The 144,179-nt window shown below is 42.3% G+C and overlaps 2 protein-coding genes and 1 long non-coding RNA gene across 6 annotated transcripts in view; 2 read left to right on the plus strand and 1 right to left on the minus strand.

Moving 5' to 3' along the window:
• Positions 1-9,702: 9,702 nt before the first annotated feature.
• Positions 9,703-31,192, plus strand: LOC105482377 (hepatitis A virus cellular receptor 2). The gene is made up of 7 exons (XM_011742427.3): positions 9,703-9,972; positions 12,229-12,570; positions 14,454-14,537; positions 20,634-20,677; positions 24,080-24,206; positions 29,199-29,235; positions 30,864-31,192. The coding sequence occupies exons 1-7, from the start codon at positions 9,915-9,917 to the stop codon at positions 31,054-31,056; spliced, it is 885 nt and encodes a 294-aa protein (XP_011740729.2). The 5' UTR covers positions 9,703-9,914; the 3' UTR covers positions 31,057-31,192.
• A 14,824-nt stretch (positions 31,193-46,016) lies between these two features.
• Positions 46,017-87,172, plus strand: LOC105482378 (hepatitis A virus cellular receptor 1). Of its 3 annotated transcripts, none has more exons than XM_011742430.3 (9): positions 46,017-46,291; positions 57,101-57,158; positions 60,926-61,258; positions 63,933-64,388; positions 67,612-67,719; positions 73,957-74,012; positions 78,981-79,095; positions 83,401-83,434; positions 86,528-87,172. In XM_011742430.3, the coding sequence occupies exons 2-9, from the start codon at positions 57,113-57,115 to the stop codon at positions 86,670-86,672; spliced, it is 1,293 nt and encodes a 430-aa protein (XP_011740732.2). In that variant the 5' UTR covers positions 46,017-46,291; positions 57,101-57,112; the 3' UTR covers positions 86,673-87,172. The 3 variants fall into 3 exon arrangements, with proteins under 3 accessions (XP_011740732.2, XP_011740731.2, XP_011740730.2); XM_011742429.3 differs by lacking the exon at positions 46,017-46,291 and adding an exon at positions 54,677-54,740; XM_011742428.3 differs by lacking the exon at positions 46,017-46,291 and adding an exon at positions 56,280-56,523.
• Positions 87,173-136,919: 49,747 nt separating this feature from the next.
• The window catches only part of LOC105482379 (uncharacterized), a 12,595-nt gene continuing 5,335 nt past the window's right edge, over positions 136,920-144,179 (minus strand). The window contains exons 1-3 of one of the 2 annotated variants that reach the window (XR_011624213.1): positions 140,430-140,712; positions 137,603-137,686; positions 136,920-137,066 (exon numbers count right to left, since the gene is read on the minus strand). This is a non-coding gene — a long non-coding RNA (uncharacterized lncRNA). Of the gene's footprint in view, positions 137,067-137,602; positions 137,687-140,429; positions 140,713-144,179 lie in introns of those variants that run through there. The other variant, XR_011624214.1, reaches the window with a different exon arrangement.

Raw genomic sequence — 144,179 nt, forward strand, 5'->3', positions numbered from 1 at the left:
GATGAAAGAAATTGCTGTATACTGCTGCTGGGAGTATTGGAAGCTAATTAGGCATTCTCTGGTAAGTTTCAACATGTTTATACCTTCTGATGCAGTAATTCTGCTGTTAGAAATGTAGTCCAGAGAAGCTTCTCTATTTGTGTACCAGGATTCATCTATGAGTATGTGCAGAATGACTTTGTTTATAACTAAACAAAAGATAAAGGTCCCTCTAAAGTAGAATGAACATGGCCGAGCGCGGTGGCTCACGCCTATAATCCCAGCACATTGGGGGGCCGAGGTGGGCAGATCACCTGAGGTCAGGAGTTTGAGACCAACTGGCCAACATGGTGAAACCCTATCTCTATCAAAAATACAAAAATTCTCTGGGCGTGGTAGCATGCACCTGTAATCCCAGCTACTCGGGAAGCTGAGGCAGGAGAATCGCTTGAACCTGGGAGGTGGAGGTAGCGCTGAACTGAGATTGAGCCACTGCACTGTAGCCTGGGAGACAGGAAGATTCTGTCTCTAAATAAATACATAAATTAGAATGAACAAAGAATATGAGGTGTATTCAGTCCCAGGAAAACTGTTTAGTAAAAATACATAAACAACCTACAGGGATACAAAACAGCATGAATGGATTTCACAAATATACTGTTGAGTTAAATAAAACACAAAAGACTACAAACTATATGATTTTATTCACATAATGTTCAAAACCAAGGAAAACTGTACATATAATTTTGGGATACACACGTAGCTGGTAAAGCTATAAAAAAAGACTATAATTGCAAAATTCAGGGTGATTTCCTGTAGAAGAGAGGGAAGATTTTTATAAATAATTTTTTTTGGTAGAGATGGGTTCTCACTCTGTTGTCCAGGTCTTGAACTCCTGGCCTCAAGCATTCCTCCCACTTTGGCTTCCCAAAGTGCTGAGATTACAGGTGTGAGCCATTGCACCCAGCTACTTTGTTTTGGAGAGACAGTCTTGCCATGTTGCCTAGGCTGGCCTTGAACTCCTGGCTTCAAGCAGTCCTCCTACCTCAGCCTCCCAGGCATGAGCCACTATGCCAAGCTGGGAAGGTTTTGTGATCAGGAAGAAGTACATGGTCTTGGCTTGGGGAATGGAAGAGACTTTTGGAGACTAGCAGTGTTTTATTTTTTGTTGGAGTCCTAGTTACTTGAGTTTTTGCTTCAAAGTATTTATAAACTATAAATTTATGTTTATATAATGTCCTACATTCTGTTATATTTCCATTAAATGGTGGTTTGACCTTAAAACCATATTGTGACATCATTACATATCCATTGTTTTGGAAAAAACGAAAAAGCCTCATGGTACTGATATTGGCAGCAGCATAGAACATCAAAAGAGTTCTCACTGTCAGTGGGAATGTGAGTTTTTGAAAGCTGCTCAACATTCCCCTGTAAGGTGGATGCCTATGAGAAGAGAAAAATAAGAATGTGGGTCAGAAACAATGGGGGGAAAATAGTAAAGTAAAAAAAATAATAATAATAAGCAAAGGACCTCAAGGGACTGACGATGAGTACGTCCATGTATTGAAGAGTATGATAAGCTTAAGTATCTGAACCCGGGGTAAAAGGCTAATAACCAGCAAACAGAAAGATAAGGGAGATGCCGCACTGGAGAACACGGTCAGAATGAGAGACCACTCATGCTGCCCCCACACCAGCGGGGCCTCTGTAGGAAGTTGTGGGACCTCCACTTTCAAGATGAGACTGCAGATAAGATTTCCCACAGTGACTCACGTAGCTCAGCTGAACTTTGTCGGTGAGGAACCCCTTCTCATTCTTTTCATTTTCGTCATTGGGAGCCTAGCTGAGCTATTAAGGGTGTAGTATTTCTACACCCCTCTCCGTTTCCTCTACTCTAAAAACATTTACTCAGGCAGGAGCAGCATCAATTTCCCTTAGGAGTTACTTAATAGATAAGGCTGGGTGTGGTGGCTCACGCCTGTAATCCCAGCACTTTGGGAGGCTGAGGTGGGAGGATTGCTTGAATCCTGGAGTTCAAGATCAGCTTGGGCAACAAAGTGAGAACCCTTCTCTACAAAAATAAAAATAACAAACAGGGTGTGGTAGCTCATGCCTGTGGTCTCAGCTGCTCAGGAGGCTGAAGAGGGAAGAAAAGTATTTATCTTACTCCATGCCACTGCCAGTGTTACTACCATCAGATTTTAAATTTTTTTCTACAACAATGGATATGTAGATGTCACAATATGGCTTTAAGGTTAAACTATTGTTTAATGGAAAAATATAACAGAATAAAGAACATTACATAACATGAATTTACAGTTTGTAAGTACTTATAAACTATAGGTATTGAGCTTAAGCCCAGGAGTTTGAGGTCACAGTGAGTAATACTTGCACCGCTGCGCTTCAGCGTGGGCGACAGAGAGAGACTCTGTCTCTAAACTAATTTTTAAAAAATTACTTGCTGGATAAATGTTGTGATAGCTCAGAATGCTGACTTGTCCCTCCTGGGCCACTGTTTTCTATATTGGAAGGGGCTCTAAGCTGGCCTTGCACTCACTTGAGTGTGACCTCAAGCTTAATCTCTCTGGCATCCATTCATGGTTACTAAATAAAAAACTCTCTGTAAACACAAGAACTCTTTATCGTCTCTTCAGGGTTGTGAAGAGCATGTCCTTGTAACTTAACACTGCATTAGTAAAATGTCATTTTTAGGTAAGAAAAAGAACCATATATACCTGGAGGAGAAAGCTTCTTTCCCCATCTCCCGCCTCATCCCTTTTAGTGTAAGGGGTCTCTAGTGGATATTTGTTTTTGTTGTCCAACGTCTGTCTCTCCTCCTGAAATGCACTGCAGTTTTTATTTAGGGGAATCACTCTTCTCTCACTTTCAGAACGTGAAGTGTGGGGAGGTGACCCAGGCCTAAGCCTATTCATATTTTTTCACCCTTTGGGGACAGTGATTTTTCAAGAATGAGTCTGTGACTCAGACCCAGACTTGGGCCTTTGAAAGAGTATAAATCCCTTGACCCATAGGGGAGTGGCCCACATAGATGTGTGCTCTGTGGGTGCAAAAGAGGGGCACTGTGTAGAATCCGTGAAAAGAGCCAGCCCTGGAGGCAACTGAGTGTTAACATCAGCCAGAAACTAGGTTCGTGGTGACCTCTCTGAGAGCCACTGAATTAAGCCTTGCCTGAACCTGGATTTTTCCATAATGTCATTTAATAAATTCACTTTATAGTTGAAGCCAGCTTGAGTTGGGTTTTCTGTCATTGGCAGCATAATAATGTATGAGGTCTTTGGTAAGAGAATTTTGTTGGCATATGGGCACATCAAAATCAGTATAAGAACACGCCATAGTCATGCTGTGAGAGGTAGTCAGTAGTAAAGGGGAAATTTATTTATCTTTGTAAACACGTTATTCTGAAGACCCTGAAAAATCTGAAGTTTCCTCCAGGTATGCCCAGGATCTTGGTGGTCTGACATAGCCCTCTTAGTGCTGGGACCTGGTGAGAAGGGCAAAAGTGTTGAAAGTTAACTTAAGCTGGGCCCAGTGGCTCACACCTATAATCCCAGCACTTTGGGAAGCTGAGATGGGCAGATCACTTGAACCCAGAAGTTCAAGACCAGCCTGGGCAGCATAGTGAGATTCCCATCTCTACAAAAATAAATAAATAAATAGAAATTAATTAGCCAGGGCCAGGCACGGTGGCTCACGCCTGTAATCCCAGCACTTTGGGAGGCTGAGGCCGGCAGATCACTTGAGCTCAGGAGTTTGAGACAAGACCGGCAACATGGTGAAACCCCATGTTTAAAAACAAACAAACAAAAGACAAACAAACAAAAGAAATAAATTAGCCAGGTGTGATGCTGTATGCTTGTAGTCATAGCTACCTGTGAGGCTGAGGTGGGAGAACCACTTGAACCTGGCAAGTTGAGGCTGGACTGAGCTGTGATTGTGCCACTGCATTTCAGCCCGAGTGATAGAGTGAGATCCTGTCTCAAAAAAAAAAAAAAAATTTAAAAAAGGAAAGTTAATTTGACACAAATGAGAGGATTTGAGACCACAAAAATAAAAGTGCTTCCATTTGAGGGAGGGCACATGAGCTGATAGGTGATTTAATGAAGAATGTAAATAAATGTTTTGTACGTTCTCCTGGGTCATGTGTATGCTCATGATGTTCATGCTTTTCCAGGGGTGAGATCATTTTTGTGGTAATGTACCTATGGGATGTACTGATGTTAACAAGGAGTTACATCTTTGTATGTGTGTAGGAGTGTATAGAAAAACATCTGAAAGGCCAGGCACAGTGGCTCACACCTGTAATCCTAGCGCTTTGGGAGGCTGAGGAGGGTGGATCACCTGAGGTAAGGAGTACGAGACCAGCTTGACCAACAGGTGAAACCCCATCTCTAATAAATTCAAAAAATTAGCTGGGTGTGGTGGCGCGTGCCTGTGATCCCCGCTACTTGGGAAGCTAAGGCAGGAGAATCACTTGAACCAGGAGGTGGAGGTTGCAGTGAGCCGAGATCACACCACTGCACTGCAGCCTGGGCAACAAGAGTGAAAGCTCCATCTCACACACACACACACACACACACACAATCTGAAAGAAGACTCATTATGTTGAAAGTGGCTATTTCATGGTACTGGGATTATGACTATTTTTTTTTTTTAAATACGTGTTTTTCAAAATTTTCTACAGTGAATATGATTTATATGATTTTTTAAAAAGGTTTTAAAAGTACTATACAAACACACAAGGTGACAGTACTCCTCCTGGGAAGTCACGTGGCTAGTTACAATCTGGAAGTCAGAACATCTAGCTCACAATTGCTTAATTTAACCTCTTACCCTTAATATCCAACCTCAGTTTCTTCCTTGGCAAAATTTTGAACTAATCTCAGTTCGGTCTGTGTAACCTAACTGAGATGTGATTTAACTAAGTTAATTATCAACTCAATTTAAGTACATATAGGGTCCTTACCATAAGTGGTGACTGTGGTTACTCCCCAATATCTACTCCATTGCACTTCCCAATTGTGTAGAGAAGATTCTAGTTGGACTGAGATTTTCCAGGTGCTGCCATCTGAATCACCCATATTTTCCTGTCTCCTGATCTGGTTCTAACTTCCATTTTATGAACTTTGTCAAGTAGCCCTTTAGTTATCTATAAAGGTGTAACTCTAATTTGCATAATTAAAGTTACACTCTATGCACACTGTGCCTGGCCCAGTGAGTTCATCTAATGGAGTCTACGTAGCTGTAATAAAGAATGAGGACATTCTACAGGAGCTGAAAGAAAAGATTTTAGACTGGGCGCAGTGGCTCATGCCTGTAATCCCAGCACTTTTGGAGGCCGAGGTAGTCGGATCACTTAAGGTTAGGAGTTCGAGACCAGCCTGGCCAACATGGTGAAACCTTGTCTCTACTAAAAATACAAAAGTGTCTATAATCCCAGCTACTCAGGAGACTGAGGCAGGAGAACTGCTTGAGGCAGAGTTTACAGTGAACAGAGATTGCACCATTGTGCTCCAACCTGGGTGATGCAGCAAGACTTCATCTCAAAAAAAAAAAAAAAAATAAACAAAATTTTAAATGCATTTAAAAAGGAAAGTTGCATGCTGTGGAGCAACCAGACAATTGTGATGAAATGGGAAGTACAGGGCACCCGCTATGACGTGTTTTTGCCAAGAAGTCAAACCAGGTTCCAACTAAACCTCTAGAGCAAAGTTTCATTTGTAGGAAATTCAAAGAAAAGGGGAATAATGTAAATGACCCCACAGGGAAACAGACAAACCCTGAATGTGGAACATTTCACAGGACAAAACCTGGTTTGTATAACTGGTTTGTATAACCAATGGCAAGGGGGTGGAAGGAGATTGTCTTCGATTAAAAGAGACTTGAGAGACATAGCAAACAAATGCAAACAAATGCAATGCTGGGACTTGTTTTGGTCTGTATTTAAACAAACTGATTGATTTTTGAGATAATCAGCGAGATTTGGCTATAGACTGAAGTATTAGGTGCTGCTAAGGCATCATTAAATTTGTTATGTGCGATAATGGTATTATGATTATATTAGCAGAAGGTCCATTTTTGTTTGTTGGTTTGTTTGTTTTGAGATGAAATTTTGCTTTTGTTGCCCAGGCTGGAGTACAATGGCACAATCTTGGCTCACTGCAACCTCTGTCTCCCTGGTTCAAGCGATTCTCCTGCCTCAGCCTCCCAAGTAGCTGGGATTACAGGCACCTACCACCACGCCTGGCTAATTTTTTGTATTTTTAGTAGAGATGGGGTTTTACCATGTTGGCCAGGCTGGTCTCGAACTCCTGACCTCAGGTGATCCACCTGCCTCAGCCTCCCAAAATGCTGGGATTACAGGCGTGAGCCACCACATCCGGCCTCAGAATGCCCATTTTTAAAAAAGAAGGTTGCACACTAAAGTACATAAAAGTGAAATAACACGATGTCTGGGATTTGTTTAAAAATATTTCAGCAGACTTGGCGTGATGGCTCACACTTGTAATGCCAGCACTTTGGGAGGCTGAGGCAGGAGGATCTGTTGAGCCTAGGAGTTTGAGAGCACCCTGGGTAACCTAGTGAGACCCTTGTCTCTAAAAATAAATTAAAATAAATTTAAAAAATTTAAAGGGCCAGGTGTGGTGGCTCCCGCCTGTAATCAGCACTTTGGGATGCTGGGATGGGCGGATCACCTGAGGTCAGGAATTCGAGACCAGCCTGGCCAACATGGTAAAACCCTGTCTCTACTAAAAATATGAAAATTAACTGGGCATGGTGACAGGCGCCTGTAATCCCAGCTACTTGGGAGACTAAGGGGAGGCAGAAGTTGCAGTAAGCCGAGATAGCACATTGCAATCCAGCCTGGGAGACAAGAGCGAAACTCCATCTCAAAAAATAATAATAATAAATAAAATAAAATAAATAGATACAATTATAAAAATTAATATTTCAGCAAATAAAATAACAATAGGAAAATGCAAGGTTCAAAAAATGTATATGGTATTTTGTCTAAGAAAAGAGAGTATGAGAATATATATTTCATTTTCTTGGGTTTGCATTGGGAGTATACACAAGAAACTTATGAAAATGAAAACCTGGCCAGGTGCAGTGGCTCAAGCCTGTAATCCCAGCACTTTGGGAGGCTGAGGTGGGCAGATTGCTCGAGGTCAGGAGTTTGAGACCAGCCTGTCCAACACGGTGAAACCCCGTCTCTACTAAAAATACAAAAATTACCCGGGCATGGTGGCAGGTGCCTGTAATCTCAGCTACTCAGGAGACTGAGGCAGGAGAATCGCTTGAACTTGGGAGGCGCAGGTTGCAGTGAGCCAAGATCGCGACACTGCACTCCAGCCTGGGTGATAGGGCAAGACTCTATCTCAAAAAAAAAAAAAAAAAAAGAAAAGAAAAGAAAAGAAAATGAAAACCTATGGCATAGGTGGGAGAAATGGGAGTAAAAATGGAAGAATGGGATCAAGGCTTCTTGAGCTTTTTATATTGCTTTAACTTTTTAACTATTTGAATGTATTATCTAAAGTTTTTAAGAAAATAAACAGGAAATAAAAGTTAAGTGAATATGAAAATGTTCAGAACCAGCTCTCTACACACAGAAAAGAAGAAAGAGTTAAAGTAGATCTCTAGACCCCTTCATATCTAGACTTCAATGAACTAATAAATTGTTAATGTTTTATAAAGCTGGTCTCAGTAGCAATCCTAGAAATGAGCAGAAAACAAAGTAGTAAAAACAAAACATGGCTGGACACTATGGCTCATGCCTGTAATCCCAGCACTTTGGGAAACCGAGGCAGGCGGATCACCTGAGGTCAGGAGTTCGAAACCAGCCTGACCAATATGATGAAACCCCGTCTCTACTAAAAATACAACAATTAGCCAGGCATGGTGGTGTGCGCCTTTAGTCCCAGCTACTTGGGAGGCTGAGACAGGAGAATTGCTTGAACCCAGGAGGTGGAGATTGCAGTGAGCTGAGCTGGTGCTACTGCACTCCAGCCTAGGTGACAGAGCAAGACTCCATCTCAAAACAGAAACAAAAACAAAACGAAACACAGAAACTGAGGACTGATGCTTTTAAGAGCCTTGACCAGTTCATGCTGCTAATAAACATAACCCCAGACTCCATGTTTAATCTATTCTACCTTACACTTGAATATGGGCATTTGCTGGTTATTAATTTAATGACAAACATTAAATTAATAAAACATAATTTATAGTGGAAAAAAATCTGACATTTAGGGGACTTATGCTGTCATTCTAAATGACCAATCATGTGCCTGTCGGCAAATCAATTTTTTGAAGTCTCAGATTCCTTGTCTATAAAATAAGAAATTGGCCAGGCACAGTGGCTCACGCCTGTAAACCCAACACTTTGGGAGGCTGAGGCGGGTGGATCACCTGAGGTCGGGAGTTCAAGACCAGCCTGACCAACATGGAGAAACCCCGTTTCTACTAAAAATACAAAATTAGCCAGGGTGGTGGTGCATGCCTGTAATCCCAGCTTCTGGGGAGGCTAAGGCAGGAGAATCCCGGACTTGAACCCAGGAGGTGGAGGTTGCAGTGAGCCGAGATCGTGCCACTGCACTCCAGTCTGGGCAAAAAGAGTGAAACTCTGTCTCAAAATAAAGTAAAATAAAATGAGAAACTGATTATGATCTCTTGAGTAACTGCCACTCTGCGATGCTATGGGAAGTACACACATTGAAGAAGTTGCATATTTATATTAAATGCCATTTGTTTATATTGAACAAATGGGGTGTTAATACCAAATGCATTTAATGGCATAAATGTGAATGACAAACTCAAGAAGGCAAGATATAGAGGAAGGCCACTGGCTTTTCAGAAACCACTCGGCCTGTGAGCTCACTTCCCTTTTATTAAAAAAAAGCTTTCGCTTTTAAGGTGTCCAGATAAAGGTCACACTCCCAGAGCTGAGGCTCTGTGAGTCTGAGCTGTTACCTCAGTAATGGGAGCGTGGCTGGAACTCAACACTTTCTGATCATTCATGCCCAAAGCCTCTTGGGATAGGGGAGAGGGGGCACCTTGTATGCATGAGATGAAATAGGATACCAAGAGCCCCTTAATTCCACTCAGAGTAGAGGAAAGGAAGTGTTGCCAAAAGTAACATGTTTTTTTCTAAATTGAAGAGTTGGAAGTTTGAAGGTCAAAGTCAGAATATTAGAACAGAGAGCCATGCATGTATTATCTAATACAATTTCCTCATTTTATAAATTATGTAAATGAGGAAACTGAGACCCAGCAAGGTTATAGGACCCACAACCTAATCTGTGTTAGAAGGATGAGAGCGAGGCTTATGCTGGGAGTTGCGATGGTCTGTAAATGTGAGGATAAGGAACACGCCATTCACCATTGTGTTCCACCAATGTCCAGTCCAGTGCCTGGTGCAAAGTAGGGGTTTCATAAACATTGGTCACAGGCCTGATGGAGGGACTGATTTGAGTGAATGTGTCCACGGATGATGCATCTGTACTTTATGTTCCCTGCTAGTCAGATGGACTCATACGTGCTCCATTTCAGGTTCATCTCATCTGGGATATTATATTAGAGGGTTCTCTTTATGTGCCATGACCGAGTAGCGTTTTCTTCCACTGAAGTATTGCTTCCTCTTTGTTGATGTCACAGGACAAGCATCAGAACACTTACAGGATGTGTGTAGCATGGCATGACAGAGAACTTTGGTTTCCTTTAATGTGACTATAGACCTGGCAGTGTTATTATAAGAATCATTGGCAGTCAGACACCCGGGTGTGCTGAGCCAGCACTCAGCGGGGGCGGCACCGCTCATGTGATTGTGGAGAAGACAGCTGGAAGAAGTACCCAGTCCATTTGGAGAGTTAAAACTGTGCCTAACAGAGGTGTCCTCTGACTTTTCTTCTGCAAGCTCCATGTTTTCACATCTTCCCTTTGACTGTGTCCTGCTGCTGCTGCTGCTGTTACTTACAAGTAAGTCTGAGCATGGATATTTACAATGAGACAATGGTGCTGTACAGAGGACAAGGAGGAGATACAAGGATGGCCATTGTAATGTTGTTTGTAATAGCAAAAGCTTGGAAGCAACGTAAATGTCCATCAGTGAAGGAGTGGGTAAATAAATGTGATATAATCATGATACAAACAGTGAATCTGAGGAAACATACTGGTATAGAATGTCTCAAAATTATAATGTTATTAAAGAAAAGAAAGGTACAGAATAATGCATATATTAGGCTTCTATTTGTGTGTGTGCATTGTCGGGGAGCAGGAATATGTGGACATTTCTTAATGTATAGTCTCTAGGAAAAGGAACCAGAGAATGGTAAAGAGTTGGGAGAGTAAGGCATATTCTTCTCTTCTCTTCTCTTCTCTTCTCTTCTCTTCTCTTCTCTTCTCTTCTCTTCTCTTCTCTAATTGAGATGGAGTCTCACTCTATTGCCCAGGCTGGAGTGCAGTGGTGGCATGATTTCGGCTCACTGCAATCTCCGCCTCCCGAGTTCAGGCGATTCTCCTGCCTCGGGCACCCGAGTAGCTGGGATCACAGGCGTGCACCATCACGTCCAGCTAATGTTTTTAATTTTTAGTAGAGACAGGGTTTTACCATGTTGGCCAGGCTGGTCTCAAACTCCTGGCCTCAAGTAATCTGCCCATCTCAGCCTCCCAAAGTGCTGGGATTACAGGCGTGACCCATTGCACGCCCGGCCACTTTTTCATACACCTTTGATAGTGTTTGAATGTTTTTACTGTAGTTGAGTCATGTGAAAAAAGAAAAGGGAAATAAAAAATCAAAAGAAAATATATAATGAATGTTTTATCATATATAAAATATGTATAGGTTTTTAAAATGGAATTAACTTTGTCAATTGAGGAAAATGACGAGACAAGTCTCAATCATTTTAGGAGATTTGTTTGCCAAAGTTAAGGAGGCACCTGGGAAACAGGTCTATGCCTTTCTCAGAAGATGATTTTGAGGGCTCCAAATTTAAAGGGGACAAGGTGGGATATTGAGAAGCACTCAGTTCTCACATTAAAAAAAAGGGGACACTTTGGGAGGCCGAGACGGGTGGATCACGAGGTCAAGAGATCAAGACCATCCTGGCTAACATGGTGAAACCCCGTCTCTACTAAAAAAAAAAAAAAAAAAAAAAAAAACTAGCCGGGCGAGGTGGCGGGTGCCTGTAGTCCCAGCTACTCGGGAGGCTGAGGCAGGAGAATGGCATAAACCCGGGAGGCGGAGCTTGCAGTGAGCGGAGATCCAGCCACTGCACTCCAGCCTGGGCGACAGAGCGAGACTCCGTCTCAAAAAAAAAAAAAAAAAAAAAAAGAAAAAAGGGCAGAGGAAAAATGTGGGAATCTGCATTTTACATTAGGTAACACAGACAAAATGGGGTAGGGTAACAATCAGATACTCATTTGTGTCTGGCCGGGGTGACCACGCCGGTAAAGGTGAGCTATCAATCTGCATCGCAAAACTGAGCAGGAATTTCCTTGTGAGCAAAATATGGCGGAGGCGTGCAGCCTTTCATCCTGTAGCCATCTTATTCAGGAATCAAAAGGAGGAGGCAGGTTTCCGTGATCCGGTTCCCAGCTTGACTTTTCCCTTTGGCTAAATGAGTTTGGGGTCCCAAAATTTAATTTCTTTTCACAACTTTAAACCTTAAAACAACTCCATGAGTAGTTTCAAATACACAAGATTCTTGTTTAACCAAGAGTTTTTATTTACTGTGCACTTGCTGCTTAAAAAGAGATGTATGTTAGGGGAGCCTCCCTTTGTTGATGAACAAACAAGTAGCCCAGATGGGTGGGCCATTTCCTGGCTGACCATGACCAATTTTCTGATTGTCTGTTTCCATCAGCCCTGTTCTCCCATGTTCACAGAATTGGGCCACAATTCTTTCCTAGGGCAGTGTTTCTGAAAGTGAGGTTCTGGGACCAGCCACTTCAGCCACATTGAGAACTTGTTAGAAACAAAAGTTCTCAGGCTCCACCACAGACCGACCAAGTCAGGAATTCTAGCAGTTGAGCCCAGCCATCTGTGTTTTTGCAAAGCTTCCCAGTGATTCTGATGGCTTTTACATCTGAGAAGCACTGTCGCAGTGAATCATCCTCCAAACAGGACTGCAGCAGTGGCTTCCCCTTTATTCTGTAAGGCATTGCTTGCAGTTTTCCTGAAATGGAGTAACCTCACTCACTGCCTGAGCCTTGGCTCTCCTTCTGTCTATTCAGGGTCCTCAGAAGTGGAATACATAGCAGAGGTGGGTCAGAATGCCTATCTGCCCTGCTCCTACGCTCCAGCCCCGCCAGGGAACCTCGTGCCCGTATGCTGGGGCAAAGGAGCCTGTCCTGTGTTTGACTGTAGCAACGTGGTGCTCAGGACCGACAACAGGGATGTGAATGATCGGACATCCGGCAGATACTGGCTAAAGGGGGATTTCCACAAAGGGGATGTGTCCCTGACCATAGAGAATGTGACTCTAGCAGACAGTGGGGTCTACTGCTGCCGGATCCAAATCCCAGGCATAATGAATGATGAAAAACATAACGTGAAGTTGGTCGTCATCAAACCAGGTGGGTGGACCTTTGCATGCCTTCTTTATGAATAAGATTTATCTGTGGATCATATTAAAGGTACTGATTGTTCTCACCTCTGACTTCCCTAATTATAGCCCCTGGAGGTGGGCCGCCAAGACCTAAAGTTTAACAGGCCCCATCAGTGATGCTCAGTGATATTTAACACCTTCCATCTGTTTTAAAACTCATGGGTGTGCCCAGGTGCTGTGGCTTACACCTCTAATCCCAGCACTTTGGGAGGCTGAGGCGGGAGGATCACAAGGTCAGGAATTCGAGACCAGCCTGGCCAACAGCGTGAAACCCTGTCTCTACTAAAAACACAAAAACTTAGCTGGGCATAGTGATAGGAGCCTGTAATTCTAGCTACTTGGGAGGCTGAAGCAGGAGAATCACTTGAACCTGGGAGTCGGAGGTTGCAGTAAGCCGAGATCTCGCCATTGCACTCCAGCCTGGGTGACAAGAGTGAAACTCTGTCTCAAAAAAAAAAAAAAAAAAAAAAGAAAACCAAAAACTCATGGGTGGAATGTATCGATGGGAAGAAAGACCTAGATCAGTGGTTAGAGACCCTGACTCTCATTAGAATCACATAGAGAGTTTTTGAACAACTACAGATGCCAGGTACGGTGGCTCATGCCTATAATCCCAACACTTTGAGAGGCTGAAGCAGGAGGATCACTTGAGGCCAGGAGTTTGAGACCAGCCTGGCCGATATAGTGTGACTACCCCATCTCTTAAAAAGAAGAAGAAAAAGAACCCACTACCAAAACCCAGAGAAATCAGCATCTCTGGAGGTAGATCCTAAGCATTAGCTTTTTACAGACTCTTCCTCAGGTGATTTTACCCCTGGTGCAGCCAGCACGATGAACTGCTGGGTTGTGCATGTACGCTGGGAGGTGAACAGACTTAAGATTTCTCTAACATATACTTTGTGCCCAGATAGAGCTGAGTTTAAATCTAACTCTGCCTCTTACTAGCTATATAATCCTGAGCAAGTTATTGAAACGCTGTGACCTCCTCCTCTGTAAAATATGACAATAATACCTATCATGTGGGCCATTAGAAGGATTTTGCGTGATAATATTTTATGAAAAGCATTTATAAGTTGGGCATCCCAAACCTGAAATGCACCAAAATCTGAAATGCTCCAAAATCCAAAACTTTTTGGACCCTGATATGGCATTCAAAGGAAATGCTCATTGGAGCATTCTGCTCATTGGAGCATAAGTATAGTGCAGATACTAAAAATTTTTTAAAAATGGCTGGGCGCGGTGGCTCATGCCTATAATCCCAGCACTTTGGGATGCCAAAGTGGGCGGATCATCTGAGGTTGGGAGTTCAAGACCAGCCTGACCAACATGGAGAAACCCTGTCTGTACTAAAAATACAAAATTAGCTGGGTGTGGTGGCACATGCCTCTAATCCCAGCTACTCAGGAGGCTGAGGCAGGAGAATTGCTTGAATCCGGGAGGTGGAGGTTGCAGTGAGCCGAGATCGTGCCATTGCACTCCAGCCTGGGTAACAAGAGCAAAACTCCGTTTAAAAAAAAAAAAAAATCCAAAAAAATTCAAAATCTGAAACATTTCTGATTTCAAGCATTTCAGATAAGGGGTCTTCAACCTGTAATTATGACCATTTGCGTGGCTGTTAGTTCCACTATTAATAATCAGAATGTCACAATGATGACTGCATCTTACCTTTGTCAAACATTTGAAGTGTGTGATACACTCTCAATGTAGGTATCCAGGCAGGTTTGGAAGCTGAGGCTGTATTTCTCTTTCTTAATGGTCTTTCGCATTTTTTTTCTGCTGCCCTTTTGATTCCCTGAAATAAGCTTTCTGCTCTCAGATAATTTTCATCCTTATGTTGGTTTCTGACATTAGCCAAGGTCACCCCTGCACCAACTCTGCAGAGAGACTTGACTTCAGCCTTTCCAAGGATGCTTACCACCGGGGAACATGGCCCAGGTAACTATGCATGGGGCAGAGGAGGGAGTCTTTAGCTGGCTCTGAATTCAGAGGATTTTGAATGTGGGAAAAAACATGAGAAAACAGTGAGAGAGTGGAGGCATGGACGTCTCTGTGCACCTGAAATAGTGTTTGAGAAGAGGGAAGTAGTGGAGACACACCTGTGCTGGGAAAAAGATGCTCTGGTTTAGGGTTATTTTGCTCGAATTTTAACTTTTAAAAAAAGTTAATAAACTTTATAGTCTTTAATTTTACTTAAATGTTAACTAAATTGGATGAAATGCTCATTACTTTGTCCACATTTTCGGGTTGACCCTGGACTGGCGACGTTTCATCATGAACTGGTGCCAGTCTGTGTTTGGGAACTGACACATTGGATTAGGTGATTTCTAGGATGCCTTTTAGCTAGAATAAAGCCCATCAGCTTCCCTGGATTCCAGCCTCAGAAGGAATAGTTAAATTCTTCATGTAATTCAGCAAGGATGTACTTAGGGTGCTCTAGATGAGAACATTGGGCAGAAAGTAGAAGTCAGGTCACATTGATCATGAAGGTTAATTTTAAGTCATTTCTTGTCAGTGTCCTGGTCTCTCCTAATCTCTCTGGAGCTCCATTTTTTTTTCTTCTGTAAAATGAGGTTAATAGGTGAGTCCTATCTCACAATGTCATAAATCTCATAAATCACACCTTATGGGCTTTAAATAAGAAAATGTCGGCCGGGCGCGGTGGCTCAAGCCTGTAATCCCAGCACTTTGGGAGGCCGAGGCGGGCGGATCACAAGGTCAGGAGATCGAGACCACAGTGAAACCCCGTCTCTACTAAAAATACAAAAATTAGCCGGGCGCGGTGGCGGGCGCCTGTAGTCCCAGCTACTCAGGAGGCTGAGGCAGGAGAATGGCGTGAACCCGGGAGGCGGAGCTTGCAGTGAGCCGAGATCACGCCACTGCACTCCAGCCTGGGCAACAGCGTGAGACTCCGTCTCAAAAAAAAAAAAAAAAAAAAAAAAAAAAAGAAAATGTCTAAAACGTGTAGCCCAATGTCTGACCACAATTTGTACTCAGTACATGTTAGCTGTTGTCATTAATATTATAAGATCAGAAGGCAGAATGAGATTGTGGTTAAACTACTTCAGTGAAAGGTGGAATGGGTTCTAATTTCAGCTATTCTTGCTAGCTCTGTGACCTCAGTCAAGTTGCTCAAATTCTCTGAAGCTCAGTTTGCTCATCTCTACAATGAGGATAATTCCAGTGCCCATGTCATGAGGTTGTTGTAATGTATAAACATGATAATGTATGTAAAATGCTCAGGCTAGTACCCAGCCCATAGAAAGCACTCAACTGTTTATTATTACTATAGTTACTAGTTTTAGCTCTCCAAAGTTTCAGTCTTTGGTTAGTCTTTAGTGATTGGTAGCCAACATCTTTTATGCAATTAGAGAGGAAACTATGGTGGGGACAGATGATCATCCACATTGTGGGTTAATAAAGTCATACCAGATACTTATTGTATGCCATTGTTATATTTTAAAGAATCCTACAACCATAGTCCTAGAAGGGATTTCAAGGGTCATTTAGTCTCACTTTCCCATCCTGTGCTTCAGTACTTTTTTTTTTTTTTTTTTTAATCGAGACGGAGTCTCGCTTTGTCGCCCAGGCTGGAGTGCAGTGGCGCCATCCCAGCTCACTGCAAGCTCTGCCTCCAGGGTTCACGCCATTCACCTGCTTCAGCCTCCCGAGTAGCTGGGACTACAGGCGCCCACCACCCGGCCTAGCTAATTTTTTTTTTTTTTTGTATTTTTAGTAGAGACAGGATTTCACCATGTTAGCCAGGATGGTCTCGATCTCCTGACCTCCTGATCCAACCGCCTTGGCCTCCCAAAGTGCTGGGATTACAGGCAGGAGCCACCGCACTTGGCCAGTACTTTTTGCCAAATCACCACTGAGTGGGCATTTGCTGTAGATGGAATTTACTCCCTGTTGAGGTGGTGCATTTACTTATGCTTGTCTCTACCACGGACAGAAGTCTTCTTTCCTTTAGTTTTTCTTTTTTCTTTTCTTTTCTTTTTTTTTTTTTTTTTGGAGAGGGAGTCTCACTTTCTCACCCAGGCTGGAGTGCAGTGGCACAATCTTGGCTCACTGCAAACTCTGCCTCCTGGGTTCAAGCAATTCTTCTGCCTCAGCCTACTGAGTAGCTGGGATTACAGATGCGTGCCACCAAGCCCGGCTAATTTTTGTATTTTTATTAGAGACCGGGTTTCACCATGGTGGCCATGCTGGTCTCGAATCCTGACCTCAGGTGATCCCTCTGCCTCGGTCTCCCAAAGTGCTGGGATTACAGGCTTGAGCCACCACGCCCAGCCTTCCCTTTAGTTTTTGCTTGTTAGTTCCTTCCCTCTAGGGCAACAAAAATGGGAATATTGGCACAATACCTCGAATCTCTGAGCTTCTCAAGGGTCTGACTGAGAAAAAATATTGAAACAACCAAAAGTATGTCAGTAGCTCCAAAATAGGAAAATAAAATAAAAAATTGAAATTTATGGATATTTAATGGCTTGTCTATAATATGTAACATTATGTAAATTGGCTGCTGGTAAACCAACTCAAAATGTGGGATGTGGGAGCATTTAATATAAAAATGGGGCTGGGCACAATGGCTCACACCTGTAATCCCAGCCCTATGGGAGGCCAAGGTGGGCAGATAACTGGAGCTCAGGGTTTGAGACCAGCCTGAGCAACATGGCAAAACCCCATCTCTACTAAGAATACAAAAAATTAGGCCGAGTGCAGTGGCTCACACCTGTAATCCCAGCACTATGGGAGGCCGAGGCAGACGGATCACCTGAGGTCAGGAGTTTGAGACCAGCCTGGCCAACATGGTGAAATCCCCATCTCTACTGAAAATACACAAATTAGCTGGGCGTGGTGGTGCATGCCTGTAATTCCAGGCACTCAGAAGGCTGAGGCAGGAGAATCATCTGAGCCTGGGAGCAGTGAGCTGAGATCTCACCACTGTCCTGAAGCCTGGAAAACAGAGCAAGATTCCATCTCAAAAAAAAAAAAAAAAAAGCCAGGCATGGTGGCATGGGCCTGTAGTCCCAGCTACTTGAGGGGGCTGAGGCAGGAATATTGTTTGAACTCAGGAGGCTGAGGATTCACTGAGCCGAGTTGGTGCCACTGTACTTCAAGCCTGGGCAACAGAGCAAGACCCTTTCTCAGAAAAAAAAAAAAAATGGAGTAGAGCCTTTAAAAGTAAGAGATCCAAGGGCCTGGAATTTGAACACAGAACAAATGTAACTTCTCTTCTACCTGAAGGAGGAAGGACTGGGTCACAGGTGAGTCCTCAGCTCTGGAGTAGATCTGCTTTAAATCCTAGCTTTCCCAATTGATAGCTGTGTGATCTTGGGCAAAGTGGGTCTGTCAGACTCAGTATTGTCATCTGAAAAATGGGGAAAATAGTAGTAGCTACTTATTGTGGTTGAGGATTAAATGAGATTGTATGTATACGGTGCTAAGCACCATGTCTGGCACCTAATAAGTGCCGAATAGATGGTAACTACTAAATTTATACACTGTTAAGGCTGTCACATCTCACCTTCACTGCTACCTGTCCCCTGAGGCAAATCTTGGGTTCTCCAGAAAGAACATTGCCACTCCCTTCAACTGTCCCATCCATCTTGGTTGGTGGCCAAATCTGTGTGAAAAAATGCTGCAATAACACAACAGTGCTTGATTTTACTGATCATTTTCATAGCAAAATGAAGTTTAAAAATAAGTTATTTTTACCATTTTTATCAAGAAAAATAATTATAGGGAGGCTGAAACTGGATTTACAGTTGAAAATCTTATGTGCACTTAAGATTCATGTTTACTTAGCAGTTGTACTGATGAAGGTTTTTTTTTTTTTTTTGAGAAGTAGTCTTGCTCTGTCACCAGGCTGGAGCGCGATGGCGCCATCTTGGCTCACTGCAACCTCCATGTCCTGGGTTCCAGCGATTCCACTGCCTCAACTTCCTGAGTAGCTGGGACTACAGGCGTACACCACCACGCCTGGCTAATTTTTTGTATTTTAGTAGAGACAGGGTTTCACCATGTTGGCCAGGATGGTTTCAATCTCCTAACCTCGTAATCCGCCTGCCTTGGCCTCCCAAAGTGCTGGGATTACAGGCGTGAGCCACCGCACCCGGCCTGTGGTTTTTATACTTTATTTTTTTTTCTGGTAATTAGGGCAAAAGTAAGTGGAACATAATCTTTATTTTCTTCAATAATTTTAGGCTGAGGCTATGCCTTTATAATATTTAAACTATAGTTTGTTAAACCAGCATTTAGTCAAACCCTTTATACACATTAAAGGGTTCCGACTTTAAGGCTTCCAGAAGGTGACTATGACATTTAAGAAGTTTCGACATCTCTGACTCAGCCATAAAAATGAGTAAGCACGCTTAGTTTCCCAAGAGCTGGCAAGGTACTTATTTTTAGAATTCAGCGTTCATGAGGTCAGGGCCTGTGCCCCTCTTGTTCCCTGCTCTGTCTCCTGTGCCTAGAGTAAGGGCGTAGTGCATATTCATGGAATAGATCTGCAGATGAAATGAACAAATGAACAGGAAGGAAAGATGGTGAGTAGGTGGCTGGGCAATGTGACCCTCTTCATAACGACAGCACTGAGGTAAAGGCTGGTGAAGGCAGTATAATTAAGAATGTGCATTTAAATCTATGCAGACTTAAATTGGAAGGCCATTTTGTCATTTGCTAAGTTGTGTGACCTTGGGTTAGTCACTTCACTTCCCTGATTTTCAGTTTCTTCATCTGTGCAATGGGACTAACAGTCAGTCTCTACTTTAGAAGAGTAGTTCTAAAGTAAGTGCTTCTAAGTATCTCTAAAATGAGCTCCTTCACTGAAAGTTTAGCACAAGCCCTGGTTCCTATTACATTGTGGCCACAGTGATTATTTTCATGTGTAGGCAACCCTGTCTCCCTTCTCATGAGTAAATGCAAAACTTATTTAAGAAAATGGAGGCTGGGCACAGCACGGTAGCTCACGCCTGTAATCCCAGCACTTTGGGAGGCCAAGGCAGGCAGATCACTTGAGGTCAGGAGTTCAAGACCAGCCTGGTCAACATGGTGAAACCCCATCTCTACTAAAAATACAAAAATTAGCTGGGTGTGGTGGTGCACCCCTGTAGTCCCAGCTACTCGGGAGGCTGAGGCAGGAGAATTGCTTGAACTTGGGAGGCAGAGGTTGCAGTGAGCCGAGATCATGCTACTGTACTCCAGCCTGGGTGACAGAGTGAGACTGTCTCACCAAAAGAAAAAGAAGAAAAAGAAAATGGAGGCTGCAGTGAGCTGAGATTGTGCCACTGCACTCCAGCCTGGGCAACAGAGTGAGACTCTGTCTCAGAAAAAAGGAAGTGAATTTTTGTTGTCTTTAAAAATCTAATTAGAATATAATGCCTAAGGCCAAGCCTGGTGGTTCACACCTGTAATCCCAGCACTTTGGGAGGCTGAGGTGGGCACATCACCTGAGGTCAGGAGTTCACAACCAGCCTGGCCAACATGGCCTTGTCTCTACTTAAAATACAAAAATTAGCTGGGCATGGTGGTGCATGCATGTAGTCCTAGCTACTTGGGAGGCTGAGGGATTAGAATTGCTTGAACCAGGGAAGCAGAAGTTGCAGCGAGCTGAGATCGTGTCACTGCGCTCCAGCCAGGGTGACGGAGTGAAACTCTGTCTCTAAAAAAATAAGTAAATAAATAATGCCTGAGTGTTATCAATATTCCTGGATTTTTGTAGAACTCATTAGGGTCTTGTGAAAAAAAAACAAAGCACATATTTAAGTAGGACTTCTTGGCAGAATTCTCTATTTCATAAAATAGTAGGGTTCATTGTCTAGATGAAAAAATGTGGCCATCCTAAAGTTGATTCCTGGGTGTTCAGTAAATTTTGTTGGTCTCTCCGTTAATTATTGTGACGAGTATGGAGTAGAATTCGTTTCAAATAGGATTATAGGCATCATTAAGATTTTTTTAAAACTTAGATAAAAGAAAACATTCTTAACTATTCTATTGGCTGTTTTTCCTCACTTTCTCTTTCTCTTTTTATAGCAGAGACACAGACACCGGGGAGCCTCCCTGATGTAAATCTGACAGTAAGTAACTTTTTTTGTGAGCTGTGTTGTGCTCAACTTGGAGGGGAAAAGTATGGCTCTAGACTTCCTTCATGCCCACCCTGTCCTTGAGGTAAAAAGCCTGAAGTTCCCTTAGCTTCAGATTCCTCGGCTGTAACATGTTGATGATGACAGTTCTAACCTCATAGCCCTGTTGTAATGAAGGACTGAGGTGATGCGGGTAAAGTGCCTGGCATATAGTAAGAGCTTGAAAACCACAAAGAAGGAACATTAGCATTTTGTCCCTCTTATTCTTCAATTTCACAACTGTCTATCCTGTGGAAGGTTCAGAGATTCTTCATCTCCCTAGAATACCATTCTTCTTGCTTCCATCACAACCCAAATGGGAAAGAGTATTTAAATTTACCTCTTTATATATGACAAGACACCAATCAGGAGTATTCAAAGCCATAAGTTGTTTTTTGTTTTTGTTTTTTTTTTTGAGACAGAGTTTCACTCTTGTTGCCCAGGCTGGAGTGCAATGGTGTGATCTTGGCTCACCTCAACCTCTGCCTCCTGGGTTCAAGCGATTCTCCTGCCTCAACCTTCTGAGTAGCTGGGATTATAGGCATGCGCCACTACACCCGGCTAATTTTGTATTTTTATTTTAATTATTTTTTTGAGATGGAGTTTCGCTCCTGTTGCCCAGGCTGGAATACAATGGTGTGATCTCAGCTCACTGCAACCTCCACCTCCCAGGTTCAAGCGATTCTCCTGCTTCAGCCTCCTGAGTAGCTGGAATTACAGACGCCTACCACCACATCCAGCTAATTTTTGTATTTTTAGTAGAGACGGGATTTCACCACATTGGGCAGGCTGGTCTTGAACCCCTGACTTCAGGTGATCTGTCCGCCTCAGCCTCCCAAAGTGCTGGGATTACAGGCATGAGCCATGGCGCCCAGCCAATTTTATGTATTTAACTATAAATAAAACCATACCTTAATTAACCTCAATTTTACTGTCCCTGCTACCTTCTTAGAATAAAAGAAAAACTGGCTGGGTGCAGTGGCTCACGCGGTAATCCCAGCACTTTGGGAGACCGAGGATGGTGGATCACCTGAGGTCAGGAGTTTGAGACCAGCCTGGCCAACATGGTGAAACCCCATCTCCACTAAAAATACAAAAAATTAGCCAGGTGTGGTGGTGTGTGCCTGTGTAGTACTAGCTACTTGGGAGGCTGAGGCAGGAGAATCGCTTGAACCCAGGAGGTGGAGGTTGCAGTGAGCTGAGGTCGCGCCACTGCACACCAGCCTGGGCAACAAAAGTGAAACTCAGTCATAAAAGAAAAACCACTAGAAAGCAAACTTGCAGCAATGACTTAAAAATTCTTTGAGGAGGACAGGCACAGTAACTTACTCCTGTAATCCCAGCACTTTAGGAGGCCAAGGTGGAAGGATTGCTTGAGACCAGGAGTTTGAGGCCAGCCTGGGCCACATAGTGACACTCTGTCTCTACAAAAAATATTTTTTTAAAATTGGCCCGGCATGGTGCGGCATACCTGTAGTTCCAGCTACTTGGGAGGCTGAGGCAGGAGGATTGCTTGAGCACAGGAGGTTGAGGCTACGATGAGCAATGAGCTGTGATCATGCCACTGCACTCCATCCTAGGTGACAGGGTAAGACCTTGTCTCCAAAAAAAAAAAAAAATTACTTGAGGACATATCCAGGAGTCCACATTTATTTGACTCAGTTTCTTCCCTGTGTATTCACAACTGATGCTCAGCATCTTGTATTTGCTTCTTCTCTCTTTGCAATCAAACAGTGCTTTTTAAGGACCTGTATGTGCCCACAATGCTTAATGCACAATATCTTACATATAGGACTCCTGTTATTGTAGGAGTAATCTGTATTGAATCAATGTGTAAATGCATGTAGAATAAATGGAAGATTTAACTTCCTTAAATTCATTACTTTAAAAATGTTTATAATTATTTTGTGTGTGTGTGTGTGTGTGTGTGTGTTTTGTATAAATGGGGTCTCAATATGTTGCCCAGGCTGCTCCCTAACTCCTGGCCTCAAGTGATCCTCACATCTCAGCTTCCCAAAGTGCTGGGATTATAGGTGTGGGCCTGGCCTATAATTATTGTTTGTTTGTTTATTTATTTTTTGAGGTGGAGTTTTGCTTTTGTTGCCCAGGCTGGAGTGCAATGGTGCGATCTTGGCTGCAACCTCCACCTCCCAGGTTCAAGCAAATCTCCTGCCTCAGCCTCCCTAGTTGCTGGGATTACAGGCACCCACCACCACACCTGGCTAATTTTTGTATTTTTAGTAGGGATGGGGTTTCACCATGTTGGCCAGCCTGGTCTTGAGCTCCTGACCTTGTGATCCGTCCACCTTGGCCTCCCAAAGTGCTGGGATTACAGGCGTGAGCTACCGCACCCGGCCTAATCATAGTTTTTAAAGAGGAAAACAGAGAACATAGACTGAAATTTTAGAAACAGAATTTATTTTGTGTGACTCTCAGTTTTCAGAAAATGAAGTTAACTAGAGCAATAGCAATAATAACTACCACTGATTGAACATTTGTTATGTACCAGGCCCTGTAATAAGCATTTTATATTTTCTGTCACTTAATTTTCCTGATAACTCTACAGGGTTACTCAGCCCTTAGTGGCAGAGCTGGGATTTGTTTTTTTGTTTTTTTGTTTTTTTTTGAGATAGAGTCTCACTCTGTTGCCTAGGCTGGCATGCAGGGGCATGATCTCAACTCTCTCCAATCTCCGCCTCCTGGGTTTAAGCAATTCTCCTGCCTCAGCCTCCCCAGTGGCTAGGATTACAGGCATGTGTCACCATGCCTGGCTAAGTTTTGTATTTTTAGTAGAGACTGGATTTCACCATGTTGTCCAGTCTGGTCTCAAACTCCTGATGTCAGGTGATCCGCCTGCCTTGGCCTCCCAAAGTGCTGGGATTACAGATATGAGCCACTGTGCCCGGCCTCAGAACTCGGATTTGAATGCAGGACCATCTGTCTGTAAAGTCTTGGCTATTGAATCACTGTCTTTTTGTGAAAAATAGAGGTTTCATAGCAAGACACCAAATGGAAACTACTCTAAAACTCTCTGGGGAATCTTAGGGGGTCTTGAACCAACAAGACTCCACTCTAAAACCAATTTTTGCAGGGGCAGGGGAAGGGTCTTAAGAGCTCCTTCTCCACCCACAACACAGAAGGGCACATTTTGTTTCCCCGCTAACTCCAAAGGTTAAGCGAGTCTCTTTCTTGGGTTGGCTTAAGTGTTGGCTCCAAGGTGACAGTTGAAAGGTGATTTCAAGGACTCTGCCATCTTGTGATGTTGTAAAAGGGATGGTCCAATTCGCAAATCATGAGACTGAGTACACAAGCGATTTCTAGCTATTTTCTGCTTAAATCCTGTTTGTGTTTGCATAGCAAATATTCACATTGACCAATGAGTTACGGGACTCTGGAGCAACCATCAGAACAGCCATCTACATCGCAGCAGGGATCTCTGCTGGACTGGCTCTGGCTCTTATCTTTGGCGCTTTAATTTTCAAATGTAAGTGTTTTTTGTTTCTCTCTCCTTCTGGTAACAAATTCTTAAACGAGAACCAGTGAAACCTAGATAGAAATGCAAATTCATGTTTATACCCAAAGGTGATTAGACTAAATACTCTTTTGTCCATCCAAATCCTAACAATAATTGCTAATTTTAATTTAATATTTATTGTGTGCCAGGCAGGCACTGCGTTAAATGTTTTACATACATTTTATCATCATTACTGTCTGATGAGGTAAGGAATAGTGCCATCCCATTTTACAGTGGAGGGAAGTCGAGCTTAGAGTAAGCTGCCTTCCCAAGGTTTCAACATCAGTACCTGGCAGAACCGAATTCAAATCCAGGCAGGCTGATTCCAGTAAACCAATTTCTTTACTTCATGAATATGCTAGGTTTATTAGGAAACACAGCAGCAAAAACCACTCCCTTCTGTGCACTTTTCTGTTACTGGTTTCTCAGGCATACCTCTTTGGGAGTAGATTGCAAGTCCTTTTAATACTGGGTCATTGGCCGGGCGCGGTGGCTCAAGCTTGTAATCCCAGCACTTTGGGAGGCTGAGACGGGCGGATCACAAGGTCAGGAGATCGAGACCATCCTGGCTAACCCGGTGAAACCCCGTCTCTACTAAAAAATACAAAAAACTAGCCGGGCGAGGTGGCGGGCGCCTGTAGTCCCAGCTACTCGGGAGGCTGAGGCAGGAGAATGACGTGAACCCAAAAGGCAGAGCTTGCAGTGAGCTGAGATCTGGCCACTGCACTCCAGCCTGGGGGACAAAGGGAGACTCCGTCTCAAAAAAAACCAAAAAAACAAAAAAACACTGAGTCATGATTGGGGTTACAGAATGTTTTCCTCCATCATGGTACTTAGCACATAGCTTTTTCTAAGTACTTGTCCTTAAAAAAAAAAACCCCACAAAAACAGAAAAACAACAACAACAACAACAAAAAACAGGCCCTGCGTGGTGGCTTACGCCTGTAATCCCAGCACTTTGGGAGACTGAGGCAGGTGGATCATTTGAGGTCAGGAGTTCAAGACCAGCTTGGCCAACATGGTGAGACTCCATCTCTACTAAAAATACAAAATTAATCGGGTGTGGTGGCGCATGCCTATAATCCCAGCTACTCGGGAGGCTGAGGCAGGGGAATCACTTGAACCTGGCAGGTAGAGGTTGCAGTGAGCTCAGATCATGCTACTGCATGCCAGCCTGGGCGAAAGAGTGAGACTCTGTCTTAAAAAAATAATAGTAATAAAATATAAATAAATAAGCAAATAAATAAATACAATGGCCGGGTGCAGTGGCTCATGCCTGTAATTTCAACACTTTCGGAGGCTGAGGTGAGAGGATCAGTTGAGCCCAGGTGTTTGAGACCAAGATCAGCATGGGCAGCAAAGCAGGATGCTGTCTGTACACAGTAATAATAATAACGAGGTGAGCATGGTGGCACACACCTGTAGTCCCATTTACTCAGGAGGCTGAGGTGGGAGGATCACTTGAGCCCAGGAGGCTGCAGTGAGCTGTGATTGCATCTTTGCAGTCCAGCCTGGGCCACAGAGTGAGACAGTCTCCAAAAAAAAAAAAAAAAGTGTGTTCAAGTTGATGAATTTTGATGAAGAATTACAGTAGGAAGCCATCACCACAATCAAGATCTAAATAATACTTCCATTACCCCCAAAACCTCGCACACTTTTCTTTCTTTCTTTCTTTCTTTCTTTCTTTCTTTCTTTCTTTCTTTCTTTCTTTCTTTCTTTCTTTCTTTCTTTCTTTCTTTCTTTCTTTCTTTCTTTCTTTCTTTCTTTCTTTCTTTCTTTTTCTTTCTTTCTTTCAGATGGAGGCTGGAGTGCAGTGGCGTGATCTCAGCTCACTGCAACCTCCACCTCCCGGGTTCAAGTGTTTCTCCTGACTCAGCTTCCAGAGTAGCTGTGACAACAGGTGCGTACCACTAGGCCCCAGAGTGTAATACAACATAGCAGCCTTTCTTACTAATAGGCAAACAGGGACTGTCTGTGTGGAGTGAGCAATCACCTCAGCTGGCTTAAGACTAAAGGGTGTTCCTAAGATATGTGAGACTTCTAGAGCTAAAAGTGGAACAGTCCAAGAAAAACAGGGATGAGTTGGTCACCCCACTAACTGTGGACTGAAGCTGCTAAGTGCTTTATGTGCATTAAATTCTCGTAGCTACCCTATGTTTCTAATGGAGAATCAGCATGCTAAAAGGTTAGGTCACTTGCCTGCATTACACAGTTAATTGATAGATATAGGAATTGAAACCAGGACTGTCCTGCTCCTCACCGTTATGGTTTCTGCCACTCTTGTCGCCCAGGCTGGAGTGTAATGGTGCAATCTTGACTCACTGTAACCTCCACCTCCTGGGTTCAAGTGATTCTTCCACCTCAGCCTCCTGAGTAGCTGGGATTTCAGGCATGCACCACTACGCCTGGCTAATTTTGTATTTTTAGTAGATGGGGGTTTCACCATGTTGGCCAGGCTGGTCTCAAACTCTTGATCTCAGGTGATCCACCCACCTTGGCCTCCCAAAGTGCTGGGATTGTAGGCGTGAGCCACCGTTCCCAGCCTGATACCTTTATCTTTATTATAGTCAACCTTTTAAGTTGATCACTCATTCTGGAAGGTCGTCCTTCTCTTGGCTTCTGAAATGACATTCTCCTATTTGATCCATTGCTTTTCAGTTCTTCTGCCTGATCCTTAGATGTTGAGATTCCTTAGGGCTGGGTATGGTGGTGGACGCCTATAGTCCCAGCTACTCAGGAGCCTGAAGCAGGAGGATCACTTGAGCCCAGGAGTTTGAGGCTGTGAACTAGGATCTTGCTGTTGCATTCCAGCCTGGGTGACACAGGGAGACTCTGTCTCAAAGAAAAACAACAACAAAAGATTCCTGCAGTCTTCCTCCAACATATATCTAAAGTATTTTCATTATTCTGCATCTCTTTTGGCCATTACCTTACTCCAAGGCATCATTATCTCTACTTAATTTATCTTCTCATTTCTTTATTCCTCCTTCTAATCCAATATTAAAACCCAAATCAATATCTGAGCACAATGGCTCATGCCTATAATCCTAAGACTTGGGGAGGCCAAGACAGGAGAGTCACTTGAGGCCAGGAGTTTGAGACTAGCCTGGGCAACATATTGAGATTCACCCAGGCTGCAGTGCAGTGGTGCGATCCCAGCTCACTGCAACCTCTACCTCCCGAGTTCGAGTGACCCTCCTGCCTCCGCCTCCAAGTAGCTTGGACCACAGGCATGTGCCAGCACACCTGGCTAGTTTTTGTATTTTTAGTAGAGATGAGGTTTTGCCATGTTGCCCAGGCTGGTCTCGAACTCCCAAGCTCAAGAAATCTGCGTGCCTTGCCTCCCAAAGTGTTAGGATCACAGGCGTGAGCCACTGCATCTAGCCCAAAAACATTTTAAACATTATCCAGCTGTGGTGGTGTGCACCTATATTCTAGCTATTCAGAAGCTGAGATGGGCAGATCCCTTGAGCCCAGGAGTTCAAAGTTGCAATCGGATATGATCTTGCCACCGCATTCCAGCCTGGCCAATAAAGCACGACCCTGTCTCCAAAAAAAAAAAAAAAAAAAAAAGAGAGAAAAAGAAAAATTTTCAGTTTGAATATTTGAAACTGCATCCCCAGAAGATACCTTGAAAGAGATCATGAAAGACCTTGATCCAGAGGTACCCAGTAAGCCACACCTGAATTCCTTTTTTTTTTTTTTTTTTTTTTTTTGAGACGGAGTCTCACGCTGTTGCCCATGCTGGAGTGCAGTGGCGCGATCTCGGCTCACTGCAAGCTCCGCCTCCCGGGTTCCCGCCATTCTCCTGCCTCAGCCTCCTGAGTGGCTGGGACTACAGGCGCCCGCCACCGCGCCCGGCTAATTTTTTGTATTTTTAGTAGAGACGGGGTTTCACTGTGGTCTCGATCTCCTGACCTTGGCCACACCTGAATTCCTGACGCACAACATGGAAATTATGAGATAAGGAAGTTGTTTTCAGCGGCTAAAAGAAACCCAAAACAAATAAGGATCACATCTCTGCCCTTTAAGGAAATCTAAGTTTCCTACAGGTCTTAGAATCGAATACAGATTCCTGATTATGGCTGGAAAGGTCTTGTTAGACCTAGCCCCAGCCTACCTTTCAGACCTTATCTTGGGCCCCTCCCTTAGTCCAGCCATGTTTTCAGTTTCAGGCACTCAGCAAGATCTTTACAGAGGGTTCCCTCGTCCTGGAATGCTCCTTCTGGCTCTCTACTTGGCTGACTCATTTCAGAAGTGAGCTTAAAGGTCATCTCTGAGGGTCCTTCCCTGACCACCCTCTGTATTATCTGTTTCAATATGATGTTGGTTTCCTTTATAATACATCATCATTTGAATTTTTTTTTTTTTTCCTATTTTACTGTTTCCTTTTTTTTTTTTTTCTGAGACGGAGTTTCGCTCTTGTTGCCCAGGCTGGAGTGCAATGGCTCAATCTTGGCTCACCGCAGCCTCCGCCTCCTGGGTTCATGCGATTCTCCTGCCTCAGCCTCCCGAGTAGCTGGGATTACAGGCATGGGCCACCACACCCGGCTAATTTTGTATTTTTAGTAGAGACGGGGTTTCTCCATGTTGGTCAGGCTGGTCTTGGGTCTGGGGTACTGTTTTCTTTTATTTCTTTGGTCTCCCACAGGAGAACGTAAGCTTCATGAAATTAGGGCTCACAATTCACTTTTACGTTCCTGTGTTCCTCGTGCCAAGCAAACAGCCAGACACATAGTAGAGGACTCATAATTATTAAATAAGAAAAATGCATCTTTATTATTATTTTCTAGCCAGTCCATATAATTATCTAAGGCACATATTGAGAGTTTCATTCAACTCAGTCTAAGGTGAGACCAGATTTCCCTGAACAATGCATGCCTCCAGTGAGCCTGTTTGATTTCTTGTCTCATTTATTTTATGAAGGCATTTTTATTGACTTTTCTTTCCCCCTTTATCTAGGGTATTCTCATAGCAAAGAGAAGACACAGAATTTAAGGTAAGAATAATGGAATGGGGTTGGGGAAAGGTGAGAATCTTGGCAGTCCATACTCTTAACATGTCTGATCTTTACTCTGAGAAGTCCTGTCCTGGGGCTTTGAGATCTGAGTTTATACTTCCTTTTTCCTCTAGGCCTAGTTATGAAGAGAAAATGTAACATACTGCTGTGTTTACTTCCTGATACCTTTAGCTTCTTTAGTTCTAAAGTTAAGGTATACAATTTATCTCCCTAATAATACAACATGCTTATTCATCTCGATATTAATGGTTTTTCCAATGAACTGAAACATCAACGGATTGAGCTCCTATTATATCCAGGGTCTGGGCTGAACTTTGGCATTAGAGAAGTGAGCAAGACACCCAGTATCTGTTCTCAGCATTTCTGTAAACCAGCCCAGGCATTTTCAACTTTGGTTTCCTATTAGAATCACCCGGGCACTGAAGTGTACTAATGCAGGGCCAACCCCAGAGCAACTGAGTCAGAATCTCTGGGGATGAAGCCTAAGCATAGATAATGTTCTAAAAGCTCTCCAGGTGATTCTAATGAACAGTCAGGGCTAACAACTGCTAGTCTATTACAGACTACTGTCTTAACCTTCATTCCTGATTATGCACACACACACATCCCTTTCAAATAGGTATGGCTTATGTAACTTACTAGATTTTAGACTTTTAGTGATGTTTGGCACATGAATGGGATGCAATATATTTGGATTACAAAAATGACTCTGGGCCAGGTGCTGTGGCTTACACTTATAAGCCCAGGACTTTGGGAGGCTGAGGTGGGAGGATCACATGAGCCCAGGAGTTCGAGACCAGCCTGGGCAACATAATGAGACCTCTTCTTTACAAAAAATAGAAAAATTAGGTGGAAAGATTGCTGGAGCACAGGAGATGAAGGCTGCAATGAGCCATGATTGTGCCACTACACTCCCACGTGGGTGACAGAGAAAGACCCGCATCAAATAAAACAAAACAAAAACTTCTGAACATTGAATGCTATCTAAAGCATTAATAATTTTTTTTTTTTTTTGAGACAGGGTCTTGCTGTGTCACCCAGGCTGGAGTGCAGTAGTGTAACCTCTGCCTCCTGGGTTCAAGTGATTCTCTGCATCAGCCTCCCACATGGCTGGGATTACAGGTGCACTCCACCACGCTGGCTAATATTTTTGTATCTTTAGTAGAGGTGGGGTTTCACCATGTTGGCCAGGCTGGTCTCGAACTCCTGACCTCGTGATCCACCCACCTCAGCCTCCCAAAGTGCTAGGATTACAGGCGTGAGCCATGATGCCAGGCCCATTTTTTAAAAATCTAAATGTGTACATAATTGCAGACATCTTGACACTTCACCTAAACTTCAGCCTGTAACTCCTAGAAATAAAGATATTCTCTGAGCTATCACAATGCTATTGTTATACCTAAGAAAATTAAAATTAATGGGAATTTTCCCAATTGTTTCCCCATAGTATTTTATTGCTGTTTCTTGGCTTTTCCCCTTGTTCAGCATCTGATCAAAGATCATGCACTGTATTTAGTTGCTGTCTCTTTGGGAAAGCCTATTCTCTTAACTCGATTCCGTGTTACCTGGGAAATGCTTAACTCAGCTTCAACACTTTATTTCCACAGCCTTATCTCTTTGGCCAACATCCCTCCCTCAGGATTGGCAAATGCAGTAGCAGAGGGAATTCGCTCAGAAGAAAACATCTATACCATTGAGGAGGATGTATATGAAGTGCAGGAGCCCAATGAGTATTACTGCTATGTCAGCAGCGGGCAGCAACCCTCACAACCTTTGGGTTGTCGCGTTGCAGTGCCATAGATCCAACCACCTTATTTTTGAGCTTTGTATTGTCTTTTTCAGAAACTATGGGCTGTGTCAGCTGACTGGTTTTGGAGGTTCTGTCCACTGCCATGGAGCAGAGTTTTCCCATTTTCGGAAGATAATGACTCACATGGGAATTGAACTGGGACCTGCCCTGAACTTAAACAGGCATGTCATTGCCTCTGTATTTAAACCAACAGAGTTACCCAACCCAGAGACTGTTAATCATGGATGTTAGAGCTCAAACGGGCTTTTATATACACTAGGAATTCTTGATGTGGGGTCTCTGGAGCTCCGGGAAATTCGGGCACATCTTATGTCCATGAAACTTCAGATAAACTAGGCAAAACTAGGTGCTGGGGTGAATGCATAACTTTTTTGGCACAGAAAGTCTAAAGGGGCCACTGATTTTCAAAGAGATCTGTGATCCATTTTTTTTGTTGTTTTTTTTTTGAGACAGAGTCTCGCTGTGTTGCCCAGGCTGGAGTGCAATGGCACAATCTTGGCTCACTGTGACCTCCGCCTCCTGGGTTCAAGTGATTCTGCTGCCTCAGCCTCTCCAGTAGCTGGGATTACAGGCATGCACTAACACACCCAACTAATTTTTTGTATTTTTAGTAGAGACAGGGTTTCACCATGTTGGACAGGCTGGTCTTGAACTTCTGACCTCATGATCCATCCGCCTCAGCCTCCCAAAGCACTGGGATTACAGGCGTGAGCCACTGCATCCGGCCAGGTCTACCTTGATCTTGAAGATTCCCTCAGAATATTGAGGTTTAGGCTTCTTCGAGCACTACCTGTCCAACTGTCAGTGCCAGTGCACAGCCCTTCTTTCGCCTCCCTTATGAAGACTGCCCTGCAGGGCTGAGATGTGGCAGGAGCTCCCAGGGAAAAAGGAAGTGCATTCAATTAGTGTGTATTGCCAAGTTTTACTTGTTGTGCTCTTGAAAGAAAATATCTCTGACCAACTTCTGTATTTGTGGACCAAACTGAAGCTATATTTTTTGCAGAAGAAGAAGCAGTGACTGGGACACAAATTCTGTTGTCTGGTGGAAAGAAGGCAAAGGCCTTCAGCAATCTATACTGCCAGTGCCGGATTCTTTGATAGAGAGTGGTCCTTAAACTTAAATCTCAAGGTGGTAAAGACTTGGTCTGTCTTGCTTATTGTTGCCCCCAGTGCCTGGCACAATTGTGACACACAATTGGAACTTACTAAAAATTTTTTTACTGTTTTTTGTTTGTTTGTTTGTTTTTTGAGATAGAATCTCACTCCATTGCCCAGGCTGGAGTGCAGTGGCATGATCTTCTTTCACTGCAGCCTTGACCTCCTGGGTACAATTCATCCTTCGGCCTCAGCCTCCCCAGTAGCTGGGACTATAGCCATGCACCACCACGCCAGGCTAATTTGCACAGTTTTGGAGGAGACAAGGTTTCACCATGTTGGCTAGGCTGGTCTCAAATTCCTGGGCTCAAGCGATCCCCCCTGCCTCAACTTCCCAAAGTGCTGAGATTTTAGGTGTGAGCCACGATGCCCGGCCTAAATATTTCTGGAGCAAAAAAATTAATCAGAAAGGTAACTTTCTGGAAGACTTCCATTAGAGTGCTCAGACAGAGTGTGACTCTGCAAGTTCACTTCTTAGAGAACTCACAAATACCCGGAAGCTTCCATATTCACTCTTTGTTTTGAGACAGAGTCTCACTCTGTTGCCCAGGCTGGAGTGCAGTGGCACAAGCTCGGCTCACTGCAACCTGCGCCTCCTGGGTTCAAGAAATTCTCCTGCCTCAGCCTCCTGAGTAGCTGGGACTACAGGCGTGCGCCACCAGACCCAGCTAATTTTTGTATTTTTATTAGAGATGGGGCTTCACTATGTTGGCCAGGCTGGTCCCAAATTCCTGAATGCGTGATCCTCCCGCCTCGACCTCCCAAAGTGCTGGGATTACAGTAGTGACCCACTGCTCTCAGACCCACATTAACTCTCATCCAGGCCAAAGTGGCCTTTGTTTTTCAACATTGTTCAGCTCAGGCCTTTGTTGGGGTCTTACTCTTTTGTCTAGTTCCCTTTTTCTGCTGAGCCATCCTCAGCACATAGGAATGAATTAACAATGTGGGCCTATCACCGCCTAAAAACTGCTCCTCCCCAGGTGATGACTAAGCTGTGATTGTGTTGCATGCAGAAGATGTTGGCCAGCAAGGCTGTAGCCAGCCTGCTTGTTTCTGGAAGTCTTTCTGACAGTCTTGTGTGAGTTAGAGTGTCGGGCTGCATCTAGATAGTTTTGGGAGGGACTGGCATTCTGTAGGGAGATACGTAAAGGAGATCATTTTACAAAATTAATTATAGGGAGCAGCTCATACAGGCTAAAAAATTAATCTTAAGTGTCTTTTTAATTTTTTTGACATAGAGTCTCGCTCTGTCGCCCAGGCTGGAGTGCAATGGTATAATCTCGGCTCACTGCAACCTCCACTTCCTGAGTTCAAGCGATTCTCCTACCTAAGCCTCCCGGATAGCTGGGATTACAGGTGCATATCACCACACTCAGTTAATTTTTTTGTATTTTTAGTAGAGATGGGGTTTACCCTGTTGGCCAGGCTGGTCTCGAAGTCATGACCTCAGGTGATCCACTCGCCTCTGCCTCCCAAAGTGCTGGGATTACAGGCGTGAGTTATCGTGCCCAGCCCATAAGTGTCTTAAGGTCGTGAAATTCTAGTGAGAAGAAACTTCAGGACACATTTGAAGCAGATCGATGGTCCCTCTCAAAAGACATTCTTATCCTACCAAAATCTTTAAATAAGGGTATGTGTACAAGGCCGATCATTGCAATGGTGTTTGCGGAGATTTTTACAATCAATAAGGGAATCATTGATTATAGTGTTATGTCAATACACTGGTGCAAGTAAAAAGAATTAGGTTGTTTTATCATTATGCTTTTTTGCTAATTCAACAAATACTTATTAAGTGCTTACTATGTGCAAAGCACTATGTACTTCTTTTTTTTTTTCCTGTCAGATCAACTAGGAGTTCCATGGAGCCAGGAATGTGTCTGTTCGGTCCCCTTCTGTTTTGTTTTGTTTTTGTTTTTTTAATTTTTTTTTTTTTGAAACAGAGTCTCACTCTGTTGCTCAGGCTGGAGTGCAGTGGTGCAATCTTGGCTCACTGCAGCCTTCGCCTCCTGGGTTTAAGCGATTCTCCTGCCCAGATGCTCACTGGAGTAGCTGGAATTACAGGCGTGCACCACCGTGCCTGGCTAATTTTTGTGTTTTTAATAGAGACAGGGTTTCACCACGTTGGTCAGGCTGATCTTGAACTCCTGGCCTCAAGTGACCTGCTCACCTTGGCCTCTCAAAGTGCTAGGATTCCAGCCGTGAGCCACCACGCCCAGCGCATTCAGTGAATATTTATTGGCACCTACTTTATGCCAAACACTATTCTGGTCTCCAGAAATATAGCAGTGAATGAAGCAGTCAAAATCCTTGCTGTCATGGAACTTACTTATCAGAGAATGCTATGTAGTTAAGTTCAAAGGAAAAAAAAAAGGGTTCCATAATGGTATATATAACTGTTGAATTTGATTTTGCCTTAAAAATATGGAAGAATATACCCAAATGAATATGGTTACCAATGGAGACAAATAGTGAAGACTCACTTTTCCCTTTTTCATGTTTCTGCTATAGTTTGAATTATTTTCTCCATTTTCTTTTGTAATAAAAAAAATTTTTTAAGCACTATAGCAATGTTTTTCTGTCCGCCCGCCTCATCAAAGAAATAAATGAAGACAAGGTCAAGGTCAAGATCAAGGTCATCAGTAGAGTGTGGCAGCAAACCAGGACTGGAACCCTGGTTTTCAAGGTGGAATCTCCCTTTACATCAACTATTTGGAATGCGAAAGATGGATACAGAAAAACAAAAAAGGGAGGGGAATTACTACAAAGGGCCCAGGAGATGGCAAATGATAACTTAGAGAATTAAAAACAGCCGGACGAGGTGGCTCACGCCTGTAACCCCAGCACTTTGGGAGGTCGAGGTGAGTGGATCACCTGAGGCCAGGAGTTCGAGACCAGCCTGGCCAGCATGATGAAACCCCATCTCTATTAAAAGATACAAAAATTAGCCAGGCATGGTGGCAGGCACCTGTAATTCTAGCTACTTGGGAGGCTGAGGCAGGAGAATCACTTGAACCTGGGAGGCGGAGGCTGCAGTGAGCCAAGATCATGCCATTGCACTCTAGCCTGTGGACAAGAGCAAAACTGTCTCAAAAAAAAAAAAAAAAAAAAAAAAAAGAATTAGAAACAGTGCAATATAGACCAGCATTGGGGGGCCATGTGTACGCTGCCTCAGGCCACACCCGGTGTTCTGCACAGCAGTTCCCAAGCATGTGAGACAGATACAGTCTAAGGGAAGAGGCCCATGTGCCTGTCTTTTGCTGTATAAGCAAGGCTCTTCTAGCAATACTAGATCCCACTGAGAAACTCCCACCCTGGCATCTGTGCTCCTGATAGGCTGCTGGAGCTCCTGATTTGACAAAAGAGCTTGCCTCCTTTGAATGACCTAGAGCACAGGGAGGAACTTGTCCATTAATTTGGAACTGTGTTCTTCATAAAGACTGCGGCAAGCAAGTCCTGTGAAATAACATCTTAGTCCCTTCGTGTGTGTGTGTGTGTGTGTTTTTTTAATATATTTTGAGAATAAAACTTCATATAACATTAAAATAAAAAAACAATGCGTTAAAATTGGATGTGTGGTTTGCTCTTAGAAATGCCTTAGGATTTTTCTTCCAGAGCTGCCCACAGAAAGCCCACAGGCTCTGAAAAGGGGGAGAGTCCCCGATCTTTTTAGACTGAAAAAAGTAAAGTCGACTGTGTTTTATCTGCCCATCACTTCTAGATTTAGAATTCCTAAGGCAGAAATTCCAAGCAGGTCAATTGCTCAGTAATCGATTCAGATAACATCAAATCAATTTACATAAATGAAAATTGTTTTCTTTTTTTAATGTTATGAGCGAATGTATATATGGAAATCACTTATTGAATTTTTGTTTTTATTAATTTTATTCATTCTGCAGTCATGTGGATAAATTTTTAAACAGGTACAATTTACATACAATAAAATGCTCTCTTTTTTTCCTTTTTTCTTTGAGACAGAGTTTCTCTCTGTCTCTGAGGCTAGAGTGCAGTGGCTAATTTCTGTATTTTAGTATAGACAGGGTTTTGCCGTGTTGGCCAGGTTGGTCTCAAACTCCTGGCCTCAAGTGATCTGCCCACCTTGGCCTCCCAAAGTGCTGGGATTACAGTCATGAGCCACCACGCCTGGCCAAAATGTTCTCATTTTAAGCAGACAATTTAAATTACGCAAATAGGCCAGGCGCGGTGGCTCATGCCTATAATCCCTGCACTTTGGGAGGCCGAGGTGGGAGGATCACCTGAGGTCAGGAGTTCGAGACCAACCTGGCCAACATGATGAAACCCTGTCTCTACTAAAAATACAAAAATTAGCTGGGCGTGGTGGCAGGCGACTGTAATCCCAGCTACTCGGGAGGCTGAGGCAGGAGAACTTCTTGAACTCAGGAGGTGGAGGTTGCAGTGAGCTGAGATCGTACCATTGCACTCCAGCCTGGGGGACAAAAGCGAGACTTCATCTCAAAAAAAATACATAAATAAATAAATAAAATAAATTCCACAAATATACACCTATGTTAATACCACCCCAAGCAAGATATAAAACATTTCCACCATCTCGAAATATATTTGGAAGTTCAAAGGGTCCTCCTGTCTACTTCCAATGATAATGTATTGATTTAAAAAATTAAACTGAACACAAATTAATTTTGTCTCCTGATTTCTATTGAAAAAGTCTGGATGCTTCTAGAGATAAGTAGAGATGCCCTAGAGCAGTCACTTTTAAGATTTTCTATCATCATTTTCTGGAACTCAGTTGGAAAGTGGGACAAAGGAGAGAGGCAGCTACCCAGTTGGCTGGGAGGTTCTTAAGCTTTAGGAGGGCTTGGATTTTGCTTGATTTTTAGTGGAAAAGCGGTGCAAGGGAGAGTATCAATCAGAAATGTTAATTTTAGGCTTCTATTAGGTTGGTGCAAAAAGTACTGCAGTTTTTGCCATCGAAAGTAATGGCAAAAACCGTAATAACTTTCGCACCAACCTAATAGAGCCTCTGTATCTTTTCCTCAGCCATATAGACTGCATTTGCAAAGGTTATTCCAAGTCACTCACCTACTCATAGTCATGAATCTCTTGTGAATTAACATTCCAATTTCTTCTGCTTAAGGTGTGACTCTTTTTACAAAAAGAGCAGTGAGATTGAAGAAAATAAAAGGCTATTTAAACTATTCACATGTGGTGGTGGTGGTATGAGCTCATCTATTTAAATGTGCATATTATTATTATTACTTAATTTTAATTTTTTTTTTGAGACAGAGTCTTGCTTTATCACCCAGGCTGGAGTGCAGTGGTGGGATTCGGCTCACCGTATCCTCCACCTCCTGGGTTCAAGCATTTCTCCTGCCTCAGCCTCCTAAGTAGCTGGGATTACAGGCACGTGCCACCCCACGCCCAGCTAATTTTTGTATTTTTAGTAGAGACGGGATTTCACCATGCTGGTCAGGGTGGTCTCTAACTCCTGACTTTGTGATCCGCCTGCCTAGACCTCCCAAAGTGCTGGGATTACAGGCATGAGCCACTGCACCTGGCCGTGAAATTAATTTTAAGAATATATTTTATTTAACTCCATTCATCTAAACTGTTATCATTACAACATGGAATAAAGATAAAAATAATTAATGAGGGCTGGGCGTGATGGTGTACACCTGTGATCCCAGCACTTTGGGAGCCTGAGATGAGCAGACTGCTTGAATCCAGGAGTTTGAGACCAGCCTAGGCAGCATGGCAAAACCCCATCTCTACAAAAATACAAAAATTAGCCTGGTATGGTGATATGTGCCTCTAGTTTCAGCTACCTGAGCGACTGAGAGGTAGGAGGATTGCTTGAGCCTGGGAGGTCAAGGTTGCAGTGAGCCAAGATCGCGCCATTGCACTCCAACCTTGGTGACACAGGAAGACCCTGTCTCAAAAAAGAAAATGGGGGAGAGAGTTTATGTTCTTTCATTGTAAGTTTTCAGAATTCAGTAAAAATTCAGTGTGCACTTTACGTTTAAAGCACATCTCAGTTCTGACTAGCTGCATTTTAAGTGCTCAGTAGCGACGTGGGGCTAGTGGCTACGGTATTAGACAGCGCAGATCTGCACCATTCTCTATTCTCACTCTCTCTCTCTCTCATTTATTTATTATTATTATTTTTTGAGACGGAGTCTCCCTCTGTTGCCCAGGCTGGAGTGCAATGGTGCGATCTTGGCTCTCTGCAATCTTTGCCTACCAGGTTCAGGTGATTCTCCTGTCTCAGCCTCCCAAGTAGTTGGAATTACAGGCACCTGCCATCACACCTGGATAATTTTTATATTTTTAGCAGGGACAGGGTTTCAACATGTTGGCCAGGCTGGTCTCAAACTCCTGACCTCAAGTGATCCTCCCACCTCGGCTTCCTAAAGTGCTGGTATTACAGGCGTGAGTCACTGCACCTGGCCCTGTTTTTTAAAAATAGAGATGGGGGTCTCACTATGTTGCTTAGGATGGCCTTTAACTCCTGGGCTCAAGCAGTTCTCCCACCTCAGCCTCTTAAAATACTGAGATTGCATAGTAGCTCTTGGGTAGAAGTTAAAAAAACCAAACCAAAACCAGAACCTCCAAAAATAACAAAGTGCTGGATTACAGGCATGAGTCACAGTGAACCACGATGCCCAGTCTCTCTCTCTCTCACACACACACATACACACAAACAAATATAGGTTGTAACGTACTTTTTTTTTTTTTTTTTTAAGAGATGGGGCCTCACCCTATCACCCAGGCTGGAGTGCAGTGGCGCGATCTCGGCTCACTGCAAGCTCCGCCTCCTGGGTTCACACCATTCTCCTGCCTCAGCCTCCCGAGTAGCTGGGACCACAGGCACCCGCCACCGCACCCAGCTAATTTTTTGTATTTTTAGAAGAGGCGGGGTTTCACTGTGTTCGTCAGGATGGTCTCGATCTCCTGACCTTGTGATCCGCCTGCCTTGGCCTCCCGAAGTGCTGGAATTACAGGTGTGAGCCACTGAGCCCGGCCTTTTTTTTTTTTTTTTTTTACTATTTGTAGAAGGCTATTAGTCTACGTCAGAATATTTGGGAGAATACCTTTTACTTAGATAGCTATATAGTATTGAGTAGAATAAATATATATGTTCTATTAAATCATTTCCCTATTGAAAGATATTTATTGTCTTTCTCTGTTTCAAATAAGGCTACAAGGAACATCCTTTATACAAAAACTTACGTGCATTTGTGTATTTTCAAGGTATAGAGTTCTAGATATAGAATTGCTTTGTCAAAGGTTATGATGCTGGTAGAAGCATTATGACTATAAAACAGTAATATATATTTTAAACCAATATGCCAGCAAGTGTATAGCTAAATATATACCATCTGTTTCAAGGTAATCATTTTAGAAAACCACATTTTAATTCCAACATGTTCCTTCACTAAAAGTAATTTGATTTTGCTTTTTGAAATTTGACTTAAAAACCAGTTTAAGCTAAAAACTCTAGGTCAAGTGACTGTCATGAGGCTTGCTCTTTTGTTATTTTTATTTTTTGAGGCAAGATCTTGCTCTATCACTCAGGCTGGAGTGCAGGGGCTTGATCATGGCTTACTGCAACCTCCACCTCCTGGGCTCAGGTTCAATCCTCCAGCCTCAGCCTCGTAAGTAGCTGAGACTACAGGTACTCACCACCATGCCTGGCTAATTTCTGTATTTTTTTGTAAAGACAGGGTTTGCCATGTTGGCCAGGCTTGTCCTGAACTCCTAAACTCAAGTAATCCACTCACCTCGGCTTCCAAAAGTGCTGGGATTACAGGTGTGAGCCACCGGGCCTAACCTGTAATCAGAGTTATTTTTGTCTCTCATTCATCTGTTTCTTTCTTTCCTCCCTTCTCTCTTTCCTTCCTTCCTTCCTTCCTTCCCTCCTTCCTTCCTTCCTTCCTTCCTTCCTTCCTTCCTTCCTTCCTTCCTTCCTTCCTTCCTTCCTTCCTTCCTTCCTTCCTTCCTTCCTTCCTTCCTTCCTTCCTTCCATTTGTCCATGGATCCATTCAAGAAATGGCTTTCTAATTGGTAGCCACCTAGTCCACTTTTGCTCTCTTGGTAGTTCATTCTCTTCACACAGTAGCCTAAGTATTTTCTTTTTCGTTTTCATTTTTCTTTTTTTTTTTTTTTGACAAAGTCTCACTCTGTCTCCTAGGCTGAAGTGTAGTGGCACCATCTCTGCTCACTGCAAGCTACGCCTCCCAGGTTCAAGCGATTCTCCTGCCTCAGCCTCCTGAATAACTGGGACTACAGGCACACACCTCCATACCCAGCTAATTTTTGTATTTTTAGTAGAGATGGTGTTTCACTATGTTGGCCAGGCTGGTCTCGTACTCCTGACCTCGTGATCTGCCTGCCTAGGCCTTCCAAAGTGTTGGGATTACAGGCGTGAGCCACCGTGCCTGTCGTTCTTTTTCTTTCTTAAATCATTAACTGGATTCAATTACTCTTATTTAAAACCTTTCAATAGCTTGCCATTGAACTGAAATTCTGCTGACCTCACCAACCACTCCTTACTCTCTGTTTCAGCCACACTGATGTTTCTGCTTCTAGAACAGCCCAAGTTCTTTCTGATTCCAACCCCTTTTCAACGGCCATTTCCTCTCTTCGGAATACTTCTCTCAGACTGTAAAAACTTCCCCTTTATCATCTTTTGGTTTCTAGTTTAAATTTCTTTTTTTTTTTTCTTTTTAATTTTACTTACTTATTTTTGAGACGGAGTCTTGCTCTGTCACCCAGGCTGGAATGCAGTGGCGCGATCTCAGCTCACTGCAACCTCCTCCTCCTGGGTTCAAGAGCGATTCTCTCCCTCAGCCTCCCGAGTAGCTGGGACTACAGGTGCACCTCGCCATGCCCGGCTAATTTTTTTTTTTTTTTGTATTTTTAATAGAGATGGGGTTTCCCCGTGTTGCCCAGGCTGGTCTCAAACTCCTTGCCTCAAGTGATCTGCCCGCCTCGGCCTCCCCAAGTGCTGGAATTACAGGTGTGAGCCACTGTGCCCAGCCTAAATTTCATCTAAGAGCGTTTCCCCAACCACCAAATCTAAGTAACTATCTTCCCATCTCTAATTCAGTTTATTTCCTACATAGCTTGTTCCAATCTAAAATTCTCTTGCTTAGATTTTTCTATGTGTGTGATCTATCCACCCCAACCCTCAACTGGAAAGTAAACTCTATCATTCATGTCCTATCCCAGGGGCCTAGTACAATGCTTGGCTCACTGCGGGTGTGGAATAAGTATCTGTAGACTAAATGAATGAATGAACATATGCCTGCTGTATTGCAGACACAAGCTGTGACACAGGCACCACAAAAAGGTTTACGTTTTTCCTTCCAGGAAGTCCGAATATAGCAGGGCAGCCTGATCCCCAAGAATATAGTTATAATAAAAGGCAATAAACCTATAGCAGACCCACACGCTGATTCTGAATGATACAGAAAAGGGCTTTTTGGTGATGTCTTTAAATAAAAATTTCTGGAAATACAAATCCTTAGCTTTACCACTTGCCTAACTTAACTCTGTAAAACTGCAAATGAGTCTCATAGAATAAGGTTGCCTGGCACATAGCAAGTGTTCAGTAAATATAAATGGGTGAATGCATAAAGTGACAGAGGTGACGCAGATTCTAACAGCAGTCCCTGAAATAAATATACATAGTTGACTCTTGAACAATATGGGGGCTAGTGGCACCAATCCCCTGTGCAGTTGAAAATATGCATATAACTTTTTTTTCTCTCTCTCTTTTTGAGATAATCTCACTCTCTTGCTCAGGCTGGAGTGCAGTGGCATGATCACTGCTTACTGCAGGCTTGACCTCCCTGGGCTCAAGCAATTTTTCCCACCTCACCCTCTTTAGTAGCTGAAACTATAGGTGTGTGTCACCATGCCTGGCTAATTTTTGCTTTTTTTATAGAGATAGGGTTTTGCCATGTTGCCGAGGCTGGTCTTAAACACCTAGGCTCAAGTGATCTTCCTGCCTTGGCCTCCCAAAGTGCTGGGACTACAGGCATGAACCATTGTGCCCAGGCTGCATATAACTTTTGACTCTCCAAAAAATTTGCTAACAGCCTACTGTTGACAGGAAGCCTTACAGATAATGTAAACAGCCTATTAAAACACATTTTTGTATATTATATATATTATATGCTATATTCTTAAAGTAAGCTAGAGAAAAGAAAATATTACTAAGAAATCCTCTGGAAGATGAAATATATTTACTGTTCATTATCAGGATCATCCTCATCATCTTTCCACTGAGTAAACTCAATGTGAAGGAGGAGGAGGAAGGGGAGGAGTCGGTCTTGCTGTCCTAGAGGGAGTAGAGGTGAAAGACGTAGAGATGGAAGGTGAGGCAGGAAAGGCAGGCACACTTGGTATAACTTTTATTGAAAAAACTCTGCGAATAAGTGGACCCTTGCAGTTCGAAGCCATGTTGTTCAAGGGTCAACTATAGTGAGCCAATGTATTTTCTTTGTAGAAGAACATGTGCTTTGTGGTGTAGTGCTTCTATGTTTATTAAAGCATTATTTCATAATCTTCCGTTTTTCTAGATGCTTGGTGATGTCCAAGTCTAGCTTCTGGCAACTTCAGTTGCTATCTTTTCTCTCTGTCTTTCTGGGTTAAAGAAAAGGATGATTGTAGTTAGGCTGTGAAAAAGGAGGCTACTCAGGAGGTTGAGGTGGGAGAATTGATTGAGCCCAGGAAGTCGAGGCCACAGTGAGCCATGTTTGTGTCACTGCACTCCACCCTGGGTGACAGACAAATACCCTGTCTCAGAAAAAAAAAAAGAACTCTACTTTTGCAAGAATGTACAGTTTTGGGATTGGGTTTTGCTTTTTGTTGTTGTTGTTAAAACACTTTGCATGCATTATAGTATATAAACAGTACATAGTTTATAGTATATAAACAGTATATAAACAGTAAACAGTTTATAGTATATAAACAGTACATAGTATATAAACAAGAATGTAAAATACTGAAATGGTACATAAATGGCTGGGCACGGTGGCTCACACCTGTAATCCCAGCACTTTGAGAAGCCAAGGTGGGCGGATCACCTGAGGTCGGGAGTTTGAGACTAGCCTGATCACATGGAGAAACCCCGTCTCTACTAAAAATACAAAATTAGCCGGGTTGCGGCAGAGGTTTCGGTGAGGTGAGATCGTGCTATGGCACTCCAGCCTAGGCAACAAGAGTGAAACTCCATCTCAAAACAAACAAATAAATATATAGCCTCAAACTGAAAGTTCCTCTTTTCTCAGCCTGCTTCTCTACCAGATAGGATATGCTGACCTGACTAGTTTCGTAGATTCTTTCCCGTAACTTTTCCACATAGGTACATATGCATATATACATACATATGCTGTCATTTCATTGTAGTGTTTTTGCAAAAATGGATTCCTATAAAATAGGTGGTGGTGGTGGTGGTGGTGGTGGTTGTGTGTGCGTGTGTGTTTTAAATTGTGTTTTCCTCTCACCTCAGCCTCTCAAGTATCTGGGACTACAGGCACACGCCACCACACTCAGCTAATTTTTGTTTATTTTTCGTAGATGCAAAGTCTCACTGCATTGCCCTGGTTGGTCTCAAACTCCTGGACTCAGTGATCTTCCCATCTCAGCCTCCTAAAGTGCTGAGATAACAGGCAGGAGCCACCGTGTTGTTGTTTTTGATCTAATATTTCCTTTTTTTGTTTGTTTTTGTATTTTTTTGAGACAGGGTCTCCCTCTGTCACCCAGGCTGGAGTGCAGTGGTGCAATCACAGCTCACTGCAGCCTCAACCTGTTGGGCTCAAGCGATCCTCCTGCCTCCGCCTCTCTAGTAGCTGGGACTACAGACACATGCCACCATGCCCGGCCTAATTTAATATTTCCTGGAAATACTTCTTTTCTTTTTCTTTTTAAACAGAGTCTCATTCTGTCACCCAGGCTGTAGTGTAGTGGTGCAATCTTGGCTCATTGCAACCTTGCCTCCTGGGTTCAAACAATTTTTGTGGCTCAGCCTTCAGAGTAACTGGAATTACAGTCATGTGGCACAACTGCTGGCTATTTTTCTTCTTTTTTTTAGTAGTGTCTAAAATACTAAATACTGGCCGGGCCCAGTGGCTCATACCTGTAATCCCAGCACTTTGGAAGGCTGAGGTGGGTGGAACACCTGAGATTAGGAGTTAGAGACCAGCCTGGCCAACATGGTGAAACCCCATCTTTACTAAAAATATTAAAATTAGCCAGTGTGGTGGCAAAAGCCTGTAGTTCCAGCTACTTGGGAGGCTGAGGCAGGAGAATCGCTTGAACCTGGGAGGCAGAGGTTGTAGTGAGCCGAAATTGTGTCACTGCACTCCAGCCTAGGTGACAGAGTTAGACTTCGTCTCAAAAATAAATAAAATAAAATAAAATAAAATAAAATACTAAATACTAAGTTCATCATGTTGGCCAGGCTGGACTCGAACTCTTGGTTTCAAGTGATCCTCCCACCTTAGCCTCCAAAGTTCTGGGATTACAGATGTGAACCACCGCACCCAGCCATATGTTTTGAAAATATTTCTATATCTAAGTTCCCAATAAAAAGTTGGCATTTTATTAACATATATCATTATTAAGCAGAATCAACATTTTTAAAAGCCACAATGCCTACCACTAGCACAATGTTTTGATAGAACTCAGCATACATTTTATATAGTCGTTACTTAATGTCATAGGCAGTTCAACACGGTGTCCAGGTCCTGTGGTGGTCTTGGTTTGGGAGTGTACAGAGTTCTTTAAAAAAACTTCTCTAATCCCATCTGGTAAAAGCTGCATGCCACAACCTACGGTGAATTCATTTTCGACAAAGGTGCCAAGAACATGCACCTTGTTCTTGGGGGTGAGAATGCTTAATGGGTTAAAAAAAAATAGAAAGAATGAATAAGAAGGCTGGGCATGGTGGCTCACACGCATAATTGCAGAACTTTAGGAGGCCAAGGTGGGACGAGTGCTTGAGCTACTCAGGAGACTGAGGCAGAAGGATCGCTTGAGCTGGGGTAGTCAAGGCTGCAGTGAACCATGAATGTGCCACTGCACTCCAGCTTGGGCAACAGAACAAGACCCTGTCTCAATAAATAAATAAATAAATAAATAAAAGAAAGAAAGAAAGAAAGAAAGAAAAATCAAAATGTTCCATTCTTTGCATGGGGTGCTCAATAAATATTTATTGAAGTACTGTTTGTTGTGTAACAAGAACAGTGGAATAGGAAAAGTTAACCTGGCTTTTACTTCTGCCTCTGCCTCCAGTGGCTTCTATGGGTCCCACACTCTATTCTACTGTTTGGACCTTGGTTTATTCACTATAAATTGAGGAAACTTGGCCTCAGGTAGTTTAAAGTCCTTTCCTGCACCAGCGTTCACAAAGTCTGTATCATTTTTCAATCCTGGAGTCTGACCTAACATCCAGATCTTGGCTGAATCTTTAAAAATAGCCCAGCAGAGTGTGGTGGCTCCCGCCTGTAATCCCAGAACTTTGGGAGGTCAAGGAGGGTGGATCACTGGAGGTGAGGAGTTAGCGACCAGCCTGGCCAACATGGTGAAACCCCGACTCTACTAAAAATACAAAAATTAGCCAGGCATGGTAGTGAGTGCCTGTAGTCCCAGCTACTTGGGAGGCTGAGGCAGGAGAATCGCTGGAACCTGGGAGGCGGAGGTTGCAGTGAGCGGAGATTGCACCACTGCACTCCAACCTGGGCGACAGAGCAAGACTGTCTCAAAAAAACAAAACAAAACAAAACAAAACAAAAAAACCCAAAAAACAAAACAAAACCAATGCCCAGTAGAGAACAAGTACTGTAACAATCTCCCTGTAATCTGTTTAAATTTGTAAGTGGATCAAGTCCAGTAAAAAGATCAGCCAACTGGAGAAATGTAACATTCAAACGTGCTTCCCAGTATTCTTATGTGAGGGTGTGGCAAAGAGATAAAGAATGGAATTCTGGGTGAATGTAGTCTTAATCTAGAAAGATCTTTGGAGGAGGGCTACAAACAGACCAGGAGGAGGGAGGAGAAGCTGGAAAATTGCCTTCTAACTAACTGGTAAGTGCGGTCTTCTGGAAACTTATGACAAAGAGAAAACCAGGATATAGTTGCTTGGACTTTCGTAGTTTTATATGAGAGGTAAGGACAATAATGATTGAGCCAAGAAATTAGGGGAAATTTACACAAAATAGAGTTTTTTGGATTTCCTGAGAAATTGACTTTTATTTAAATGGAATCATGGACTGCAATAGCGGCCTTATTTAAACTTTACCTGGGCAAGTTTAGTGAGAGAAATAGGACAAAGAAATAAAACTGCAGAAAATTGTGTGGTACATTTGTGTCAAGCCGTATTTATTCAGGCTGACTGGAAACTGTGACTTTAGGTGCAACACATACTTTTGGTGAGCCTCTCCTTTTCTGTAAAATGGGTATTATGCAATAATGTGGAACTGCTGAGGGCATAGCTCTGTTAGTAGTTTTATGATTTGTAAAGTAAAAATATTAGAGGGCGTGGTGGCTCATGCCTGTAATCCCAATGCGCTGGGAGGCTGAAGCAGGGGGATTGCTTGAACCCAGGAATCCGAGACCAGCCTAGGTAACACAGTGAGATCTATCTGAAAAATAATAGAAAAATTTGCTGAGTGTGGTGGAACATGCTTGCAGTCTCAGTTACTGGAGAGGCTGAGGCAGGAGGAGGATTGAGCCTGGGAGGTGGAGGATGAAGTGAGCCATAAAAGTGTCTCAAAAAAAATTGTAAAAAAAAATCCATATAAAGATAATGTTCAGTAAAGCAGAAACTTAGTACTGGCTGCTGACTTTTGTGACAGTCTTGCTTTGTCACACAGGCTGGAGTGCGGTGGCTCATTCATAGCTCACTGTAACCTTGAACTCCTGAGCCCAAGCTATCCTCCCACCCCAACCTCCTGAGTAGCTGGGACTACTCGAGTGCATCACCATGCCCAGCTAATTTTTACAACTTTTTTTGTAGAGATATGGTTTCACTATGTTGCCTAGGCTGGTCTCAAACTTCTAGGCTCAAGCGATCCACTTGCCTTGGCCTCCCAAAGGGCTGGGCCTACAGGCGTGAGCCACAGCACCCAGCCTTGCTGCTGACTTTTTGTTTTGTTTTGTTTTGTTTTGTTTTGTTTTTTTGACAGTCTTGCTCTGTTGCCCAGGCTGGGGTGCAGTGGCTCCATCTCAACTCACTACAACCTCTGCCTCCCGGGTTCAAGCGATTCTCCTGCCTCAGCCTCCTGAGTAGTTGGGACTACAGGCGCCTGCTACCATGCCTGACTAATTTTTTTTTTTTATGTTTAGGAGAGACAGGGTTTCACCATGTTGGCCAGGCTGGTCTGGAACTCCTGACCTCAAGTGATCTGTCTACCTCGGCCTCCCAAAGTGCTGGGATTACACGCCCTCCTGTTTTGTTTTGTTTTGAGAAAGGGTCTTGCTCACCGGGCATGGTGGCTCATGCCTGTAATCCCAACACTTTGGGAGGCCGAGGTGGGCAGATCACCTGAGGCTGGGAGATGGAGACCATCCTGGCTAACATGGTGAAACCCTATCTCTACTAAAAATACAAAAAATTAGTTGTGCATGGTGGCACATGCCTGTAATCCCAGCTACTTGGGAAGCTGACACAGGAGAATTGCTCTAACCCGGGAGGTAGAGGTTGCAGTGGGCCGAGATCGAGCCATTGCACTCCAGCCTGGGCAACAACAGCGAAACTCCATCTCAAAAAATAAAAATAAAGAAAAGAAAAAGAGAGAGAGAGAGAGAGAGAGAGAGAGAGAGAGAGAGAGAGATAGAGAAAGGGTCTTGCTCTGCTGCCCAGGCTGGAATGCAGTGGTACAATCACAGCTCCTTGCAGCCTTGACCCAGGCTCAATTGGTCCTTCAACCTCAGCCTTCCAAATACTTGAGACCACACACTTGTGCAATCATGCACAGCTAATTTTTTTTTTTTTTTCATAGAGATGGGGACTCATTCTGTTGCTCAGGCTGGGTTTCTGATTTTTGAAGGTTTGTAGTAGTTTCATGTGTTAGAAATTATTAAGCTTGCAAAGATTAGTGAGTATAAGCAATTCGGTTTGTTTGGAACTTTGTGAGGCTTAGAGTGACAGGGTGTGACCAGCCTGGGAAGGTGGGCAGCTTTTAGAGTATGGACTTTGCCTTAAAGGCACTGGCAAATGCCTTTGAAGGGGAAATGATGTTTAGAGAAATACTTGGGAAGATTAAGAAGTTATCTGCTGATATGTGTCCTCTTCGTTCCCCATTGCCTGCAGCTGCAGGTAGCTACAGAGCATCAACCTCATGACCTCCTACTTCCAGTGATAACCTGAGTGCTGCCAGGTGGTGGAACATTTGTCCCTACTTCATTTGCTCTCCTAAAGCTGTCTTCAAATTCCCCAAACCTCTTCCCCATCCTTACTGCTAACTTTTTTTTTTTTTTGAGACGGAGTTTTGATCTTGTTGCCCAGACTGGAGTGCAATGGTGCAATCTCAGTTTACTACAACCTCCGCCTTCTGAGTTCAAGTGATTCTCATGCCTCAGCCTCCCGAGTAGCTGGGATTACAGGCATGTACCACTATGCCCGGCTAATTTTGTATTTTTAGTAGAGACGGGGTTTCTCTGTGTTGGTCAGGCTGGTCTTGAACTCCTGACTTCTGGTGATCCGCCCGCCTCGGCCTCCCAAAGTGCTGGGATTACAGGCGTGAGCCACTGCGCCCGGCCCTTACTGCTAACTTTTAACTGTTTCCTACTTCACTGAGGAAGCAGTCAACCTGGAGCTTCCCCAGACATACGTGCTTGCTTAGCGTGTGCACCAACAAGATATTCCTGGTTGTGAATTAGAACCTTCTAATTGGGCAAAGGATCACACTCTTCTGTTGACTTGTTGCCCCAGCAAATTTTCCCTTTCTTCCTCTTGATTGTCTCCAGATCATACAAACATGGTGTTATTTTTATCACTTAAAAAAACACCCAGGATTTTCTCCTTCCATTTTTGCAAAACTCTTTTTTTTTTTTTTTTTGAAGACAGGGACTCACAGGATGTAGTGCTACCGTATCTCACTGCAGCCTCAAACTCCTGGGCTCAAGTCATCCCTCCCCGTTAGCCTCCCAAATGGCTGAGACTATAGGCACTCATGTCCAACTACTTTTTTCAGTGCAAACTCCTTGAAAGCGTTCCCTGTATTCAATTATCTCCTGATTTTCCTCCTTGTAATCTTTTTACTGCAGTATAAAGTACTGTGCTCACTGATAATCTCCAGCTTGCTCAGTCTATGACAAATCTTATCCCTTTCCTTTGCAGCATTTGACTCATGATTGCTGCCTGTTCTTTGATGCATTTGCTTCACTTGGCTTCCAGGACCTTTTTGCTTTTTCTCTTACTTCCTTGGGCTGCTTCCATTTCTGTGTTGGTGCCTCTTCCACCTCAGCCTTTAAAATTTTTTTTTCAATTAATTATTATTATTATTATTATTATTATTATTATTATTATTATTTTGAGATGGAGTCTTGCTCTGTCACCCAAGTTGGAGTGCAGTGGCATGATCTCGGCTTATTGCGACCTCTGCCTCCCAGGTTCAAGCAATTCTCCTGCCTCAGCCTCCTGAGTAGCTGGGATTACAGGCATGCGCCACCACGCCGGCTAATTTTTGTATTTTTAGTAGAGACGGAGTTTCACCATGTTGGCCAGGCTGGCCTGGAGCTCCCGACCTCAAATGATCAGCCCACCTTGGCCTCCCAAAGTGCTAAGATTGCAGGCGTGAGTCACCACGCCCGGCCTTAAAATTTATTTTTATGTAGAGATGGTGTTTCACCACGTTGGCCAGGCTGGCCTGGAACTCCTGACCTTAAGTTATCAGCCTGCCCTGGTCTCCCAAAGTGTTTTGATTACCGGCATGAGTCAACATGCTTGGCCCCATTTTAACCTTTTAATGCTGGAAGGCCCCAGGACCTAGTCCTTAGCATCAAGCATTCCTTTGAATCTCATCCTTTGAATTCCTACCTCATTCAGGCTCCTGGCTTTAAAATACCGTTTCTAAGCCAATAACTCGTAACTGCATCTTTAGTTCAGACCTCCCTCCTGAACTCCAGCAGTCTCCACATGGGTCTAAGACATGTCAAACTCAACATACTTAAAACCCTGAATATTTCCTCTAAAACCTGTGGTCATGCAGGGTTTTTTTTTTTTTTTTTTTTTTTTTGAGACAGAGTCTTGCTATGTTGCCCAGGCTAGAGTGCAGTGTCATGATCTTGGCTCACTCCAACCTCTGCCTCCTGGGTTCAATCAATTCTCCTGCTTCAGCCTCCTGAGTAGCTGGGATTACAGGCACCCACCACCATGCCTGGCTAATTTTTTGTATTTTTAGTAGAGACAGGGTTTTGCCATGTTGGCCAGGTTGGTCTTGAATTCCTGACCTCAGGTGATCCGCCCGCTTTGACCTCCCAAGGTGTTAGGATTACAGGTGCGAGCCACTGAGCCCAGCCTTTGCAGCTTTCCTTGTCTCAATTGGTTAGCACCTCCAGCTGTTCCAGTGGCTCAGGCCGAAACCCTTGGAGTCATCTTAGGCCCTTTCTCCTCATATCCTACAGGAAATCCTGTTTCCTCCACCTTCTCCACCTCCTTGGCTCAAGCCATTCTCCTGCCTCAGCCTCCTCCTGAGTAGCTGGGACTACAAGTTGCATGCCAGCATGCCTGGCTAATTTTTCTTCTTCTTTTTCTTTTTTTTGTAGAAATGAGGTCTCGCTATGTTGCCCTGGCTGGTCTGAGCTCCTGGGCTCAAGCAATCCTCCCACCTTGGCCTCCCAAAGTCCCGGGATTACAGCTGTGAGCCATCACATCTGGCTACTCTAGCTTGAGCGAGGAAAGTTCATTGACCACTTCCACTGCTAACCCATCTCTTCTGGAATCTTGCCATAGTCTCCTGATAGGTCTCCCTGCTTCTCAATCTAGCAGCCACAGTGGTCCTTGTCAAACGAAGTTAGATCTTATCACCCTATGCCCCTGCAGTGGTGCTTCCTTTCATGTGGGGTGAAAGCCTATGTCCTCAGAAAATGGTTCCTAAGCCCCACGTGTTTGTGCTGTGCCCTCACTCCTCTGTGATCCCTGTCCCTCGCTCAGTTGCAGTCACGCTGGCCTCTCTTGCTCTATGAACACACCAGGCACCCTCCTGCTTTAGGACCTTTGCCCTTCCTGCCTGTCTCCATGGAAAGATTTTCCTGTCTTGGCTAACTCCCTTGTTCTTTGTCTTAGTTCAAATAATCAACTTCTTGGTGAAAGTAGTAGACACGATTCAAACCTGACCACCTTAAAATTGCAACTCAGCGCCTCCTCAACCCTCCACTCCCAACCACCTTCACCCTGCTTTTGCGTATCCTTTTGCCTTTTTTGCATTAGCATTCATCAACTTGTAATCTGCTGATAAATTACATTTTAGTGATGTTTTAAAAATCTGTATATTTATTTTTCAGTTAAATGTAAGTTACATGAGGCCGGGCGTGGTGGCTCACGCCTATAATCCCAGCACTTTGGGAGGCCGAGGCAGGTGGATCACTTGAGGTCAGGAGTTCGTGACCAGCCTGTCTAATATGGTAAAACCCCGTCTCTACTAATATTACAAAAATTAGCTGGTGTGGTGGTGCATGCCTATAATCCCAGCTTCTTGGGAGGCTGAGGCAGGAGAATCGCTTGAACCCGGGAGGCAGAGGTTGCAGTGAGCTGAGATCGTGCCATTGCCCTCCAGCCTGGGCAACAAGAGCGAAACTCCATCTTAAAAAAAAAAAAAAGGTAAGTTACATGAGGCCAGGGGTCTTTGGTTCATTGGTACATTCCAGAAAAATAGGATCATTTCTAACATATTGCAGATCATCAACAAATAATTGTTAAACGAGTACACTTTTGGTATTTTTATAGTTTTTCTTTTCTTTTTTTTTGAGACAGAATGTCGCTCTGTCACCCAGGCTGGAATGCAGTGGTGTGATCTCAGCTCACTGCAGCCTTCATCTCTCAGGTTCAAGCGATTTTCTTGCCTCAGCCTCCCTAGTATCTGAGACTACAGGCATGAGCCACCATGCCTGGCTAATTTTTGTAGTTTTAGTAGAGACAGGAGTTTGCCATGTTGGCCAGGCTGGTCTTGAAGTCCTGACCTCAAGTGATCTTCCTGCCTTGGCCTCCCAAAGTGCTGGGATTGCAGGTGTGAGCCACCATGCCTGGCCTTTTATATGTTTTCTATGGTAAACATAGGTACCTTGTAATTTTTATATCTTTGTAAAAGATATATAAAAAAGAAGCATCATATTACTTGTTATGAAATCAGAGGAGTAAGTGAAGGAAAATAACTAGCTTAGGGCAGTGGGCAGGGCAGGAAGAGAAGGGAAAGGTAGGAAGACAGTTTTGGAGGGAATTGCAGAAGTTTGGATTATAGAGGCCTAATATAAAGTGATGGGGATGAGGGAGAGCCTTACAGGTACAATGACGTGGAGTTGGTGAGTCCGTAGTCGTGGAGGGGGCCTAAGAAGATCTTGCTGTGGTGAAAGCATGGGGAATATGAGCAGCTGAAGTGTCTTGCAGGAGGCCGGAGCTGGAGGTAAGATGTGCGCTGAGATAGCAGGGAAGTAATGGTGGTTGCAGGAAAGAACAGTGAATTATTTTCCTTTCTGAGTTCTTTCTCTTTTTTTGAGACAGGGAGTCAGTCTGTTGTCCAGGCTGGAGTGCAGTGGCACGATCTCGGCTCACTGCAACCTCCGCCTCCCAGGTTCAAGCAATTCTCCTGCCTCAGCCTCCCGAGTAGCTGGGATTACCGGCACCTGCCACCACGCCCAGCCCATGTTCTGAATCATTTCAATTCACTGCCATTAATCTTGGTTTACACAGATGCAGCTCTCTAGTGAGCAGCTGGAAATTCAGCTTTGGTGCCAAAGTATTGTCACCTCCAGCTTTACCCCACAACTGGGATGCATCCTTCAGGGGGTCATGAAGTTTGCCCTAAAGAGTAGTGATTCATGGAGGTTGTATAGCTCATAAAAAAAAAAACCCACTGTGCTATATTATTTGGGAGTCTTTAGAACACAGGCATCTCTCATGGGAGATGGTCGTGTGTCAGAAAATTCAATCCTATGGAATGTACAGTTAAGTAACATCTCAGATTCTTGGCTCTCTCTGGCTCATTTCCTCTACTTGAAACACCCTCCACCCATTCTTCTCACATGTAACTTTTTAAGAAATTCTTCTCACCCTCCACACCCCATCGTCAAAATGAATGGTGTTTCTCTATGGGTTTGTGTTTCCATTTGTTTATCTGTTCAATTAATAACTTTGTTTTTTTTTAAGAAGTCTTACTCTGTGGCCCAGGCCAGAGTGCAGTGGCATGATCTCGGCTCACGACAACCTCCGCCTCTCGGGTTCAGGTGATTCTCCTCTCTCAGCCTCCTGAGTAGCTGGGATTACAGGCACCTGCAACCATGCCTGGCTAATTTTTGCATTTTTAGTAGAGATGGGGTTTCACCATGTTGGCCAGGCTGGTTTGGAACTCCTGACCTCAAGTGATCCTCCTGCCTCAGCCTCCTTTGGGAGGATTACAGGTGTGAGCAACCATGCCCGGTCTCAAGTAATACTTAAATTGCCTTAAAGGAGTTTATAGTCTGGAGTTGGGTGCCATGCAACACAGTCGCTATGTGTGACAATTTAAATTTTATTTTTTTATTTTTAATTAATTTATTTTTTTGAAAGCTCTGTCATCTAAGGCTTGAGTGTAGTGGTGCCATCTCAACTCCCCGAAGACTGTCTCCTGGGCTCAAGCGATCCGAAATTTTAATTAAAATGAAATTAAATAAAAAATTTTAAGCCAGGCATGGCGGCTCACACCTGTAATCCCAGCACTTTTGGAAGCTGAGGTGAGGGGATCACTTGAGGCCGGGAGTTTGAGCCCAGCCTGGCCAACATGGTAAAACCCCGCATCTGCTAAAAATACAAAAATTAGCCAGGCATGGTGGCGTACGTCTGTAGTCCCAGCTACTCAGAAGACTGCGGCAAGAGAATCGCTTAAACCCAGGAGATGGAGGTTGCACTGAGCCGAGTTGTGACACTGCACTCCAGCCTGGGTGACACAGTCAGACTCTGTCTTGGGAAAAAAAACAAAAAAAAATTAAAAATGCCTTCATTGCCCTAGCCACATTTCAAGTGCTTAATAGTTATATGTGGCTAGTGGCTGCTGTAGTGCACGACACACAGAACAACTCCGTTACCAATATTCTACTGGAGACAGACTCGATCCTATGGAATTCAAATTCAAATCCTATGGAATTGTACAGTTATGTAACATCTCAGAGCCTTAGCTCCGTATCCCTGTCTTGACTCTCTTTGGTTCATCAGTTCCAGAATAACTCCGTTACCAGAATAACTCCATTACCAAAATTCTACTGGGCAGCACTCTACAGGAGGGACTATAGTCAGACACCACATATACTGCACATACAGATAAAATGGAATAAGGGAAATAAGGTAATAATAGTAAGAGGGACTGCTTGGCTACTTTAGATTGAAGGACCAGTGAAATGTCCAGGGAGGTAACATTCAAGCCAGGATAAAAATGAAAAGGAAAAAAGTGAAAATGGTGGGACCGGGGAGCTAGATGGAGAACACAGCCATGGAAAAGGTCTTAGGGTTGAGGCAAGTTGGAAAGAAAGCTCTAGTGGCTGGGGCTGAGTCAGCAGGGGAGAAAGTGGTAGAAGAAATCTATGGGGTAGGTCAGGGCCAGATCGCCAGGGCTTCAGTAATTTGAGTAAAGATTTAGGAATTATTATTATTAGTTTTTCTGAGAGAGGTATGAGAGGGTTATAAGTGGGGGAATGATGTAATCTGATTATATATTTACCTTTACCTCACTCATCCTGATTTCATTAGTTGCTTACTTGCCCATGTCCCTGCCCAATTGCACAATTCTGGATTTTTCACGTCCTTAGTATATTGAGTCATGTCCCATCAACTCAATGTGTTAGTAATGACTGGTTGAATTGAATTAGCTTAATTTTTTGTTAAATCTTTTTTTTCCTTAAGAAACAGGGTCTTGCTCTGTCACCCAGGCTGGTATGCAGTGGCACAATCATAGCCTCCAACTGCTGGGCTCAAAAAATCCTCCTGCCTCAGCCTCCTGAGTAGCTGGGACTACAGTCATGTACACCAGGCCTGACTATTATTTTTTGTTTCTTGTTTTTTTTGCAGAGAGGGAGTCTTGCTATGTTGCCCAGGTTGGTCTCAAACTCCTGACCTCAGGTGATCCACTCGCCTTGGCCTCCCAAAGTGTTGGGATTACAGGCGTGAGCTACTGTGCCTGGCAAGAAATGAATTTTTATTTTTATTTTTGAGATGGAGTTTTGCTCTTGTCACCCAGGCTAGAGTGCAATGGCTTGATCTCACTGCAACCTCCACCTTCCAGGTTCAAGCAATTCTTCTGCCTCAGCCTCCTAAGTATCTGGGATTACAGGCGCCCGCCACCACGCCCAGCTAATGTTTGTATTTTTAGTAGAGACGGGGTTTCACCACGTTAGCCAGGCTGGTCTTGAACTCCTGACCTCAGGTGATTGGCCTACCTCGGCCTCCCAAAGTGCTGGGGTTACAGGGGCAAGCCACCGCGCCTGGTCAAGAAATGAATTTTTAAACGCTGCCATACAAAACGCTTGTAGGCCAAATAGTGTCTGGGTCACCAGTTAGTAGCATCGGACATCATGTCAAGAGTACAGAGGCTGCTGGCTGCTGGAGTCAGGGGTTCCCACTCCTGGGAGCCTGCGACCCATGGCCACAGTAAACCAAGACCACTTCCTCATGAACCCTGTCATGAGATGCAAGATACAGAGCACCACTGCCTCCTTGGAAGTTACCGAAATCTCAGACCGGAAGAGGAGTTAATGAAGTACTAGGCGAGCTTACTTACGTTTGCGTGGTTTAATGATTAAGAGCAGAAGTCAACAGCCTGATTTAACGCATGTGGGTGCTTGACACAGAGCCTGCTATATAGTATTCCCCAAAAACCTTAGCTAGTGCTATTAGTGCCTACGTAGGTTTAGTTTTCGAAGTTCTTCTGTGGCCCTTTTTGCTTATTATATCAATCCTTGGTGGGAGACAGAGGAAACATTTTTAGTGCTATTTTACAACTGAGGAAATAGAGGTTTGAAGAGAACTCAGGAAGGCTCAGGGTTATCCAGCATTGTGAGTGACAGAGCTTGGATCTGAACGTTAAGTCTGCTCCAGACTTCTGTTTCCTGAAGCTTTCTCTTGAAATCCCATGGTAAGGAGCTTCAGTCTCAATCACGCTGTCCACGGGCATGGAAGGTTAGGCACAGTGATTCATATTCACTGTCAATTCCTCTTGCTAATGGCAAACTTGGCAATGTCACTGTTAAGGCTGGGGATGAATCGTTGTAGCCACTGAGCAGGAAAAGCCCCACGTCCACCAGAGGCCCAGTTTACTCTGAAAAGCAAGTGCAGCTCCGCCACTGGAAGGCTGGCCTTTGCTCTTGTGCTGCCATTGAGCCACGCTGGTTCTCTGCTTCCAGTTTCCTTTTTGTTTGTTCCCCGATCCCCTGTATCAGGACCAGGAGTCAGTTTGGAGCCTATGTGTGGGGAAGAAGCTGGGAAGTCAGGGGCTGTTTCTGTGGACCGCTTTCCTGGTCCTTTGGAAGGCACAGAGCTCTTAGCCGCAGGGAACTAACAGAGCGTGGAAGCTGTTGTATGTGGTCTCTCATTTCCATCAGAGCAGGCTCATAGGAATCATCCAAAGATAAGTTGCAATCTGAGAATTAGGACTTGATCAGATACCATCTGGTGGGGTGTACCAACCAGCCTGTCTGCTCATTTTCCTTCAGGCTGATCCTATAATGCATCCTCAAGTGGTCATCTTAAGCCTCATCCTACATCTGGCAGGTAAGTGAGTAGGTGCCCTGGGCGGGAAGAAGAGAATAGAGGGGGTTTAGAAGCCCAGAGAATGGGGTAGGGGAAGGGGAGGGGATGGTGGTGGTGGATGAAAGTAGATGTTCTTTGTGCACTGTTGTATGGCTATGAATTAACCAGTGAGCAGGACCAGAATAGAGTTTTAGGCCAAAGAAATTGCTTAACTGCTATGAATTACAATATTCATGGCTAAATGAACAAGGCAAGATGCAGCACAGTGTGTCACATGCTGCCATTTGTGTTTAAACAAAAAGGGACTGGTTAGATGTATATGCATAGACACATGTGTATAGGAAATAGTGACAGTGGGTACTGCGGGATGGGGGCGGAGGGTGGGAGGTGGAGGGAGGGTTAATCTTTATTGTATTCTTTTGTGCCATTCTATTTTTTCAGCCACATTCAATTCTTTCCTTCCTTCCTTCCTTCCTTCCTTCCTTCCTTCCTTCCTTCCTTCCTTCCTTCCTTCCTTCCTTCCTTCCTTTTCTTTCTCTCTCTCTCTCTTCATGAGGTCTCACTCTGGAGTGCAGTTGGGGAATCTTTTTTTTTTTTTTTGAGACAGAGTCTCACTGTGTTGCCCAGGCTAGAGTGCAGTGGCGCGATCTTGGCTCACTGCAACCTCCACCCTCTAGGTTCAAGCAATTCTCTCTCAGTCTCCTGAGTAGCTGGGATTACAGGTACCTGCCACCACTCCCAGCTAATTTTTTTGTATTTTTAGTAGAGACAAGCTTTCACCATCTTGACCAAGCTGATCTTGCACTCCTGACCTTGTGATCCACCTGTCTTGGCCTCCCAAAGTGCTGGGATTCCAGGTGTGAGTCACCGCGCCTGGCCTAGCTGGGCAATCTTGATTCACTGCAGCCTCCACCTCCTGGGCTCAAGTGATCCTCCCACCTGAGTCTCCCAAAGTGCTGGGATTATAGGCATGAGCCACCACACCTGGCCTAAGTATTTTATTTTGAAATAAACACTTTAATTCAAAACATTCTATGAGATAAGGAAAGATTGAAATAGGCATATCCTAAATTTTAAACACAAATTTCTGGAGTGATATGTGCCTTTGGGATTATGGGGGAAAGATAACCTCTCATTATATACTTCTATAACCAAATTGTAATAGCATGCATTATATGTGTAATCCAAAAAAAAAAAAAAAATGATACTAGTATTAGGCAAAAGTAAATAAGAATTTATTGGCGGCCAGGCGTGGTGGCTCACTCCTGTAATCCCAGCACTTTGGGAGGCTGAGGTGGGAGGATCATGAGGTCAGGAGATCGAGACCATTCTGGCTAACATGGTGAAACCCCACCTCTACTAAAAATACAAAAAATTAGCCAGGCGTGGTGGCGGGCACCTGTAGTCCCAGCTACTCAGGAGGCTGAGGCAGGAGAATGGCGTGAACCCAGGAGGTGGAGCTTGCAGTGAGCCGAGATCGCACCACTGCACTCCAGCCTGGGTGACAGCGAGACTCCGTCTCAAAAAATAAATAAATAAATAAATAAATAAATAAATAAATAAATAACTCAGCACTTTGGGAGGCCGAGGTGGGAGGATCACAGGTTCAGGAGTTCAAGATCAGCTTGGCCAAGATGGTGAAACCTTGTTTCTACTAAAAATACAAAAAATAATTTCTTTTTTTTTTTTTGAGACGGAGTCTCCCTCTGTTGTCCAGACTGGAGGGCAATGTGCAATGGCATGATCTCACTCACTGCAACCTCTGCCTCCCAGGTTCAAGAGATCCTCCTGCCTCAGCCTCCCGAGTAGCTGGGATTACAGGCACGCACCACCACGTCCAGCTACTTTTTTTTGTATTTTTTTTTTTTTCAGTAGAGACAGGGCTTCGCTATGTTGGCCAGGCTGGTCTGGAGCCCCTGACCTGAAGTGATCTGCCCGCCTTGGCCTCCCAAACTGCTGGGATTACAGGCGTAAGCTGCTGTGCCTGGACTAAGTTTTGTATTTTTAGTAGAGACAGGGTTTCACCATGTTGGCCAGGCTGGTCTCGAACTCCTGACCTCCAGTGATCCGCCTGCCTCAACCTTCCAAAGTGCTGGGATTACAGGCATGAGCCACCGTGCCTGGCTGAAAATTAAAATTTGAAATGTAAATGCAAATTAAAAAAAAAAAACGACTTATTTTCTCTTTCCTTTTCTTTCTGGACATAAGGTCTTGCTCTGTCATTCAGGCTGGAGTTCAGTAGGGCATTCTTGGCTCACTGCAACCTCGACCTCTCCAGGGCCCAAATGATCTCCCTACTTCAGCCTCCCAAATATCTGGGATAAACTCCTGGGCTCAAGAGATCCTCCCACCTTGGCCTCTCAAAGTGCTGGGATTGCAGGTGTGAGACACTGTGCCCATCAAAAAGCTGTTTTCAACTGATGCAGCAATTGGATCTAGTAGAGCAGACTGGGGACTGGAGTGGGAGCGGGACTTTTCACTGTATGCCCTTTGGTGCTGTTTCATTTTGAAAAGCCACATGCATTTCTTACCTATTGAAAAATCAATGGTAAGCAGATATCTAACAAACACAGGGTGAAATACACACTCACATTACTTGAATGTTATTTGGTTCAAACCTTTTGGAAAGGATTTTGGCCATATTTATGAAAAAATGGAAAATGTTCCTGCACTTTATACTGATAATCTCAGAATTATATCCTATTAAGAAAACTAAATGCAAAAAGTTTTGTGTAGAAAGGTTATGTGAAGTTATTTACACTGGTAAAAATGAGAAACAGCTTGAATATCACACAGTACAATAAAATGTTTTACTTGTAAATATATCCCCTGAGCAATACTGTTGGAGAAGATGCTAAGCCAGGTGCAGTGGTTTATGCCTGTAATCCCAGCAACTCCAGAGGATCACTTGAGGCCAGGAGTTCAAGCATCATAGCAAGACTTTGTTTAAAAAAAAAAAAAAAATTAAAAGGATGGTAACATAAAAAAATGCTTGTAATCTCAAATTTAAAAAATTCCAGCTATATCAGCTAACTTGGAAAAAGGGGGAAAAAATTCCAGCTATAATGTCAATTTACAAGGCTGGGCTTGGCAGCTCACGCCTGTGATCCCAGCACTTTGGGAGGCTCAGATGGGCGGATCACTTGAGGTCAGGAGTTCAAGACCAGCCTGGCCAACATAGTGAAACCCTGTCTCTACTAAAAATACAAAAATTAGCCGGATGTGGTGGCACATGCCTGTAATTCCAGTTACTCGGGAGGCTGATGCATGAGAATTTCTTCAACTCGGGAGGCGGGGGTAGCAGTGAGCCAAGATCTTTGTGCCACTGTACTACAACCTGGGTGACAGAGCAAGACTCTCTCTCTAAAAAATAAACAATTAAAAAATGAATAAAATATTTTTTTAAAGAAAGTAAAACAAGTAAAAAAAAATTCAGAGAAACATTTTTTTTGGGGGCGTGGGAGGACAGAGTCTGCTCTGTCGCCCAGGCTGGAGTGTAGTGGTGCGAGCTCAGCTTGCTGCAACCTCCGCCTCCCGGGTTCAAGCACTTCCCCCTGCCTCAGCCTCCTGAGTAGCTGGGACTCCACCACCACACCCTGCTAATTTTTGTATTTTTTTTGGTAGAGATCGGGTTTTGCCATGTTGGTTAGGCTGGTCTTGAACTCCTGACCTCGGTTGATCCGCCCGCCTTGGCCTCCCAAAGTTCTTGGATTACAGGCGTGAGCCACCGTGCCCAGCCAAGAAGAAATGTTAAGGCTCATTCTCAGTTTGTCTTTTCTTCATTGCAGATTCTGTAGCTGATTCTGTAAATGTTGGTGGAGTGGCAGGTCTACCTATCACACTGCCCTGCCGCTACAACGGAGCTATCACATCCATGTGCTGGAGTAGAGGCACATGTTCTGTTTTCTCATGCCCAGATGGCATTGTCTGGACCAATGGAACCCACGTCACCTATCGGAAGGAGACACGCTATAAGCTATTGGGGAACCTTTCACGCAGGGATGTCTCTTTGACTATAGCAAATACAGCTGTGTCTGACAGTGGCATATATTGTTGCCGTGTTCAGCACAGTGGGTGGTTCAATGACATGAAAATCACCATATCATTGAAGATTGGGCCACGTAAGTTTTTCTTTGACATTTCTTGCTAGTTCATTGAATTTTCTGTTTGGTAGTAATTTTCTTTTTTCTTATTAGGGAAAGAGGAGGTTCCTGTAAGTCCTGTTTTAAAATAAACTCTTGTTCTTGGGAAATAGAATAATTTTTGTGTAGATGAAGTTACAAGGCCAAGCATAATTCAAGGTCAGGCTAGAGTCAGCAAACTAGCTCCTAAAACAGTACAATTGTTCCTTGATATCCATGGGAAACTGGTTCCAGGACCCCCTTGATACCAAAATCTGCAGATGCTCAAGTCCCTTCTGTAAAATGGTGCAGTATTTGCATGTAAACTATGCACATAGTCCCATATGCTTTAAATCACCTCTAGATTACTTATAACCCCTAATACAATGTAAATACTATGCAATTGGTTGTTATACTGCATTATTTAGGGAATAATGACCAACAAAAAAGTCCATATTTGTTCAGTACAGCAGACAACATATCCTTCTTTTTCCCCTGTACATTTTCCATCCAAAGTCTTGGTTGTATCTATGGATGTAGAACCCACAAATATGGAGGGCCGAATGTACTTCAAACAGAGTAATTGGTCCAAGAAATAGCATTTACTGTTCCGTAGTAAAATACAGTGAATATTTTTATCAAGCTGAATTTATTCACCTTAAAGAACTGTCTTTTTTAATTAATTAATTTATTTTTTGAGACAGTCTTGCTGTCGCCCAGGTTGAAGTGCAGTGGCACAATTATGGCTCACTGCAACCCTCTGCCTCCCAGGTTCAAGCAATTCTCCTGCCTCAGCCTCCCGAGTAGCTGGCGCTACCACACCCAGCTAATTTTGGTATTTTGTATTAGTAGAGATGGGGTTTCACCATGTTGGCCAGGCTGGTCTCGAACTCCTGACCTCAAATGATCCACCTGCCTCAGCCTCCCAAAGTGCTGGGATTATAGGCGTAAGCCACCACACTGGGCCTTTTTTTTTTTTTTCTTTTTGAGACAGAGTCTCACTCTGTTGCCCAGGTAGCAGGCTGGAGTGCAGTGGTGTGGTTGCTACTCACTGCAACCCCCACCTGCTGGGTTCAAGTGATTCTCCTGCCTCAACCTCCTGAGTATCTGGGACTACAGGGGTGCCTCACCATGCCCGGCTAATTTTTTTTTTTTTTTATGGTCTCTGTAAAATTCTTATTTATTTATTTATTTATTTATTTATTATTATTATTATACTTTAAGTTCTAGGGTACATGTGCATAACGTACAGGTTTGTTACATATGTATACTTGTGCCATGTTGCTGTGCTGCACCCATCAATTTTTTTTGTAGAGGTATGGTTTCATTATGTTGCCCAGGTTGGTCTCAAACTTATGGGCTCAAGCGATCCACTTGTCTTGGTCTCCCAAAGGGCTGGGCCTACAGGCGTGAGCCACAGCACCCAGACTTACTGCTGATTTTTTGTTTTGTTTTTTTGAGACAGAGTCTTGCTCTGTCGACCAGGTTGGGGTGCAGTGGCTTCATCTCAGCTCACTGCAACCTCCAGCTCCTGGGTTCAAGCAATTCTCCTGCCTCGGCCTCCTGAGTAGCTGGACTACAGGCGCATGCCAAGACGCCCAGCTAATTTTTGTATTTTTAGTAAAGATGGGGTTTCACCATGTTGGCCAGGCTGGTCTCAAACTTCTGACCTCAGGCATTCTACCCGCCTTGGCTTCCCAAAGCTCTGGGATTACAGGCGTGAGCCACTGCGCCCAGCCATTGCTTTTTCTTAATGAATCTTCTTTCACTAAGGTCTTACAATGATAATAGAACCCAATACCTATGACCTTAATAAGCTATGTCTCTATTTTCGTTTTAAGTAAGAGGAACTTTAATTTGCAGTCTCTTAGCTTTTGGACTTGGATTGTTTCCCTCATAAGGGTGAGCAAGATAAGGTCAATTCTTTTTTTTTTTTGAAACAGGGTCTTGCTCTGTTTCTCAGGCTGGAGTGCAGTGGCCCAGTCTCTACTCACTGCAATCTCCACCTCTGGGGTTCAATCAATTATTGTGCTTCAGTCTTTCAAGTAGCTGAGATTACAGGCATGTGTCACCACACTTGGCTATTTTTTGTAGAGTTGTGGTTTCGCCCTGTTGCCCAGACTGGTCTTGAACTCTGAACTCCTGAGCTGAAGTAGTCCACCCACCTTGGCCCCACAAAGTGCTGGCGTTACAGGCATGAGCCACCACACCCAGCCTCTACAAAAAAAGTTTTGTTTTTTTTTTTTTAAATTAGCCAGGAGTGGTGATGCCTGCATGTAGTCCCAGCTACTTGGGAATCTGACACAGGAGGATTGCTTGAGCCTGGGAGTTCAAGGCAGCAGTGAGCTGATCATGCCACTACAGTCCAGCCTGGATGACAGAGTGAGACCCTGACCCCAGAAAAGTGCTTCAGTGCAAATATGAGGCATCTGTTCTTATTTCTGAATATGCATGCACCTTTCAATATATCTTCTCTTCTTTTGGAAGAAGGGGCATGTCTCCAAAGCCCTCTCCTGTCACAGTTTCTAGCTGGGCAATGACCAAGATTGAGAGTTCAGGAAGTTAATTCCACCTTGGGACAGTCTGTCATTGGTGTGCTAGGGTACGGTTCCAGCCTGAGGCTCTTGTTTCTTGTTTGACTCATGCTCATTCTCATGTTGATTTCTGACTCCAGCCAGGGTCACAACTACTCCAATTGTCAGAACTGTTCGAACAAGCACCACTGTTCCAACGACAACGACCCTTCCAACAACAACAACTCTTCCAACGACAACGACCCTTCCAACGACAACAACTCTTCCAACGACAACGACTCTTCCAACGACAACCCTTCCAATGACGACTCTTCCAATGACAACGACTCTTCCAATGACAACGACCCTTCCAACAACAACAACTCTTCCAACGACAACAACTCTTCCAACGACAACAACTCTGCCAACGACAACAACTCTTCCAACGACAACGACCCTTCCAACGACAATGACTCTTCCAACGACAACGACCCTTCCAACGACAACGACTCTTCCAATGACAACGACTCTTCCAACGACAACAACTCTGCCAACGACAACAATGGTCTCTACCTTTGTTCCTCCAACGCCATTGCCCATGCAGAACCATGAACCAGGTAAAACAGATGTGTTTGGGAACCCAAAGACCTTCCAACGAGGAGCTATGAACCATCCAGGGCATTGTATCAAGGTAGAAGGACGGTCTAGAGTGAGAGGTCTTACCTGGGTTTCAATCAGGGTCTCCTCAGGATTTGTGATCCTCCCCAACTCCCAAGTTACATGCATCTTTTGCACCAATAAGCATTTTTGGAGTGAGGGGACCCATTGCTTTTTGTCAGATTCTCAAAGAAATTGATTATTAACCGAAAATAGCTGGACCATTTATTGTAGGACATCTAACAGGGATAGTGTGGATCTGATTCAGCTACGTATGGCTTTATGATGAAAACACAGGGAATGCCAGAGAGCCAAAGGTCAGATAAATGAGATTCTGTCCTCATGAAGAGCTCTGAAGAGAGATCATTTAGTCCATTCTGAAAGCAGACCTTGATTTCAAAGAAGTTAACATTTACTGTTTTCTATTTACGAGGCACCATGCTTCATGCATTTAATTGTTAGGATAATTATATTGACTGTAGGTGTGGTTTATAATTGTGAGAACTGAGACAGAATCTAAAAGCTTATTGTTGAAAGTTACACAGATAGAAGCCAGGTGTGGTGGCTCATGACTGTAATTTTAGTACAGGAGTTCAAAACCAGCCTGGGCAACATAGTGAGACCCTGTCTCTGCATGGTGGTATATGCCTCTAGTCCCAGCTACTTGGGAGGCTGCGGTGGAGGAATCGCTCAGGGCCAGGAGGTCAAGGCTGCAGTGAGCCATGATGGCACCACTGTACTCTCTAGCCTGGGTAACAGAGTGAAAAAGAAAGAAAAGAGAAAGAAAAAATAAATTTACACAGATACAAAGTTGTTGAGTCAGGTTTTGATTTCTGTTAGCTTGAATTGGGGCCAGTACTTTTAACTACTGGATCATGCCTCCTATTATGAGCACTGAGTTTTATGTTTGGATGAGTTTGCCCTGATCTAACATTTTTACTGAAAAAAAACAAAAACAAAAAAACCCTTAAACAACCATGCTGTTTTTTCAGGGCAGTCAATAACTTACACATTTTTACTTCAAAGGTCCTTTAATTTATTTATGTACAGTGGAAATTGCGAAAGGTGCGATTTATACTTAGGAAAAAGTAACATTGGATTTAAGGGCTTTAGGGATTTGGAATGTACATGTTTATTTTATTTTTTTTCAGTTCAGGCCATATAGTTGATACTTCAAATTCCCTGTAAATAAGATATTAGATTTAATATAAATGGAGGATAACTTGACTTATAGGTGGGGAAATAGCTTGTCATTCTGAGGACAAGTATAGGTTCAAATCTTCCATTTCCGGGATTTAAAAGATAACTTTTAGTGGAGATTCTCAAAGCCCTCAAAAACCCATTGACCCCTTAGGGTGGCTCTGGATTCTGAGGAGTAACAAATGTCACAACCTCTTAGCTGGAAAAATCTGATGGAACATATTGATTTCCCTTGACTCTCATTGAATTGTGTGTGTATTTAACCAGGAGGGATCTGAAGGATTGGGCTAGTAGCTCAGTTTGGAAGAGAGGGTGTTAGTTAGGTCATAGTTTGGATTTTAGAGCCATAAAGTTTGTAAGAAAAACAGTTTTGTTCCAGGCAGTCGACTTTCTCAATGTTGATTTCACTTTTAGCTTGTGTCTGCTAAGGTGGATGGATTAGTGGACTTGTTTTGGAGAACATCCCCAAGTCATTGACTTCATTTAAAGCCAAGATTTGGGAGAAAGTTGCCTTTCTCCTAAGAGTTGGTTTTTATGGCTATAACCTGGAGGATGGTATCAATTGAGCTTTTTCTTATCTGGATAGTTTTCTAAAGAGTTTGCATGAGTTGAACATTACAGTCCAAGAATGAGAGAACCCTGGAGCGAATGGAATGCAGGGACATTTATCTTTGCATCCAATCCGCCCTGCTCAGTGTCCCTAGTACCTGCTCACTGCCTAAAACATCCATGGAACAATTGTATGTATGGTTGTAGGAGCAGCGGAGAAAAGAAAGATGCCTTAAAGACCCAAACTTAGGAAAGAAGTTAAGCTGAAGAGGTCTTTTGCATAGAACTCAATTGGGTACAGACTGCCCACATGACTCTCCTGTGTTATTCTGGTTTTTGTTCCGAAAGAGAGCCACATCCTCTTACGGGTTTGAGCACTAGAGGAAAACAGGAAAATAGTCGAGAACAGGAGAAAGAGTGATGTTGAAAAGTGAAGTTATGGAGACTGTGGTGGGGAAGGAGAAACAGACCAGTGAGAGGCAATAAGGAAAGCCCAGGTTTTGGAATTCATCCAGTCACCGTCACTAATTGACTCTAAATTTCTGTGGTGCTCTAAGAGAAGGGAATCATGTAAATGCTTTGTAAAGAGGCAAGTGATCAACTTTGCAAATAAGGAAATAAAGGAGAGATTTCAGGAAAGGAAAGGGGATTGTAGCCCTATGCTGGAGAATTCCTAATGGAAGCTTTCCAGTGAGAAGTGGAAGATGAGTCAGAAAACACAGGAAATCACCCTTAAAGGAATGACTAGAATGCAGATGCGGAAGGAGCTGGGGTCAGGGTCTGCCAGGAACCTTACCTTTAGGGTTGCAAATCATTACCAAGGCTGACATTGGGCAATATTGTCAGCTTTTAGAGACCTCAAGGAATTAATATTGTATCTGTTCTGTTAGTTACTGGATGTGTGGATAATTGAACTTCAGTAAGACCAGGAAATCCAGAATGGGGCTGTTTTGAAGGGGTTAGAGCATGTTAGTGCAAATTCCCAAGCCCCCCCCGCTCCCCGTTTTCTGAAAGTGAAATACTTGTATGAATAAAATAAAAGTTTAATTGGGTGTTCTGCATAAAATGCCCTGTTGTTGACTTTGTGTATTTAGAGAGAACCTGGGGGTATAGAAAGTGTGAGATAATCTTATATATTGATAAGACTAGCTAGAACATTATCTAGATCGCATTTCCTTGTGTTAATGAAATAACTAGACTGCTGTCTAGTTATTTCAGGCAATGCCTGAAGGCCATCTTGGAGTACATTTCTAAGAGGAGCCGAAAGGTTCAGAAGTGGGTGGGTAGGAGCCCTGCATGCCCACTGTGGAAGGCCAGGAGAAGGGCCCGTGGAAAGGTGATGGTAATTCCTGATTCTAGTTTTGTTCTTTATTTTTCTTGGGGTGCACATTTTCCTCCACAAATGGAACAATTCTTCCATTCTTTTCATTCCAGTAGCCACTTCACCATCTTCACCTCAGCCAGCAGAAACCCACCCTATGACACTGCTGGGAGCAACAAGGACACAACCCACCAGCTCACCATTGTACTCTTATACAACAGGTAACTGCGTTCTCTTTCCTGAACAGCTGGGATCATTCAAACCTTGATAACCATTGACTTTGTTGAGAGCGCATGCTCTGGAATATGACTGATCTGACTTGAGTGCCAGCACCAGCCACACAGCGGGTCATTTGACTTGTACAAATATCTACCCTTTCTGAATGCTTTGTCATTTGTGTATGCGGGTTTTTTTTGTTTTTTTGTTTTTTTCCCCCTGAGATGGAGTCTCGCATTGTTGCCCAGGCCGAAGTGCAATGGCGCGATCTCGGCTCACTGCAAGCTCCGCCTCCCGGGTTCACGCCATTCTCCTGCCTCAGGCTCCCGAGTAGCTGTAATTTTTTGTATTTTTAGTAGAGACGGGGTTTCACCATGTTAGTCAGGAGAGTCTTGATATCCTGACCTTGTGATCCACCCGCCTCCACGTCCCAAAGTGCTGGGATTACAAGCGTGAGCCACTGCACCCTGCCTTTTTCTTTTTTGTTTTTTTGAGACTGAGTCTCGCTCTGTCGCCCAGACGGGAGTGCAGTGGCGCCATCTCGGTTCACTGCAACCTCCGCCTCCTGAGTTCAACCCATTCTCCTGCCTCAGCCTCCGGAGTAGCTGGGATTACAGGTGTGCACCACCATGCCCGGCTAATTTTGTATTTTCAGGAGAGAGGGGGTTTCACCATGTTGACCAGGCTGGTCTCAAACTCTCCAGCTCAAGAAACCCGCCTGCCTTGTCCTCCTAAAGTGCTGGTATTATAGGCATGAGCCACCGTGCCCAGCTGTTTTGTCATTTGTAAAAAGGATGTAATACCATGATCTTGTAGAATGCTTGTGAGAATCAAATGGGATGAAAGATTTGGGACATAGTTACAGGGAGTAAGTGATAAATCTAATAGCAGCTATTATTATTATTCCTTAGAACATCAAGAATCCAAATGCCTGACTGGCACAGGCAGCTTATGTGATTTGGAAACATCCACAGGCATATTACTTTGTTTTTAGAAATCAGATCAACCAGTCTTGAATCCGAATATATTATTTTGACTTGATTCCTTGGGCCAGGGTCTTAAAACAATTAGATCCAGCCCTCTGGTGTTTAGCTCAAACACCAGACCCTATGCTTCTGACAAGTCCCAGACCAGGAGGCTTCCACTGACTCATCAGATTTATATTTACACGAGCATTCTCAGATGGTGCTATGATTTCAAAGTTTGTGTCCTCGCTATTAAGGGAAAACTCCCAAACTGGGTTTTCTCTCTGTTCTCACACCACCTCAATGACAATCATCAACTCAGATGAAGACTTCCGTGACTGAATGTGGGGAGTTTTTTCCCCATACACCAAGCAGTGGACACCAGCTGTGTGTTCAATTCAATTCTCACACTATCTACCCGGAGAGAAGGTCAGATCCCACAGGTTAGGGTCTCAGTCCCCAAGACTGCCCCTCCCACCCCCACCACACACACCAGTTACAAGTTCGGGCCTCTGAAACTTCTGACCTCGTTTCAAGTTGGGGTTCCCACAACCCTCTCTTTGGGTTCTATTAATTTCCTGGAGTGGCTTCCAGAACTCAGGGAAACACTTACATTTACCAGATTATTGTAAAGGATATTGCAAAGGATACAGGTGATGAGATGCACAGGACGAGGTATATGGGAAAGGGTTCCATGCCCTTCCTTGGGAACTCTATCTTCTAGTAACCTCCAAGTGTTTAGCTATCTGGAAGCTCTCCAAACCTAGTCTTCTTTTATCTTTCTTTTTTTCGAGACGGAGTCTTGCTCTGTCATCACCCAGGCTGGAGTGCAGTGGTACGATCTCAGCTCACTGCAACCTCTGCTCCCAAGTTCAAGCGATTCTCCTGCTTCAGCCTTCCAAGTAGCTGGTATTACAGACATGCACCATCACACCTGGCTAATTTTGTATTTTTAGTAGAGATGGGGTTTCATCATGTTGTCTAGGCTGGTCTTGAACTCCTGACCTCAGGTGATCCGCCCACCTCAGCCTCCCAAAGTGCTGAGATTACAGGTGTGAACCACCACACCCAGCCCTTTTGGGTTTTTATGGAACTTCAAGACATCAACATTCCATCCCCCAGGGGCACAGGGAAGGACTCTCTCTGGAAGTGTCTTATGATCCACAATCAGAAAGGCAGGGGAAATTAAAGTTGTGCCTTCTCAGGTGAAAGGAGAGCAGGAGAAAGCCAAAGATTGTTTCCTAAGGTCAAACATACTTATTATAACAGAAGACTATAATTAGGGATATGGGAGTTATGAGCCGGGAACCGTGCACGGACATCTATTTATCTATATATAATCTCATGACACCACACCCCTAAATTCGTGTTGATAGCTAATTCCCAATGCAAGTCTTAAGAACTGGGGCCTTCGGAGCATGATTAGGTCATGAGAGCCCTGCCTTCATGAATGGAATCAATGCTCTTATAAAAGGCCGAAGGTACATTTTCTTGATGGTAGAGAAACAATAAATTAATTAATTAAACAAAAGGAGGCCCAGGGGAGCTTGTTTGCTCCTTCCCCCATATGAGAACAAATAGAAGACACTGTCTACAGGGAAGAGGACCCTCACTAGATTGAGTAATCAGCCTGTGCCTTAATCTTGGACTACCCAGCCTCCAGAACTGTAAGCAATACATTTCTGTTTAAATTACCCAATCTAAGCTATCTTATCATAGCAGCCTGAACAGACTCAGACATATGGGTTGAGGACACCCACACCAACATCAAAGAGGTATGCCCCTCTGAGATCCTGCTACTCTGCTCCAAGCAATCCTTACTATTCCAAGTCTGAACAGGCCTCTTAGAGTCTCTGCTCCTTGGAAATGTAGAATTGACCTGTCTTTCCCTGTAATGGAGAAAGGTGATGCTGAAACCTGTCATCTTTCCCAGCTAACTCTCCTTGTTCCCCTTAGTGGTAAGTTCTGGGAGTGCCCTGTGCTGAGTGCCTCTGTGATGCTGAGCTGGCTCTGTGTCCTTGTGTGGCATCCAAGCAAGGTCATGCCTTGCAGGTCTCCTTGTGTGTATGACTCATTGTACTCAGCAGTTGCCAATCTGTAGGCAGCTGCTCCCCAGCCTGCATGGCCTACCTTTTTTGCCAATCATTCCTGGTAGCTGGTTAATTTAAAATGGACCTGCAGTGTGATTCACATAGGGACTCATTCAGTTGGGATTAGATAATGGTGACATTGCATTTTGAAAGTGTAATCCTTAGCGCAAACTGTTTCCAGGCACAAAAACAAAATGAAAACAGATAAAAACACAAGGTAACAGCAGTAGGAGCAACTGCACCCCACTCTTTGAGAGTGTAAGGAGGAAGAAAGTAGGAGTGGGGAATCATTCTCTGAAATACCATGTCAGCGAAACCTGGTCAAGATAGAGTTTTCCAGGGTGGAACAGACAGTGGAGCAGCTGTATCCCCAGGATTTGTGTGGCTGCTGCCATTTTGGCCGTGTATCCAAGGCTCATGGGCCAAGTTCTTACTGTGCCTAAGTTGGCCTTCAGTTGCCTAAAGCCTCATGGAAGCAAGGAATATTAGGTCTGGAAAGGATTGGAGCTGTCATATGGCCCACTACCCACCTTTGACAGATGGATGTGCCAGGAAATGGATATATTATCTTGTTTAATTCTTTCAAGGCAGGCCATATTTAATGCTATTGCCAGATTGAGGAGGCCCTATAAATCTGCTCTGGAGACACACAACTCCCATTGCAGCTACTAGTTACTAGTTTTGTGCCCACAGGAAAATTGTTGAATATTCCTCTTTGGATGATTAGAGAGTATATGATATTTGGAAATTGCATTGCATAATATCTATCCCTCCCCTCTTCCCACTCCTCTTCCCATTATATAATAATAATAGCTTAGTGCCAACCACTTTACATGCATCATCTAATTTAATTGTAACAACTTGATGGGCTGTGTACTATTAATAGGTTGTAGTTCATGCGTACTCTAGCTAGAAATATATATATAGTAGTTTTCCCCTTATCTGCAGTTTTGCTTTTCTGTAACAGTCAACCATGTTCCTAAAATACTAAGATATTTTGAGAGAGACTAAATTCCCATAGATTTTATTACAGTTTATTTCTATAATTGTTCTATTATATTATTTATTTGTTGTTAATCTCTTTCTGTGCCTAATTTGTAAATTGAACTTTATCATAGGTATGTATATATAGGAAAAACATGGTATCTGTAGGGTTTGGTACTATTCTTGGTTTCATGCATCTACTTGAGGGTCTTGGAACATATGCCCTGTGGGTAAGGGGGCACTACTGTATACACACATACACACACATCCCTTTATATACCTATACATACATACATACATACATACCTGTGTGTATGAAAAGGACTTTGAGTATCAAAGTTACATTGCTAACAGACATTGTCAGTATTGAACTCAAATTTTATCTGACTCCAGTCCATGCTGTTTTTCTGTATCACCCCATCCTCTTCCTGAAACTGTTACTTAAGGTCATAATACCTGTCACAAACAAAGCTGAGATTCTATATATTGCATAAACCTACATCTGTCTCTCTTTCCCTTTCCTTTTCTTTCCTTTCCTTTCGTTTCCTTTCCTTTCCTTCCTTCTTTCTTTCTCAGTCTCGCTCTGTTGCCCAGGCTGGAGTGCAGTGGCATAATCTTGGCTCACTGCAATCTCCACCCCCTGAGTTCAAGCAATTCTTGTGTCTCAGCCTCCCAAGTAGCTGGAATTACAGACATGCACCATCACGCTGGCTACTTTTTTATATTTTTAGTAGAGATGGGGTTTCACATGTTGGCCAGGCTGGTCTTGAACTCCTGACCTCAAGTGATCTGCCTGCCTCAGCCTCCCTAAGTGCAGGGATTACAGACCTCAGCCACTGAGCCTGGCCTTGCCTTTGGCTTCCTAGGAAGCCTCAGAAACAGTAAAATGTAAACACAGTAATGTAAATTTTGGGGAGATATTAGTCCAAGTTTATTCATGTATAACTATAGCATTGTCACCAGTTACAGAATTTCATAGACCTAAGTATTTCCATTTGATGGAAGTGCAATGTGTGTGTAGGTTATCAGCAGAGGCTCTTGTCACTTAACTAGAAATCATCATTTAACCATTTCCTGTGTGTTTCTTCATCCATAAAAGTGCGATTAAGGAACTAACTGGCTGGTAGAATGTAAAGTGTTCTCTACGTGGTATATGCTCAGTAAGAAGACAGTTCTGAATTTGACCTATAGTTGTCTAGGAAGGCCAACAGAATATACTCTTTTTCTGGGACAGGGTCTCACTCTGTTGCCCAGTGTGGAGTGCAGTGGTGCCATCTCGGCTCACTGAAACCTCTGCCTCCGAGATTCAGGGATTCTCCTACCTCAGCCATCTGAGTAGCTGGGTCTACAGGCATGTGCCACCATGCCGGGCTAAGTTTTTGTATTTTTTGGTAGAGATGGGGTTTCACCATGTTGGCCAGGCTGGTCTTGATCTCCTGACCTCAAGTGATCTACCTGCCTTGGACTCCCAAAGGACTTGGGTTTATAGGCATGAGCCACCCGTGCCTGGCTGAGAATACACTGTCTATTACAAAGCAGATATTTTAAAACATGTTGAAATTTTTAAAGGTTCAATTCTAAGAGAAATGTATCTTATACATTACATAATATCTTAATCCTCATATGGCCTAATATGCATTGATCTGGTGGCTGATATATTTTTGAAAGCACTTCTAGATCAAAGCATAAGCACATTGGCAATAGCACAAGAGTTATATGCCACCTGTTTTTGATATTATGGCATATTTTACTCATTCTGAACATAAAACCAATATGACATCCATTCTGATGAGGGTGGTTCTGGTTTTGGATGTACATGCCTCTGACCATTCACTTACAGCTGTTTAGATAGCATAAAAGTATTGATTGCCTTTAAATGGCATTCTTAACCTGGTTCCATAAATGGGCTTCTGTGATTACCCTAAAATAGTAGATACAATTCGTGTACACATGCATTATTTTTTTAATAAAAAAAAGAGTCAATTTTCGAAAAGCCTGTGACAGAAAAGTTAAGAAATACAACTTTCCAGGAGAAATTAATACAACATTAATAACTTGGTATGACTCTTGCAATGCCTGTAGCATTTGATCATATTATCATTCAACTTTTCATCACCAGAAGGCAATGTGAATATATTTAGTGTCTGCAGTGAAAATTCAATATTTTTTGTAATTCTAATTAAATTTCCTTCTTGTTGAGTAGATGGGAGTGACACCATGACAGAGTCTTCAGATGGCCTTTGGAATAACAATCAAACTGTAAGCATATTCGCCCCATTTGATTAGCCAGATTCAGTTGTATATCTCCCTGGAAGCAAGTTACATTTAAAGATTATTTCTGTAAGACTAACCCACAGATTTTTTTTTCTTATTAAAAAAAGACGAAGAAAATTATTTGACTCTTAAATAGGAGGCTTTAATTTGAAAAGTTCATTTAGGCGACCCAGTTTGTTAGGGATGCCCAAAGAGCCATATGTTACTGAATAGCGTACTTAGATACATAGTACATACACTTTCTGCTGGGCAAAAATAGGGGAAGAAAGAATTTTTTGAGACAGAGCATCACTGTCTCCTAGGCTGGAGTGCAGTGACGTGATCTGGGCTCACTGCAACCTCCGCCTCCTGGGTTCAAGCAATTCTCCTGCCTTGGCCTCCGGAGTAGCTGGGACTACAGGCGCACACCACCATGCCCGGCTAATTTTTGTATTTTTAGTAGAGATGGGGTTCCACCATGCTGGCCAGGCTGCTCTCAAACTCCTGACCTCAGGCAATCTACCTATCTCGGCCTCCCAAAGTGCTGGAATTACAGGCATGAGCCACCATGCCGGGCCCGAATGAGCTAATTTAAGGAGAACAAGTTAAGATAACACACCAAGGAGGAATTCAGTTATCAATAGGGAAACAGCATGCTTTGATGGGGTGGAGTAGAGGCCACCCCAAACAAAAGTAAAATGTAAGTGAAACTAACATGTTTATTCACTAATATATTTCCCCTACCTAATGACTGTTTTATGTAGAAATTTTAAAACTTCTATTGATTTTTTTCTATACAAAAATCTCCCCATGGGATGACTTTTTTTTTTTTTTTCCTTTCTTTCTTTTTTTTTTTTTTAGACAGAGTCTTGCTCTGTCACCCAGGCTGGAGTGCACTGGCGCCATCCCAGCTCACTGCAACCTCCTCCTCTTGGGGGCAAGTGATTCTCCTGCCTCAGCCTTCCAAGTAGCTGGGATTACAGGCGCCCACCATCATATCTGGCTAATTTTTGTGTTTTTAGTAGAGATGAGGTTTCGCCATGTTGACCAGGCTGGTCTTGAACTTCTGATCTCAAGTGATCCTCCCGCCTCGGCCTCCCACAAGTGCTGGGATTACAGGCGTGAGCCACCATGCCCAGCCCAGGATGACATTTTAAGATAACAAAGTTCTAAATAATAACTTTGATTCTGTAAAATGTTCCCATACTTTTTTTCTCAGTGAACTTGAGAAAAATTTAAGGGATCTAGTCTTATGACGCTCATCAATGTCTTCTGCGTCCATGTAAGTTAGATTTATTAATGAGATCTTTTCTTTTGGCTCCTGTAAGAAACAACCTGCCTTTTAATTGGTGCAAGTAACTTTTTGAAGCAACAAACAAAAAAAGCCTGAGGTTATGAGAATAATCCTTCTGAGGTTTTTTTTTTTTTTGAGACAGGGTTTCACTTTGATCACCCAAGCTGGAGTGCAGTTTCTCAGTCTCAGCTTACTGCAACCTCCACCTCCCATGTTCAAGTGATTGTTGTGCCTCAGCCTCCCAAGTAGCTTGGGTTACAGGCACGCACCACCACACCCAACTAATTTTTGTATTTTTAGTAGAGATGGGGTTTCACCATATTGGCCAGGCTGGTCTCAAACTCCTGACCTCAATTGATCTGCCTGCCTCGGCCTCCCAAAGTGCTGGGATTACAGGCATGAGCCACCGCACCTGGCCCGAGAATAATCTTTCCGAAAGCCAGTTGTAAGAAATGACAGCATGGTCATTGTATAAAAAATTCAAAATGATCAAAGCGGGGCTATTTAGTGTAGAGCCAAATGACCTTATGCTATATACCTTAGTGACATTGTGAATGCCACTACATAGGAGTAACATTTAAAAATTTAGCAACTTGTATGGCATGCACTGACTGATCCGACATACTGGCGAAATATCAGAACTGCCACGATGTACATGTTTAATGTGTTGACATATGGCTAGACTTGTGCTGGATTTAAAAAACCCCTCAGAATAGTGGGGTTATTCTTGGTCTCAGTTACCTACAGAATAGGTCTGTTTAGAAGCAAGGGAAAACAATTGAGAGGCAGGTTCAAGGTTGGCAGTAGCAGAAACTTGGGCTTTCTGTGCCTTGACTGAAGATGTCAAGATGTCATCTCCCAGGTATCTTGAACACGCAGAATACATTTTGACCCAGTCGGTCATCTTCCTGGGCTCTATCTTAAGGAAAAAATTGAACTAATATATAAAAATGTATGAGGAGAATGTTCATTGTTAATATTTATAATCATGAAAATATTATAAACAACCTAAATGTTTAATAGTAAGAGATTACTTAGTTAAGCACGTCCATGTATTGGCATAAAGAATGTAGTCATTGGCAGGGCACGGTGACTCACGCCTGTAATTCCAGCACTTTGGGAGGCTGAGGCAGGTGGATCACCTGAGGTCAGGAGTTCCAGACCAGCCTGACCAACATGGTGAAACCTCATCTCTACTAAAAATAGAAAAATTAGCTGGGTGTGGTGGCAGGCGCCTGTAATCCCAGCTACTTGGGAGACTGAGGCAGGAGAATCACTTCAACCCGGGAGGTGGAGATGGCAGTGAGCCGAGATCGCACCACTGCACTCCAGCCTGGGCGACAGAGCATAAGAACGTAGTCATTGCAGTGCATTTACCGACATAGGTTATAGCATGTTATAATATGTTGGTTATAACACATTATTAAATGAAAGAAGCAACTTTTAAAATAGGATACAATTATGATATACTAATTCATATAGAATATAGTAATTATTTCTGTTAAGAAAAAATCCTAGAAGGATAAAATTCTAGAAAGGTATATAAAGCAAAATGGCAAAAGTGCTCATTTCTGGATGTTAAAGTTATGGTTTATTTATTTATTCGAGACAGAGTCTCACTCCATTGCCCAGGCTGGAGTGCAGTGGCACGATCACAGCTCACTGCAGACTCATCCTCCCAGGCTCAAGTGATCCTCCCACCCCAAGCCTCCCAAGTAGCTGGGACCACAGGCACGCATCACCACGCCTGGCTAATTTTATTTTTTTCTGGAGACAGGGGCTCACCAAACTGGTCTCAAACTCCTGGGCTCAGGCTATCTTCCTGCCTTAGCCTCCCAAAGTGCTGGGATTATGGGTGTGAGCCACTGTCCCTGACCTGGTTATGGTTTTCTTAGTTTTCTTTTTTTATGCTTAGCTGTACATTCTAAAATGAGCATGCAGTATTTGTGTATTGTAATTAAAAACTGAAAGCAAATCCTGCCTCCTGAAACCCCATTCTCCATCTACCCACATTACATTTCCCTCCCACCCCATAGGTAAAGTAATAACAACGCAGTTTTGTACTCCCAGACACTGGCTATGCCACTTCTTAGCAAGCATGGCTCAAATGCTGTTACTCCACTATATTCATGCGTTTACCAGGAAGTACCTAAAAGTACCCTTGCAAAGAACCCTATTGAATCTACTGTTGCTAGATATAGAAATAGGTCCAGAGAGGCTAAACAGTTTGTCCATGGGCACATAGTGACTAACTAGAGGACCTGGGATTCTTTTTGTTGTTGTTGTTGAGACGGAGTCTCGCTCTGTCGCCCAGGCTGGAGTACAGTGGCCGTCTTGGCTCACTGCAAGCTCTGCTTCCCAGGTTCACGCCATTCTCCTGCCTCAGCTGCCCAAGTAGCTGGGACTACAGGTGCCCACCACCATGCCCAGCTAATTTTTTATATTTTTAGTACAGACGGGGTTTCACCATGTTAGCTAGGATGGTCTCGATCTCCTGACCTTGTGATCCGCCCGCCTCGGCCTCCCAAAGTGCTGGGATTACAGGCGTGAGCCACCGTGCCTGGTCAAGACCTGGGATTCTAACTCCAGAGATTAAGCTTTTATAAATGAGAAGACTTGGCCTTCACTCAGATTCTCCCCTTTCCTTCTATTAAAATACCTACCCGGTGGACTCTCTTTAGGATTAGAACTAAGTCATGAAAGGGGGACTAGCATGACGCCTGGCACATTTCAGGCCTATTCCAGGAGGTAATGATCTCTTGTGATAGGCACCAGAAGACTTAGACAATTCTACATTTCTGCATGATCGTTTAGCATTGAATTGTTAATCATAGCCATGTCTGCGTGCACCTACTCTCAAATCTATTTATATAGATAGAGACAGAATCTTCAATTACAGGTAAAAAGACAAGTAAGGACTATAATCAAGGACAAAATTCAATAACTGAGCACATTAAGATAACATCACATCAAGTCAATTTATATAAACAAAATTTTCTTTTTCTTTTTTCTTTTTTTTTGAGATGGAGTCTCACTCTGTTGCCCAGGCTGGAGAGCAGTGGCGAAATCTTGGCTCACTGCAACCTCTGCCTCCTGGGTTCAAGCAATTTTTCCTGCCTCAGCCTCCCAAGTAGCTGGGATTACAGGCATGCACCACCACGCCCAGCTAATTTTTGTATTTTTAGTAGAGATGGGGTTTCACCATGTTGCCCAGGCTGGTCTCAAACACCTGACCTCAGGTGATCCACCTGCCTGGGCTCCCAAAGTGCTGGGATTACAGACATGAGCCACCACGCCCAACATTTTTTCTTTTAAATATCACAAGAGGATGTATTTATGGATATAACCTATTGACTTTCAAAACAGTAAATTAAAAAATTTACATACAAACCCATTTTAAGCATACAGTTTTAGTTTTGACAAATGTGTGCACCTATGTAAATACGACCTCAAGCAAGCTAGAAAACACCCCCATCATTGTAAAATATGTTTTGAATTTCAAATTGTCCTAGATTTTCACCATAGGGTTATAAACTCAGATCATTTGGTCTTACCCTTATGTTCCAGAAGTCCCCAAGCACCAATACAGGTAAATACGGCTGGGTAAGTGATTCTGGGAAACGTTTTCTCTTCATAACTTTCTAACAAGATGCTTTTTTGATCTGTTGTTGTTTCCTTAGCAATTGTCCCCAGAACATAGTCCACAGATGGTCAACACCACTGAAGGAATCTATGCTGGAGTCTGTATTTCTGTCTTGGTGCTTCTTGCTGTTTTGGGTGTCGTCATTGCCAAAAGTAAGTCATTTCAAGATTGTTCCTAAGGGACTAGAGCAAGGGATGTACGGCCAATTTGCCTGGGTTCACTAGTTTCATAAGCCACGTGATTTTGATTTCACACGACTTCCCTTTGTCCCTAAATCCTCATTTGTAAAAGGCACATGGTAATACCATCTACCTCAAGGGGGAAGGGAAATGAAGTTTAAATGCATTAGGACCTACAAAGCACTAAGAATGGGAGGTCGTATGCCTGTAATCCTAGCTACTTGGGAGGCTGAGTGAGGCAGGAGGATTGGTTGAGCCCAGGAGTTCAAGACTAGCCTGGGCAACATGGTGGGACCCCATCTCGTTAAAAAAAATGAAAAAAAAAAAAAAAACAACAAAAAACACCACCAGCCAGGACCAGTGGCTCATGTCTGTAATCCCAGCATTTTGGGAGGCTGAGGCAGGAGGATTGCTTGAGACCAGGAGTTCAAAACCAGCCTGGACAACAGAGTGAGACATTGTCTCTAAAATAAAAGGAAAAGAACAAGAAGAAAAAGCACTGAGAATGGTTCCTGGCACATGACAAGGGCACAGCAATCTTAAACTGTAATCGTAGTTAGAAAGATCCTTTTGCCATAAATCTTTATAACTCTCATGGAACTTACATTCTAGTGGAGTTTTCACTTAAAACCACTATTTTTTTAAACTTATTATTTTTCAATTATTATTCCCCTATGGAAAAAATTTAATTCTATAAGAATTTTTTTGAGACAGAGTTTCTCTCTTGTCTCACAGGCTGTAGTGCAACGGCACGATCTTGGCTCACTGCAACCTCCACCTCCTGCCTCTGCCTCCCAAGTAGTTGGGACTACAGGTACCTGCCACCACGCCTGGCTAATTTTTTGTATTTTTTAGTAGAGACGGGGTTTCACTGTGTTAGTCACGATGGTCTCAATCTCCTGACCTCGTGATCCACCCACATTGGCCTCCCAAAGTGCTGTGATTACAGGCGTGAGTCACGGCGCCCGGCCGAATTTTTGTATTTTTAATAGAGACGGGGTTTTGCCATGTTGGCTAGGCTGGTCTCAAACTCTGACCTCAGGTGATCTGCATGCCTCGGCCTCCCAAAGTGCTAGGATTACAGGCATGAGTCACAATGCCAGGCCAAGAAAAATTAAATACAGATATTCCTCAGTACCATTGGGAGATTGGTTCCAGAGCTCCTCGATTCCAAAATCTGCAGATGCTCAAGTCCCTTATAAAATGGTGTAGTATTTGCACATAGCCTACTAACTTCCTCCAGTACACTTTAAATCTTTTCTAGATTACTTAGAACACCTAATATACAAGGTAAATGTCAGGTAAATAGTTGTTATATTGTATTGTTTTCATCTGTATTATTATTGTTGTGTATTATTTTTATTTTTTTATTTTTATTTTTTTTAATTTTCAATTTGTGAGTGGTTGAAACTGAGGATGCCAAACCTGTGGCTATCGAGGGCCAACTGTATCAAGAAATAGGAGTTTATTGGGTAGTGTTGAGATCTGGAAGTCAATACACCATTGTGATATATAAGATTTAGTCTCTCCGCCCTACGAGATCTAATTTTTGTCACTGTGGGGGTGATATTGTTAAAATTTTACAACACTCATTTAGCAGAAGAGGCACATGAGACATTGGGTGGGGAAACTGATAGCAAGACAAAGACTAAAAAAGTAAAACAAAAGTTTTCAAAAAGCAACCACTTCATGTCTTCATGTCTCCCTTCTGCTAGTTGTGTGTGTGTGTTTGTCTCAGTATAACCTGCCTCTGGTAAAAGAACCCCAGTTAGCTGTTTTGCAAGATGTGGTATTTGAAGCCATAACTGATCTAGTTCATGGCTCTGGGCAGAGGACAATCAGAAAATTAAGAGCATGTTTGACAAATTTGAGGAAGTTTTTACATAATTATTTTGGAGCTTGGGTAGTCAAAGTGATTATTTAGAAATTGGGTAAAATACCTTTCAGGGAAGTTCAAACTTTCCCTCTGAAAGTACTTGAGTACGTACTTGAGTACGCTGAAAAAAATAGATTATTAGGAGATTAACAGGAGAAAAGGAATACGTATTTATTATGTGTACAGAAGCCACACAAAATATGAGATGGAAGAAAGGGCCAGATGACTGGAGCTTAAATACCCTTTTCTTTCCTTCTTTTTGAGGCAGAGTCTCTCACCCTGTCACACAGGCTGGAGTGCAGTGGTGTGATCTCAGTTCTGTGGGGGAAAGAAAGAGAGATCAGACTGTTACTGTGTCTATGTAGAAAGAAGAAGACATAAGAAACTCCGTTTTGTTCTGTACTAATAAAAATTCTTCTGCCTTGAGATGCTGTTAATCTGTAACCCTAACCCCAACCCTGTGCTCGCAGAAAGATGTGCTGCGTTGACTCAAGGTTTAATGGATTTAGGGCTGTGCAGGATGTGCTTTGTTAAACATGTGTTTGCAGGCAGTATTCTTGGTAAAAGTCATCGCCATTCTCCAGTCTCGAGTACCCAGGGACACAATGCAATGCGGAAGGCCACAGGGACCTCTGCCCAAGAAAGCCTGGGTATTGTCCAAGGTTTCTCCCCACTGAGACAGTCTGAGATATGGCCTCGTGGGAAGGGAAAGACCTGATGGTCCCCCAGTCCGACACTCATAAAGGGTCTGTGCTGAGGAGGATTAGTGAAAGAGGAAGGCCTTTGCATTTGAGATAAGAGGAAGGCATCTGTCTCCTGCTTGTCCCTGGGAATGGAATGTCTCGATGTAAAACCCGATCGTACATTCTGTTTACTGAGATAGGAGAAAACCGCCTTATAGCTGGAGGTGAGACATGCTGGTGGCAATACTGCTCTTTACTGCACTGAGATGCTTGTGTAAAGTCAAACTGGCCTATGTGCACATCAAGGCACAGCACTTTTCCTTAAACTTATTTATGACACAGACACCTTTGCTCACATGTTTTCCTGCTGACCCTCTCCCCACAATTACCCTATAGTCCTGCCACGTCCCCCTCACTGAGATAGTAGAGATAGTGATCAATAAATTCTGAGAGAACTCAGAGACCAGTGCCAGCGTGTGTCCTCCATATGCTGAGCGCCGGTCCCCTGGGCCCACTGTTCTTTCTCCATACTTTGTGTCTTATTTCTTTTCTCAGTCTCTCATCCCACCTGATGAGAAATACCCACAGGTGTGGAGGGGCTGGCTCCCTTCAAGCTCACTGCAGTCTCTGCCTCCCAGGTTCAAGCAATTCTCCTGCCTCAGCCTCCTGAGTACCTGGGTTTACTGGCGCATGCCCCCACACCCGGATAATTTTTGTATTTTTAGTAGAGATGGGGTTTCACCATGTTGGTCAGGCTGGGCTTGAACTCCTGACATCGTGATCCGCCTGCCTTCACCTCCCAAAGTGCTGGGATTACAGGCATAAGCCACTGCACCCGGCCTTAAATACTCTTTTCTTAGGGGAGAGAAAAGTGATGGATGTGGGCAATTTTAGAGGAAGAGTAAATGATTTTTAGGGGAGATGAATGGGCCCAAAGAACAGACTATAGGGAGGGACAAATTCCTCTGGACTCTGGATGTGTTGTCAGCTCTAGTCTTCTCCCTGTGATGTGCATCAATTCCCCGCCCCCATCCCCCCCAACCCTGCCACCATTGATGAGGTATCTGGGGAAAGGATTCACAACAACAGAGTATCTTCTGGAGGATCTGGCCTTTAGCTAGATAGGGGAGCTTCAGAGAAAGCCCTTCCCTGCATATGCTCCTCCCCAGGTACTCTCACTTTGAAGTCCAAAGAAGCCTGTTTGAGGGTTTTGTATTCTGAACCCTAATGACCTTAAAATATGCTTTCCTCCTTAAGCAAAAATAACTCATTATTTCCTTCGTTAGGAGAGAGATGATTGGTAGTACAAACTCTTGCAAAGGTATCCTTCGATAGAGGTGACTTTTAAAGTATATGGCCTTGTGACCCAGTTCATCTGAAACAAATCTTGGTTGATGCCTGTTGTTCAGCAGCCCATCAGAAGGATCTTGGACTTACTCATTTTTTAAAAATGAAAGATAATTTAAGAATTGCATTAAAGTTAGGGAGGATATGTGGATGAATACACCAAAGCATTAATGAAATTGAGATACTGTACAGTAAATGGCTTGTTTGGGTCCTATGGAATCAAAAGGGACATGGGAAGGAGATACCTCAAGGTACCAGAGAAAAATCCAAGTAATAACAGAAATAATACACTTGATTGAAAAAATATTATAAACTCTTGCTGAGATGTTTAATTTTCTCTTCAACTCCTCTCTCCCCACCCCTGTAATTTAGAGTATTTCTTCAAAAAGGAGATTCAACAACTAAGGTAAGCTTGAAAGTATTTCTGTTAAAACTTTTGAGGTTCCTACTCTGGTAAAATAAAAACAGATTTCTGTCTCTCTCCTAAACTCTCCATCATATACCTTGGATCCTGACGGTCTACTTTAATGAGCAATTCTATTATTTACACCTTCCAGTGATATTTGTAGCTTTGTGTATTTCCCTGGAGTTGTGACAGAGCTGGTACAGAGGGAGCTTCTCAGTCCTAAGCTAACCCCATAGGGCAAGATAACTAAATTGCAAGATTTGCTCGACGGGACCAAACATTGAATGAGTTGTTGCTTTAGTTTGCTCTTTTATTTTGTTTAATGCTTTGTCTTTTTTTTTTTTTTTTTTGAGACCAAGTTTCAGTCTTGTTGCCCAGGCTGGAGTGCAATGGCACCATCTTGGCTCACCACAAGCTCTGCCTCCCGGGTTCAAGTGATTCTCCTGCCTCAGTCTCCCGAGTAGCTGGGATTACAGGCATGTACCACCACACCCGGCTAATTTTGTATTTTTAGTAGAGATGGGGTTTCTCCATGTTGGTCAGGCTGGTTTCAAACTCCTGACCTCTGGTGATCTGCCTGCCTCGGCCTCCCAAAGTGCTGGGATTACAGGCATGAGCCACTGCACCGAGCCATTTTTTCGTATTTTTAATAGAGATGGGGTTTCACCATATTCAATGCTTTGTCTTACTGAGTGTTTATTGACTATTATATTCCAAAGAGATGAATGAAACAGACAAAAACCATGTAAGCAAATAAGCATGGTTCTTTTACGTCCTTACAGATAAACAGCATGGGGACTATAGAACAGGATGAGGGTCTGTTTGAGCACCAGGAAAGCAGCTAATTTGGAGGAAGATAACTCCTGGCTGCAGGAGCAGTGAGTGCAAAGGTACTGAGGTAGGGCAAGTGCCTCCAGTTTTCTACAGCTTCCGTCATTCCCTGCTGCTCCCTACCCAGCCTGCTCCACTGATCTATATTAGCTGTCTAGCCTTGCAGGCTCTTGAATTTGCTTTTAAAGACCTTTCAGTCTATCCTGCTGCCCAGTTGCTTTTTTTTTTTTTTTTTTTTTTTTTTTTTTTTTTTTTTTTTTTTTTTTTTGAGACGCCCAGGCTGGAGTGCAATGGTGCGATCTGCAACCTCCACCTCTTGAATTTAAGCAATTCTCCAGCCTTAGCCTGCTGAGTAGCTGGGATCACAGGCACCTGCCACCATGCCCGGCTAATTTTTGTATTTTTAGTAGAGACGGGGTTTTGCCATGTTAGTCAGGCTGGTCTCGAACTCCTCACCCCAGGTGACCTGCTTACCTTGGCCTCCCAAAGTGCTGGGATTACAGGCGTGAGCCACTGCGCCCGGTGCCAGTTGCAATTTAAATACCCTTTACTGCATCTATGCCCCGAGGCCATCTGCCCCATTGCCTGTAATGGTAGGAGACAACTACCTAGTTCTGAAGCCATCCAGCCTGCTTCATTTGATACAGGTTGAGTTTTAAGCAAGGACTTTCTTTAATTCAGAATCCCATCCCTCTTACTTAGGCTTCCATCTATTAAGCCTAGGTCTCCTTCACTGGATGCTTGTATACGGACTTTCCTGAGTCTGAGTTAATTACCCAAGCCAATCCACAGAACCTGTCTGAACAGTGACCAGCATATTGTAAGTGCTTAATATACATCGACTTTTGTTATTGCAATCAAGCCCTTTACAGCAATAAACTGTGAGAGAGGCACTATTCTCATTTTACAGATTGGAAAACAGTTTCAGAAATGTTGAGTGACATCTAAGGTCACATCACATAGCATATGAAGGACTCAATCTCAGGAATCCGTGCTCATAAATATTTCTGGAATGACAGAGAAATGTGTAAAGTATAAAAAAAGCAAAAAAAAAAAAAAAACCACACTAACAAATTATGAACATTTCCTCATAACATTATCTTCTTGGCAGTTCTATCACACTGAGTCATTTGAGCTCATTGACACTTAAACTAAATGTCTTCACACATGGATGAGTGACCTGTTGAGGGACCACAGTGGAGCTTTGTTTTTCATGGTTCTTTAAATGTGTGAACATGTGTTTCATCTGCAGCTGAATGAAGACAAGGTCCATACTTTGGGGGCAGGCTTTGTTAACAAATAGTCACTATATACAAATATATTATATAAAAATAAGCAGTTACATCAAACGCTACACATAAGTTAAAATTAATTCCACCTTCATCCCTAACTTGTATTTCCACTCTTTCTACTGATTTCTTTTTTTGAGACAGAGTCTCATTCTGTTGCCCAGGCTGGAGTGCAGTGGTGTGATATCGGCTCACTGCAACCTCCACCTCCCAGGTTTAAGTGATTCTCCTGTCTCAGCCTCCCGAGTAGCCAGGATTATAGGCACAAGCCACCACATCTGGCTAATTAAAAAAAATTTTCGTAGAGATGGGGCCTCGCTATGTTGCTCACGCTGGCCTCAAGCTCCTGGCCTCAAGGGATCCTCCTGCCATGGCCTCCCAAAGTGCTGGGATTAGAGGCATGAGCTACTGCACCCAGCACAGGAAGATTTTTAACACTATGATCCAGTGTACACTTGTGAAACAGTACAATTTAACTATATGCAATGTTTCTCTATTCTGTTTTTATCTTGAATGTAGGATGTCGATTGTTAAATAGATTTAAAAACCCTCTCTGAAAGGATCACAAGCCACAGTTGGAAAAACACCAGTCACCCAATTCTTAGCCACATTTGAAAATGTGCATCTTGATTCAGCCACTTAGTTTGAAGTCACAGCTCTGTATTTTTAGATTTTCCATTTTTGTATTCTATTATGTGAGTTGCAAAGAGACCAGTCTGAGTTTTTCAATACTTCTTAGGTTGTCTGTCTAGCTGCTTATTAAACAGACTTTTCTTCAACTTAATAATAAGAGCCCCACTTTTTACAACTCTAGAAAAGCACTATTTATTTTATTCTTTGTGTGAACCGGGCTCCTATAGTCTCGAATACCTGATATTGCCTGATCATAAACAAAAGTGCAGCTCATATGTGAGAAGTGGTCTGCCTTTTTTTTTTTCTTACTCATGTTATTCTTCAACAACTCTTTCTACAGTGTTTCATTTAGCAGCCATCAAATTAAAACTTTGCAAAATGCAGTTAAAAAGGAAGTCCACGCAGAAGACAATATCTACATTGAGAATAATCTTTATGCCATGAACCAAGACCCAGTGGTGCTCTTTGAGAGTTTACGCCCATGACTGCAGAAGACTGAACATATCAGACGTCTTTTAGACTCCAAGACAATTTTTCTGTTTCAGTTTCATCTGGCATTCCAACACGTCAGTGACACTGGGTAGAGTAACTCTCTCGTTCCAAACTGTGTATAGTCAGCCTTATCATTAATGTAGTCCTAATTTTTTGTGCTAAAACAGGCTCAATCAATCCTTCTGATCATTGTAGAGTTCTCTGTCAAACATGAACACTTTAGAATTGTATGTTCTCTTTAGACCCCATAAATCCTGTATCCATCAGAGAGAATAGTCACTGGAAACATAGCAAATGAACTTCTATCTTGGCCATCAGAGCTGTGCAGAAGAGGGAAATCTGTCTTAAAAATCAGCAAATCCAATGTGATACTTCATTTGGAAGCATTACATGATAATCTCTTGTTTCTATATTATACTTCCAAATGTTGCATTTCCTGTGTTTTCCAAAGGTTTCAAATCATGGGTTTTAATTTCCTCCATGGGGAAATAAAGTGAGTTTAATTCACCCTAACAGGTATGGCTGTTTTTTCATGACTCTGGAAATGTGATGCATTAAGTACTGGATCTCTGAATTGGGGTAGCTATTTTACCAGTTAAAAGAGGTGACAATAGTATGGAACACGTAGATACCAGGGAAAGAAAATCATTTGCCAGGTGATTCAACACATTTATGCAATTTTTTTTTTTTTTTTTTTTTTTTTTTTAGATGAAGCTTTGCTCTTGTTGCCCAGGCTGCAGTGCAATGGCGAAATCTTGGCTCACTGTAACGTCCATCTCCCGGGTTCAAGTGATTCTCTTGCCTCAGCCTCACAAGTAGCTGGGATTATAGGTGTCTGCCACTATGCTCAGCTAATTTTTTGTATTTTTTTTAGTAGAGACAGGCTTTCACCATGTTGGCCAGAATGATCTCGAACTCCTGACCTCAGGCGATCCAGCCGCCTTGGCCTTCCAAAGTGCTGGGATTACAGGCATGAGCCACCATGCCCAGCCCATTTATGCAATTTTTATCACATGTGTGTCACGGTGCTAAGCATTTAAACAACCACCAGGCTTTCTGAACAAATTTTTAGAACCAAGAAGGTCAGAAATAAAAGCAAAAAAAAAAAAAAAAAAAAAAAAAAGGCTGGAGTGGGGAAAGGGCTGCCTTTTCTGCCTTACAAGTTACATTGCAGATACAAGTGTTTGAAACCCACTAGTTTTGACCCAAATTTTAAATTGTCTCCAAACCACTTTTATGTTTAAAATTGTTTTGGAGGCTAGTGCCGTGGCTCATTCCTGTAATCCCAGCACTTTGGGAAGCCAAGGTGGGCAGATAGCTTGAGCCCAGAAGTTTGAGACCAGCCTGGGCAACATGGCAAGACCCCCTCTCTATTAAGAAAAAAATTTAAGAAAAAAAAAAAGATAAAATTGTTTTGGAAAGGCAAAGTGTCTTTCTCATATCTAATCAATTCCTGTATTTTTTTTTTTGACAATTCAGTTAGGCTTATTGTAATGATATCTTTAGTCAATATAAAAAAACAATATAAAAAAACAATTATACTAAACCAGTATAATTGTTTAGAAGTATATATTTGCCGGCCAGGCACCGTAGCTCACACCTGTAATCCCAACACTTTGGAAGGCTGAGGCAGGTGGATCACCAGAGGATGGGAGTTCGAGACCAGCCTGACCAACATGGAGAAACCCCATCTCTACTAGAAATACAAAATTAGCCGGGCACGGTGGTGCATGCCTGTAATCACAGCTACTTGGGAGGCTGAGGCAGGAGAATCACTTGAACACGGGAGGTGGAGGTTGTGGTGAACTGAGATAGTGCCACTGCATCCAGCCTGGGCAACAGGAGCAAAACTCCATCTTAAAACAAAACAAAACAAAACAAAACAAAAGTATAGATTTGCAAGGGCTAGATTTGTCAGAAAAAAAATATTTCTACATGAATAGTTAAGGCTGGGTATTAATTTCAATTTCAGTTTGAGTAAACTCTGAAATAATTCGTGGTTGAGGTTCAGAGCTACCCATACCATAGTTGTCTGGGACAACAGGATGCTTGCTTTCAGAGGAAACTTTTTGTTTCTGTTTTTTTGAGATGGAGTTTTTTCCTTGTCACCCAGGCTGAAATGCAATGGTGCAATCTTAGCTCACTGCAACCTCCGCCTCCCAGGTTCAAGTGATTCTCCTGCCTCAGCCTCCTGAGTAGCTGGGATTACAGATGCCCACCACCATGCCCGGCTTATTTTTTTATTTTTAGTAGAGACGGGGTTTCACCATATTGGCCAGGCTGGCCTCCAACTCCTGACCTCAGGTGAGCCACCCACCTTGGCCTCCCAAAAGTGTTGGGATTACAGGCATCAGCCACCGTGCCCAGCCAGAAGCAACATTTTTAACACTGTTATCGTTCTAGGAAATTATAGGTCCTTTGAAGGAAAATTCTGTGGGCAAATAAGATAGTGATGTATGGTATTTCAGTTTTCCCAAATGTGGCTGGCCTGATCTGGTCAAAAATTTTATTATTTTTTTAAACTGTAGTGTCTTTTTTTCCCCCTCAAATTTAAGGCAACATGCACAAAACTGGAGATTCGAAATTAAAGCCAAGATTTGTAGCTTCTCTGGAAAGACCTGGCAAGATTGGACTGGATTGCTATGTGACCAAGACCCCACTAGATGGCCCTCTAATCCCCAAGTCCTTACTGCATGCTCCCCTTTGTTACCTGGCTGGCAGGTGTGGGGTTTTTAACTTTATGGCACCTGCTCTATTCTCTGGATCCTTCCTGGGGATTTATGATGCATGATAAAGACTCCGGGAATCTGGTTAGCTTTGCTTAACACAACATTTCCAAAACTTGTTGGAATGCATGAGCACAGTACTAGTAGCATTCTGTGAAGTACAATGTATGGGGGCTTAGGAGTTTAGGGTAGTATACAGAATTAGGAATAGGATTTAAGTCTAATCCTAACTCTTAGCAGTTACACTGGATGACATTAAAGCAAAAGGTTCTTTATGTCTACATTTTCTTCATCTGTTAGATGTAATAATTTCCATATCAACTATGACATACAGTGGTAATTCCAATGAAATGTTACACGTGAGAAGTCTTTGAAATGTAAAGTACACTACAGATACTGAAGCAGTTTGGAGAATTAAAAAACACTACGAAAACACAGCTTGGTAAATAATTTTTTTTTTCTTTTGAGACAGAATCTGGCTCTGTCATCCAGGCTAGAGTGTAGTGGCACAATCTTGGCTCACTGCAACCTCCGCCTCCCGGGCTCAAGCAATTCTCCTGCCTCAGCCTCCTGAGTAGCTGGGATAGCCACCATGTCCACTTAATTTTTGTATTTTTAGTAGAGACAGAGTTCCACCATATTGGCCAGGGTGGTCTTGAACTCCTGACCTCAAGTGATCTGCCTGCCTCAGCCTCCCAAAGTATTGGAATTGCAGGTGTGAGTCACCGTGCCCGGCCAGGGCTTAGTAAATAATTTCAGTGGTGTTACACCTATAAGTCTCTTGCTGTATGGTATCTTTTAAAATAACATTTCTTCTCTGAAACGGTTGATACTGGGTAATTTGGCTATCGTCATATACTGTAGAAAAAAATTGTCAAGTGAGAGGGAGAATAGGTAAGAAGGAAGAAAGGGGAGGAATTTAGTGAATGAACTATTTTCCTTTAAATATATTAATCTTGTAGATTACATTGAATTTATTATTATTATTATTTAAGGTATTGTTGAGATTCCATTACCTACAATCAGTTTTGGGACATTAGAACACTGGTATGATTAAGACTGTATTTTTAGAGCCGGGCGCGGTGGCTCAAGCCTGTAATCCCAGCACTTTGGGAGGCTGAGACGGGCGGATCACGAGGTTAGGAGATCAAGACCATCCTGGCTAACACGGTGAAACCCCGTCTCTACTAAAAAATACAAAAAAACTAGCCGGGCGAGATGGCGGGTGCCTGTAGTCCCAGCTACTCGGGAGGCTGAGGCAGGAGAATGGCGTGAATCTGGGAGGCGCAGCTTGCAGTGAGCTGAGATGCGGCCACTGCACTCCAGCCTGGGCCACACAGCGAGACTCCGTCTCAAAAAAGAAAAAAAAAAAAAAAGAGTGTATGTTTAAATTGAGAAATTTTGCACAACTTTAACAAGCAGCAGAACTAATCTTTCACTGATGGCTTTAAAGATCAAATAATTCTGTGGATACGTGAAACTGTGAGGGACCCTTGGTGGTTGTCTAGGTTTATTTGTATGCGTGCTCATTAATAAAAGTTGTTTTTGTTTGTCTCTTGAAAACAAAACAGCTTTGTTTTAACAAAACAACAATGGAACAAATTTGAAAACCAACTCGACATTTTCTCTGGCTCATCCTTTAGTCTGGGTCAGGCATCTGCAACTTGCCGTGAGCTCTAGTCAAAGTGGATCAATTTGTGGCAAGTCACATAGGTGTCAGGTGCTCTTCACGAAACAACCCTGAACTCCAGGTTCTAAGGAGCTTAGGGAAGAAATACAAAACCCATGACTTCTGATACTGTTTATTACTAAGAGAAATAATCTTGTGATAGAGACTGACTTCTCAACTATGGCATTTGGGGACAGAAATCTCTGTTGTAGGGGGCTATCCTGTGCATTCTAAGGTATTTAGCGTCATCCCTGGCCTCCACCCACTAGATGCCAGTCACATACTCCAGTGGTGACAACCAACAACGTCCCCTCGGGCACAGTTGAGAACTACTGAGGTAGAGGTGTTTGTTGGGGGATAGGAAGTGGTGTAGCTTTAGCTGGTTGGTCAGCGGCTGCTTATAGGAAAGAGGTGACATTTAAGCTGAAACCAAGAGAAATGTGTAGGTGCCAGCCACATGAAAATCTAGTGGAAGGAAAACAAATGCAAAGGCTGTGGGGCAGCAGGAAGCTTGTGTATTAAAAGAGAGGACGTTGTGTTCCAATGATTAAAAAACTAGCGAGTGAGGAGAGATGAAGAGAAGCGAGGCTGAAGAGATGCACAAGGTGTCTGGATGAGAAGGAATCTATGGGTCAGGCACGGTGGCTCACACCTGTAATCTCAGCACTTTAGGGGGCCAAGGCTGGAGGATCACTTGAGCCCAGGAGTTCGAGGCCCGCCTGGGCAACAAAGAGAGCCTCCATCTCTATTAAAAATTTAAAAAAGAAAGGAAAAGGGCTCTACAAACATGTCTACTTGGAAAAGAGTCCCACTCTTAGAAAACCACTTTTGCATATTAAAGACTAAACCTGCTACCCATCACCAAATTACATGCTAACATTCACTAACATGCTTCAGTGACACTATTCTAAGTCAGGTATAGCTCAAGAGTCAGGTTTGTTGGGGTGACAGAAGGATATAGGCAGGGGAAAAAGAGGGGGAGAAGGGAACCTCTTGGCAGCAAGGGGCTTTCCACAGGGCTGTGAGACATCCCCAGTCCTAGCAAGCGGGGTTGTGAAAAAAGAGGGAAATGGCACCGACGTTTGGCTTTAATTGATTTGGGCCCAAACTTGCCGCTTTGGGAAGCAGTAGTAGGGTGGTACAGGAGCTGATTTTATTCAGTCCACAAATGGATTTTTAAAATAGTTTTTTGATGTGTATTTTTAAAGATGCATCAAACCCATGATTTAATGGATATTGATTAGGATGAGTAAAATGTTAAAGTTAATTAATCTAAAATAATTTGAGTCAATAATAGCAACAAAGCAATGTGAACAGGGCAAAGGTTATGTAGATGCCTGAAGTCAGAAAGTCAATAGGTGAAATCAGCTGGGAGCTTGTTAAAATACACATTTCTCAGCCCTATTTCTAGACATTCTGGTTTAGCAGTACAGATGGGACCTGATAATTTTTGTTTGTTTAAGTGACAGAAGACAAGCTACTATAAAATATTTTACATTTCAATAAAAGCATTCAGACTTCATGAGAGAATGTGTAGAAATAAGAGCATAAAATCATCCTTTACTTCTACTTATTTCACATGTAAATCTCAGGAAATGAACACAAATTCTTTCTTGCAGGGGACTTTGGGTATTGCACTGCCACTTTTGTTTATTTAGTTACTTTTTGAGACGGAGTTTTGCTCTTGTTGCCCAGGCTGGAGTGCAATGGCTCAATCTCAGCTCACTGCAACCTCTGCCTCCTGGGTTCAAGCCATTCTCCTGCCTCAGTCTCCCAAGTAGTTGGGATTACAGGCGCCTGCCACCACGCCTGGTGAATTTTTGTATTTTTAGTAGAGATGGGGTTTCACCATGTTGGCCAGGCTGGTCTTGAACTCCTGACCTCAGGTGATCCGCCCACCTCTACCTTCCAAAGTGCTGGGATTACAGGCGTGAGCCACCATGCCCAACTTTGCACTGTCACTTCTGAGGCTAAATAAAATTACTTGGAGTCTCCAAAATATAGGAAGACCCAAAAAATGTAGGGGAAGCTTATTTACACTCTGGTTTTCATGGTTTAGTTTGTGGATGTTTCTTACAGGTTCATAGCTCTCTGGAAGGAAGGGAATGACAATTAGTCATTTGATCTCCCTCTGATTAAGGGTTTCTTTTGTCGTTGATTTCCTTTTGCTTTTTTTTTTTTTCTTTTCCTTTGAGACAGGGTCTTGCTCTGTCACCCAGGCTGGAGTACAGTGGTGTGATCATGGCTCATTGCAGCCTTGAAGTCCTGGGCTCAAGTCCTCCCACCTCAACCTCCCGAGTAGCTGGGACCACAGGTGTGCACCACCTTGCCCAGCTAATTTTTGTAATTTTTGTAGAGATGTAGTTTCACCATGTTACCCAGGCTAGTCTCAAACTCCTGGGCTCACTCAAGCAGTCTGTCCACCTCAGCCTCCCAAAGTGCTGGGATTGCAGGCATGAGCCACTGCACCTGGCCCTTTTGCCATTAATTGTAAACAGTTTTGGAGGGTCTCAGAAGTCATATCCTCTTAAAGCCACCATGCCCTGCTATTTTTTTTTTTTTTTTTTTTTTAAGTAGAGATTAGGTCTTGCTGTGTTGCCAGGCTGAAGTGCAATGGTGTGATCATGGCTAACCCTAACAGCAGCCTCAAACTCTTGAGCTCAAGCGATTCTCCTACCTCAGTCTCCTGGGCAGCTGGGATTACAGGCATGTGCCACCATGCCTGGCTCATTTTTGTATTTTTGTAGAGACAGAGTCTCCCTGTGTTGCCCAGGCTCTCTCAAAACTTTATTTCTTTGACTATTGATTGCATTAGATTGTCTAAGGATACATACACAAAGGCTGTTGCTCTACCCACTGCAAAAGTAATGATAGCCAACCAGAAAACAGGGTGCCCTTGGTAGCCTAGACACAGAATGTGAGCACAGCGTGCATGGGGCTGAGGGAGAAACAGTCTATAACTCAGAACTCCTGGGAATCTAATTGTAGTGTTTCCTTGGGGATTCTCACGGCTACTAAGTACCTTTCCAACTCTTACTTGGAGTCTTGGGTGGCTACTTGTGCCTTACCCTAGTTGCTCCTGAGTCCTTCCTCTGCAGGGCCACCAGCATAATCTGTTTGCATTACATCTTAGCTGGAAATCCTTCAACTGCTCCCAATATGGTAAAATTCTCAACTTCACAGCAAGCCCTCCACTGCTTATCCCCAACTCACTTTGCCTGCTTCATGGGGTCCCTTCCTGCTATGTTTCAAAGGCTATAAATGCCTCAGATATCCACTCTCTACTCCGTGGGTCATCCCACCTGCCAGGAATGCTTGTCCTCTGGTTCTCCAAGGGGCATGTCATTCCTCAAAGTCCTGCTCCAGCGTCACTGCTTCAGCCCTTCTGGTCCTAATCCTCCTGGACAGAATCCCCTCTTCTGAATACTTCTGGGCAGCCCTTTTTAATTATTCAATAAACATGGAAAAATAGAGTACCTCTCATATTCTAGGCATGGTGCTAGTACCTAGCTGAGATTATTCTGCATGAGGCCAGGGTTTCGTCTAGCCTTTGGGGCATCTTAGGGTAAATTACAAAGAGGCCTTCCTCTTCTTTCTGGCTGACACAGCCCTGAGTCAGGACAGAGCTTGTAAAAAGGAGTGTGACTTAGGATTTTTGTGCTGTGCAAACTAAAACCATAAGTGGTGATCCTATAACTTTGTCCCTTGTATTAGAGATATTTACATTGATGGTGCTTTTTATTACTCAACATTTCGAGGGAAGTGTCTGTATTTTCTCAGCACCTAGCTTATACTTAGTAGGTGTTCGAGATATATATGTCTATTAAAATTAGTTAATAAATGGATAGGGCCAGGTGCAGCAGCTCACCCATGTAATCCCAGCACCTTGGGAGGCTAAGGGGGGCAGATCACTTGAGGTCAGGAGTTCAAGACCAGCATGACCAACATGGTGAAACCCTGTCTCTACTGAAAATACAAAAATTTGCCAGGTGTGGTGGCTCACGCCTGTAATCCTAGCTAGTTTCAGGAGGCTAAGGCAGGAGAATCGCTTGAACCCAGGAGGCTGAGGTTACAGTGAGCTGAGATAGTGCCACTGCACTCCATCCTGAGTGACAGAGTGAGACTCTGTCTCAAACAAACAAACAAATAAAAATAAAAAGTAAATTGATAAAAGAATGTTTCTTAGAACCTCCCTGTGTACTCTAGGGATGGGATAGAGCAGGGAAGAGTGTCTTTAAAACTCTTTTACAAGTCTATTTATATTACTGGCTGGAGCCAGTGTGAATCTCAATGACTCTCTGAGATCAGTAATTTGCAACCTTAGCTGCGTATTAGAATCATCTAGGAAGGTTGAGAAACTACCCATGCCTAGATCAATTAAATCAGAATGTCAGGAGGTGGGTCGCAGGTATTATAATTTTTTCAATCTCCCCAGATTTTTTATGTTTTTGAGACAGATTCTTGCTGTGTTGTCCAGGCTGGAGGGCAGCGGTGTGATCAAGGCTCACTGCAGCTTCAAACTCCTGGGCTCAAGCAATCCTCCTATCTCTGCCTCTGAGCAGCTAGGACTACAGGCACACTACCATGCCCAACTAATTTTTTTATTTGTAGACACTGGGTCTTGTTATGTTGCCCAGGCTGTTCTTGAACTCTTGGGCTCAAGAGTTCCTCCCATCTCAGCCTTTCAAAGTGCTGGGATTCCAGGCATGAGCCCCGTGACCAGCCTTCCCCGGGAGATTTGAGCATGTAGCTGAGATTGAGAACCACCGACCTTGAAAGACTTGGGAAGGGGAGATGACATCCTGTTTCCATGTCGTGTGTGTCAAGCGCTCTGGAAGGACATAAGACACAGAATTAAACAGGAAAATGTCCACAATAGGCTAGATCAGATGAAAAACCAAGTAGGAAAAATGGCAAGAGGTTGGTGACCACAGGTGTGTCCTATGTCTAGCACACATTACAAGAGCATGATGTTGGTGGCACCCCTGGGAACAAGACGGCTGAATGCTGCCATGCTTTTGGAAAGCTTCCCAGGAAGCTGGCTTACAGCTGTTCAGCTGACTTTGTCCCTGGGCCTCCTAGGAACTAAATGTTTCCCCTACAAACTGGTAAAAATAAATAAGAAAGTCCCCTTTGGACTGCGAGGAAATGCTCTAGGGTAACCTCTATTTTGTGCTGTGGACAGCTGAGATGGGGCTTGCTCTGCCTGTAAGTCCCTGCACCTGCTTGAGCCTAAAAATACTTAAAAAAATTTTAGGAACGAGGTCTTGCAATATTGCCTGGGCTAGAGTGCAGTGGCTATTCACAGGCAAGATTTTAGTGCACTACAGCCTTGAAATCCTGGCCTGAAGCGATCCTCTTGCCTCAGCCTCCAGAGTAGCTGGGACTCCAGGTGAGCATCACCGTGGCCAGCTCTAAAAAATACTTTGATGATGACTGATGCATACATTACTTAATAGACTTTAATTTTTAGAAAAGTTTTAGGCTAACAGCAAAGTTGAACAGAAGGTACAGAGTTCCCACATAGTCACCTTCCTCACACAATACACACACACATGATTTTGCCGCCATTGTTGACATTCCCCACCAGTGTGGCATATTTGTTACAAATGATGAATCAACATTGACACATCATTATCAATTGAAGTTCATAGTTTACATTAGGGTTCATGCTTTGTGTTGTGCATTCTATGGGTTTTGATAAATGTATAATGACATGTACCTGCCATTATAGTATCATGCAAAATGGTTTTGCTGCCCTAAAAATCTTATAGATCCACCTAGTTATCCTTTCCTCTCCCCAGATCCCTGGAAGTCACTGATCTGATCTCTTCACTGTCTCCATAGTTCTATCTTTTTCAGAATGTCAGATAGTTGGGGTCATACAGTATGTAGCCTTTTCAGATTGGTTTCTTCCAATTAGCAATATGCATTTAAGTTTCCTCCATTCTTTTTGTAGCTACACAGCTCATTTCTTCTTATTGCTAAATAATATTCCATTGTCTGGATGTATTACAATGTATTTTTGTTTATTCATTTGCTTTAGTTGCTTCCAAGTTTTAGAAATTATGAATAAAACTGCCATAAACATTCATGTGCACACAGGCTTTTGTATAGACATACGTTTTCAGTTGATTTAGGTAAATATCAAGGAACACAATTATTGCATTGTCTGATAAGAGAATGTTTAGTTTTGTAAAAAACTGCCAAACTGTTTTTCAAGGTGGCTGAGCCATTTTGTATTCACACCAGCAACGATTGAGAGTTCCCATTGCCCCACATCCTTTCCAGCACTTAGTGCTGGATGTTAGCCACTCTAATTGGAATGTAGTGGTATGGCATTGTTGCTTGAATTTGCATTCCTTAATTACATGTTAAACATATTTCCTATGCTTATTTGCCAGCTGTATATCTTGAAAAAATGTTTATTAAGAATTTTTGGCCATTTTTAAATCAGTTGGTTCATTATCTTACTGTTGAGTTTTAAAAGTTCTTTGTATGTTTTATCAGATATGTCCTTTGCAAATATTTTCTCCCAGTACATAGCTTGTCTTTCTACTGATGATGTCTTTTGCAGAGCAGAAGTTTTAAATTTTATTAAATTCCAGCTTGTCATTTTTTTCTTTCATACATCATGTTGTATCTAAAAAGTCATTGCCAACCCCAAGGTTATCTAGATATTCTTCTCTTATCTTGTACGAATTTTGTAGTTTGGCATTTTACATTTAGGGCTGTGATCCATTTTGATTTAATTTTTGTGAAAGGAATGAAGTTTGTGTCTAGGTTCACTTTTTTAATGTGTAGACATCCAATTGCTTCAGCACCATCTGATAAGACTCCATTTGCTCGGTTCTATTGCTTTTACTTCTTTGTCAAAGGTGAGATGACTATATATGTATAAGTCTGTTTCTGGGTTCTCTATTGCACTCATCTCTTTGTCTATTTTTTCACCAATAATACGGTTTGATTCCTGTAGCTCAAAGTTATTGTAGTTCAATTATGGTAAGACTTAAAGTTGGGTAGTGTCAGTCCTCTGACTTCGTTCTAACCTTTCAATATTGTATTGGCTTCTCTGAGTCTTTTGCTTCTCCATATATACTATAGAATCGGTTTGTCAATTTTCACAAAAACAACTTTCTAGGATTTTGATTGGAATCTATACATCAAGTTGTGCAGAACTGACAGCAATATTGACTCTTCCTATCCGTGAACATGGTATACCTTTTTATTTAGTTAGTTCTTCAATTTCTTTAATCAGTTTTTTAAAGTTTTCTTCATACAGCTCTAGCATATATTTTGTTAGATGTACCTATTTTATTCTTTTGGCGCTAATGTATTGTTTTTAATTTTAAATCCAGTTTTTACTTTCTGGCATATAGGAAAGCAATAGACTTTGGATATTAACCTAGTATCCTGAACCTTGATGTAATTGCTTATTGATTCCAGGAGTTTTTTTTTTTTTTTTTGGTCAATTCTTTGAGATTTTCTATAGACAATCATGTCACATGTGAACAAAGAGCTTTATTGCTTCCTTTGCAATCTGTATGCCTTTTACTTGCTTTTCTTGTCTTACTGCATTAGCTAGGACTTTCAGTATGATGTTGGAAAGGAGTAGTGAGAAGGAATATCCTTGCCTTCTTCCTAATCTTAGTGAAAAAGCATCTAGTTTTTCACCATTATGTATGGTATTAGCTGCAGGTTGTTTGTAGATTTAAAAACTCAAAATACAAAAATTAACTTGGTGTGGTGGTGCATGCCTGTAATCCCAGCTACTAGTGAGGCTAAGGCAGGAGAACTGCTTAAACCCAGAAGGTGGAGGTTGCAGTGAGCCGAGATTGTGCCACTGCACTCCAGCCTGGGCAACAGAGTGAGACTCTGTCTCAAAAAAAAAAAAAAAAAAAAAAAGTAATTAAGTTAGTTACATGAGGCTGGGAGTCTTTGGTTCATTGGCACATTCCAAATGAATAGGATCACCCAGGCTGGAGTGCAGCGGTGTGATCTTGGCACAATGCAACCCCTGCGTTCAAGCAACTCTCTTGCATTAGCTTCTTGAGTGGCTGGTATTACAGGTACATGCCACCACGCCCAGCTTTTTATTTTGTATTTTAGTAGAGGGGGGATTTTGCCATGTTGGCCAGGCTGGTCTTGAACTTCTGCCCTCAAGCTATCCATCCACCTCAGCCTCCCAAAGTGCCACTGCGCCCAGCCAGATTCACATTTTTTTTGCTTTGCTTAGTTTTCCATAGATTCAAACTTTTTTTTTTTTTTTTGAGGCAGGGTCTTGCTCTGTTGCCCAGGCTGGAGTGCAGTGGCATGGTCATGGCTCAGTCCAGCATCCACCTCCCAGGCTCAAGCAATCTTCTCACTTCAGCCTCCCCAGTAACTGGGACTACAGGTGTGCTCCACCACACCAGGCTAATTATTGTATTTTTTTGTAGAGACAGGGTTTCACCATGATACCCAGGCTGATCTTGAATTCCTGGGCTCAAGTGATCTGTTCCCCTTGGCCTCCCAAAGTGCTGGGACTGCAGGCATGAGCCACCACACCCAGCTTCAAACTTTTTTTTTCCCTTTGAGATGGAGTTTCACTCTTGTCACCCACATTGGAGTGCAATGGTGTGATCTTGGCTCACTGCAACCTCTGCCTCCCAGGTTCAAGCTATTCTCCTGTCTCAGCCTCTGGAGTAGCTGGAACTATAGGCTCCTGCCACCACACCTGGCTAATTTTTTGTATTTTTATTAGAGATGGGGTTTCAACATGTTGGCCAGGCTGGTCTCTAACTCCTGACCTCAAGTGATCCACCTCCCTTGATGTCCCAAAGTACTAGGATTGCAGGTGTGAGACACTGCTCCCAGCTGCAAACATTTTAAGAAAAAAAATTACATTAATTTTTCTTTTTTTTTTTTTTTGAGATGGAGTCTTGCTCTGTTACTCAGGCTGGAGTGCAATGGTGCAATCTCGGCTCACTGCAACCTCTTCCTCCCAGGTTCAAGAGATTCTCTTGCCTCAGCCTCCCTAGACTAGCTGGGATTACAGGCACCCATCATCACACCCTGCTAATTTCTGTATTTTTAGTATAGGCAGGATTTCACTGTGTTGGCCAGGTTGGTCTTGAACTCCTGACCTCAGGTGATCCGCCTGACTTGGCCTCCCAAATTGCTGGGATTATAGGCATGAGCCACTGTGCCTGGCCTACATTAATTTTTCTAATCTCCCCCACTCATTGATCTTTCATTCAAAATTTAACAAGTCTTTTTTTTTTTTTTTTTTTTTTTTGAGACGGAGTCTGGCTCTGTCACCCAGGCTGGAGTGCAGTGGCGCGATCTCGGCTCACTGCAAGCTCCGCCTCCCGGGTTTACACCATTCTCCTGCCTCAGCCTCCCGAGTAGCTGGGACTACAGGCGCCCGCCACCTCTCCCGCTAGTTTTTTGTATTTTTTTTAGTAGAGACGGGGTTTCACCGTGTTAGCCAGGATGGTCTCGATCTCCTGACCTCGTGATCCGCCCGTCTCGGCCTCCCAAAGTGCTGGGATTACAGGCTTGAGCCACCGTGCCCGGCCTTAACAAGTCTTTATTATGCACTTGCCATGCAAAGCATTTGTAAGAAGTTTATGTAGAAGAAAACATAAGTGTAAATTTTCAGTACCTTGGATAGGATATGACTCTTAGTTATGACACCAAAATCATGAGCAACCAAAGAAAAAAACAGATGAGTTTGACTTTATCAAAATATAAACCTTTTTAAAATTTTAAAATTATTTTATTATTTTATTTATCTATTATTTTATTATTTATTATTTTATTATTATTTTAGAGACAGGGTCTTCCTATGTTGTACAGGCTGGACTTGAACTCCTGGGCTCAAGAGATCCTCCTGCCTTGACATCCCAAAGTGCTAGGATTACAGGCACAAGCCACCATGCCCAGCCTATTTTTAAATTATTTTTTAATCAGCTAAATTTAAGATTCATCAAGATGTAAACCTTTTGTGCATCAAAGGACGCCATCATGAAAGTGAAAAGACAACACAAAGAATGGAACAAAATATTTACAAATCACATATCTGATAGGAGTTTATTTTATTTTATTATATTTTATTTTCTATTCTTTAAATTCTAGGGTACACGTGCACAACGTGCAGGTTTGTTACATGGGTATACATGTGGCATGTTGGTTTGCTGCACCCATTAACTCGTCATCTACATTAGGTATTTCTCCTAATGCTATATCTCCCCTAACCCCCCATCCCCCGACAGGCCCCAGTGTATGATGTTCCCCACTTTGTGTCCATGTGTTCTCATTGTTCAACTCCCACCTTTGAGTGAGAACATCTGGTGTTTGGTTTTCTGTCCTTGTGACAGTTTGCTGAGAAGGATAGCTTCCAGCTTCATCCATGTCCCTGCAAAGGACATGAACTCATCCTTTTTTATGGCTGCATAGTATTTCATGGTGTATATGTGCCACATTTTCTTAATCCAGTCTATCATTGATGGACATTTGGGTTGGTTCCAAGTCTTTGCTATTGTGAATAGTGCCTCAGTAAACATATGTGTGCATGTGTCTTTATAATAGCATTATTTAGAATCCTTTGGGTATATACCTAGTAATGGGATGGCTGGGTCAAATGGTAATTATAGTTCTAGATCCTTGAAGAATTGCCACAGTGTTTTCCACAATGGTTGAACTAATTTACACCCCCACCAACAGTGTAAAAGTGTTCCCATTTCTTCACATCCTCTCCAGCATCTGTTGTTTCCTGACTTTTTAATGGTCGCCATTCTAACTGGCATGAGATGGGATCTCATTGTGGTTTTGATTTGCATTTCTCTGATGACCAGTGATGATGAGCATTTTTTCATATGTCTGTTGGCTGCATAAATGTCTTCTTTTGAGAAGTATCTGTTCATATCCTTCACCCACTTTTTGATGGAGTTGTTTTTTTCTTTTTTTTTTTTTTTTTTTTTTGAGACGGAGTCTCGCTCTGTCGCCCAGGCTGGAGTGCAGTGGCCAGATCTCAGCTCACTGCAAGCTCCGCCTCCCGGGTTCATGCCATTCTCCTGCCTCAGCCTCCCGAGTAGTTGGGACTACAGGCGCCCGCCACCGCACCCGGCTAGTTTTCTGTATTTTTTAGTAGAGACGGGGTTTCACCGTGTTAGCCAGGATGGTCTCGATCTCCTGACCTCGTGATCCGCCCGTCTCGGCCTCCCAAAGTGCTGGGATTACAGGCTTGAGCCACCGCGCCCGGCTGTTTTTTTCTTGTAAATTTGTTTAAGTTCTTTGTAGATTCTGGATATTAGCCCTTTGTCAGATGGGTAGTGCAAAGATTTTCTCCCATTCTGTAGGTTGCCTGTTCACTCTGATGATAGTTTTTTTTGCTGTGCAGAAACTCTTTAGTTTAGTTACATCCCATTTGTCTATTTTGGCTTTTATTGCCATTGCTTTTGATGTTTCAGTCATGAAGTCTTTGCCCATGCCTATGTCCTGAATGATACTGCCTAGATTTTCTTCTAGGGTTTCTATGGTGTTAGGTCTTATATTTAAGTCTTTTTTTTTTTTTTTTTTAATGGAGTCTTGCTCTGTCACCAGGCTGAAGTGCAGTGGCATGAGCTTGGCTAACTGCAACCTCCGTTTCCTGGGTTAAAGCGATTCTCCTGCCTCAGCCTCCTGGGAGGCTGGGACAACAGGTGTGCACCACTACGCCCAACTAATTTTTGTATTTTTAGTAGAGATGGGATTTCACCATGTTGGTTGGCCAGAATGGTCTCTATCTCTTGACCTAGTGATCTGCCTGCCTCAGCCTCCCAAAGTGCTGAGATTACAGGCATGATCCACTGCATCTGGCCCCATTTAAGTCTTTTTTTTTTTTTTTTTTTTTTTTTTTTTTGAGACGGAGTCTCGCTCTGTCGCCCGGGCTGGAGTGCAGTGGCCGGATCTCAGCTCACTGCAAGCTCCGCCTCCCGGGTTTACACCATTCTCCTGCCTCAGCCTCCCGAATAGCTGGGACTACAGGCGCCTGCCACCTCGCCCGGCTAGTTTTTTGTATTTTTTTTAGTAGAGACGGGGTTTCACTGTGTTAGCCAGGATGGTCTCGATCTCCTGACCTCGTGATCCGCCCGCCTCGGCCTCCCAGAGTGCTGGGATTACAGGCTTGAGCCACCGCGCCCGGCCTCCATTTAAGTCTTTAATCCATCTTGAATTAATATTTTTTTGTATGGTGTAAGGAAGGGATCCAGTTTCAGCTTTCTACATATGGCTAGCCAGTTTTCCCAGCACCATTTATTAAATAGGGAATCCTTTCCCCATTGCTTGTTTTTGTCAGATTTGTCAAAGATCAGATGGTTGCAGATGTGTGGTGTTATTTCTGAGATCTCTGTTCTGTTCCATTGGTCTATATATCTGTTTTGGTACCAGTACCATGCTGTTTTGGTTACTGTAGCCTTGTAGTATACTTTGAAGTCAGGTAGCATGATGCTTCCAGCTTTGTTCTTTTTGCTTACTATTATCTTGGCAATGCGGGCTCTTTCTTGGTTCCATATGAACTTTAAAGTAGTTTTTTCCAATTCTGTGAAGAAAGTCATTGGTAGCTTGATAGGGATCGCATTGAATCTATAAATTACCTTGGGCGGTATGGCCATTTTCATGATATTGATTCTTCCTATCCATGACCATGGAATGTTCTTCCATTTGTTTGTGTCCTCTTTTATTTTGTTGAGCAGTGGTTTGTAGTTCAACTTGAAGAGGTCCTTCACATCCCTTGTACACTGGATTCCTGGGTATTTTATTCCCTTTGTAGCAATTGTGAATGGGAGTTCACTCATGATTTGGCTCTCTGTTTGTCTATTATTGGTGTATAGGAATACCTGTGGTTTTGCACATTGATTTTGTATCCTGAGACTTTGATGAAGTTGCTTATCAGAATAAGGAGATTTTGGGCGGAGATGATGGGTTTTTTTAAATATACAATCATGTCATCTGCAAACAGAGACAATTTGACTTCCTCTTTTCCTATTTGAATACCCTTTATTTCTTTCTCTTGCCTGATTTCCCTAGCCAGAACTTGCAACACTATGTTGAATAGGAGTGGTGAGAAAGGGCATCTGGTAGGAGTTTATTATCCCAAATATATAAAGAACTCTTACCAGGCACAGTGGCTCATGCTTGTAATCCTAGCACTTTGGGAAGCTGAGGTGGGAGGATTGCTTGAGCCTAGGGGTTTGAGGCCAGCTTGGAAAACATAGGGAGATCTTGTCTCCACAAAAAACAATTTTTAAAAATCAATTAATTAATAATATAAATGACTCTTTTAACAACAAAAGACAAATAATTAGTTAAAAAATGGACAAAAACTTGAATAGGCATATCTCCAAAAAGATAAACAAATGACCAGGCCGGGCATGATGGCTCATGCCTGTAATTCCAGCACTCTAGGAGGCCAAGGCGAGTGGATCACTTGAGGCCAGGATTTTGAGACCAGACTGGGAAACATGGTGAAACCTCGTCTCTACTAAACATACAAAAATTAGCCAGATGTGGTGGTGGGTGCCTGTAATCCCAGCTACTCAGGAGGCTGAGGCAGGAGAATCACTTGAACCTGGGAGGCAGAGGTTATAGTGAGCCGAGCTCATGCCACTGCTCTCCAGCCTGGGTGAGCAAGACTCTGCCTCAAACACAAATCAAAACAAAACCATATTAATGACCAATAATTACATGAAAAACTGCTTAACATTATTCATTCTTAGGAAACTATAAACTAAAGCCACAATGAGATACTACTTTACATCTGCTAAGGTAGCTGTAATTAAGGAAAATCAAAACCAACCAAACAAAAACCAGAAGATAACATTCTTGTACATTTCAGTTGTGAATGTACAATGATGCAGCTACTTTGGAAAGCAGCCTAGTCTGGTCATTCCTCAAAAAGTTCAATATAGAGTCACCATGTGATCCAGAAATTCCACTTTTAGGTATATATCAAAGAGAATTAAAAACATATGTTCATACAAAAATTTGAACATAAATGTTTGTACCAGCATTACTTATAGAAGGAAAAAACAGAAATAAATGTCCCAAACTGATAAGTGGATAAATAAAACTTGGTATATCCGTCTAATGAATATTACTGAGCCATAAAATGAAATGAAATACTTATTTATGCCACAATGTAGGTGAAACTCAAAAACATTGTGCTAAGTGAACAAAGCCAGACACAGAAGACAATGTAGTATATTTTAGGTTCTATAAAATATCCAGACTAGGAAAATACAGAAACAGAATGAAGATTACTGGCTTGAGGGGGCTGAAAAGAGGAAAGAATAGAGAGTGGCTGTTAATGAAATATGGAGGGATATGCAGTTTCATTTTGGGATGATAAAAATGTTCTTATATTAGATAGTGGTGATGATTGTACAACTTTATGGATATACTAAGAACTAATTTAAATTGGTGCATTTTATGGTTTTTACATTACACCTCAACAAAATTAAGAGTAAGAAAAGAACTTGCATTGATTGATAGATGGATATGTGTGACTTTGGCATGTGACATGCCTGTTTCTCTGTGCCTTCTGCCGCCATGGGTAAAAGCTTCCTGAGGCCTCATCAGAAGATAAGCAGATGCTCATGCTATGCTTGTACAGCCTGCAGAACCATGAGCCAAAATAAACCTTTTTCTTTATAAACTATCCAGTCTCAGGTATTCTTTTATATTAATACAAAATAGACTAGCACAGAAAATTGGTACCAAGGAGTGGGGTGTTGCTATAAAGACATTTGAAAATGTAGAAGCAGCTTTGAAACTGTGTACTGGGCTGAGATTGGAAGAATTTGGAGGGTTCATAAGAAGACAGGAAGACCAGGGGATGTTTGGAACTTCTTAGATACTTGTTAGGTGGTTGTGACCAAAATGCTCATAGAAATATGGACAGTGAAGGCCATGCTGATGTAGTCTTAAGTGGAAATGAGGAACTTATGAGAAACTGGGCAAGGGTCATCCTTGTTACACATTAGCAAATAGTTTGGCTGCATTGTGTCTGTGCCCTAGGGATTTGTAGAAGGTTAAAATGAGGAGTGATGACAGGGTATCTGGTGGAAGAAATTTCTTAGCAGCAAAGCATTCAAGAGGTGGTATGGCTGCTCCTAACAGCCTATGATCAGATGTGGGAGCAAACGAGTAACTCAGAGTGGGAATTTATAGTTGAAAGCAGAGTATAAGAGTTCGGAAAATGTATAGCTTGGCCATGTGGTATAGAAGGAAAGAGCTTTTTTTTTTTTTTTTTTTTTTTTTGAGACAGAGTTTTGCTCTTGTTGCCCAGGCCAGAGTGCAATGGCACAATCTCGGCTCACTGCAACCTCCGCCTTCCGGTTTCAAGCAATTCTCCTGCCTCAGCCTCCCAAGTAGCTGGGATTACAGGCACCTACCACCTGTAATCCCAGCGTGGTTCAGCTAATTTTTTTGTATTTTTAGTAGAAATGGGGTTTCACCATGTTGGTCAGGCTGGTCTTGAACTGCTGACATTGTGATCCCCCCACCTTGGCCTCCCAAAGTGCTGGGATTACAGGCATGAGCCACCACACCTGGCCCCGGAAAGAGCTTTTTTAGGAGAGGAATTCAAACAGGCTACAAAGCGATTGCTTGCTAGAGAGACTAGAATGACTAAAAAAGAGTTCAAAGGGCTGCAAGTTCAGCTCTGGTTGCCACTTCAGAGAATGCAATCTGGAAGCCACAAGCCATAAGCTTTGACGACTCCCATGTGGTGTTAAGCCCGTAGGTGCACAGAATGCAAGAGTGAAGAAGGCTTGGCAGCTTCTACCTGGGTTTCAGAGGATGAATGGAAAAGTCTGGGTGCCCAGGCAGAAGCCTGCTACAGGGGTGGAACCCTTCCCTGCAAAGAGCCTCTACTATCATAACGCTGAGGGGAAATGTCGGGTTGGAGCCCCCACACAGAGTCCCCAGCTGGGCACTGCCTAGTGGAGTTGTTGGAATGAGACTGCCACCGTCCAGATTCCAGCATGGTGGCACCACCAGCAGCCAGCAACCCTAGCATGGAAAAGCCACAGACATCAGACTCCAACTCATGAGAGCAGCCACTTGAGCTATACCTAGCAAAGCTATAGGGGTGAAGCTGCCCAAACCTTGGAAGCCTACCTTTCCCACCAGTGTGTCCAGGATGTGAAACGTGGAGCCAAGGGAGATTACTTTGGATATCTAAGGTTTAATGTCTGTCCTATTGGGTTTCAGACTTGCATGGGACCTGTTGCCCCTTTCCTTTGGCCAATTTCTCTCTTTTGGAATGGGAATATTTACCCAATGCCTGTTCACCATTGTATTTTGGAAATCAATAACTTGTTTTTGATCTTACAGGCTTATAGGTGGAAGGAACTTGCCTTGAGTCTTAGATGAGGCTTTGGACTTTGGACTTGGGGCTTTTGAGTTAATGCTGCATTGAATTAAGACTTTGGGGGATTATTGGGAAGGCATTATTATATTTTGCCATGTGAGAAGGACATGATATTTGGGGGGCCAGGGCAGAATGATATCATTTTGACTTTTGTCCCTTCCAAATCTCATGTTGAAATGTGATCCCCAATGTTGGAAGTGGGTCCTTGTGGGAGGTATTTGGATCCTGGGGGCAGACCACTTATGAATGGCATGGTGCCCTCCCTGTGGTAATGAGGAAATTCTTGCTCTAATAGTAAATGCAAGAGCTGATTGTTTAAAAGAGCCTGGCAGCTCTTTTGCTCCTTCTTTCTCCATGTGACATGCCTGCTCTCCTTGTGGCTTCTGCCATGAGTAAAAGCTTCCTGAGGCCTTACCAAAAGCTGAACAGATGCTGGTACTATGTTTGTACAGCCTGCAGAATGGCGAACCAAAAAAAACATTTTTGTTCATAAATTACCCAGCCTCAAGTATGTCTTTATAGCAACGCAAAACAAACTAACACATCTTCTACATTTGTTCTTAGCAGCGGTGGCTGGATCCTCTTTTTCTATGTCCTTTCGTGTTTATGTCCCTCAGGACTCATCCTGCTGTGTACTTCTTTCTAGGCATCTTCTCCCTACTCACTGGAGAGTCCTAAATCTCTATTGCAGTCAGGTGTCTCTCCTGAGCTACAGAACCAGTTGTAAACTGCTAGCTTCACATTTCCACCTGGGTATTTCACAGTCAGCTGCAGCCTTCTGTGTCCAGATGAGCACTTAACCTTTTTTAGCCCCTCCTTCCTCCACAAACAGCATTGAGTCCGAAAACAAGATGTAGCCTGGATTTTTCCAACTTGCTTCATTCTTTCCCAAAGCTCTTCTTTCATCCACTACAAACAGTAAGTACAGCCTATTGATTATATCCCATGACTGCCTTTAATCCATAACTAGCCTTCCATTCCCCACAGCTGTACTTTCAGTTCTAATTTGGTTAACTTGTACTAGATTACTGCATTAGCCTCCCCTGTCTACTCTCCCTCTCCCTTCACTTCCCTTCAGCTAATTCTCCATGCAACCCCTGCAGAGATGAGATTAAAGTATGTATGTGTTATATTTCTCTCCTACTGAGGACTCTGCTTTTACCTCATGACCTAGAGAATTGATGCATCTTAATGTGGCCCCTGGTACTACACCTTTTCTTAGGTCACTTTCCACTCTTGGTTCTTCCTGTTTCTTTGACTTTATCCTCCAGACAAGCCAAAAGGTTCATTATCCTATAAATACACAATGCTGTTTCTCATTTTGTTCTATTGCAATGCTAGTTCCATGGCTTAGCGTAACTTCGTTTAACTCATAAACTCCCATTCACCTCTCAATACCCTGGTCAGGCTTCGTCTTTTCCTGACAGACCCCTCTATATCATCCTCTTTGCCATTCTATACATTGCATGTGTTTTTTATTTTTATTTTTATAGAAACTGGGTCTTGCCATGTTGCCCAGGCTGGTCTTGAAGTCCCAGGCTCAGGTGATCCTCCTGCCTTGGCCTCTCACAGTGCTGGGATTATGGGTGTGAGCCACTGTGCCCAGCCCCATTGCATGTATTTTTATTCTTGCATTTATTACACTGCAATTTCCTTAAAGGTCTTTCTCTCCTTTTGGCCTATGATCTCCTTGGGGGCAGTTGTGATGTCTTATTCATCCCTGTATTTCTTGGGCCTGCTCTGATGCCTGAATGGCACATAGCTGGCACTCAGTAAATATTGTCGAATATATTAATATTTGCCAGTCTCCTTTTAGTCTTTAGTAGCAAGCTCCTGTGGCAGATTAAACACAGCCCTGCATTCTTTTGTACTTGTGGTGGGCAGACTTTCAGAGAGTCCTTAATGATTCACACTCCCGATATTCACATCCTTGTGAAATCCCCTACTCATGAGTGTGGACCAAACTAGTGATTTGCATCTAACCAACAGAATGAAGCAAATGAGATTGCAACTTTTGTGTTGCTACCAGTTTCTATAATGGCTCTCTTCCTTTCTGGCTTTAATGAAGTAAGATATTATCATACGGAGAGACCCCCATGGCGAGGAACTCAGGGAAGCTTTTGTGTGATGGCTAGCAAGAAGATGAGGCCCTCAGTCCAATAGCTCACAAGGAACTAAAATCTGCCAACAGACATGCAAATGAGCAGTGTATCCTTTCCCAGTTGAGCCTCCAGATAAGACCCCAGCCCTGGCAGATACCTTGGTTGCTTGCTTGTAAGAGACCCAAAAGTAGAGGACCCAGTCAAGCCCTGCCCAGATTCTTGACCCATAGAAACTGTGAGTTAATAAATATATGTGATTTAAAGTCAGTATAGTTGCTTTTTTTTTGTTCATTTGTTTTTACCAGTATTAGATAACTAACACAGTGTCCAGTCATTGACAGGTGAAATATAATTCCTCTCACCTTGAATCTGGATTAGCCTCAATGATCTTCAACCTATAGAATGTGGCAGAGGTGATGTTATGGGAACTTCTGAAGTTAGATCATAAGAAGCCTTGCAACTTTCAGGCCAGGCGCAGTGACTCACACCTATAATTCCAGCACTTTGGGAGGCTGAGGTGGGCAGATCACCTGAGGTCAGGAGTTCAAGACCAGCCTGGCCAATATGGTGAAACCCTGTCTCTGCTAAAAATACAAAAATTAGCCAGGCATGGTGGCACACACCTGTAATCCCAGCTACTTGGGAGGCTAAGGTAGGAGAATCGCTTGAACCGGGGAGGTGGAGGTTGCCGTGAGCCGAGATCGTGCCACTGCACTCCAGCCTGGGCAACAAGAGTGAAACTCTGTCTAAAAAGAAAAGGTTTTCAGCTTTCACTTGGACCACTTGTAACACTTGTTCTTAAGATGCTCCCTGTTTGATGCTCTTATTCAGAACCCAACTGTCATAATGAAAGCAGCCCAAGGCAGATGAAGAGTCTGGGTAGATACTGTAGTTGACAGCCCGGCTGAGTTTTCTGCCAAAAGCCAGCATCAACTGCAAGCCATGGGAGGGAGCCATCTTGGATGTCCAGCCCAGTCAAGACTTCAGATGATTGCAGTCCCAGTCATCATCTGATAGCAACTGCATAAGTGACCCCAAATGAGAATGCTCCAGAAACATGAGAAATAATAATATAATGTGGTTTTAAGCCATTAAGGTTTGATGTGTTTTGCACATAGCAATAGGTAACTGAAATGACCCCTTAGAGTGAAAAGAGCCCTTCTGCCATTTAAAAAATTTATTTTATAAAATTTTTTTTTGTAGAGACAGGATCTTGCATGTTGCCCAGGCTGGTCTCAAACTCCTGGCCTCCCAAAGTGTTGGGATTACAGGTGTGAGCTACCATTCCCAGCCTCACTGATGCCGTTTTTGATAATAGCCAACAAAAGGAGGGCTTGATGGACTATAAGGCCATTATTCTTCCATTTCTGACAAAGCAATAACCTTAAAATGTGAATTATATTACGTAATCTATCTAGACATAGTCCTTAGAATAAACCCCCAGTTCTTCCACTGGCTTGTGTCATATGGCTTTTTTCTGGTAGTTATTCAAGTATGGCCCACATCACCTTTCCCTCACTCACTGTTTTCTGGTCATACCGGCTTTCTTTATATGTCTAGGAAATTCCAAGTTATTTCTCAGCTTAGTGTCTTTGCACATTCTGTTTCCTCTATCTGCAAGGCTATGCCTTTGGCTCACTTCATGGCATCTCTCTCTCTCTCTACCTATAAAGGAAGAGATTTATTATATGGTATTAGCTCATACAATTATGGAGGCTGAGAAGTCCCTTGGTATGCTGTCTACAAGCTGAAGACATAGAAAAACTGGTAGTGTAGTTCAAAGGCCTGAAAGACAGAGGGCTGATGTTGTAGATGACAGTCTGGGTCTAAAGGCCTGCAAACCAGATTCACTGAGGACAGAGAAGATTGATGTTCCAGTTCAGGTGGTCAGGCAGAGTTAATTTCCTCCACCTTTTTGTTCTATTCAGATCCTCACAGACCGGAGGGTGCCCACTCATACTGGGGAGGGCCATCAGCTTTACTCAGTCCACCAATTCAAATGCTAATCTTGTCCAGAAACATTCTCACAGACAGACCTAGAAATGTTTAGCTATGTAAGCATCTGTGACCAAGTCAAGTTGATACATAAAATTAATCATCATAGTCATTTTCTCAGAAAGACCTTTTTTGATCAATATTTCTGCCAACCTTTTTTTTTTTTTGTCTACAGCTTTGTTTCTTTTATTCATAATATCTGTTACAACATTTAATTGATTACTTGTTTTCTCTTTCTCCACCTCTAGATGCTAAGCTCCATGAAGACAGTAGGTCATGATAGTTCTAAAGGGTGGAACATCTCAGGTATGTGAGAGGGGAAGGAAAATAACTCAAGGAAATAAGTAGCCTTAGAGACCCAGGAAGGTAACCAGTAGTGCCTCACTGCAAAAATGTGAGCTTAAGCCAGAGAAGTCTCAGGCTTCTTAGGAACCCACAGGTCAGCCATTTCTGACTTTATACCATTGCCCATTTAATAATGTCAGCCTTAACTTGTAACTGGGTAGAGGGAAAAGTGGGACTCAAATTGCATTTTTTTTCTATTCATGGAAGAGACTATACAAAACCAGTGAAGTTTTAGCTTTCAAAAAATATATTTTATAAAACTTACAAAGGAAATACATGTTTATTGTACAAAATTTCGAAAGTACACAAAGTATTAAATAGGAGGTGACATAATTATATCAATGTATAAGTATGGTTCTGAGGAGATTACACAGCAACCTTACTAGTAAAATATTCCTATCATCCAGTTTCCATAAATGAAGAAATTGAGGCATTCAGAAATGTACTTGTGTTTAAATAACTTGAAAGTGGTGGAAAAAGGCTGTGGATACATTCATTTTGATTCTAGAGCCGTGCTGTTCACTAAGTCAGCCACTAGCCATTTATGGCTATTTTAAAATTAAAATTAATTAAAATGGAATTAAAAATTCAGTCCTCAGTTGCATTAGCCACTTTTCAAGTGCTCAGTAACCACAATTGGCTAGGAGCTACCCTGTTGGACAGCACAGTGTTGAACATTTCCATCATCACAAAATTTTTTTTTTTTTTTGTAAACAAGTATTCTTAATTTTTATTTTGCTTGATTATTCTTTCACACCATCTTCCACAATGATTTAACTAATTTACATTCCCACCAACAGTGTGAGAGTATTCCTGTTTCTCTACAACCTCACTAGCATCTGTTGTTTCTTGACTTTTTCATAATGGCCATTCTGACTGGTGTGAGATGGTATCTCACTGTGTCTTTGATTTGCATTTCTCTAATGGTCAGTAATGTTGAGCTTTCTTTTCATATGTTTGTTGCCTGCATGAATGTCTTCTTTTGAGACATGTCTGTTCATGTCCTTTGCCCACTTTTTAATGGTTTTTTTTTTCTTGTAAATTTGTTTGAGTTCCTTGTACTATCTAATTCTGGATATTAGACCTTTGTCAGGTGGATAAATTGCAAAGATTTTTGGACAGGTGCAGTGGCTCAAGCCTATAATTCCAGCACTTTTGGAGGCTGAGGTGGGTGGATCACCTGAGGTCTGGAGTTTGAGACTAGCCTGGCTAACATGGTGAAACTCTGTCTCTACAAAAATACTGGACACGATGGCAGGTGCCTGTTATCCCAGCTACTCAGGAGGCTGAGACAGGAGAATAGCTTGAACCTGAGAGGCAGAGGTTGCAGTGAGCTGAGATTGTGCCATTGCTATCCAGCCTGAGTGACAGAGTGAGACTCTGTCTCAAAAATAAAGGCAAAAATTTTCTCCCACTCTGTAGGTTGCCTGTTCAGTTGATAGTTTCTTTTGCTGTGCAGAAGCTCTTTAATTTAATTAGATCCATTTGTCAATTTTTGCTTTTGTTGCAATTGCTTTTGGCAATTTTATCATGAAATCTTTGCCTGTGTCTATGTCCTGAATAGTGTTGCCTAGATTTTCTTCTAGGGTTTTATAGTTTTGGGTTTTACACTTAAGTTTTTAATCCATCTTGAGTTAATTTTTGTATAAGGTGTGAGGAAGGGATCCAGTTTCAATTTTCTGCAATTGGATAGCCAGTTTTCCCAGCACCATTTATTAGATAGGAAATTCTTTCTCTAATGCTTGTTTTTGTCAGATTTGTTGAAGATTATGTGTGATCTTATTTCTGAGTTCTCTATTCTGTTCCATTGGTCTATGTGTCTGTTTTTATACCAGTACCATGCTGTTTTGGTTACTGTAGCTTTACAATATAGTTTGAAATTCAGTTGGATGATGACTCCAGCTTTGTTCTTTTTGGTTAGGATTGTCTTGGCTATACAGACTCCTTAATGGTTCCATATGAATTTTAAAATAGTTTTTTCTAATTCTACATCACAAAATATTTTATTGCATAGTGCTGCCATAGAGACTACTTCTAATCACATCTGGAAAATGTGTTTTCCTCAGTCTCCTTTCTTATTCCATAACAAAGAGATTACTGCAATTCATGGTTGCCCATATATCCCTTCCACAACTTTTCCTAAGCAAATACAAATATAAAGACCCATATACATTTTGTTTTGTGTTGTGCTTTTAAAAATAAGATCAACCTTACTTCTGCAAAAATGGCCATAATTAAATAATAAATAAAAACAGATGTTGGCATGGAGGTGGTGAAAAGAGAACACTTCTACACTGCTGGTGGGAATGTAAACTAGTACAACCACTATGGAAAACAGTGTGGAGATTCCTTAAAGAACTAAAAGTAGAACTACCATTTGATCCAACAGCCGCATTACTGGGTATCTACCCAGAGGAAAATAAGTCATTATATGAAAAAGACAATTGCACAGCATGTTTATAGCAGCACTATTCACAATTGCAAATATATGGAACCAATCTTAAAATGCTCATCAACCAACAAGTTAGATAAAGAAAATGTGTTTTATTTATATACCATGGAATACTACTCTGCCATAAAAATTAACAAAATAATGGCAGTCACAGCAACCATTATTCTAAGTCAAGTAACTCAGGAATGGAAAACCAAATACCATATGTTCTCACTTATAAGTGGGAGCTAAGCTATGAAGATGCAAAGGCATAAGAATGATATAATGAACTCTGGGGACTTGTGGGGAGGAGTAGGAGGAGGGTGAGGAATAAAAGACTACACATTAGGTACAGTGTACACTGTTCAGGTGATGAGTGCACCAAAATTTCAGGAATCAGCACAAAAGAACCTTTCCATGTAACCAAACACCACCTGTTCCCCTAAAACTATTGAAATAAAAATTTAAAAGAAGATCAAATTATGCGTATTGTTCTGTAACTTGTTTTTTTTACTTAACAATTGATTTTGGATCTACTTGTGCATTAGATTTTTAAGAAACTACCAAACAATTTTTCAGAATCGTGGCACTGCTCATATTCCCATTAGCAAGAATGGGTGATTTTGTGTTTCTGGACACGTGTCAGCATTTGATATTGTTACTAGTTTTAAATTTAGCCAATCTGATGGATGTGTCATGTTGCCTAATTGCAGTTTTAACTTGCAATTTCTTGTATTATTTTATTTTATTTTTGTAGATACAGGTTCTCACTATATTGTCCAAGCTGAAGTGCAGTGATGCAATCTTGCCTCACTGCAACCTCCACCTCCTGGGCTCAAGCCATCCTCCTGTCTCAGCCTCCCAAGTAGCTGGGACTATAGGTGCATGTCACCACACCTGGCTAATTTTTTTGTATTTTTTTTTTTTTTTTTTTTTTGTAGAGATGGGGTTTTGCCATGTTGCCCAGGCTAGTCTCGAACTCCTGGACTCAAGCAATCTTCTCACCTCTGCCTCCGAAGGTGTTGGAGTTACAGGTATGAGCCATCACTCCCAGAATTAACTTGCATTTTTCTAATGGCTAACAATGGTATCTTTCCATGTCCTCTTTTGCCACCTGTACATCCCCTTCAGTGAAATTTCCATTTATATCTTTTCTAACTAGATTTTTTTAACTGTTGAGTTTTGAGCTCTTTATGTTTTCTATACATGTTCTTTATGTATTTTATAGATTCAGTTCTTTGCTGGATATGTGGTTTGCAAATATTTTCTCCCAGTCTGTAGCTTATCTTTCTTCCTTTTTTTTTTTTTTTTTTTTCCAGACGAAGACTCATCATGTAACCCAGGCTGCAGTGTGGTGGCAGGATCTCAGCTCACTGCAGCCTCCGCCTCCTGGGTTCAAGCGATTCTCATGCCTCCCTTCTGCATAGCTGGGATTACAGGCGTGTGCCACCACGCCTGGCTAATTTTTTGTATTTTTAGTAGAAATGGGGTTTCACCATGTTGGCCAGACTGGCCTTGAACTCCTGACCTCAGGTGATCTGCCCTCCTTGGCTTCCCAAAGTACTGGGATTACAGGCATGAACCGCCATACCGGGCCTATCTTTCTTCCTTTTAACAGAGTCTCTTGCAGAGAAAAAGTTTTAACTTTGATGTACCACAATTTTTCCTTTTACAGATCATGCTTTCAGTGTCTAGTCTGAACACTTCTTGCTGAGTTCTAGATCCAGAAAATTTGTCTAATAAGTTTTTTCCTAAATGTTTCATAGTTTTATATTATATATAAACTTAAGTCCATGATACATTTGAGGTTTAATTTTTATATGAGGTCTGAGGTTAGGTTGAGGTTTATTTTTTGTTTGTGAGTATATATTCAATCGCTCCATCATCAATGGTTGAAAAGGCTATTTTCATTCAATTATGCTTGCAACTTTGTACAAATTTATAGCAAATACCCTGACTTGGTCACTGCATGTAACAAAATATCACATGTACCCCATAAATACATACAAATATGTTGTATCAGTAAATACAATTTATTGGATGTACTTGTGGGTCTATTTCTGGGTTCTCTTTCCAGTTCCATTGATTGAAGACTCTATCACTCAGCCAATACTACCCAATCTTGATGACCATAGCTATGTAAGTATTGAAATTGGGTAGAAAGATTACTCCTAAATTGTTCTGCTTTTTTATTTTTACAATTATTTCAGTTATTCTAGTTCCTTTGTTTTTTAATACACATTTTAGAATAATTTTGTGTATATTAATAAAATCTTGCTGAGGTTTTGATAGGAATTGCATTAAACATATATATCAATTTGTGGATAATTGATATATTTACTATATTAAATCTTGCAATCCATGAACACAGTATGTGTCATTTATCCTCTTCCTTTTCCTCCTCCTCCTCCTCCTCCTCTTCCTCTTCCTCTTGTTCTTCTTCTTCTTCCTCTTTTAGGGCCAGAGTCCTGCTATGTTGCCCAGGCTGGTCTTGAACTCCTGGCCTCAAGCGATCCTCCCACTCTGGCCTCCCAAAGTGCTGGGATTGCATGCGTGAGTCACCACGCTCAGCCTAGATTTTCTTTAAAGTTACTTTCCTAAGTATTTTGTAGTTTTCAGCATACAAGTCCCATACATTTTTGTTAGACTTACACTTAAGTATTTCTGGTTTTTTTTGAACAATTTAAAATGATGTTGTATTTTTAATTTCAGTGTCTATATATTCATTGCATTTATATAGAAATACAATTATTTTTTGCATATTTATCTTATATCTTGCATATTTACTGAACTCACTTATTCTAGGAGGGTTTTTTTTTGAAGATTTCTTAAGATTTTCTATGTAGACAATCATGTTATATAGAAACAAGGGCAGTTTTATTTTTTCCTTTCTGATTTGTATGTCTTTCATTTCCTTTTCTTGTCTTATTGACCTGAATAGAACTTGCAACCCTCATCCTCATGAATAAGGATGGTGAGAGGAGAAAGACATCCTGGTCTCCTTACCAATTTTAAGGGGAAAATATTCAGTTTTCACCTTTAGTGTGATGCTAGCTGTAGGTTCTTATGTATGTGCTCTTTATGTTCTTGGGGGAAGTTCTCCTCTATTTTTATGTTTATGAGAATCTTACTCATAAATGAGTTCTAAATATTATCAAATATTTTCTGTGTTAATGATATGATCTTTTGATTTTTCTTCCTCAGTCTGTTACTATAGTAGATTACACTGACTGATTTTTGAATGTTGAATCATATTTACACGCCAGGAATAAACACCACTGGGTCATGTTGTATAATTTGTTTTATATAATGCCAAATTCTATGTCCTAACATTTTGTTAAGGATTTTAGTATTTGTATTCATGTGGGATATTGGTGATATTCTCTTCCACACCGTCTTTGTTTGGTTTTGGTATCAAGGTGATACCAGCTTCAAACCAAAACCAGACAAGGACACAACAAAAAAACCCTACCTGCCAGCATCTTTGATGAACATAGATGCAAAAATCCTCGATAAAATACTAGCAAACGGAAGCCAACGACACATCAAATAGATAATATGCCATGATCAAGTGAGATTTATCCCAGGGATGTAAAGATGGTTCAACATATGCAAACGAATAAATGTGCTACATCACATCAGCAGAATGAAGGACAAAAACCATATGATCATTTCAATATACAAAGAAAAAACATTCGATAAAATTCAAATCCTTACATGATAAAAACTCTCAAACTACGAACATAGAAGAAATATTCCTCAACATAATAAAGGCCATATAAGGCAAACCCATCATACTAACTAACATCATACTGAATGGGGAAAAGCTGAAAGCCTTTTCTCTAAAAACTGGAACTAGATAAGGCTGTCTTTTTTTTTTTTTTTTTTTTTTTTTTTTGTAGACAGTCTTGCTGTGTTGCCCAGGTGAGGATGCCCACTTTTACCACTCTTGTTGAACATAGTACTAGAAGTCCTAGCCAGAGCAATCAAGCAAGAGAAAGAAATAAAAGGCATCCAGATTAGAAAAGAAAAAGTCTTTTTTTTTTTTCAGATGATGTCATCTTATATAGAGAGAAATCTAAAGCCTCAACCAAGAAATTCCTAGAACTGATCAATGAATCAGTAAAGTTGCAAGATACAAAATCAACATATAAAAATTAATGGCATTCCTTTTTTCTTTGTCTTTTTTGAGACAGGGTCTCACTTTGTCACCCAGGCTGGAGTGCAATGGTGATCTCGGCTCACTGCAACCTCCATTTGGACTCAAATGATCCTCCTGCCTCAGCCTCCTGAGTACCTGGGACTATTGGTGTGCACCACCATGCCCGGCTAATTTTTTGTATTTTTTGTAGAGATGTGGTTTTGCAATGTTGCCCAGTTTGGCCTCGAATGTCTGGCCTCAAGTGATTCACCTGCCTCGGCCTCTGAAAGTGTTAGGATTACAGGCATGTGCCTGGCCGGTTTTTTTTTTTTTTTTTTTTTTCTTGAGACAAAATTTCTCTCTATTATCCATGCTGGAATGCAGTGGTGTGACAGAATGGCTTACTGTAGCCTTGACCTCCCAGGCTCAAGCAATCTTCCTACCTCAGCCTTCCAAGTAGCAGGGACCACAGGTTCATGCCACCACACCTGGTTAATTTATTTATTTATTGGTAGAGGCAGCCATTTGCCATGTTGCCCAGGCTGGTCTTGAACTCCTGGAAGCCAAGGTGGGCAGATCACCTGAGGTCAGGAGTTCGAGACCAGCCTGGCCAACATGGTGAAACCCCATCTCTACTAAAACTACAAAAGTTAGCCAGGCATGGTGGTGCATGCCTGTAATCCCAGCTACTCGGGAGGCTGAGGCAGGAGAATCACTTGAACCTGGGAGGCGGAGGTTGCGATGAGCTGAGATCATTCCACTGCACTCCAGCCTGGGTGGTAGAGTGAGATTCTGTCTCAAAAAAAGAAAAAAAAAATGTCCTTTCACTGTTTGTACACCCAGCCACCCACTGCCTAGCGATTTTCTTCTGTACATTTATATTCCCATGTACATATTTATATACACATAATTGTAATCATACATGAGATTATTCTATGCATAATATTTCCCAACTTTCTTCATGTACCAATATATCTCAGTTATTTTCATGTTAATAAATATAGGAATACCTCTTTCCTATTTGCATTTTCCACTATTATTAAAATTTATTTTTTATTTTATATAATAAAAATTTTCAAACATTTTAATGGAGCTAAGCAATGATCACCAAAGGTTCTTAACACCACAGAAGAGAAACAAGCAGATATAATGTGCCTCCTGACAGAAAGTCACATCCCCAACTCTGCCAGAAAATCAAACTGTATCAAGTCTGTAGATGATGATTAATTTATAGGAAATAAAAAGGAAAGATGAACATGTTAAACAACACTGTGAGAACAGAATCGGCAACATCTATATTTTAGAAACCACTAGGGCACAACTAACCTGTTTTTTCAAAAAAAATTTAAATAAAAAAAGAAAAAGAGATGGTAGAGAATCTGTAGATCAAAAGACCCTTAAAAAGTATATTGTAGTATATAAATTTTACTTTGATCCTGATTCAGACAAGTCATAAAACTCGAAAATATTTTAAGACAAGGAAATTTAAGCACTTATGCTTACTTGATGATACTGAGAAATTATTGAATGATTGTAGGCATAATAATGGTATTTTGATTATGTTAAAAAGAGTCCTCAGGCACACGTTCTCAGGACCTCCTGAGGGCTGTATCATGGAAATAAAAATAAAAAGAAAGAGTTCTTATTATTTGGACATACATTCTAAAATACTTACAGATGGCATGATATGAGGTATTGGATTTGTTTTATACAATCTAGGATAGAGAAATGGGAGGTGATATAGAGGAAGCAACATTGACTGTGAACTAATGTTTGTTGACCCTGGGTAATGGATAAAAGGGAGTTCATTTAATATTGTTTCTACTTTTACATGTTTGGAATTTGTTAAAATAAAAGAGTTCAGATATTTTTCTTTTTTTTTTTTTTTTTTGAGACGGAGTCTCTGCCGCCCGGGCTGGAGTGCAGTGGCCGGATCTCAGCTCACTGCAAGCTCCGCCTCCCGGGTTCACGCCATTCTCCTGCCTCAGCCTCCCGAGTAGCTGGGACTACAGGCGCCCGCCATCTCGCCCGGCTAGTTTTTTGTGTTTTTTAGTAGAGACGGGGTTTCACCGTTTTAGCCAGGATGGTCTCGATCTCCTGACCTCGTGATCCGCCCGTCTCGGCCTCCCAAAGTGCTGGGATTACAGGCTTGAGCCACCGCGCCCGGCCTAGAGTTCAGATATTTTTCTTTCAAACACAGATGAAATGGAAAGCACTGAAGTAAGCCTGCATTTACCCATCACCTCAATTTAGGCTTAGTGATTGTTACTAAATTTGATTCCCTTAATTTTTTTTTCCTGCAGTATTTTAAACAAATTCAGCTGGGTGTGGTGGCTCACACCTGTACTCCCAGCACTTTGGGAGGCCAAGGCGGGTGGATCACTTGAGGTCAGGAATTTGAGACCAGCACGGCCAACAATGGCAAAACCCTGTCTCTGCTAAAAGTATAAAAATTAGCCAGGCGTGGTGGCATACACCTGTACTCCTAGCTACTTTGGAGCCTGAGGCAGGAGAATCACTTGAACCCAGGAGGTGGAAGTTGCAGTGAGCCAGGATCAAGCCACTGTACTCCAGCCTGGGCGACGGAGCAAGACGCCATCTCTCAAAATAATAATAAACACACAATAAATAAATAAATAATAAATAAATAAATAAATAAATAAAATAAAATAAAAATAAAACAAATTCTAGACATTTTTAGAGACCAGGATACCACTCAACAGAGTGTATTATTTAAGTATTTATCTAGAATAGTGACTTTCCCCTTTTTATCATGCCATTGACTTGTTGAAAATACTAGATGAATTTTTCTGTAAAATGTCCCACATTGTGGACTTTTCATATGGTTTCATTTCCTATAACCTTCAAGTTGGAGCTGGATGATTTATTAGATTCAGTTTTACTCACAATTTTCCATTTGTTATTACTATTTTTAATTTCCTTTAAATAGTTTTTTTCTGCTTGCTAGGAAATATTAGATTTTTAATATTTTTGAAAAAATTACTTCAGGTGGTGGTGTTAAATATTGTTTCTAATAGTAAAAATTTGGGGAGGGGGAGAATCTATCCCACAAAGGGGACTTAATATAAAGCAAATTATAACATATCCTTGTAGAATGCAAACAATCATTATGATATTAAAAATACTTAGAAAAAGCTGGGCACAATGGCTCATGCCCATAATCCCAGCACTTTGGGTGGCTGAGGTGGGAGGATTGCTTGAAGTCAGGAGTTTGAGACCAGCCTGGTCAACATAGTGAGACTCCATCTGTAAAAAAGAAAAAAAAAGTACTTAGTAAGGCTGGATATGGTGGCCCACACCTGTAAGCCAGCACTTTGGGAGGCTGAGACAGGCGGATCGCTTGAGCCCAGGTGTTCGAGACCCAACCTGGGCAATATAGCGAGACTCTATCTCTACAAGAGGACAAAAGTTAGCTGGGTGTGGTGGCGGGTGCCTGTAGTCCCAGCTACTTGGGAGGTTCAGAGGTGGGAGGATCACTTAAGCCCGAGCGGTTGAGGCTGCAGTGAGCTGAGATCATGCCACTGCACTCCATCCTGGGCGACAGAGTGAGACTCTGGTCTCAATTAAAAGAAAAAAAAAAAAAAAAAACTTAGTAGAGGAAAGTTTAAATTAAAATGTAAGAATATGAAACATGTTCATGGTGCAGTACGTGAAATAAAAGCAGATTAGAAAGCATATGTATACTATTTGTGATTATGACTGGCAGGATCTACATCACAAACTATTGATTAGTGGTACGATCATATGCAATTTGCCTTTTTTTCTTTGTAGGAAATAAATAGATGAATAATAACCATGCTTTATTTTGTAATAATACTAACATAAAACCAATGGAATTTATCTATAAAAGCCTCCCCCATAAATTAAGTGGTATAAAGGCAGTGTAAACCTTTGTGGTCTGTAGGTTTTTCAGCTCTTCCAGACTAACGTCTTTAATGAAGGAATTTGTGATGAAGCAGAGATGATGGGTTCAGGGCTCTATTACCAATATTAGGAGCCCAGAAACCTGTGAAAGGGGGAACACAAGACACATTAGACACAAAATGTCAATGTAGAATAGTTTTGTTTTATATTTTTATTTTATTTTTGAGACAGAGTCTCACTCTGTTGCCCAGGCTGGAGTGCAGTAGCACGGTCTTGGCACACTAAAAACCTCCACCTCTTGGGTTCAAGCAATTGTTGTGCCTCAGCCTCCCAAGTAGCTGGGATTATAGGCATATACCACCAAGCCTGGCTAATTTTGTATTTTAGTAGAGATGGGGTCTCACCATGTTAGCCAGGCTGGTCTCGAACTCCTGACCTCAGATGATCCACCCACCTCGGCCTCCCAAAGTGCTAGGATTATAGGCGTGAGCTACCATGCCAGGCCTGTTTTTTATTTTTGTGTTTCATTTTAGTCAATGGTCTGCTGAATATAGAGTAGCTTAACAATTAGGGTTGCTAGCTACTCCTTTCAGCCCAGAGATTCAGAGTCCTTAGCACACAAATGTCCCATCCGTGACTGAGACAAACTGAGCAGTCACCCTGAACACAGTCCCAATTGTGTCATGTGGTCACCCCTCCCCCCATGTCCATAGAAAGGGACACCAGAGGCCAGCCAGGCCACAGCTCCTTTGAAAGGAGGACCTGATTCAGCTCCTTGCCGTTTCTCCGTCGGGTTCCTCCTCCCTGTGTGACCACCACCTTTACCACTTCTTATTTCCAAAGGACTTCCTCCTCCTCCATAGCTACAATCCCCTCATTGACTGTTACTGTCTATTTGTTTGCAGGGAGCTTCTCTTTGAGGCAGTATAGGGTAATGACCAGGCATTCAGGCTCCGTTAGACTATAGAGTCTGGCTCTACCACTTATTATTTTTTTAAACAACCTTGTGACTCTGCCACTTATTAGTATACATTATCATGCAAGTATTTAACAACTCTTAGGCTGGGTGTGGTGGCTCACACCTGTAATCCCAACACTTTTGGAGACCAAGGCAGGAAGATTGCTTAAGCCTAGGAGTTAGAGACCAGAGTGGGCAACATTGTGAGATACCCCCATCTCTACCAAAAAAAATTGCCAGGAGTGGTGGTGCATGTCTGTGGGTCCAGATACTCAGGAGGCTCGCGGGGAGGATCACTTAAGCCCAGGAGTTCGAGGCTGCAGTGAGCAATGATCGCACCACTAAATTCCAGCCTGGGCAACAGAGCAAGACTCTCTCTCTAAAAATAAAAAATAAAAATAAAAATAAAAACAGAAAAATCCTCTTAGATTCAGTTTTTACAAAGTGTCACTGGAGGCAGAAAATGTGAACTTGAAGATTTTTCAAATATTTAACACCTGTTGGCTATTTGGCAAGGTTTTCATTGGCAGAGTTTTGTGCTGGAGATGAGGAAGTTTTTTCTCCCTGTACTTTCTAGGTATTTAGCAGAGAACAGTATTAAAATAACTTAGAGGATACATATTTCCCCTTGAACTGTTATATAAAATTTAACACAGGTAAAAGAAATCAATGGAACAGACAACAATTATTTCTTTGTCTCCTTGCTTACACCCACTTCTTTTATCAAAGGAAGATCATCATTAGCTGAATATATTCTAAGGTTGTTTCTTTGTACTTTTTTTATTATTATTATACTTTAAGTTCTGGGATACACGTGCAGAACGTGGAGGTTTATTACATAGGTATACACGTGCCGTGGTGGTTTACTGCACCCATCAACCCATCATTTACATTAGGTATTTCTCCTAATTCTACCCCTCTCCTACTCCCCAACCCCCTGACAGGCCCTGGTGTGTGATGTTCCCCTCCCTGTGTCCATGTGTCCTCATTGTTCAACTCCCACTTATGAGTGAGAACATGTGGTGTTTGGTTTTCTGTTCTTGTGTTAGTTTGCTAAGAATGATGGTTTCCAGCTTCATCCATGTCCCTGCAAAGGACATGAACTCATCCTTTTTAATGACTGCATAGTATTCCATGGTGTATATGTGCCACATTTTCTTGATCCATTCTATCATTGATGGGCATTTGGGTTGGTTCCAAGTCTTTGCTATTGTGAATAGTGCCGAAATAAACATATGTGTGAATGTGTCTTTGAAGTAGAATAATTTATACTCCTTTGGGTATGTACCCAGTAATGGGATTGCTGTGTCAAATGTTATTTCTGGTTCTAGATCCTTGAGGAATCGCCACACTGTCTTCCACAATGGTTGAACGAATTTACACTCTTACCAACAGTGTAAAAGCAATCATATTTCTCCACATTCTCTCCATCATCTGTTGTTTCCTGACTTTTTAATGGTCGCCATTCTAACTGGTATGAGGTGTTATCTCATTGTGGTTTTGATATGCATTTTTCTAATGACCAGTGATAATGAGCTTTTTTTCATATGTTTGTTGGCCACATAAATGTCTTCTTTTGAGAAGTGTCTGTTTATATTCTTCACCCACTTTTTGATGGGGTTGTTTGTTTTTTTCTTGTCAATTTGTTTAAATTCCTTAAAGATTTTGGGTATTAGCCCTTTGTCAGATAGATAGATTGCAAAAATTTTCTCGCATTCTGTAGGTTGCCTGTTCATTCTGATGGTAGTTTCTTTTGCTGTTCAGGAGATCTTTAATTTAATTAGATCCTATTTTTCAATTTTGGCTTTCTTGCCATTGCCTTTGGTGTTTTAGTCATGAAGTCTTTGCCTATGCCTATGTCCTGAATGATATTGCCTAGGTTTTCTTCTAGGGTTTCTATGGTTTTAGGTCTTATGCTTAAGTTTTTAATTCATCTTGAGTTAATTTTTGTATAAAATGTAAGGAAGGGGTTCAGTTTCAGTTTTCTGCATATGGCTAGCAAGTTTTCCCAACACCATTTATTAAGTAGGGAATCCTTTCCCCATTGCTTGTTGTTGTCAGGTTTGTCAAAGATCAGATGGCTGTAGAAGTGTGGCATTATTTCTGAAGCCTCTGTTCTGTTCCATTGGTCTATATATCTGTTTTGGTACCAGTACCATGCTGTTTTGGTTACTGTAGCCTTGTAGTATAGATTGAAGTCAGGTAGCATGATGCCTCCAACTTTGTTCTTTTTGCTTAGGATCGTCTTGGCTATGTGGGCTCTTTCTTGGTTCCATATGAAATTTAAAGTAGTTTTTTTTTCTAATTCTGTGAAGAAAGTCAATGGTAGCTCGATGGGGATAGCATTGAATCTATAAATTACTTTGGGCAATATGGACATTTTCACAGTATTGATTCTTCCTATCCATGAGCATGGAATGTTGTTCCATTTGTTTGTGTCCTCTCTTATTTCCTTGAGCAGTGGTTTTTAGTTCTCCTTGAAGAGGTTGTTTGGCCGGGCATGGTGGCTCATGCCTGTAATCCCAGCACTTTGGGAGGCTGAGGTGGGCAGATCACGAGGTCAGGAGTTTGAGAACAGTCTGGGTAATATGGTGAAACCCCATCTCTACTAAAAATACAAAAATTAGCCAGGTGTGGTGGCGGGTGCCTGTAATCCCAGCTCCTCACGAGGCTGAGGCAGAAGAAACACTTGAACCCAGGAGGCGGAGGTTGGAGTGAGCCGAGATTGCACCACTGCACTCCAGCCTGGGCAACAGAGTGAGACTCCATCCCAAAGAAAGAAAAAGAAAAGAAAAGAAGAGGTCCTTCACATCGCTTGTAAGTTGTATTCCTAGGTATTTTATTCTCTTTGTAGCAATTGTGAATGGAAGTTCACTCATGATTTGGCTCTCTGCTTGTCTATTATTGCTGTATAGGAATGCTTGTGATTTTTGCACATTGATTTTGTATCCTGAGACTTTGCTAAAATTGCTTATCAGCTTAAGGAGATTTTAGGCCAAGACGATGGGGTTTTCTAAATATACAATCATGTCATCTGCAAACAGAGACAATTTGACTTCCTCTCTTCCTATTTGAATACCTTTTGTTTCTTTCTCTTGCCTGATTGCCCTGGCCAGAACTTCCAGTGCTATGTTGACTAGGAGTGATGAGAGAGGGCATCCTTGTCTTCTGTTGGTTTTCAAATGGAATGCTTTCCGCTTTTGCCCATTCAGTATATTGGCTGTGGGTTTGTCATAAATAGCTCTTATTATTTTGAGATATGTTCCATCAATACCCAGTTAATTGAGAGTTTTTTTAGCACGAAGGGCTATTGAATTTTGTCAAAGGCCTTTTCTGCATCTATTGAGATAATCAAGTGGTTTTTGTCGTTGGTTCTGTTTATGTGATGGATTATGTTTTTTGATTTGTGTATGTTGAACCAGCCTTCCATGCCAGGGATGAAGCTGACTTGATCGTGGTGGATAAACTTTTTGATGTGCTGCTGGATTCAGTTTGCCAGTAAGTTATTGAGGATTTTTGCATCACTATTCATCAGGGATATTGGCCTGAACTTTTTTTGTTGTTGTGTCTCTGCCAGGTTTTGGTATCCAGATGCTCCTGGCCTCATAAAATGAGTTACAGAGGAGTCCCTCTTTTTCTATTGTTTGGAATAGTTTCAGAAGGAATGGTACCAGCTCCTCTTTGTACTTCTGGTACAATTTGGATGTGAATCTGTCTGGTCCTGGGCTTTTTTTGGTTAGTAGGCTATTAATTACTGCCTCATTTTCAGAACTTGTTATTGGTCTATTCAGGGATTTGACTTTTTCCTGGTTTAGTCTTGGGAGGGTGTACGTGTCCAGGAATTTATCCATTTCTACTAGATTTTCTAGTTTATTTGCATAGAGGTGTTTATAGTATTCTCTGATGGTAGTTTGTATTTCTGTGGGATCAGTGGTGATATCCCCTTTATCATTTTTTATTGTGTCTATTTGATTCTTCTCTCTTTTTTCTTTATCGGTCTGGCTAGCAGTTTGTCTATTTTGTTAATCTTTTCGAAAAACCAGCTCCTGGATTCATTGAGTTTTTGAAGGGTTTTTCTTGTCTCTACCTCCTTCAGCTCTGTTCTGATCTTAGTTATTTCTTGTCTTCTGCCAGCTTTTGAATGTGTTTGCTCTTGCTTCTCTAGTTTTTTTAATTGTCATGTTAGGGTGTTGATTTTAGATCTTTCCTGCTTTCTCTTGTGGGCATTTAGTGCTATAAATTTCCCTCTAAACACGCCTTAGCTGTGTCCCAGAGATTCTGATATGTTGTGTCTTTGCTCTCATTGGTTTCAAAGAACTTATTTATTTCTGCCTTAATTTCATTATTTACCCAGTAGTCATTCAGGAGCAGGTTGTTCAGTTTCCATGTAGTTGTGTGGTTTTGAGTGAGTTTCTTAATCCTGTGTTCCAACTTGATTGTACTGTGGTCTGAGAGACTGTTTGTTATGATTTTCATTCTTTTGCATTTACTTCCAATTATGTGGTCAATTTTAGAATAAGTGCGATGTGGTGCTGAGAAGATCTGTTGATTTGGGGTGGAGAATTCTGTAGATGTCTCTTAGGTCTGCTTAGTCCAGAACTGAGTTCAGGTCCCGAATATCCTTGTAAATTTTCTGTCTCATTCATCTGTATAATATTGACAGTGGGGTGTTAAAGTCTCCTACAATTACTGTGTGGGAATCTAAGTCTCTTTGTAGGTCTCTAAGGACTTTCTTTATGAATCTGGGTGCTCCTGTATTGGGTGCACATATATTTAGGATAGTTAGCTCTTCTTGTTGCATTGATCCCTTTACCATTATGTAATAACCTTGTCTTTTTTGATCTTTGTTGGTTTAAAGTCTGTTTTATCAGAGACTAGGATAGCAAACCCTGCTTTTTTAAATTTTATTTTATTATTATTAGTATTATTATTATTTTTTGCTTCCTATTTGCTTGGTAAATATTCCTCCATCCCTTATTTTGAGCCTATGTGTGTCTTTGCACATGAGATGGGTCTCCTGAATACAGCACACTAATGGGTCTTGACTCTTTATCCAATTTTCCAGTCTGTGTCTTTTAATTGGGGCATTAAGCCCGTTTACATTTAAGGTTAACATTGCTATGTGTGAATTTGATCCTGTCATTATGATGCTAGCCGGTTATTTTGCTCAATAGTTGATGCAGTTTCTTCATGGTATCGATGGTCTTTACAATTTGGTATGTTTTTGCAGAGGTTTTTCCTTTCCATGTTTAGTGCTTCCTTCAGGAGCTCTTGTAAGGCAGGCCTGGTGGTGACAAAAATCTCTCAGCACTTACTTGTCTGTAAAGGATTTTATTTTTCCTTCACTTTTGAAGTTTAGTTTGGTTGGATATTAAATTCTGGGTTGAACATTATTTTCTTTAAGAATGTTGAATATTAGCCCCACTCTTCTGGCTTGTAGGGTTCTTGAAAAGAGATTTGCTGTTAGTCTGATGGGCTTCCCTTTGTGGGTAACCCAATCTTTCTCTCTGGCTGCCCTTAGCAATTTTTCTTTCATTTCAACCTTGGTGAATCTTACAATTATGTGTCTTGGGGCTGCTCTTCTCAAGGAGTGTCTTTGTGGTGTTCTCTGTATTTCCTGAATTTTAATGTTGGCTTGCCTTGCTCTGTTGGGGAAGTTCTCCTGGATAATATCCTGCAGCGTGTTTTCCAACTTGGTTCCATTCTCCCCATCACTTTCATGTATACCAATCAAATGTAGGTTTGGTCTTTTCACACAGTCTAATATTTCTTGGAGGCTTTGTTTGTTCCTTTTCATTCTTTTTTCTCTAATCTTGTTTTCACACTTTATTTCATTGAGTTGATCTTAAATCTCTGATATCCTTTCTTCCATTTGATCAATTCTGCTATTGATACTTGTGTATGCATCACGAAGTTCTCGTGCTGTGTTTTTCAGCTCCATCAGGTTATTTATGTTCTTTTCTAAAATGGTTTTTCTAGTTAGCAATTCGTCTAACCTTTTTTCAGGTTCTTAGCTTCCTCGCATTGGGTTAGAACATGCTCCTTTAGCTCAGAGGAGTTTATTGTTACCTATCTTCTGAAGCCTACTCTGTCAATTCATCAAACTCATTCACCATCCAGTTTTGTTCCCTTGCTGGAGGGGAGTTGTGATCCTTTGGAGGAGAAGAGCCATTCTGGTTTTTGGAATTTTCAGGCTTTTTGCACTGTTTTTTCGTCATCTTCATGGATTTATCTACCTTTGGTCTTTGACGTTGGTGACCTTCGGATGGGGTTTCTGTGTGGACATCCTTTTTGTTGATGTTGATCCTGTTCCTTTCTGTTTGTTAGTTTTCCTTCTACCAGTCAGGCCTCTCTACTGCAGGTCTGCTGGAGTTTGCTGGAGGTCCACTCCAGACCCTGTTTGCCTGCGTATCACCAGCAGAGGCTACAGAACAGCACAGATTGCTGCTTGTTCCTTCCTCTGGAAGCTTTGTCCCATAGGGGCACCCACCAGATGCCAGCCAGAGATCTCCTGTATTAGGTTTCTGTTGACCCCTGCAGGAAGGTGTGTCCCAGTGACAAGGCATGGGGGTCAGGGACCCACTTGAGGAGGCAGTCTGTCTCTTAGCAGAGCTCAAGTGTTGTGCTGGGAGATTCCCTGCTCTCTTTAGAGCTGACAGGCAGGAACGTTTAATTCTGCTGAAGCTGCACCCACAGCCACCCCTTCCTCAGGTGCTCTGTCCCGGGGAGATGGGAGTTTTGTCTATAAACCATGGCTGGGGCTCCTGCCTTTCTTTCAGAGATGCCCTTCCCAGGGAGGAGGAATCTAGAGAGACAGTCTGGCTACAGTGGTTTTGCGGTGCTGTGGTGGGTTCCATCCAGTTCAAACTTCCCTGTGGCTTTGTTTACCCTGTTAGGGGAAAACCACCTACTCAAGCCTCAGTAATGGCGAACTTCCCTCCTGCCACCAAGCTGGAGTGTCCCAGGTCGACTTCAGACTGCTGTGCTGGTAGCAAGAATTTCAAGCCAGTGGATCTCAGCTTGCCGGGCTCCATGGTGGTGGGATCCGCTGAGCTAGACCGCTTGGCTCCCTGGCTTCAGCCCCCTTCCCTGGGGGTTGTGAACAGTTCTGTCTTGCTGGCATTCTAGGCGCCACTAGGATATGAAAAAAAAAAAACTCCCGTAGCTAGCTTGGTGTCTGTCCAAATGGCCGCCCAGTTTTGTGCTTTAAATGCAGGGCCCTGATGGCGTACACATTCGAGGGAATCTCCTGGTCTCTTGGTTGTGAAGACCGTGGGAAAAGCTTAGTATTTGGACTGGAATGCACCATTCCTCATGGCATAGTCCCTCAAGGCTTTCTTTGGCTAAGGGAGGAAGTTCCCCAACTCCTTGCACTTCCTGGGTGAGGCGACGCCCCACCCTGCTTGGCTCACCCACTGTGAGCTGTACCCACTGTCTAACCAGTCCCAATGAGATGAGCCAGGTACCTCAGTTGGAAATGCAGAAATCACCCAGCTTCTGTGTTGAACTCGCTGGGGGCTGCAGACAGTAGCTGTTCCTATTTGGCCATCTTTCCAGCCATCCCTTTGTTTTGTTTTCAAAGAAAAGCACTAAAGAAAAATTCTTTATATTTCTATAAAGCTTTACATTTTATATTTCCACATATTTTGATAGTGTTTTTTTTCTTAAATTCTGTTGCATGCTTCGTAAAAACAGCTATATTGGGGTATGATTTACATACAACAGAACTCACCCAATTCAGGTGTACCTCAGACTGGCAAACATATACAATTGTATAACTACCAACATACTGAAGATACAGGACCAGAGCAGTGGCTCACGCCTGTAATCCTAGTACTTTGGGTGGCTGAGGCAAGTGGATCACCTGAGCTCAGGAGTTTGAGACTAGCCTGACCAACAGGACAAAACCCTGTCTCTACCAAAAATGCAAAAAATTAGTCAGGCATGGTGGTGTGAACCTGTAATCCCAGCTACTTGGGAGGCTGAGGTGGGAGTATCATTTGAACCTGGGAGGTGGAGATTGCGGTGAGCCATATTCATGCCACTGCACTCGATCCTGGGTGACAGAATGACAGCCTGTCTCAAAAATAAAATTGTTATACAAAATTAGAAGATGTATATATATATAAAAGAAGAAGAAGACAAAAATCACCTGTTTCCTTTGCCCAGAAGAGACACTTGTTAAACAATTTAAAAAATATAACCTTCCAGGCTTTTGTCTGTGTGTGTGTGTGTTCCTTCTTACACGAGTGGGTTAAGGTTGTTGATCTTTTGGATTTTAATTGTCACACTCAATGATGAAGATAGTTTTCCTCACTTCTATCCTGAGGATCTTTTCATATCAATAAATATGCACCTACAACATTCTTTATTACTTTTTTTAACTTTTAAGGTTAGGAGTACATGTGCAGGTTTATTTCATAGGTAAACTTGTGTTATGGGGGTTTGTTATACAGATTATTTTGTCACCCAAGTATTAAGCCTAGTACCCATTAGTTATTTTTCCTGATCCCCTCCCTCTTCCCACCTTCCACCCTCTGATAAGCCCCAGTGTTTATTGTTCTCCTTTATGTGTCCATGAGGCATTTTCATCATTTAGCTTCCACTTACAAGTGAGAACATGAGTTATTTGGGTTTCTGTCCCTGTGTTAGTTTGCTAAGAATGACACCCTCCAGCTCCATCTGTGTTCCTGCCAAGGACATGATCTCATTCCTTTTTTATAGCTGCATAGTATTCCATGGTGTGTATGTACCACATTTTTGTTTTTCTTTTTTCTTTTTTTTTTTTTTTTGAGATGGAGTCTTGTTCTGTGACCGAGGCTGGAGTGAAGTGGCACAATCTTGGCTCACTGCAACCTCCACCTCCCAGGTTCAAGCTATTCTCCTGCCTCAGCTTCCTGAGTAGCTGGGATTACAGGCACGTACCACTAATTTTGTGATTTTTTAGTAGAGATGGGGTTTCCATGTTGTCCAAGTTGGCCTCAAACTCCTGACCTCAGGTGATAGACCTGCCTCAGCCTCCCAAAGTGCTGGGATCACAGGCATGAGCCACCGTGCCCAGCCCACATTTTCTTTATCCAATCTGTCATTGATGGGCATTTAGGTTGATTCCACGTCTTTGTTATTATGAACAGTGCTGCAATGAACTTATGTGTGTATATGTCTTTATGATACAGGAATTTAGGTTTCTTTGGGTATATACCCAGTAATGGGATTCCTGAGTTGAATGATGGTTCTGTTTTTAGGTCTTTGAAAAATAGTCACCTGGGTTTCCACACTGGTGGAAACTAATTTACACTCCCACCAACAGTGTATACGCATTCCTTTTTCTCTGCAACCTCATCAGCACTTGTTACTTTTTGACATTTTAGTATTAGCCATTCCGACTGGTGTGAGATGGTATCTCATTGTGGTTTTGATTTGCATTTCTCTAATGATCAGTGATACAATATTCTTGTAAATGGTTGCTGAATCTTTATTCGACTACTCAGAATATTTATTTGATTCACGTTGATGGCACATGAGACTTAGATTATTTGCAATTTTATGATATTAACGCTAGTCTTGTATTCATTTTTAAGAAATTTATTGTACCTCCACCTACTTCTAAACCATATTTTTGCATTTTGAGATGATCATTTGATTTTAAGATCTGCTATTCTTTAAAAGTGTAACATTGGTTTCTTTCCCAGGTACCCTAGAGATGTTGGGGAAGAAATTGGACCTGGTGTGTAGATGGAGAAATGAATTTCATCTAAGTGAAGAAATATGTCTGTTATGCAAGATACTCAGGTGCTGGATTTTGCATGTTTTCTCAAGTATATTTTTTTATCTGAATATGAAAAAAAACTCTCTTAGCCCACAAAAGAGGAAGTTTGAGTAAAACTTTGGTAGAAAAGTGTCTGAAAGGACAAGCTTCCTTTAGCAATACAACTCCAGAAGTTTCATTTCTCCCTCTTCCTCTTCTCTTTTCAAACTAGGAAACACTTAAAATACATGGACCCAGTTGAAAAGAGCTTCAATATTGGAGTGGGGGGTTGGGGGGTGGTAGAACTGATGAGCTGATGACAGGGAAAGAGCCAGTTCAGGAACTAGCCAAAATGACAATGGTGAAAATAATTCCTCTCCAAAAGTATCCATTCCTGAATTGTATCTGTGCACTTATGTAAACTAAACTCACTCCCCTCAAGTTCCCTTAAAGAATAACTGTTCTTGGCCAGGTGTAGTGCTTCATGCCTATAATCTCAGCACTTTGGGAGGCTGAGGTGCACAGATCTCTTGAGCCCAGGAGTTCAAGATAGCGTGGGCAACATAGTGAGACCTTGTCTCTACAAAAAATTTAAAAATTAGCCAGGCCTGGTGTTATATGTCTGTAGTCCCAGCTGCTTGGAAGGCTGAGATGGGAAGATTGCTTGAGCCTGAGAGGCTGAGGCTGCAGTGAGCTGTGATCAGGCCACTGCACTCCAGCCTGGGCAACAGAGCAAAACCCTGTCTCAAAAAAGAAAAAAAAAAAAAAAGAAAGAAAAAAAGAAGAAAAATTGTTCTCAAAGTCTTTTTGACAAAGAAAATGATAGAAAAGTCAATGGTGGAGATGAATTCACACAAAATTATTTTCCACACCCACTTGTTCATTTTCTAAAAAGACTATTTTCAGAGATTTGAGACAAAAGGAAGTTTAGGTATCATTTAGTACAGACTTTTTTCTACATGAGGGAGTAGGTGGTGAATATGTTGTTTGGATTTCATTCTGATCTTTGTTTTGTTTTTGCTGTAAAGGCTTGGCTCCTCAATTCTTGGTTTATATAACCATTTTTTAATTTTGTTTTATTTCTTGAAGAGACAGAGTCTCACTATGTTGCCCAGGCTAGTCTTGAACTCTTGGGGGCTCAAGTGATCCTCCCAGCATGTTGGGATCCCAGGTGTGAGCCACTGCACCTGGCCTTTGTAACCATTTTTGAAAAGGGTTGTTTCCCTAGTAAATAGTAGCTGCCTAATTCATAATGACTGAACTGAGTTTTCTAACAGGAAAGTATTTTCCCTTTCAAGAGATGAGGTTTAAACCCCTCAGGACTACTTCAACTTAAGGAGTGAACTGTTCAACTTTCTCCACTTAATCGACTACATTTTTCTGTATCTTTACCCTTTCTTATTTCACTCCTTCTTATTTTAAAGGAAGAAATAGCCTTGTTCCTTTGCAAAGGCAAACTTTTCATCTGTGTTTTCTTTTTTCCATTTGTTTCATAAAATCTTTTTGGAAAAGCAATCCATGCTGATTAAATACAAAGTAGAAAATAGTTAAGAAGTCAATATATAGCATTTCTTTATCTCATCAATAATTTTCTAGAAAATGTAAAAATAACATACAAATCGCATTGGCAATAAAATGCCTAAAGTATTAGTAATTAACCTTATCAAGAATGCAGAGAACCTTTATGGCAAAAAATCTAAAACTTCATTAAGAATCATAAGAAAACATGAATATGCTGAGTTTATGGATGGCATGATTTAACATTCGTAAAGATGTCATTTCTTCTTGGGTCAATTGGGTCAGTCAAGAAAACTCCAATAAGAAAAGCTAATAGGATTTTTTGGGGTACTCAACAGATGACTCTGGAATTTTCATGGAAGTATAATGTATAAAATAGCTTTAAAAATTGTTTAAAAAGACCAAAGGCAGTGGGAGGGATTGGACTCACTCTTTGTTAATACTGAAGTTTGTTACAAAGCCTTCATAATAAATAATGAGATACTGGTACAAGAACAAAGTCCAATGCCTTAGAATAAACAGCATAGGACACGCATACAGCACATACCTTTATCCACCTATCCAATATCCTTCATCGCATATGATCGACATAGCATCATATATCAATGAGGAAAAAATGGATTTTTAGCAGAAAGTAGTGGGAAAACTATATTATTATATAGAAAAAATAAAGTTAGATTCCTACCTCTTACTATATACAAAGGTGGACTCCAGAGGGATTAATGACTAATTGGGAAAGCAAAACTAAGAAGTTAATAGAAAAACTATTGGCAAATATTATGGTAATCTTGCAGTGCGAAAGGATTTTTTTTTCTTTCTTCTTTTTTAAAAGAGAAGACACAAGTTCTTCTCTGTTGCCCAGGCTGGAGTACAGTAGCGTGATCGTGGCTCACTGCAGCTTTGACCTCCTGGGCTCAAGCAATCCTCCCACCTCAGTGTCCTGATTGGCTAGAAATACAGGTACTTGCCACCACACCTAGGTAATATTTTTTTAAAATTTTGTACAGAGAGGGTATCGCTATGTTGCCCAGGCTGGTCTTGAACTTTTGAGCTCAAGTGGTCCTCCTAGCTTGACCTCTCAAAGTGCTGATAACATGGGTGAGCCACTGCACCCAGCCAAGATTTCTTAAACAAGATCCCCAAAGCAGAGGCCATGGGATAAAGATGGATGATTTCTAACATTAATATATCAGTATTTAGGATTTCAGTTAAGTGAATTATTCAACAGACAAATTTGACAGAGGGATGATGGAGTAGAAGAAATTACTTTTAATGTTCAGAGAAGACATTATACAGTTACCCATGCAGAAATAGAGAGAAAGAGAAAGGAAATGAAGAAAAGAAAAGAAGGAGGAAGAAGAGGAGGAGAAGAGGAAGAAAAATAGAAATATGGGCAAAAGTGTGAGAAGTCAATTTACTGAAGGGGAAACATAAACAGTTCACAAATATGTGAATAAATCATTAAACCCCCAAAATCATAAAAAAAGAGAGAGAACAACAACAAAGCAATGCATTACATCCATCAGCTGGGCAAAAATTATAAAGAGATATACTAATGCTAGCCAACACCTGGGTTATCAGAATTCTCATGTGCAGGGAGTTGGAGTCAAGCTGGCCAGTTTGCTCTGGAGAGAGATTTGATGGTATTTAGTGAAATCAAGTGTGTGGCTAGCCTATGATGTAAGAGTTCCCTTTCTGGATGCCTACTCTAATAAACTCTTTCTCAGGTCCATGCAAGGACATGTATGAGGTTATTTAATGAAACCTTTTTTGTGTTAGTAGAAGGTTGGAGGTAACTTAGGTATTCCTCATTAAGAGAATGGACGAATATAGGTAGGGTGTGGTGGCTCACACCTGTAATCCCAGCACTCTGGGAGACCGAGGTGGGCAGATTGCTTGAGGTCAGGAGTTTGAGACCAGCCTGACCATCACGGTGAAACCCCATCTCCGATAAAAATACAAAAATTAGCTGGGTACGGTGTCATGTACCTGAAATCCCAGCTACTCGGGGGGCTGAGGCAAGATAATCACTTAAACCTGGGAGGTAGAGGTTGCAGTGAGCCGACATTGCACCACTGCACTCCAGCCTGGGTGACAGAGCAAGACTCCATCTAAAAAAAAAAAAAAGAATGGGTGAATAAAATAGGGGATATGTCCAAAGTGGTATTATATATTATGCAGCAATTAGGATCTATAAGCTAAATATACATATGGTAACACAGTTAGATTTTACGATCAAAGAGTTGGGTGGAAAAGGAAGCAGAAGGATAGCAAAATATTTTGTAATTTGAAAACATAATATGCAAATCAACACTGTGCATGTTTCAAGGACGCTTACATATCTAATGACATTGATTTAATACTTTAGCAAAAATTTGGAGTATGTATTGCGATATCAGGGAAAATCTGAGGAGGCTTAACAGACCCACGGTGACGTTGTGCCTTAAGACGTATGATGAACTTAGTTCTACACCTGTGAAGAAAATACATGCATTAACTCACGCAAGGAAGATCTATTTATCTATTACTTAGCAACTGCTGGAGTGAAAAAAACACACCACCCAAATCCTACCACATAAAAATAACCATATTTGACATTTTGTACACCTGTGCTCTTTTCTCCACCTCCGTCTCCCATTTTGAATCCTAAAATAATTTTACTTTTCTGCTGAAACGCACCTGTTGACAGTTTCTGATCTTATCTTTTATTTACTTTTATTTTTTCACAGGTGCGCACCACCATGCCCAGCTAATTATTGTATTTTTAGTAGAGATGGGGTTTCTCCACATTGGTCAGGCTAGTCTTGAACTCCTGACCCCATGATCTGCCTGCCTCGGCCTCCTAAAGTGCTGGGATTACAAGCGTGAGCCACCGCGCCCGGCCAACAATGGTCATTTCTTCCACCCATCCCTTAAAGCTATTTTCTCAAAGGTCATCAATGGTTTCTTAATTTTTAATCAAGTGGTCTTTTCTCTGTTGAGATCAATAAGTATTTATTGGGTATATACCTTGATATATGATGGCAGGGTCTATGTTAAGTGCTGGGGCTATGAGATGATTCCAGTCCAGTTCCTGTGCTCCAGGAGATCACACTGTGGTGAGAAAATAGGTATGAAGGCCGGGCATGGTGGTTCACGCCTGTAATCCCAGCACTTTGGGAAGCCAAAGTGGGTGGATCACAAGGTCAGAAGCTCTAGACCAGCCTGGCCAATATAGCGAAACCCTGTCTCTACTAAATATGCAAAAATTAGCCAGGAGTGGTAGTGCACACCTGTAATCCCAGCTACGCGGGGAGAGTGAGGCAGAAGAATCATTTGAACCTGGGAGGTAGAGGTTGCAGTGAGCCGAGATTGCACCACTGCACTCCAGCCTGGGCAACAGAGCAAGACTCCATCTAAAAAAAAAAAAAGTGAAAATGGATAATCTTAATACGATGTTCTAATTATAGAGATAAAGTGTGCCCAGGAGCTTCCACTGGAGTCCCAGTAGGAACTTGCATTTAAGAAGATATGTTGGAGAAGATTCAGTCCAAGTTTTGAAGGGTGAACCAATTAAATAAGAGTAGGGAATTTTAGGCAAGTGGTTCTCAGGCCTAGCTATACATTTAAGCTTAAAAAATTACTAATGCCTAAGCCCCAGCCCAGACCAATGAAGTCATGTCTGGGGGTAGAATCTGCACCCCTCTTGTGATTTTAAGATGTAACCAGATCTGAGAACCACAGCTCTGGACTGAGAGAGGTATGGGAGCCAGGCAGAAGGGTGCAGAATGGTTGAAGATGTAGCTAATGTCAGAACCTTTTAATTTTTTTTTAAATAATGAGATGGGTCTTCGCTGTGCTGCCTAGGCTGGCCTTGAACTCCTGAGCTCAAGCAATCTGCCTGCCTTGATCTCCCAAAGTTCTGGGATTACAGGCGTGAGCCACCACAGCCGGCCTAGTGTCAGTCTTTGATCCCAGACTGTCTCACTGCAAAGAATGTTCTTAACCACTTCTCATTACTGGTTCCACGTGACTGAGGTATCAGGATACGTAAGATTATGCTGTGGTTAAACAAACAATAATTTAGTGGTTTAGAATAACAAAGTTTGGGCCAGGCTCAGTGGCTCACGCCTGTAATCCCAGCACTTTGGGAGGCCGAGGCGGGTGGATCATGAGATCACGAGATCGAGACTATCCTGGCCAACATGATGAAACCCCATCTCTACTAAAAATACAAAAATTAGCTGGGCGTGGTGGCGTGTACCTGTAGTCCCAGCTACAGGCTGAGGCAGGAGAATCACTTGAACCCGGGAAGCAGAGGTTTCAGTGAGCTGGAATAGCGCCACTGCACTTCAGCCTGGCAACAGAGCGAGACTCCATCTCAGGAAAAAAAAAAAAAAAGAATAACAAAGTTTGCTTTTTATTTTTACATGTTTCCATTGAGGATCATAGGGATGGAGGGTGGGGCTCTACTTAACATCGTTCATAATCAAAGACCCAGGCTTGGGGTCTTTCACTATTTGAAGCCAGGCTAAGGAAACATGTACACCAATTCTTTTAGGCTTCCACCTGCAGTGGTCCATGACACTTTTGCTTACACGCACTTGGCAAATCCAGTCATGTGTCCATAATGAACATCATGGCGATGGGGCACGTTACTCTTTTATGTGCCTAGAAGATAACTAGAATATTTGTAAAAATAACTCTTACTAAGGCTATGTGAAATCCAATTAAACTCAATTGCCAATGGCAGCCATTTATATTTGTCTGAGGTTCCACACTGTGGCACCTGGAAGAAGTGACTTCACTATATTTGCACCAACCAGGATATTTCCAGGGGAGTTTAATGCTGTGCTTTTTCATTCTTACATCCAATTCTTCCACTTTCAATTCCTTCCTTCCTTCCTTCCTTCCTTCCTTCCTTCCTTCCTTCCTTCCTTCCTTCCTTCCTTCCTTCCTCCCTCCCTCCCTCCCTCCCTCCCTCCCTTTCTTCCTCTCCCTCCCTTTCTTCCTCTCCCTCCCTCTTTCTCTTTCTTTCTCCTTTCTTTTTCTCTTTCTTTCTTTCTTTCTTTCTTTCTTTCTTTCTTTCTTTCTTTCTTTCTTTCTTTCTTTCTTTCTTTCTTTCCTTCCTTCCTTCCTTCCTTCCTTCCTTCCTTCCTTCCTTCCTTCCTTCCTTCCTTCCTTCTTTCTTTCTTTCTTTCTTTCCTTTTTTCTTCTCACTCTCTGTTTCTTTTTCTTTTTTTGAATGGGTCTTGCTCTGTCACCCAGGCTGGATAGCAGTGGTGCAATCATAGCTTGCTGCAGCCTCAACCTCCGAGACCCAAGCGATCCTCCCACCTCAGCCTCCATAAGTTGCTGAGATTATGGGCATAAGCCACCATGTACGGTCCATTTTCTATTTCTTAACAAAGGTCTGACTTTCCCCAGAAATAAAAGTTGGATTTCCGAGATTTCAGTACTTTCTGTATTTCTTCAGATGGAAACTCTTTCCTCTTCCGAGAGCAAAACTAATGTAATAATGACTTTTTGACCCAATTGCAACAAGTATCCACCCAAGCTCCATTTCTCCTTTTCTATTTGTGGATCCTCCCTATGTCAGGTTGATTTATGAGGCCAATTGACTCATGCCAGCTTCTTCCCGTCTTTTTTCCTTTGCTTATAAATTGAAAACTTTTTCCTATGTCTTTATGACCTCAAAGAACTTGCCCATAAGTAATCTCGTTTAATTCTCAAATAGACTCTACAATGAAGGCATTATTCAATCCCTTTTTACAAATAAAGAAAATAAATTTCAGAGGTGAAACAGGGTCTCATAAAGATTTCTGAAATATTTACCTCTTCTAACAGCTACCCTTACCTTCTTTCCACTTTGTATTATTTTCTCCTTTTAATGAGTCAAAATGTTCACTCATTCATTCACTCATCAGGTTTCCATTATCTATTAGAAGCCTGGCATTGAATCAGCCACAGGGTTGTAAGTACTTGGTCTCTGTGCTCTGCCATCCATTGCTCAGGCAATAGCCTTTTCTTCTTCTAATAGAACTCTAATTTTCTTCAGGGAACCAGCATGTTTCATCTCCTGATCTGAAGATCCCTGCCCCAGGCTGAAGGCATAGGCCTGATTGGTCTAAATCAGTCATACCAAGAACCCAAAAGCAAATGCAATAAAAACAAAGATAAATAGCTGGGACTTAATTAAACTAAAGAGCTTTTGCATGGCAAAAAGAACAGTCAGCAGCATAAACAGACAACCCACAGAGCGTGAGAAGATCTTCACAATCTAACATCTGACAAAGGACTAGATCCAGAAGGTACAATGAACTCAAACAAATCAGTAAGAAAAAAACAATCCCATCAAAAAAAGTGGGCTAAGGACATAAATAGACAATTCTCAAAAGAAGATACACAAATAAATGGCCAATAATCATATAAAAGATGCTCAGTGTCACTAATGATCAGGGAAATGCAAATCAAAACCGCAATGTGATACCACCTTACTGCTGTGAGAATGGCCATAATAAAAAAATCAAAAAACAGTAGATGTTGACATGGATGTGGTCAACAGGGAACACTTCTACACTGCTGGTGGGAATGTAAACTACTACAGTCAGTATGGAAAATAGTGTGGAGATTCCTTAAAGAACTAAGAGTAGATCTACCATTTGATCCAGCAATCTTACTACTGGGTAGAATTTTACCCAGAGGAAAATAAGTCTTTACTTGAAAAGTACACTTGCACATGCATGTTTATAGCAACACAATTCGCAATTGCAAAATCGTGGAACCAACCCAAATGCCCGTCAATCAATGAGTGAATAAAGAAACTGTGGGGTGTGTGTGTGTGTGTGTGTGTGTGTGTATATATATATAAAATATGTATATATATACACACACACAGCTCTCATCCAGTGACCTCTCATCCATGTCACTGAAAATGCTGTTAATTCATTCCTTTTTATGGCTGCATAGTATTCCATACACACACACACACACACACACACACACACACACACACACATACATACACACACTCTCACACATATATATGGTATGGTATATATACATATATGGTGTGTATATATAGACATATATCTATATATGTGTGTGTATATATATGGTGTATATTTGTGGTGTATATGTATATATATATAAAACTGCAAATGCTGTTAATTCATTCCTTTTTATGGCTGCATACAATAGATTTGAGGGTAAGCTGGTGGCTTAGTTCTGGATAAGTCAAGTCTGCTGAGAAGGGCTTCTCTTCCCAAACAAAAAGTCAAAGACTAACATTGTGAAAGCCTTTCTGTCTCCCCTTTGCCCTTCCCAAACACGAACTTGATGTCCAGAAGTACCTCAGCCCTCCTGTGACCAGGGTGTGACAAAGCAGCATGGAGGAACAGAAAGAGTCTGGGTGCTTGATGATATTTTTGATTCCCTGGGCTGTCTACATCCAGGCTTCTTTTTATGAGAGAAAAAACAAACCCCGTATATGTTTAGGCTTCTGTGAATTGGACTTTCTGTTCCTTCCAGCTGACTGGATTCCTAAGTGACTTAAAGGATTGTTTTGGCGACAGACTCATAAAAAATGTCTATCTGTATTAGATTTGTTAGTCGTTGCCTACCAAACCCAGCCACTTCTGAGCAACCGTACTCCATCCACAGCCCAATTGCTGAAACTGCAAATGGAATGGTGGCAATTCTGCATGGTGGGCTGTTTCTTCTCCAGGGTAAGGCTGATCTCAGGGTAGCCAGTCGCAGAGAGCAGCCAGTGGAAAACAATCTGAGGCCTACCTTGGAAAATGTGAACCAGAGTGGCTCAAGTTCTCCCTCAGGAATCTGACATTTAGAATTGAAAGGAAGAGTGAGTGAGCTCAGAGAGCTGGGTTGAGGGTTACTTAGAGGATTTGGGGCTAGGATGTATAATAAGGACCATGAGAAAGCTGACCTCATGAGAAAGCTAGTCAGGGGAGAGGTTCGGAGAGGGACAGAAAGAGATACCCCAGAAAAGAGCAGAGGAAGTAACACCCTGATGTTTCCTAATGACGCGCTGATTCCAGACTGCATGTGCCGTTGTCATGAGTAACCTCCTCCTTGGGGCAATTTGCGTGAACCTCTATTCTTGTCCTGAAATCAGCTCAAATATAGGCAATAAAAGCTGTATTTCGAGTTAAGTTTTCAATGATTTCCAGTCCCTCTTTCAGTGTACATATAGTGACAATATAATACCTCCTTTGTGGGTTTGTTGCTGGGATTACATGTGAGTAAGACCTAGCACAGTGCTTAGCACATAGCCACAGCTTAGTGAATGTTCATTCCTTTTCTATTTCCCTAGCGCCTAGGTTGTGAGCTTATTGAAGGCAAGAATGGCTCATCTGATATGACAGTCTCAGGCGTTAGCACAGTGCCTGCACATAGCATGGACTCAATGGGTTGGCAAATGTTTTCTGTTAGGACTAGATAGCAAATATTGTTGGATTTGTGGACCATATGGGATCTGTTGCAATCGTTCAACTCTATTATTGTAGCGTGAAAGAAGCCATATGCTAAAAAATGGACGTGACCATGTTGCAATAAGTTTCTTAACAAAAATGGGTGTTGGGCTGTATATTTGGTCCATGGGCCATAGTTTGCTGACCCTTGCTACAGATGATGAACAAATGAATGAATAAAAATGAATGAATGGGATTTTATTTAATAATGCCATTCACCAGAAGCAACGTATTGGTACTATAAAGGACTCTTTATCCAGAAAACCTGGATTCTGTTTTCAGCCTATTACATAATAGTCTTTTATCTTCTCCGGCGTCTTGCCTTTATTTGTAATGGGGCCTGATAATCCCTTCTTTGTTTAAAGATTTGGAACTGTCAGGTCTGTAAAGGTAAAATCTATGCTTATTTGTCTTTATTCTCAGAGCCTAACAGAATTCTCACAACTAAGCATAATAGGTTGACAAGCACTTGCTGAATGATTAAAAGGTTGAGGTGAGTCAGGTGTTGGTGAAGCACGTAGCTGGACCCGATAATAGTATAAACTCTTTTATTACTTATTCATTTATTTATTTTTTGAGACAGAGTCTTGCTCTGTTGCCTAGGCTGGAGTGCAGTGACATTATGTCACCTCACTGCAACCTTTGCCTCCCGGGTTCAAGTGATTCTCATGCCTCAGCCTCCCAAGTAGCTTGGACTACAGGCACATACCACCGCGCCTGGCTAATTGTTGTATTTTTTGTGGAAAGGAGGTTTCGCCATTTTCCCAGGCTTGCCTGAAGCTCCTGAGCTCAAGCAATTCTCCTACCTTGGCCTCTCTAAGTGCTGGCATTACAGGTGAGAGCCATGGTACCCAGTCCTAAACTCTTAAAATAGGAAAAACTTTAAAATCATCCAGCCAAATTCTCACTTTGCAGAGGGTTTTTTTTTTTTTTTTTCCAGATTTAAGATTCCAAATGACTGCAAACCCAATGCAAATTGACTTAAACCCAAAAGGAAATGTATTGCCTCATTTAAGTGCCTTGTTTCAGGGATTCCACTCATGTCATAGACCTAGACTTGCTTTATTTCCCCGCTTGCCTTCTGCTTGATTGATTCTTTTATGAGGTAGGCTTTCCTC

This window comes from Macaca nemestrina, chromosome 6 (genome assembly GCF_043159975.1).
Source record: "Macaca nemestrina isolate mMacNem1 chromosome 6, mMacNem.hap1, whole genome shotgun sequence".
NCBI classification, from domain to species: Eukaryota; Metazoa; Chordata; class Mammalia; order Primates; family Cercopithecidae; genus Macaca; species Macaca nemestrina.

Excerpts from the sequence above, each read along its gene's own strand:
- LOC105482378 (XM_011742428.3), top strand. Across the intron at positions 64,389-67,611 it reads CATGCAGAACCATGAACCAG|TAGCCACTTCACCATCTTCA; the intron begins GTAAAACAGATG and ends TTTTCATTCCAG. Across the intron at positions 67,720-73,956 it reads ATTGTACTCTTATACAACAG|ATGGGAGTGACACCATGACA; the intron begins GTAACTGCGTTC and ends CTTGTTGAGTAG.
- LOC105482377 (XM_011742427.3), top strand. The coding sequence starts at position 9,915 with ATGTTTTCACATCTTCCCTTTGACTGTGTCCTGCTGCTGCTGCTGCTG. Across the intron at positions 24,207-29,198 it reads TGGCGCTTTAATTTTCAAAT|GGTATTCTCATAGCAAAGAG; the intron begins GTAAGTGTTTTT and ends CCCTTTATCTAG. Across the intron at positions 29,236-30,863 it reads GAGAAGACACAGAATTTAAG|CCTTATCTCTTTGGCCAACA; the intron begins GTAAGAATAATG and ends TTATTTCCACAG.